This window comes from Chelonia mydas, chromosome 24, assembly GCF_015237465.2.
Source record: "Chelonia mydas isolate rCheMyd1 chromosome 24, rCheMyd1.pri.v2, whole genome shotgun sequence".
Taxonomy (NCBI): domain Eukaryota; kingdom Metazoa; phylum Chordata; order Testudines; family Cheloniidae; genus Chelonia; species Chelonia mydas.
In genome coordinates, this window is record NC_051264.2 from 9,281,511 (window position 1) to 9,403,406 (window position 121,896).

At 57.2% G+C, this 121,896-nt stretch overlaps 1 protein-coding gene across 2 annotated transcripts; it reads left to right on the plus strand.

Annotated features, from left to right (window-relative positions):
• The first annotated feature begins 9,244 nt into the window (after positions 1-9,244).
• SEMA6C (semaphorin 6C) lies at positions 9,245-104,083 on the plus strand. 2 transcript variants are annotated; one of them, XM_037883259.2, is made up of 20 exons: positions 9,294-9,421; positions 39,873-39,953; positions 67,629-67,831; positions 68,314-68,428; positions 69,850-69,907; positions 70,338-70,394; positions 71,258-71,359; positions 72,091-72,181; positions 72,844-72,966; positions 73,530-73,618; positions 75,501-75,718; positions 76,744-76,875; positions 77,378-77,533; positions 78,598-78,771; positions 79,246-79,383; positions 83,014-83,091; positions 87,084-87,139; positions 87,884-87,934; positions 91,906-92,055; positions 101,929-104,083. In XM_037883259.2, the coding sequence occupies exons 3-20, from the start codon at positions 67,714-67,716 to the stop codon at positions 103,116-103,118; spliced, it is 3,096 nt and encodes a 1,031-aa protein (XP_037739187.1). In that variant the 5' UTR covers positions 9,294-9,421; positions 39,873-39,953; positions 67,629-67,713; the 3' UTR covers positions 103,119-104,083. The 2 variants fall into 2 exon arrangements, with proteins under 2 accessions (XP_037739188.1, XP_037739187.1); XM_037883260.2 differs by lacking the exon at positions 91,906-92,055 and having other exon boundaries at positions 9,245-9,421; positions 101,929-104,074.
• The last annotated feature ends 17,813 nt before the right edge of the window (positions 104,084-121,896 follow it).

A 121,896-nucleotide genomic window follows, 5' to 3' on the forward strand; every position in this document is an offset into this window, starting at 1 on the left:
AGCAATCTGCTAGCCGCAGCCTGGCAGAACGGGGTGGGATGGCTCAGAATCCCTAAGGAAATGAGGCCGGATTGCTCACTCGGGCTGCTGGCTAAGCCGGCTTGCTGTTCTATTCGGTGCAGGTTTTTATACCGTGGTATCTGAGCATTAAGCCCCAACACTGTGCCTCCATCATGCATCACTTGTTGTCTCATTCTCTGCTGCAGAAGGGGTGAGCGGCTGGGGGTTGACAAATACTCCTCACATTGTAAACGCTGCACTGTCTCGTTGGCCCGCATTTATACAGGGTCTGGAACAATGGTCCATGACTGAAGCTCCTAGGCACTACTGTAATACACCTAATAAATAATGTACAGCGCCTGACACAATGGGGGCCAGGTGTGCAGCCGGAGCGCCCAGATGCTACCGTAATACACCTAATAACTAATATACAGCGCCTGGCAGAATGGGCTCTGGTCCATGACTGAAGTCTGAGGCACTGCCATAATACACCTCCTAACTAATGTACAGCGCCTGGCACAATGGGCTCTGGTCCATGACTGAAGGTCTGAGGCACTGCCGTAATACACCTCCTAACTAATGTACAGTGCCTGGCACAATGGGCTCTGGTCCATGACTGAAGGTCTGAGGCACTGCCGTAATACACCTCCTAACTTATGTACAGCGCCTGGCACAATGGAGTCCAGCTCTGTGACTGTGGCTTCTAGGTGCCACCACAATACAAATAATAATCAAAGGCAGACTGGCTCATTTCACAGCTCTGGTTAGTCCGCCAGCCACGCCCCATGGAGATGCTCCCGATTTTTCCCAGGGTGACAGAGGAATCGGGTCTGGTCTGGAGACAACTCTTCATCCAGGATGGAAGCCCCAGCGCCCTACGCAGCAGACAGGGCTAGACCCTCTGCACGTGCGGGGTTTTTAAACTAATTTATTTGTGGGGACAAAGTGTCCACCGATGGGGCCTGTGATTGGTCACCTGAGTCATGTGGTTTTGTTTCTGCTCCCTCATTGGGTGACTGAGGATGTTTTTTTAATTAAGACTTCCTAGCTCGGTTCTTATATGGCCCCCCCATCACCGTTGTATCTGGGCGGCCCCTCCCGCACGGGGATCAAAGCATGCGCTGGGCAAACTATCCTCTCAGTGCTCCCTGGGAGGGTCATTTTACATCCCTTTTACAGTGGGGGAAACTGAGGCACAGACCTTTCGCTTTGCCACAGCCCTGAGCTTTGCACAGCTGTTTGCACCCATGGAACGTGTTGCCCTTCTGATTGGCAGCATTTCACCCCCACTGCGCAATAGGGAACCCAAGCAAGATGCAAGCAAAAGGGAACGAGGCCTGAGATTCAGTGAATGGAGCCCAGAGACGTGAGCATTAGATTTCCAAAGGATCTCAGGGTCAGACGTTCAAGGCTTAACAGCCCCTAGTGGGGCCAGATTTTCCATAGTGCCCAGCAGCTACCATAGGGACAGCTGTGATGTGAAGAACCCAATCCCAGACATCCTGCGTTCCTCTGAACAGCGGGTCATTTACAGAGATGCCTATGTAATTGGATGTTTTGCTAAAAGGTCTGCTCCAGGAACTACTTGGGTGCAGTTCTCTGTTATCCAGGAGGACGGACGAGTTAATCTGTAGAACTCCTTGCCAGGGGATGTTTTGAAAGTCGAGACTATATCAGGGTTCAAGAAAGAACAAGATAAATTCATAGGGGATAGGTTAGCCAGGATTTTCAGGGATGGTGTCCCTAGCCTCTGTTTGCCAGAAGCTGGGAATGGATCACTTGGTTATTACCTGTTCTGTTCATTCCCTCTGGGGCACCTGGCATTGGCCACTGTCGGGAGACAGGATACTGGGTTAGATGGACTTTGGTCTGTCCCTATATGGCCATTCTTATGTTCTTATGATCACAGCAGTCCCTTCTGGCATTCAAATCTATGACCCTATGAATACAGCAGCTGAGCTCTGCAGAAAGTCTGACCCTAAATAACTTGCCCGGTGTCAGGCTGGGAATCTGTAGCTTTGTTGTCTCCTTCTGCTCCCTTGTCTATCTGTTTGCAGTGTTGCTGTAGCCAGGTTGGTCCCAGGGTCTGAGAGAGACAAGGTTGGGTAGGTGACAGCTTTTATTGGACCAACTTCTGTTGGTGAGAGAGAAAAGCTTTCAGGCTCTACAGACTCTTCTTCAGGGTTGGGAGAGGTACTCGGCGCGTCGGAGCTAAGTACAAGGTGGAACAGAGTGTTAAGCGTAAGCAGTTAACACATGTTGCAAGAGACCCATCAAGGGGCCGTGTGCAATTGACATCTCTGCCATCGCAGGCCAAAGGAGGGTCATAGATTCATAGATATCAAGGTCAGAAGGGACCACCATGATCATCTAGTCTGACCTCCTGCACAACGCAGGCCACAGAATCTCACCCGCCCACTCCTGCGAAAAACCTCTCACCGGTGTCTGAGCTCAAAACTGAAGTCCTCAAATCATGGTTCGGGTCAGTGGGTTACAGATTGTTGGACTGAGATGTGACTCTGCCCAGGCCAGGATTTTTTAGTGGCCAGCGCCGTTGTGAGTTTAATCTCCGAGGCTCGCCTGGTGTCTCTTGTCTTAGCCTTTGGAAGCTCTTTGAGGCAGGGGCTGTGTTTGGTCTGTGCTGGCACAGTGCCCAGCCCAATGGGGGCCCAGGACCGGGTTGTAGCAGGAACTGGGCCCAGCTGTTCTGAGTCACCGTCCAGCATCAAGACCCTCCCTCCTTTCCCCAGCGGGCCCATCCAGCTCCTCTACGGGGGCACGGGGCCAAGGAAAACCAAGGCTGAAGGGCAGGGGAAGCTGCCCGGTAGGGAGATCTCAGCATTGCCAGCCGAGGGGCGGCTGTGGCAGCCCCCCGTCACTCCAGATGTCATCCCACATTGCAGCGGAGGGAAGTACCAGTTGTTCAAAGAGACCTTCCCGAGCTCTTATTCCTATGTTGACCCCAAGATCGGAGGTGGGACCTTGTCTTCCCAGAGCTCCCCATCCACATGTCCTCAAGGGGGCTGGAGAATTTTTTTGCAGAGGGTGGGAGGAGGGGAGAAGATCAAGGAAATCAACACCCATGGAGTAGTCCCCAAAGCCCAGCTCGGCGCCCACCCCCCCATCCCATCCCGCTTTGAGCTCATTAGTTCCAGCTGGCGCTTCCATTAGCACTGCTGGTAATTAGCGTGCCAGGGAAATCATGTGTGGCAGGCGCTGGATCCCACCGGGACCCCCACATCCTAATCAACACAAAGTTTTTCTGAGTCAATAAATAAATAAGGCAGGCGCATTATGATGCAGGCAGGCCCGGGGGGGGGAGTCTGAGCTGCTGGAGAGGGGGGGCGTGGTGGGGAATCAGGCAGTGGGAGCATGGTGGGGAGTTGAGGGGTCTGAGTGGCTGGGGGTCATGATGGGGAGTTGGGGGGTCTGAGCAGCTGGGGGTGATGGTGGGGAATTGGGGGGATCTGAGTGGCTGGGTGGTCATGATAGGGAGTTGGGAGGTCTGAGCGGCTGGAAGAGGAGCATGGTAGGGAGTTGGGGGTGGGGTCTGAGCAGCTGTGGGGAGGAGTGTCAGGCCTATCCAGTCCCTTTGCCCTGTTATGTGAGCTCTTGACCCTCTCCCACCAGCCCCCCAGGCAGGGCAGGGTCACATACCTCCCTCCCCCCGGCCTGTTCCAGATCCCAGAGGGGGTTGCTCAGTCCTGGGCTCTGGGGTTCCTCCCCTTGCCCCAGGCAGGACGTGGGGCCCCAAGCGGTGGGGGTCAGAAGGAGATGGATCCCTTCTGCCAGCTGCAATCCAGGTGAGCTGCCCTCAGAGATGGGGTCTTCAGAGATCATGGGGGCTTCCCACACCCCAACTCCAGTGATCTTCCCCATCTCTGTGGGCCTGGAACGTGGCTGACTGGGATTCATCTCTTTCTGATGGGCCCATCATCATAGTGTCTGGTCATTACATGAGCATGGGCCTGGTGCTTCCCCATGGCAGGGATTGAGAAGCTACTAGCTGGGAAAGATTCACCAGAAAGACTTTGGGGGCAGGATCTAGTGGTTAGAGCAGAGGGGCTGGGAGTCAGGATGCCTGGGTTCAATCCCAAGCTCTGGTAGGGAGTGGGGTGTAGTGACTGGGGGGTGGAGCGGTGGGGTCAGGACTCCTCCTGGGTTCTATCCTCAGCTATGCAAGTGGAGTGTGATTTAGCTGTTATAGGAGGGGACAGAGAGCCAGGACTCCTGGCTCTGGGTAGGCAGTGCAGCCTAGTAATTAGAGAGGGTGGTGGGATTGGGAGCCAGGACTCCTGGGTTCTATCCGCAGCTCTGGGCAGGCAGTGTGGTCTAGCTGTCAGAGCAAGGAGCAGGAAGCCCAGACGCTTGGGTTCTATGGCCATGTCCGGCCGGCCCTGACTCACTGGGCAAACCTCTCCCCTTCTCCAGGCTTCGGCTCCCCTTTGGTAAAAGGAGCTTGGTAAAAGGAGTGTTTGGTAAAACACTGACCTCCTGGGGCTGGCGGAGCGCCACCGATCGGCATGTGTAAGCCCGCAGGCCGAGCGTTATGTTACCCGGTCCAGTGCCACCAGCTGCTGCAGCTACTTCTGATCTCACCCCCGCCAGCAGGGAGCGCCCCTGGGCAGGGGAGGGAGAAGACGGGGGTGTCTCAGATCCTGGAGCAGAGGCAACAGGGGGGTGAGGGAAGGGGGTGAGAGGGTCGCCACCTCTGCAGCAGCCCTGTTCTCGAATCACCGCTTTGCCGAGCTAACGAGCAAAAGCTAATTGCTGGAATTAGAGGAGCCCTTTGCCTGGGAGGTTGCAGGGAACAGCAGCTTCATTTAGGAGGCCTTTCTGTCCTTTAACAGATGAGCCTGGGGGTGCTCATTTGCATCTCACTACCCAGAATGCCATGCTCTTCCTGCAGGCTCCTCCTGGTGCAGGGCTGCTCTGGAGAAGGGTGGCCTTGTGGTGGGAACCAAGTTATTGAGCAACCAGCTACAGCTCCTTTCAGTCAGGGATCTCAAAGCACAGTGAGCACTGATTTACAGTGCTTGGCTGTGTGGTTGGTGTCTTACTGAGGCCACTTAATGGGTGGGGAAACTGAGGCACGGGAGGAGCGTGTTTTGCCCAAGGTGCCACTGTAAATTAGAGGCCAGGCTGGGGATGGAACCCAGGAGTCCTGACTCCCAATCCCAGTGGCTCTAACTCTGTCTCTCCCTCCAGAGCTGGAGGATACAATCCAGGCATCCTGACTGCAGTCTACCCATTCCTATGTCCAAAAGCAGTCTCTAATTGCTATGGCCTCCGTTTTGGGGCACCCAACTGGGGACTCCCAAGGGCCTGCAGCGCTCAGTGGGATGCTTGAGGCCATATTCTCACGGGCACTCAGCATCGGATGTGCCCCTGTTAGGAGCCCTGGGCCCGAGTCCCTGCAGCTCCCACTGACTTTGCTTGGAAGTGGGGTAACCCAGCATCCCCGCTCCCTGACGCCGGCCACTCGTGCCAGCGAGGCCTGGTTAGTATTTCGATCAATAAAACTTGTTTTATTTCTTCCAAACCAAAATTGTTGGGTGTAAATCATCAGGCTGCGGCTATGGGTTAGTAGGTGGGCTTCCCAGGGTTTAGCTCCCAGCTTGGTGCCCTTTCTCTGCTCTCCTGGACAGAAAGACACAAATAATTATGATGTGGGGGGCACAGAACCCCTGGCACCAGGGTGGGGGGAAGAGAATGGGAGATGCTGGTATGGGGGAGTACAGAGAACCTGCTGTAGAGGGTGGCACACACAGGAGATGGAGAGATGCAGGGGGCCCCCTGTGAATGCAGTGAGCTCAGCCAACAGATGCTATAAAGCATGTAAACCCCCAGTGATATTAATATCACCTCTCAATCCGCAGATCTCACAGCACTTTACAAAGCAGGGTGGTTTTCAGCCACTGTATAGATGGGGAAACTGAGGCACAGAACAGGGAAGCGACTTGCCCAAGGCCACCCAGCGGCAGACCCGAGACTAGCACCCAGGTCTCCTGATTCCCAGTCCAGTGCACTATCCACTAACGGCCCAAATTTGAGTGTAAATCATTAGGGGCCTGATTCAAAGCCCACCACAGCCAATGGGATAGACTGGCCTGGACTTTAGTAGGGTTTGGATCAGACCCTAGAGCTAGAAAACAAAACAGACTGAAACAGAAAGTGAACAGAGAACGGGTGCTGGCCGAGGGGAGTGCAAAAAGTGAACCCCCAAGCGGGAAGTAAATCGGCCAGTTCAGAGTCTGTCTGAACAACCCCAGAGTGATCGGTTATAGGAAATGTGGGATAGACTATTTTTATCTTGGCACTTTTCTCCCTCTTACATTATTAGTATTCTTAGGTTTGTTACAGTAGGGCCATACTGTCTCGGGTGCTGCACAGACACAGAATAATCGAGATCAGGGCCCCACTGTGTCAGGTGCTGCATGGACACAGAACAACTAAGATCAGGGCCAATTGTGTCAGGTGCTGCACGGACACAGAATAGCTGAGATCAGGGCCCCACCGTGTCAGGTGCTGCACGGACACCGAACAACCAAGATCAGGGCCCATTGTGTCGGGTGCTGCACAGACACAGAATAGCCGAGATCAGGGCCCATTGTGTCGGGTGCTGCACAGGTTCAGATCTATCTATCCTTGCAGATGAGTACGCACACATGGCAGCAGCAGGCCTTTAAAGTCGCAGCGACAACCACACAATCATAAAAAATGGCTGATCTTTTTAAAACTTTCTTCTCATTTCAAAACCCCAGCATCTTAGGCTGCTGTGTTGCTAATTACACCGGCACTTTCTACCCAGGCAAACGGAGCAATAAAAACACGCAACTATAAACACACACACACACACAATCCAAATGTATTCATCATCTTCGTGCTTTCTGATTTTAAGAGAGATCAGGAAAACGGTGGCATGGTTTAAGATCTTCTGAATGAAAATAGTTTCTTCCTAGATTTATTTATTGGCAGGGGCATGCACAGGAATTTAAATTTGATTGCTTTTAGAGGGGTATGTTCTGTGCCCTGCCGCAGCCCCAGGGGCTGGAGGAGCTCGCTCTCGCCACCATGGCCCCAGGGCTGGAGGAATTCTGGGCCCCCGCTGGTTCTTGGGGGGGCCCAGGCCCCTGCTTGGCCCCCCCCCTTTGTGCAGGCCCCTGTTTATTGGAGGCAGGAGCTTCACGTATTTTTATTTATTCAATTCCTCCCCCCACCCGCCCCCGTTACTGATGCTACACTTTAAAAAAAAAAAAGATAGAGAGAGAAATAATTGGCTAATTAGCACCCAAATGCTTCTTGGAGTGACAGATGTTTTACTTAGCACAAGATTTGTTGTGTGTTTATTCCCCGCACCCTCAAGTGCACCATTTGTGGCCTCCCGTCGTGTGGCACTAAACCGGGACTCCTCTGTGCACCAGGAAGAGCTGTGCTAGAAGAACACGTTCTAGCCATGCATTTCCTTGCTACCTGGGCAGGTGTCTCTCTGCAGAAGAGCTTGGGCAGCGCCAACATCTTGCCAAGCCAGCCCAGGCCAGCTTTGCAGTCTTGTCCTTTTAAAGCAGCGTGGGGGAGGGCGAGGGGGGGGGCTGGGTTTCCACACACTCTCTGCTGCTTGCCCATTTCTCTGCGGAGATAATGAGTCCTCCCATAAGTTGCTTTCTGGCTGGCACAGCCTCAAGTCTAACTTGGGGTAGAAAGTGTGGGTGTGGGTGTTTGCACACGCATCAGGGGGAGAGAGAGAGTGTGTGTCTTCACTACAACCATGTTTACACTAGGAAGCAGGTGTGGTTTTAACGTGTTAGCTGGTGTGTATTAACTAACACATGTTAGCAAACATGAATTCACTAATGTGGCAGCTGATCTGTGTTCATTAGCATGTGTTAGCTGGCATGTATTATCTAACACACATTACCTGGCATGTATTAACTAGCATGTTAGCTGGCATGTATTAACATTATCTGACAGGCATTAACTAACGTTAACTGGCGTGTATTAATTAACACATTAGCGGACGTATATTAACATGCGATCTGACATGCATGAACTAACATGTGTTAGCTGGAATGTATTAACTAACACGTTAGCTGGCACGTATTAATTAACACACGGTAGCTGGCACGTATTAATTAACACACGGTAGCTGGGATGTATTAGCTAACACATGTCAGCTGGCATGTATTTACTAACATGTGTTAGCCGGTCTGTATTAACTCACATGTTAGCTGACATATATTAGCCAACGCATGTTACAATCCTAACCCCACTGAAGTCAATGGCAAACCTCACCTGTACTCATTGGAGCCAGGATTTTAGCCCTAGGGCAGAGAAGACAAGCTGGAGCTTTAACAAGTTAGCTGGTCGTGCTACACCGTAGGCTCCCCTCTAGGGCTGGCTCCAAGTGGCTTAAGACATGTTAAAATACACACTGCCCTGTCTACACTCGGGTTTTAACATGGGTCCAAACACCCCGTTTCCTAGTGAAGACAAGGCCCTGGGATAAATGCTTTTCAAAACCTGGGTCAATAGCCTAGGGTACCCGGGGAGAGTGCATTTCACACATGTTTGTGGACTGGCATTGACCCCGACGCAGCTGGGCCATCGCTGAGCGGCTCCAGGAGTCCCAGCCACTCCCCGGGGGCTCAGCACTGCTGGGGGACAACCCCGCAGAGAAGGGCTGGCGGGAACGGGGCAATCTTGCCTGCAAAACCGACGGAAAGGGGGTTTCGCTTCCCTCGAGCCCTCGGCCTGGATGGGCAGCTCGACGGCTCCGACGCCCCGTCGGAGGGGAAACGTCCCCCTTTCTCTCGCACTGGGGACAAGAGGAAATTCCGAAACGGCGGAATATTGCCGGGGAGCAGAAACGTGGCTCTTCTGCCCATTTTCCCTGGGCGAGGGAGAACTTTTCACAGGGCTGCACCGAAGGCCAACACCTCCTGGCCCCCTTTCCATCCTCCCTGGCCCGTCTTTCCTCTCCTCCCTTCTCCTCCGGTCTTTTCCTCCCCCTCCTCTGATCCCTTCTCCTCCCTTTCCTCCCCCCTCCCTCGGGGCCATGGGCACCACCCTGGGGACGGGCCTACAGCCCGGGCTCGCTCCCCCTGGCTTCCCCCTTCCCTCTCCCCGCCGGCTGCCGGGGAGCGGCGCGGGCGGCTGCCAAGGCCGGGAGCAGGGGGAGGACTCTGGGCTGGGCCGAGGGAGGGGAGCGGCAGGGGCTGCGCGGAGATTGGCGCCGGCTGCCGGGGGAGGGCCGGCTGGGCGTTGAGCGGCGAGCCCGTGGCAGGCAGGGCTTTGTTATCCCCCGCCTCGGCCGTCGGGGCGCAGGGCCGGATTATAACTCGGCTGCGGGGCGCCAGCTCCCCGCACGCCAGGGGATCGGGCCCCGGACGGGGCGGCCTCAGCCGGGGCTGCAGGGATCGAGGTAAGAGCGGCGGCGGGGGGCTGCTTCCCTGCCAGGATCGGGAGTCGGGGGCTGGGGTCGTGCAAGGAGCCAGCCCCGGCTGCCTGTGCCCGGGGCTGAGCGGAGCCTGCCCGGGGCGGGGGGGTGTCCGGAGTTAGCGATTTGACTTGCTCCGTGGCGTGAAACTTCTCCCAAAGGCGGGGGGGGGGGCGGCGATCGGAGCCGGGGGGGTTCAGCCTGGATGTGTGTTTGTGTGTCTCTGTTCTGCAAATGGGGGGAGGCAACCCACCTGGGCGGGGAGGTGCGCGCTTTGACACTGCAAACGGAAGCCCCTGTTTGTCTTGGGGGTGGGGGGCAGCAATGGGGGGGGGGGAGGACACGGGAGGGGGGAGTTATTGCATGGGGGAGGGGGGGTTGCTTGGCAAGCGACTCGCATCCTGCGTCCAAGAAGTCTTGTTTGGAAACCAGTGGGTTGCAGCCAAGGCTCACACAGCTGGGAGGCTGTCTCTGAGCCCAGCTCTTGGGGGGGCGGGAGGGGGGGAGATTGAGCTGGTGCTGGCCTGGAAATCTGCCCCCTGCTGGAGGTGTCGAGCTGGCTTCTCACCTGCTCCTAGAGCGGGGGTGCCGGGGGGGGGGTGCCGGAGCGCTGGCTGGGTCGGCAGGGTGCACCCCTCTTTCCCCCCAGGATGCCGGCGACGCCGGGCGTGCGGGTCCGTGATCCCGGGGGTCCCACGGGAGTTGGCGAGCCCACCGGCCGGGCAAAGGGGACCCGGCACTTTGCATCACCAAGGACTAACGCCAGCGCTAGGGGGGCTGTTGTAGGAGACGGTGCGTTTATAGGGGACAGACTCCCGCCCCCCAACAAGCTGTCAGGGGTACCCCGCTTCGCCCAGGGCTGCCCCCCCCCTCACAAATACAGACAACCCTGGTGAATTGTGGTGACGGCAGGTTTCCCCGGCACCAGGAGCGGCGGCGAGCCGCGTGTGCAGAAGCCCGGCTCGCAGGCAGGGAGGCTGGCTGGAAAGTTTGCAGTTTATTCATTATTTTTATCCCCCGGGTGTTGCCGTTCAGCACGGTAGCGTGGGGGGCGAAAAGAGCCCCGGGGGCCGCCGATATGGGGCGGAGGGGTGAGGGGAATTCAATCCCCCTCCTGTTTTGCAAGCGCAAGTTTATTTTAATCCGCTGCCCTGGCTCGGACCCCTGCCCGTTTGGGCAGCTAGCGGGGCTCGGCGTGCTCTGCGAGCCAGGCTGCTGCAGTGGCCAGAGCCATCTGAGTGTCCGTGTCCCCCCCCCAAACCGGGGATCTGGCACCCCGGGGATTGCGGGGTGGCTGCTGCTGGAAGGGGCGGGGGGCTCAGTGAAAGCCATTCGGGGTCTGATGGCTGCTTTGGAAACCTTGGAAGGCGAAATTCCTTTAATGCCCTGTTCTCATTGGTCTCAATCGGGGAGGGGAATGGGGGGGGGGAGATGGTATTTTGGGGGATCCTGAAATCAAAGGTGGAACTGACTCTTTCCCTCCCCCTAAATGCCAGGATCATGGATTTGCTCCCAGATTGCAACCCTATGGCACAATAAAACTCCTCTCTCCGCAGGCTCAGATTTAATTTCAGATCCTCTGAATGGTGCATGTGGAAATCCGTCCTGGAAAAACAAAAACAGTCTCTTCTGGTTTTTTTAACCCTTTCCGACCGCTCCTTCCCCTCCCGCCCGCCGCCACACTAGTGTTGGCAGCTGGGCGACGGGGAGGACGACGCCTGTGACATTGCCTGTGAGGCCTGGAAAGGAGTCAACTCTTTGCACGAAGGGCCCTGCGTGTTGTGTCAGAGGCGAGGGCTGGAACAGATCCTCGCTCGTTTCCTTAATAACTTGGTGGCGGCAGGTTGCAGTGTCGGATTCGGAAGCTGTTCTCCGCCGATAATGCCGTGCCTGGCACGCCGAGGGGGGTGGCACTGGCACGAGGGAGCGAGATTTCTTGGGACTGTGTTTGTACAGCGCCGTGCGCGTCCAGCCTCGGTTATTCCTGTTTAAGAGGAATGGGCTCTAATGCGAGAAGGAAAGCGGAAGCTCCCATCCTGGGGCTGCTTCCGATGGGGCGGTCAGACTGAATCAGGCTCCTTGAGCTCCTGAGCCCCGGGTGTCACACTCTCTTCTCCAGTCCCTCATGCTAGGCCCCAGGTTTGGCCCGTGAGATGTAAATAAAAGCATCGTGTAGGTTTCACTGTGATGCACGAGGCTGTAATTGTGGTTATTTGCTATCTGGATTATGGTAGCGTGTGAGAGCCTGCAGGCATGGACCAGGACTCTGCTGTGCCAGGCGCTGTACATTTTTATTGCTATTAGGTGGATTATGGTATCATTTAGGAGCCCCAGATAGGGACCGGATCCCCATTGTCCCAGAGACTGTACAGACATTTGCTCGGCAACTGGAAAGGTGTGAAAAAAGTTCACACAGTCCGAGTTCTATGGTTTTTAGAGCCACCAATTAGCAGCTCCTCAAGCATTTCAGTCTTCCAATCAGGGAGGAGCAGCGACACCAGGTGATTCAGAGGTGCCAAACTGCACACCTCAGATGGCAGAAGGGAACCATCTGAAGGGAAGGCTGGCGTCCAAAACCAATTTGTCCAAAGTGATTTGCTGACGAAGAGCAACCCGGGACAGTTCGTGAGCTCAGAGAGGGCAGAAATTCATGGCTAGAGCTCTGCGGGGGTGGGCATTCCCTTTCACGAAGGCGTGAGATGCTGAAAGGGGTTTTTTGTTCCAAATCTTCCGATGGAATATAGTGGGTAGGATGCTAGTCTGGGACTCAGGATGCCTGGGTTTTAAGCCTGGCTTTACCACTAGCCTGCTGGATGATTTTAGATCAGTTGTGTCCCATTTCTGTGCCTCAGTTTCTCCTCCTGCTCTTTATCTCTTCAGACTGTGAGCTCTTTGGGGGCAGGGACTGTCTCTGCCCCTATGTCTGTGCAGCACCGGGCACAATGGGGCCCTACTTTCAGTTTGGGCGTCTAAGCACTGCTCTCTTACATGTAATAGCCCATATTATTCCTAATGGGAAGTTAGAGTGACTCTGAGGTGTTTTGCACCATGTCAGTAGGAAGCAGGTTATGCTGTGACTGCAAATCATATTACATGGATCCCAAATCCTATTAGCCTGTGGAGGTATGAAATGTATTCTAGGAGACACCAGAGAGAGCAGCATTATGTCTTGTTATGAACTGGTGGAGAGCCTGCCCTCTGCTGGATAGAATGGGAATGCCTTTACTGCGTGTCATTGGCCCTGTACTGCTCACGGTACAGCTGCTATGGAGCATCAGTGGGAGCTTAGCTTGAGTGTCAGGACCCTCTAGATCTTGATCTGTTGGGAGCCCAAGGAACGACTAAGGGGGTGAGGTGTGGGGAGGGGGAAGTCACTCCCTTCTGTGGCGAAGCTCTGAGGCTGCAGTAACTTTGTGGAGTTACCGCTGGTGGTGGGGCATAAGGGGCTGGGAAATCATGGCGCCCTGGGTGCGTGCGTGTATGTATGTGTGATCCCTCCCCATCCAGGTGGGCAAGAGTGGGGCGGAGATCTGCTTCCTATGCCCCACACATTCCACCCCCTACCCTGCCCCCTGCTCGGACGCAGACGGATCCCAGCACAGACCTGCCGTGGGTCTGCGCATCCCTGGCCAGGGTGACGCCTAATTCCTGCTGTAGCATAGGCACCATGCTGCCCCCCTGCCCTCTGTTGCTGAAGGGCTGGGAGGTGCAGCGTGGGCTGGCGCGGCGTTGGAAGGATGAGGGCCGGCTGAGTCCTAGGGACGCAGCCCCGGATTCTGGCTCTTGCATTGTGGCTCTCTGCAGGGATCTCTCTCTCACACTGGAAATTCAGGACGCGGAGCCGCTCCCGCCCCTCCCCCAACCTCTCTTTAGTTATGATTAACAATAAAAGATGGGAAGAGGCTCTGGAGGAGCAGGTGAGGGGCTGGGGGTGCCCTTCCAGCCCTGATCGGAGCCAGCCAGTGTATGGGGGGCGGGGATTCTCCCCACTCCGGCCCTCTAAGATCACAGCTCCTGGTGTATTGAGGCCAGGGGTGGGGAGCCGGAAATATCCCCTCCCTGCCCCCTGAGCCCGTCAGGGATTACAACCGGATGTGGGGATTGGCTGAGAGACCCCCTGAGACTCACTCTGTCTTGCCAGCCCCGTCTTCCTGTTAGGGGGGCTGTTCAATCTCTTGATTGGCAATTAGAGCTGTGGAAATCAGCTGTTATTAGACTAGAACAAGCTGGTTTAACAGCCCTGCCCCCCCCCATCTCTGAAGCTGGGGTGACTGCCGGTTTGGCAGCCCTGGAGACTCCCACTCCACCAATCAGGGACAGCCCAGGAAGCATCTCTCTCCCACTCTCTTTGCCCTGCCCTGAAGGCACCAACTCTCTAGAGGGGAGTCAGGCTTGGGATCGTGACCCATTCTGCCCTGGGCCTTTCACCAAGGAGACCAGTGAATGCCAAGCAGGGTGGCGTCAGTTGCCATCCGCCTGGCCACGCGGCTCATTGGGCCTGGGACTGAGACCCAGCAAACTTGTTTCAGGCAGAGGGGTGCAGCCCTCTCTTGGAGGCTGAGGGACGCTGCATCTCCCACGCTCAGGCCAGCCAGTTCTCCCTGGCCCCTGGGGCAGAATCTCTCTGCTGCGTTTGGGGCCTGCACCCTGGCAGGGTGGGGTGACACAGCCATGTGTGGATGGACATGCCTGGCAACGACTGATTTCCCCAGCGCTCTGGTCCCGTGATTGCCTCTTCGCCAGGATCAGAAACAGCAGCACAGGCCCTGGGGCCATCTCCTTAGCCTGCGTCCCAGAGCCCTTTGTACAGCCGAACGCTCCCTGGCTTAGTGTATAGGAGCCTTTGACATAAGCTCTGAGCCCTTCCTGCTCCAGGGAAGGGAATTCAGTTCTCCTGTGCAAATCCCCTGCCTCCACCCCTTTGTGGTTTCCATTAGAGACAGCATTTTTCTTCACTTCCTGTCCCAAATGGGCAGGCGAGGAACCATTGGGACAGATCTGGGGGAGGAAAGGGGGATGTGATGCAGTGCAGCAGCTGAGGCACCGGACTCCTGGGTTCTGTTCCTGGTCTTGACCAGCCTAGTGACCCCGGGGAAGTCATTCCCCATGCCTCAGTTTCCCCACCTGTGAAAGGAACATAATGATACTTACCTGCCCATGTAAAGCATTTAGAGATGGCTGGAAGGATGAAAAATGTCCCCCCTGAGAGCTGTTAGCACTGTGGGTGTTTTAAGGGTTAAGCAGTGGTGGTGCTCCACCCCAGAAGTGGCTGCACATCAGTGAGAGAGGAACTGACTCCTGGACTGTGAGCAGTTTTATGAAACACTGCTCATTGTACAGGTAGGGCCGTATGCTGCCCTGTCATTGTAGGGCCCCCGTGAGGCTGGGGCTGCGTGTGCTGGTTTGTTTTTGTCGGGTGTGCTTGTTTTTGGGTGCGCCACAAGGGGCCTTTCCCTGGGGACAGGCTATCCCATGGCTGCAGGGTTTCTTGCAGCTGTTGCAGATCCACCTGGCCCAGTATAGCCAGTGACCAGAATCAGCTGCAGGGTTTCTTGCTTTGACGCAGCTGATTGTGGTCACTGGCTATACTGGGCTATACTAAATGTGATCCCACCTGGTAATTCTCTGTGTATGCTGGTTTGTAATGATCGGGTTGCTCCTGGGCCATCGGGCCATGCATGCTGGTTTGTTATTGTAGGGTCTCTTATGAGCACCGATTACCAGCATGCTAACAAAACAGCGAGGCGTGCTGGGACGCCACAAACCCAGGTCCTCGCTCTCCTGCGGAGGTCGGGGTGTCTGTCTCTCCCCCTCCCGCCGGCCCCGAGATAACTGCAGCTCCTAGCCCAAGGAGACACAGGAGAGATCGACCCACTGTCCTCCCACATTCACCAGGTGACAGAGCTTTGGTCAATAACCGGGCTTGGCCTTTCCTCCCCCAGGGCGTCCATTGTGAGATCAAATCCCATGCCCCGCTTGGAGCTCAAGGATGGAAAGAGCCAAGCAGAGATTTCCATTCACAAGAGACGCCCTCTCTTGTTCCTCTGGAAAAGTATGGGTTGGTTCCTCCGCTTGGGGCCCTGGCACAAGATCCATCATCTATTTTTATTTCTAATATATATATAATATATTTCCTTTGGCTGTTAATTATAGCCTGCGTGCCTCAGGCTGGAAACAGAGCACCCTGACATGATTCCTCCTCTCTGTCTTTTGTTTACGTGCTGGTTTGTTATTGTAGGGTCGCAGGTGACTGCTGGGCCGCATGCATGAGAATTTTAGCATGGAGTGGCGCTGGTAACGCTGGACTCTCTGTGTTGGTTTGATTCTGTGGGGTCGCCGGTGACTGCTTTGCTGTACACACCAGTTTTATAACTATTATTTATTCTTATTTATTAGATGTATTATGGTAGCATCTAGGAGCCCCAGTCAGGGACCAGGACCCTATTGTGCTAGGTGCTGTACATTTGTATTGAAATTAGGTGTATTATGGTAGCTCCCAGGCACCCCAGGCTGGGACCAGGACCACTGGACACTCTCCTTTTTATTGCTATTAGATGTATTATGATAATGTCTAGGAGCTCCTGTCCTGGACCAGTATCCCAGTGTGCTAGGCGCTGTACGTTATTTATATGGAGTATTACAGTAGCTCATAGGAGCCCCAGTCCTGGACCAGAACCTTGTGGCGCGAGGTGCTGTACACACACAGAACAAAGAGATAGTCCTTGCTCCAAAGAGCCTCCAGTTGAGATCCGCACTGAGCGGCTGGAGCTCTCTATAACAGTTGTTGGGTGACTCCGAAGCGCCGGGCTGCGCCTCCTTCTTTATTGTTGCAGGGTCTCTCTAGCGCTCTGCAGCACCCGCTGGCTTTATTATTGTAGGGCCTCTTGCAAATGCTGGCTGGGGCAAACAAGAGTTATCGTTTGACCCTGAGGCGCTGGTTTGTTAGTGCAGGGGGGCTGGGGAATGCTGGCCCGCATGCACTGTGTCTTGTCCTGCAGCCAGTTGTTCGTTATTGTAGGGTCTTCGGTGCGCTCGGGGCAAATCCGGTCACTGGGAGGTTTGCCTGAAGAACGCCCTTGGCGTTTGGCTCTGTTTTCGCATCTCCAGCCCTGTGATGAGCGCTGGGGCAGCTGCTCTTTGCCACTACGTCCCTGAGCTGTGGGGCAGAGAAACGCAGGGCCCCTATGAATGCAGGGGGAAATGGAGCAACATTTGGGCTATGTGGCTCTGGTGCCTCGCACCGTGTGCAGTCACTGGCTCTACCGCAACATTACTGCCAAGCACTGCACATGCCGCCTTGACAGGGTAGGGTACTCGCGTGGGCCTGGGGCTGTGGTGCCAGTTTGTTATTGTAGGGTCTCTCGTGGGCCGTGGGGCTATGACGCTGGTTTGTTATGGTAGGGTTGCTCGTAAGCTCTGGGGCTATGATGCCAGTTTGTTATTGTAGGGTCTCTCGTGGGCCGTGGGGCTGAGAGTGCTGCTTTGTCGTGGTAGGGTCGCTACCCACCGCACACTTGCTTTGCAGCAGTGTCAGGGGCTGCACGTCGTGCAGGGGGCAGCATGGCCCAGCCCCACTGAGCTATTGCCCTGCTGCACTCAGGCACCACCTGCAGGCTGGGATGTTATGACCAGCATGATCCTGGCTTGCAAAAAATAAAGGACCAGAATTGTCTTGGCATGTTTAAGCTTTTAAATGAACAAAAGTTGCCTCTGATGAGCCCCTACCCTGCTCTCCGTTGCTTGCCAAGTCGCTGCTTTGCTCCGTTTCTGGTATTTACAAGCCTTTAAAACCAACCCCAAATTAAAATAAGTGAATTGATTATTTCCCCCAGCCCTGATTACCGGCTGCAGCGGCTGGAATCGCTCCTACTTCGGCTTTCACAAACAGCATATAAATAAAGATCTCTAGTCCGGCTTCGTAGGTTACAATTATGCTCCCCCTTCCAGCCTTATCAGGGTGACCTTTCAGGGAGATGGCAGAGTGCTAGATGCAATACAAATGTGCTCTCGGGCAGCGGCCTCTGCAGACGGGTAGGGGGCAACTTCACCCCATTGATTTCCCCCTCCCCCCTGCCCCCTGGGGTTTGCACTGGGAGTGAATACAAATATTTCGCATTGTAATGGGGCTGGTTAATCCTAGTGCACGGTTATAAGTTAGGAATGGAACAGAGGAGCAGCCAGGGTGGTGGGGGGAAGGGGCAGTGCGTGTGCAGAGGCAGGGATCTAGGGGAGCGGCCCAGGACCCCTCTGCAACCCCCCACGGGCAGCAAAAGATAGGAGTGACTTGGGGTGCGGGGCCTGCTCTCCTGCCATAGGGGCACCCTGCAGCCCCATGCACTCTGCTCCCCCACAACCAGAGGGGCAGTGCAGGGGGAAGCCCTGGCACCGCCCGCTGGCAGTCTGCACTCCCTGCTCTGGGGTGGGCGTGGAGATGAATGGGGGTGCTTGGCTTTCCAGGATCCAGCCCCGAGCTGCGGGAAATGTAAATAAGCAAATGTGCATCTAAATATTTGTCCTTGGTGAGCAGCTTGGGTGTGATGTGGGGGCCAGGATTCTACTGGGTGGGGACTGAGAACCCATTCCCTGCCCCCATGGCAGGGTTGCTTTGCTATTTGACAGGAAACACCCCTGCTTTACCCTTTCCCCACCCAAACCTTCTCCTGAGATCAGTGGGAGATGGGCCATCAGGACTCCTTTTGTTTCCAGCTCCGGGAGGGGCGTGGGGTCTAAGGCTTAGAGCTGGTGGGGAGGGGATCAAGACTCCTGGACCCTGTTGCTATGTTTGGAAAGAGTTGTGGTCCAGTGGCGAGAGAAGGGGACCATAACAAATGTGCGACCCTACAATAACAAACTGGCATGGACACACCCTCAAATAACAAGGATTTGCTGCATTTACAATAACAACCTGGCACCGGCTTCGCTTCTGTAACCAGCTTGCATGGGCATAACCCTGCAAATAGCAGACTGGCACGTATGTAGCCCTACCATCACAACTGGTGTGTGTGTGACCCTACAATAACAAACCTCTCTGTGCACAATGGGGGACGTGTGTGACCCTATAATAACAACCTGTTGTGTGCACAGTCCTCCAAAACAGGTATGTATGTATGCAACCCTCCAATAACAAACCACTGTGTGTGCACAACCGACCATAACCATGGCAGACATGCGTGACCCTACAATAACAAATCCCTGTGTGCACAATCCTACAATAACAGCAGGATGAGTGCGCAACCCTACAATAACAAACTGCTGCATGTACACAACTCTACCATAACAAGGGGTGTGTGTGCTTGTGTGCGATTGTACAGTAACAAATCACTGTGCACAACCCTACCATAACAGCCGGGTATGTGTGCAACCCTCCAATAACAAACTGCTGTGTGCACACAACCCTACCACAACAATGGGGTACATATGCAAGCCTACCGTGTGTGTGACGGAAATAACAGCTTTCAGTTCCCAGCTTCCCCATGCAAAGCCGGGGATGGGGGCGGGGAATGAATGATTGTAACACTCCGATCACGCTAGGGACGGGATGTTTGTGTTAAGAGTCATGGGAAGAGCTGGGCCGACTGCAGGAGAAGGGGGAAATCTTTCCCAATCTCACGCTTTCCCAGCCCCTGCCGTGTCCCCTCCCCCCCTGGGAAATGGCCGGCAGAACTTGCTGCCGGGGGTGGCTTTCGCTGGTGGGAACTGAGCCACTGTGGGAGCGTCTGGGCTGCGTCCGCAATCCAGTGTGGCGAGAGGGCGCCTGGCTTCAGAAACCAGGGCCAGAGGGAGCAATGCTGCTTCACACCAGCCAGGGATCCGGCCCCTTTGCAGGCCTGCGTCTCGTGGAATCGTTTTTGCCCGTGCAAAATGCTGCCCAAGTAGAAGAGATGTGGATCACACACACGAGGAGGTGCGGGGTGGGGATCATCCTTGAGATGCTGGGGGCACCGGCAGAGATCAGGCCCTGAAGCTCCAGGGGGACTGGACACGGGGGCAATCAGATCCTGCGGCATGCTGCAGGATCAGGGCCTTGATGTTGAAACATTCCCGATTAGTATTAAGCCCTTAAAGATAAAGGCGCAATAAAACCCCACACGGAGGTCAGCTTGGAGCCTCTGGGTGGGTTACAGAAGATGTATTTAGTGGAGGAGGCCGGGCCGACACTTTAAATGAGAAAACCAATCATTGTTCCAAAGAAGAATGAGGTGGTCAGCAAACAGGCCGGGCAGTTACCGCTTCCACAATACTGCCACTGTGTTTGCATCCCGCTCACACTAACAATTATTCTCACACCCACCGAGGAGATAGTGTGTCTCGGTCCGCTGACAACAGAGTGAAGGACACCTGGTAACCTCCTTGGCGTGTTAATTGGAGCGTGCCTCTATTTTAACAAAACTACTCCTGTGATAAGCCATCATCCCACTAATGAACATCAAACTGCCCCACACCCTAGTCCCCTTTCCGCCACCTCCTGCTTGGGGCTTTACAGGACACGTTATTTGAAATAGCATCTGCACCCATTGTGGGCAGCGCTGTGGTAGCTGTGCAGGGCCCAGGATATCAGAGAGACGCGGTGGGGGAGGGCATATATTTTATTGGACCAGCTTCTGTTGGTGAGAGAGACCAGCTCTCGAGCTTCCCCAGAGCTCTTCTTCAGGGCTGGGAAACGTCCTGAGGGTCACAGCTAAATACAAGGTGGGGCAGATTGTGTTTCAAGGGGCCGTTCGAGGTAAAGTGGCCCCTTAACACCCCTGAAGTCCTAGGGGGGAGGAAAGCAGCTGGGTGGGGTTGTCAGTGGGTCACAGACGGGGCAACAGACGCTCCCTAAAAGTGTGTGAGGGGGGCACTGATGCCCAAACTGTGGCCCCGTTCCATGGTGCGATCTGGTGCAGGGTCCTTGTCTGGTGAAGGTGGTTTTGCGTGTGTTAAGGTGTGTATCCCAGACTTTCTCCTTGGAGCATATTCTGTGGTACCTGAGGGCCTGGCTGTAGGTAACAGATTTCTTGGTGTGTTTGGGGTGATTACTGGATCTATGAAGGTAGGTGTGGCTCGCGGTGGTGTGCCGTGCGGGGGCGGGGCTGTTGGGGTAGAGGCGGAGCCTGGGGTGGGGCCTGGGGAAGGGGTGGAGCAGGGGCGAGGCCTTGGGGGAAGAGGTGGGCAGGGCTGGGGTCTCGGAGGCCCAGTTACCAGCCATTAGAAAGGTGGTCAGCCTATCCATTACGGAAGCTGATTGCGATGTCCAGGAAGTGGATGCTGGTGTGGGAGTGTTCCTGAGAAAGTTTAATGGACGGGTGGGGGTTGTTGAAGTTGTGGGATGTATCATGGAAAATATCATCCATGTGTCTCAGGTGTATCATTGGTTTCATGGTACATTTGTCCAGAAATATGTGTTCGCTACTTACGCTAAACCATCTGTTCCGCCTTATATTTCGCTGGGACTCTCTGAGTACGTTTCCAGCCCCGGAGAAGAGCCTGTGTAGCTTGAAAGCTTGTCTCTCTCACCAACAGAAATTGGTCCAGGAAAAGATATTCCCTCCCCCAGCTCGTCCATCTGCACCAGTCTCCTTCCCATACTATCACTATAGATAGCGGTTTAATAAAACATTCACAGTTCTTAAAAACACTCGTTAAAAGCCCTGCAGAGACCAGTTATAATCAAAACAGAGCCTCAGCTTACCCTCGGGTCTTGTCCTTGTCTCCAGCTCATTTTTAACTTTCTCACACTACCGACCTCAATTTCCCACACTGCTCGAGTTGGGCTAATTTCTACTTAACCTAGGCTACACCCGAGGCACCTGGGGAGTTTGGGTGCCTGCTGCGGGTTCCGGAGCAGTTGGGGTGATCGAACCCAAGGGCACTAATTTGGATTGCAGTTGCCAGGTGTTTTCTTACAGTCAGACACTCCGGTCGTTGTCCCCGGTCCAGCCCCGGTCAGGGCTGCGGTGGTTCGCTGTGGGCCCTGTCTCTGTGGCTTTGGCTACACAGCAGTGAAAAGCCCGCGGCAGCAGGTCTCCGAGCCTGGGTCGATTGACTCAGGCTCGTGGGGCTGACGGTAGCAGAGGAGACGTCTGAGCCTAGGTTCCAAGACCCCGCAAAGTGGGAGGGTCTCATAACCCTGAGACGGGCACTGTGGGTCTGTAATTGCAGTGTAGACGTATCCAGTGTGATCAGATCCCTGTTGCCGGGGCTGGCCCTGCTGTGAAAGCCACGCTGTTGGCGTTGGTGGCCCTTTGGGCTGTGTGTGGGGGCAGAGTGAGCGGGCCAGGCTGACGACAGGCACGGTGGAGTCGCACCAGTGTGGCCTTGAGCACTGCATCTTGTCATGCGGGTATCAGCTGGGCTTTGCTTATCTGGCACCTTGCGAAACAGCCACGGCGGGCAGGGTTGGCTGCTTTTACAGAGGGGAAAGAACTTGTTCCCAGTCACACAGGAAATCATAGAGACGAGAACCCAGGAGTCCTGATGGACAGGTTCATCTGCTTTAAGCACTAGACCCCACTCTCCTCCCGGAGCTGGGAATAGAACCCAGGAGGCTTGACTCCCAGTTTCCCTTGCCCTAACCACTAGACCCCACTCCTCTACCAGAGCCGGGGGTAGAACCCAGGAGTCCTGACTCCCAGTTTCCCTTGCTCTAACCACTAGACCCCACTCCTCTACCAGAGCCGGGGGTAGAACCCAGGAGTCCTGACTCCAAGCCCCCTTGCTCTAACCACTAGACCCCACTCCTTTCCCAGAGCTGGGGGTAGAACCCAGAAGTCTGCAACACTACAGAGGACAAGGGGTGGTGAGAGGGCAATTGTAACAAACCTGGAACTTGCTTTTGCCTAGGGCTGGGGCACAGGGACGGGTGGATCGAGGAGCTGGATGGGGGAGGAGGGAAAGCCCCCCCCCATCCTGCATGGAGGAGACTCAGCCATGTGGGCGAGGTCTGATCAGAGCCCCCACCCTTCCCTAACCCTGCAGCCCTGAGGCTCCAGCCTCCCTGCTGAGCCTGGCTTGTCCCCAGAGATGATGGCCCTGCTGCTCTGCTCTGCTGGTGTTTCAGGCCTGCTTTGCAGTGGGGTGTGCCCGGGGGTGGGGGGCGTGAGGGAATCGGGCTCTGTCTGTGGCTGATGGGGGATAGCAGGGAGGGGTGTCTCAGCCATGGTGGGGATGGTGCCCTGACACGCTCCTCTGCTTCGAGGCCCTGGGCCTGCACGGTCACTGTCACTTGCTGCTTTGGGCTAGTGCCCAGACAAAGGGCTTGTGGACAGATCCTGGGCCCGTTCCGGCTTCTGCTGCTGACTCTAATTGTGACCTTGGAGGAATCGCTCAATCTCTCCAGGCCCCACCTGTGGGACAAGGGCACTTCCTGTGTCTGTAGACACCGGGAGCTCTTCAGGGCGGTGACTGGCTCTCGCTCTCTCCAGGCAGCAACCGGCAAGACAGGGCCCTGATCTCGGTTACTGTGTGTCTGGGCAGCACCCGGCACAACGGGGCCCTGATCTCGGTTACTCTGTGTCCGGGCAGCACTCGGCATGGGGGGGCCCTGATCTCGGTTACTCTGTGTCCGGGCAGCGCTCGGCACAACAGGGCCCTGATCTCTGTTACTATGTGTCCGTGCAGCCCCCGGCATGGTGGGGCCCTGATCTCGGTTACTCTGTCTGGGCAGCGCTTGGCACAACGGGGCCCTGCTCTCGGTTACTGTGTGTCCGGGCAGCACCCGGCATGGGGGGGCCCTGATCTCGGTTACTCTGTGTCCGGGCAGCACTTGGCACAACGGGGCCCTGATCTCGGTTACTGTGTGTCCATGCAGTACCCGGCATGGGGGGGCCCTGATCTCGGTTACTCTGTGTTTGTGCAGCTCCTGGCATGACAGAGCCCCGATCTTGGTCACTCTGTGTCCATGCAGCACCCGGCATGGGGGGGGCCCTGATCTCGGTTACTCTGTGTCTGGGCAGTGCCCCCACGATGGGGCCCTGATCTCGGTTACTCTGTGTCCGGGCAGCACCTGGCACCATGGGGCCCTGATCTCGGTCACTCTTTGTCTGGGCAGCCCCTGGCACCAGGGTGCCCTGATCTCGGTTACTCTGTGTCTGGGCAGCCCCTGGCATGACAGAGCCCCGATCTTGGTCACTCTGTGTCCATGCAGCACCCGGCATGGGGGGGCCCTGATCTCGGTCACTCTGTGTCTGGGCAGCACCTGGCACCACGGGGCCCTGATCTCGGTTACTGTGTGTTCGTGTAGCGCCCGGCATGACGGCCCCTGATCTCAGCTACAGCCTCTAATACTGATAAGAATGCTAACGTTGGTTGTTGCACCCCATTTCTACCTGGGAGAGATGGGGAGTGCTGTGGGGGGGATTCAGAGCGATTGATTTGTGCCCCCTCCTTTGTAGGCAGTCGGCCGACGGCCTGGAGAGACCAGTGCTTTGGCACCGGGAGCAGCCCGGCCCGAGCCCATTGTTTATGGCCGTGGTGTCCTTAGGTTTGGCTCTGTCTCCTGCCAGCAATTACCTCATGCTAACCGCTCACTTTAATTAGAGCAGGGGGGCAGCTGCCAGGAGCCCCCCGTGCCTTCAATCCAGCAACTGTGCGAACAGAAGAGCTGCCTGAAATCGCCTCCCCTCCACGCCAGCCTCCCTGGGGGCTGGGCAGGGGCAGTGGAGTGTGGGGAGGGGCATTTGCCCTTGTAACAAACCACAGGATCCAAGCAGGTAGCAGCCAGCTTACAAGAGTTGCAGAGCGCCAGGCTGGAGCTGTGGGGGAGTCAGGGGTCTGCTATTCGCCCCCGGGCAGGCAGGCAGGCAGGCAGACCGTCCCCCGCCCTGTCCACCCCTCTGCTCCTCTCCCTGGGGTGAAGGGTTCTGATGCAATGGGTCGGAGCTGCCGATCTTGGAGCCACGGCATTGCTCGAATCAGGATGTCTCACAGTGTTATTTGCTTCCTGCTATTGTCACAGACACTCTCAGGTCCCTCCCTTCCCTCATCAGAGCCGGGCCAGAGGCTGAGAAGGGGAGCCGATGGTACCTGGCATCCGCTGGGATGATTTAGAGCCAGGCCTGGCAGAGCAATCAGACGCTGCCATGCTGCAGCCCGGAGCAGGGGCCTGAGCTGACTCCTTCATGCTGCATCGATGCCCCCCCGCCCCCCCCAGAAACTGGGCTGAAATCCCAGAAATTCATCCCACTTGCTGAGCATGACAGGGTTCCAGGTGCGAAGGGCGAATTTGCTAGCCTGATCCAGCCTTTGTCTTCCTGTGTGCCCTAAAAGGTTGTGCAGCGTTGCAGGGTGGTTGCTAAACCACTGAAGCGCTCCACCCCAGAAGTGGCTGCATTTCAGTCCCAGGCAAGCAATCCCTCTGCACGCTTACCAGGTAGCTCTTAATGTGCTGCTGTGCCCCACCCCAGCGATGGCAACCTGTCAGCGCTGGATGAGCAATCCCATTGCAGCATTGCTGTTAACCAGCTGCTGTGCTGCACCCCAGAGGGGGCTGCGCTTCTGTGGCAGGGGAGGTGATCCTCATAAGTTAGCATTCTGGGCTCCGTCAGGATATAATCTGCTCACCACTTGGCCGCTAGAATTGCCTTCTCGGATACTGTGTCAATCTGTCTAGAGCCTGAGCATCACCGCTGCTGCCTGGTGGCTGGAATCAGAACTGCTCAACTGTGTGTCATAAGCCCTGGACGGCTAACAGCCTGTGGGGGATTCTCCTCTAGCTCAGGTGACAGGAGGAGCTGAAATCTGACCCCATGGGCCGGATAGTGGTGAAGCCCTGGGTTTGTTCCAGCAGCTGCTCCCCCTGCCCCATCCGTTCTGCTGCAACCTTCCCTTGCTCCACCTGGCATGGTTTAATGCCCTTGGGGAAGACTTTCAAGGGGGGAGAAGACCCCCCCCCCGTTAAACCAGACTGTGCTGGAATACAGCGCCTATTGCTCCAAGGGCACTTCCTGGCCGGCTCTTAGGCTAGGTCTGGAGGCTCAGGCACAGAGATGGCTGCATGGCTGCGCGTGGGGGGTGATTACGGCTGGCGTAGCCACACCACTAACTAGGGCCATGAAAGAGTGACTCTGTATGAGAGTGCCAGGCCACGTACCCGCCTCCTCCTCCTGGCCCATTTCACACAAGCCTGCTCCTGCTCCCAGTGAGGTCAGTAGCCAAACTGCCCCAGGCAGCTGCCTGTGTCCATCCATAGAGTGTGCGAGCACCTCACTGCATGTCCTGGCTCACAGCCTCCCCCCTCCACCTGGTTCTAATCACCACCCCACTCTCCTCCCAGGGATAGAACCCAGGAGTCCTGACTCCCAGCCACGCCCTGCCCTGCTCAAACCACTGCACCCCACTCCCTTCCCAGCACTGGGCAATAGAACCCAGGAGTCCTGACTCCCAGCCACGCCCCTCCGCTCTAACCACTGCACCCCACTCCCTTCCCAGTACTGAGAAATAGAACCCAGGAGTCCTGACTCCCAGCCATGCCCCCCAGCTCTAACCACTGCACCCCACTCCCTTCCCAGTACTGAGAAATAGAACCCAGGAGTCCTGACTCCCAGCCACGCCCCTCCGCTCTAACCACTGCACCCCACTCCCTTCCCAGGACTGGGCAATAGAACCCAGGAGTCCTGACTCCCAGCCACGCCCCCCCCCAGCTCTAACCACTGCACCCCACTCCCTTCCCAGTACTGGGCAATAGAACCCAGGAGTCCTGACTCCCAGCCACGCCTCCCCGGCTGTAACCACTGCACCCTACTCCCTCCCCAGTACTGGGAAATAGAACCCAGGAGTCCTGACTCCCAGCCACGCCCCCCCCCCCAGCTCTAACCACTGGACCCCACTCCTTTCCCAGCACTGAGAAATAGAACCCAGGAGTCCTGACTCCCAGCCATGCCCCCCCGGCTCTAATCACTGCACCCCACTCCTTTCCCAGCGGTGGGCAATAGAACCCAGGAGTCCTGACTCCCAGCTCTCTGCCCTAGCCACTAGACCTCGCTCGTTGCCAGAGCTGGGAAACAGAATCCCGCAGCCCCAACTCCCAGCCCTGAACTCTGCCCGCTGCTCCGGCCTGCCTTCCCCCAGCTGAACCTGCTCCGATTTCCCCCTCCCCGGGGGACTGCATTAGGAACATCCTAGCAGCTGCCCCAGCTCACCTTTCTAACAAGCGGAGGGAGCAGGGGAGCCGCCCCTGGGGTGAGGCCGGCCCCCGCAGCTCAGTTCATTTGAGAGCCAGGGCTGTTCAGTGGGGTTTGATTTCCCTCCCGGGATGGCGCGCGCAGGGCTGGGTTTCCGGGGGGGGGGCGGGGGGTGGCTGGCACTGCAACGGAACCACAGGTGTGCCGCATTTAATCATTAAGATGTTCGATGAAATCTATCGCCTGCCAAACGCAATCGAGGGAGGCAGCAGAATGCAAACCGCCCCTTGCGCGTCCCCAGGGGGGCGCTGGGCACCGCTCCCGTTAACCCTTTCCAGGGAAGTTAGAGAGCGGGCCCTCCTGGCACGGATCCACAGGGCTGGCCCGTGCTCTGGCCTGTAACCAGTCCCTTGCGAGGGACCCCTTTAGCAGGCTGGGACCCCAGGGCCCTCAGTTCCACGGGGGCAGGCCCGGGGCTTGCAAGATGCTGAGACTGGCCCATCGGGCACCAGCGAGCCGGGTCTCTCTCCAGGGCTCCCTGCAGTGAATCCAGCCCAGCCAGACTCCGGCGGGGCGCAGTGCTCTCAGTGGGTACCTGCAGCCACAGCCGGCAGCCTTCTCCCAGGATGGTTTGTTTGTCGCCCGGCTGCAGCATCTGAAAGTCCTGAGGCCAGCAAAGAGAGACAAAGGTGGAGCCATGGGCCATGCTGGCTAAGCCAATGCGATCAGCCCGCCACGCTGTCACACGGACTCCATTTAACTTCGCCACCTCGGCTCAGCTTCCCCAAGGAAAATCGCCTTCCTCTGGGCTGCTGTTTGCTTGTGGGCAAGTTCTGGGCATTGTCCCTCTTCGGATTCCCTCTTGGCCCCTTTGGTCTGCCCCTGACAGAGAGGCTATTCCCCCCATGCCCCGTCTCCAGCTCTGCTGCAAGAGCACTGTTAACCCCTTTGCGCCCGCTGAGTAGCAATGCAAAATGTGGGGGAAACTGAGGCGCACAGGGGCTTCGGAGCAATACTATGGAAAATTCCCATTTCGCCCTGATAACCCATGAGACACGCGTGCGTCCGCGGGGCCAAATTGGCGAGGCTCCCCCTAAAATAGCACTGTTGCGTAGACAAGGCCTTTGGCATCATCCCCAGCTGGTGATAATATTAGGTGTATTAAGGTAGTGCCGAGATGACCCAGCTGAGATCGGGGCCCCATTATGCAGGGCGCTGCACAGACACAGAGTGGGACACGGTCCCTGACCCCAAGGGTGTAGGCCTAGATGCCTATGGGAGTCAGGTACCTGAATACCTTTGAGGATCTGGGCCTCACAGGCTAAATAGACAAGGAGTGGGCAGGGAAACTGAGGCACGGAGCAAGAAAGGGCTTACTCAAGGTCAGTAGGAATAGAGCCCAGGTATGCTGTCTCCCAAGCCACTAGGTAACGCTGCTGCCTTGGCCTGCAAGGATTTTATTTCCCTGGGGCGGTTTAACCCTTGAAAGCCTGTGGTAGTTAGCAGTGAGGAATCCCCCTTGCCACCCGGCCCATGGAGGAGCAGCCACGTCCCAGGTGCTAGCGGAATTGCAGGCGATGGGGTTAAATTGCCGAAGTCGGAGTGACTCAGAGCCCCAATCAAATCAAATTACCACCCAGCAACCCATTAATCTCCCTCACCCGTGGTTCATCTGCATTGGCTGCCGTGCCCAGAGGCAACAAATTAGACGCTATTTATCAGTAAGCGGGCGAACGGATTAATCAATATGGCATTTACGGTCCCGCTGGCTGCAGGAGGAAGAACCCAAGTGGTAACGAAATTGATCCAAGTTCCCTTCTGCGGCGCGGCGGTGACCCGTTCGGGTTCAGCCGATGGCAGCTCTCCCACGGGATGGGCGCCCAGCGGCTGGGTGGTGCCAATGGAGTCTGGCACCGGGATCTGCAGGAAGGGGGGCATTGGAGGAGGTGGTTGTTCTAACGCCCCAGTGTGGCACTTGGGGGCGCTGCTGCTGCCTGGTGGCTGAGCCCTGAATAGCAATGCTGGATGAGTCACCAGCTAAGGCACTGGGCATTAGGGCACCTGGGTTCTAGGCCTGGCTCTGGCAGATCTTCTGCCTCAGTTTCCCCTCCCATCCTTAGTCCATTTCGTCTGTCTAGATTGTTGGCAGGGGTGTCCCTCACTGTGCGTCTGGGCAGTGCCCGGTGCAACGAGGTCCTGATCTCAGGACCATAAGACCAAGGACTGAAGAGTCCATGAGGACAACCCTCCCCTGCTGGCAGCCACATGGGGTAATTCTAGCTAACTAGCTTCCTCTTAGGGTGTTATCCTGCTGCCCACCACTGAGGTTTCTGGGCACCTTCCACATAAAATCAGGAGCAATAGCAAAGCCCCAAATGGACTTGATGGAGTCTCTGGCTCTTCTCCCTTTCTGGGCCCAGAACTCTGCTTAGGGTAGGTTTTGTGGGGGGTGGGAAGGGATTGGTAGGGTTGGGAGTAAAAGGAGCGTTTGTCCTGTGGCAGAAAGGCTCCCTGGCAGAGGAAGGTGGTGCGACACCTCCTAAAGCTGGTCAGACTCTGGATCCGCCTGGTCTCCTCAGGGAGTTCGATCTAGATCTGGGGGAGCTGTGTCCCCAGCTCTCCCGCGCCCCAGCCTGCCTTGTCCCGGCTCCGCTCAGATGTCGTGGGCGTGTGTCGATGGATATTCACTCCCTGAAATTGCTGAGCCATTTGTTGCTGGGAGAATTAGGAGCAGGGCCTCAAACGGGTGGGGGATGCTGAGTGGGGCTGGTGCAGGGACTGGCGCATGGTGGCCTGAGCCACGCAGGGGGTGGGCAGCCGTGTGCCGTACCAGGCTGTCCATCGTCTCCACTGTCAGGGAGTTAGGGGGACCCAGCCTGGAGGTGACAGAGGCCCAGGGCTGAGAGGAAGGGTGAGCTGGAGGCGAAAGGAATAGTTGCGGGATGGGGGCATGTTACCCAGGGTTTTTAGAACCCACAGCAGGGAAACTTCACTGTTTCACTCAGGCAGCGTCAGGAAATCAGGAAATCAATCAGTGGGAACACAGCAATTCCATCTGATAAAAGATTAATGCGAGTAACCGTGCGCTATCTAAAATGCAGTATATTAGATTTAAGCACACACAGGCAGAAGCAACAGGTTTAGGACACTCCAGATATTTACCTTAATTCTGAAACAATATTGGGAAATTAACAGCGGGTTCGCAGTGGCCAGTTGCTCACCCACTGGGGAAAAACCGGTGTTATGAAAAAACATTCCTCAAAATGGCTTCAGAGGACGGCTTTGAAGTCCACTATATTAGCTAGTTTTTTATAACTCGCTTTTGTAAAAGACACAGGTTACAATCACCCCTACAAAATTATTACATTTTAAAATTTATAATAAATGTTTCATATTGAAGGCACCCAGACGTAAGGATTTTTATTTACTTAATTTATTTTTACTTTTATTTGTTCACTTGTTTTCCCCCTTTTTCCATTCTAATTAGCAGAAACTGCCAGCTCGTTTTGACCTTGCCTCTAAAAGCCTGCTTTCCAATTAACCCTCTACTGTGTGGTGTTTTATTTGATTAATTTGTGATGGCTGAATGCACATAATTTGGTTGCAATTAGCTTGATTACAATCTGGGGTACACACACCCCTTAAATCTGGGGTAACAGGGAGCACCCGCTGTTAGGATCCAGACTGGTCTTGCCCTGGAAAGCGTCAGAAAACTTCAATCTTCAGCCCCTGCCCTTCCCCGAAAACGGTGTTAAATTCACCCCCAAATATGAGAATGATTGGGTGTGGGGGGAGTGTTAGTCCTGACTCCAAATCCCCTGCTCAAATCATTACACCCCACTCCCTTCCCAGAGCTGGGAAATAGAACCCAGGAGTCCTAACTCCCAGCCCCTGGCTCTAACCACCAGACCCCACTCCCCTCCTTGAGCTAGATATGAAATTCAGGCATCCTGACTGCTAGCCCTGTGCTGTGCCCACTGACCTATCCTGTCTCCCGCGGCTCTGCCCGCTTCGATTGCCCTCTCCCCTGCTAAACTCCCAGGCTTCAGCCAGAATTTTCACAAGAGCATTGCATGTTGGATGCACATTGCTCTCCATACGTGCTCGTGCACACACACACATGCATGCACAAATGCATATGCGCACATCCACACACGTGTGTGAATGCACACGCACATTTCTGCATGCCCCTTCTGAAGATCTGGCTCCTGTTGGGGGCTCTGCACACTTGGCCTCCAGACCCCGAGCCCTCATGGGAGTCAGGCCCATTTCTGTCCCCCGCTAGTTACAGCCGAGAGGAGGTTGGAAAGCTCGGGCTCGCCTATGGCTTCTGCTCTTTGTCTGCACCTCTCTGGGCTGGGGCGGGCAAGGAGCCAGCGTGGTCGGCTCTGCTTTTGGCTGGAGCCAGCCTGGGGCCGCCCAGAGCTGGTCACTGCCCCTCGGGTGGGGGAGGGGAGGGGAAGGGGAATGCTTGAATTCCCCAAAAAGGAGAGGGAAAGCAGCTGGTCAGTTTCAAGAGGCGCTCAGGAAGGATCAGGGCTCCAGTCAGTTAGGCCTAGGGGTGGGGACTGCCCCAGGGACACCCCCCTGCGAACCCCCACAGCGGAGTGCATCCTCCAGCCTGGGAAACCCCCCGCTGTCATCGCACAGCTCAGCCCCACGGAGCATGGCCCAGATCCCCAGCAGGTGTAAATGGGCATCACTCCCTTGGAGTCAATGGGCCAGATCCCCCACGGGGTAAATGCGCGTCACTCCATTGGAGTCAATGGGGTCAGAACCCCCGCGGTTTAAATCAGTGAAGTCAATGGAGCTGCGCTAGCTTGCGTCAGCTAACGATCTGGCTCTGTGCCGTGCCCATTAAATCAAACCTGCATGTGCTTAAAGCACCTGGGTGTGTCTCTGAGCTCAGGGCCCAGTGCCCCGGCAGGTCCCATCTCAGTTGGGACTTCTAGGCATTAGTGGAATACAAATAACGAATGCAGGGGGGCCGATGCACCGTGGCCCGGCCGCCGGGCAGTTGCCTGCAGCAGTGCAAAGTGGAGGGGTGTGGGTGGGAGGGGGGACTCTCTTTGCCCTGATGCAAACGACTGGCTGACCACAGGGCGACAGGCATTGGACCCGCTGAGCCTAGTTCAGGGGAAGGATTCGGGGTGGGAGGGAAGCTGCATGAGCATGCAGGTATCCATGCACGTCATAGCTTGTGCATAGAGATCGGTGCTCTGTGTGTGTGTGTGTGTGTGAGGGTGTGCACCACGGTAATCAGTGCAGCTGAGCACCTCTGGACTGGCTTTGACGAGCGTCGTGCCGGTGAGGTCTGGGCCACGGTGCCGGCTGCAATCCGGTGTCGTTCCCGTGCCCGAGGCGAGCCATAACTTACCCCGTTGTTGACTCTCCCCACACCAACGGTAGTTAGCTGTGATACATTGTGGGCTCTTTAATAATTAAGAAGAAAGTTGGCAGCCCTTAAAATGGCTCCTCGCCTGCGCTGGGATTCACACTGGGGCTGTTACTTCGCCTCCTTAGAAGACGTGACTTCATTCTCTTCAGCGATGGCTTCCAAGTGCCACCTGCCACCCACGCCGTCATGTGCACACAGACACAAACATAGAGACCTGCGTGCAAAACTCCTGCGCGCACAAACGTGCACACACATATATATACATGCCCACGTGCATGCATCCACACGCACATTCTTGTACATACCTGCACACATGTGCAGGCATCCATATACACGCTCGTGCACATGCACGCACCCGAGCACACGCATGTGCATGCACACCGATGTACGTGCACAGCCATACATATGCGCATGCGTACACATGTGCAAACACACCTCCACACGCACATGTGGACACATATATGTACATGTGCATACGTCCACATGCAGACTCATGCACACACATGCACACTTGCAAGCATCCACATGCAGACTCATGCACACACATGCAAGCATCTGCATGTACACTCTTGGACATGCACACACGTGCAGGCGTCCATATGCATGTTCATGCAGACACATGCACCTGAGCGCACGCATGTGCATGCACACAGATGCACATGCACAGCCATCCCTGTGCACATGCCTACACACGTGCAAACATACCTGCACACACAAATAAGCACACGTATGTGCGTGCACACACAAGCCCTCCTCTCCTGTGGAGCAACCCCTCCTTCTTCCACCACATTGTGCAAAGCCGAGCCGGCTTCCTCCTCTGTAGTGGTGGCCTTGCCAGCCTTGAGCTGTGTGAATCCTGCGTCGGTGTCAGCCGTTCACAGCGGCTAAAGGCAGCTGCAGTTTGATGCAGAATGGGCATTGGCCATGGCAGCCTGGTGTTTTGTCAGGGGCAGGTGCCACAACGGAAATGGGGCTGCCAGCCAGCCAGCTCTGCCCTTGTTAACCTTTGAGGCCGGCCGTCATTGGGCAGCATGGACTAGTGATTAAAGCACTGGGCTGAGAGTCAGGACTCCTGGGGTCAATTCCCTGCCACGTGTCCTGAAGCACATTACGTTGCCCCACCATGCCTCAGTTTCCCCACCCGTAACATGGGTCTGACAGTGACCACTTCACAATAAGCCATTGTTTGTAAAGCAACTTGAAGGGTCTCTCATGGATGCTAGGCTGGGCATACTGTGGTTTGTGGTTTGTTATTGTAGGGTCTCTCATGGATGCTATTGTAGGGTCCTTCACAGACACTGACTTGTTATTGTAGGGTCTCCTAATGATGCAGCCCGATGCACTCCCCTCCCCCATCCCACTCACACCACTCCCTGCCCTGACCCTTGGCATTAATAGTGATTTATTGTCTTGAATTTAATTATTTACGTTTCAAATAATAAAGGTGCCTTTAGGAGTCCTGACCTCATTAATGGTCCAGTCGATACAATTGCATGGATGCTTAACGCCCCGCCTCCTCCGGGCTGCTCCGGGCACTAGGCACGCTGACCGCCCAGTTGGGGTGAGGGCGGGCAGGGGTCTGAGCTGGGGGGCACTCACCAGTAGGAGAAGACAGGAGTGGGTCTGACCTGGGGGGGCACACGCCTGGGGATGGCACGGTATAGCAGCTCCGTAGTTCTCCTTTAACTAAAATCTGTGATGTGCCCGGAACTTATTGCCTTCGAACCCAGGAGTCCTGACTCCCCTGGCCGCGAGACCATGCTCCTTTGAGGAACCCAGGAGTCCTGACTCTCCAGCTCCTCCCTGCTGTAACCACTAGAGCCCTTTCCCCTCCCAGAGCTGGGATCACAGCCCAGGACTCCAGGCTCCCACCCCGCACCCTGCTTTAATCACTAGGCCCCGCTCCGTTCCTAGAGCTGGGAAGAGAACCCAGGTGCCCTGGCTCAGCAATGCTCAAAGGCAGGAGCACGTCCTACTGAAACCCCCCTCCCCCACAGAGCTCTGCACCCCCTGCTGGGGCACTGCACTGGCTCAGAGAAGAGCGCCCCCTGCTGGGGCAGCAGCTGCGCTATTCCCCACCTGTCCCCAGTACCACACAAGGGCATTGGCTCAGCACTGCCTCCTGTTGGGTCTCCCCCGCCAGGCTGCACTCGTATCGATGCCCCCCACCCGGTGCTGGGAAACACCAGGCTCCAAAGAGTTCACCGGGCCAGGTCTCCTCTCAGCAGCAGCCTGTTGGCTTTGGCTGGGGAGCCAGACCAGGACAAGGGCTGCTGTGGTTTCCTCTTGTCACACCACAGGAATCAACCACTGGGTATTTGACAGGAGTCAGGACTCCTGGTTCCCAGCCCCTCCACTGAGACCAGTGGACCCCACTCCCCTCCCAGAGCTCGGAACAGAACCCAGGAGTCCTGGCTCCCAGCCCCCCACTTTAACCACTAGACCCCACTCCCCTCCCAGAGCTTCATTCCCAGCATTGGGCTGGATGTCAGGACTACTGGGTTCTATTTCTGGCTCTGCTCTGCCCTGTTGTGTGACTGTGGTCACTGTGGGAGGCAGGATAAAGGGGTGGATGGACCCTGGTCTGATTCAGTCTGGAAGTTCCTGTATTTCCTTCCATTAAAACACATAGAGAGTGAGCCCCTAAGAACACCCCACTCATTGCACTGATGGCTGCTGGCTCAGTTGTCAATGAGAACAAGTAGCCTGGTATCATGGGGGGGCCCTGCTCTCAGTTGTGCCAGGCACTGAACACACCCCACGGGCTCTCAGTCAGGGTCCGTGCAGCGCCCGGCACCACGGCGCCCTGATCTCGGTCGGGGTCCGTGCAGCGCCCGGCACAACGGGGCCCTGCTCTCGGTCGGGGTCCGTGCAGCGCCCGGCACCACGGGGCCCTGCTCTCGGTCGGGGTCCGTGCAGCGCCCGGCACCACGGGGCCCTGCTCTCGGTCGGGGTCCGTGCAGCGCCCGGCACCACGGGGCGTGATCTCGGTCGGGGTCCGTGCAGCGCCCGGCACCACGGGGCCTGATCTCGGTCGGGGTCCGTGCAGCGCCCGGCACCACGGGGCCTGATCTCGGTCGGGGTCCGTGCAGCGCCCGGCACCACGGGGCCCTGCTCTCGGTCGGGGTCCGTGCAGCGCCCGGCACCACGGGGCCCTGCTCTCGGTCGGGGTCCGTGCAGCGCCCGGCACCACGGGGCGTGCTCTCGGTCGGGGTCCGTGCAGCGCCCGGCACCACGGGGCCTGATCTCGGTCGGGGTCCGTGCAGCGCCCGGCACCACGGGGCCCTGCTCTCGGTCGGGGTCCGTGCAGCGCCCGGCACCACGGGGCCCTGCTCTCGGGCGGGGTCCGTGCAGCGCCCGGCACCACGGGGCCCTGCTCTCGGTCGGGGTCCGTGCAGCGCCCGGCACCACGGGGCCCTGCTCTCGGTCGGGGTCCGTGCAGCGCCCGGCACCACGGGGCCTGATCTCGGTCGGGGTCCGTGCAGCGCCCGGCACCACGGGGCCCTGCTCTCTGTCGGGGTCCGTGCAGCGCCCGGCACCACGGGGCCCTGCTCTCTGTCGGGGTCCGTGCAGCGCCCGGCACCATGGGGCCCTGCTCTCGGTCGGGGTCCGTGCAGCGCCCGGCACAACGGGGCCCTGCTCTGGCCCGGGGTCCGAGCAGCTCCTGGCACAACGGGGCCCTGCTCTCGGTCGGGGTCCGTGCAGCGCCTGGCACAACGGGGCCCTGCTCTGGCCCGGGGTCTGTGCAGCGCCTGGCACAATGGGGGCCCTGCTCTTGGCAGCATGACCATAATACACATATCAACAGCCAGTGCCCTGGATCTCACTGCAGGGGCTGCTCCGCAGGCTGGATGGAGATCGGCCCCACGCTCCCTGGCCTTGGGCTGGCCAGCACCCAGGGACTTCCAAGGGGCTGGTCTTGGCGCTCGCACATGGTGTCACGCTCCACACAGCAAACTCTATGGGGGGCAATTACCTTCTGCCGAGAACCGTCCGGGAGATCAGCCAAGGGAGCTGGAAAGAACATGAAGGGGGAGGCAGCTTAGCTGGGTCGCTGAGCCCTGGACATCCTTCGCTCCCCCAGGCAGCTTAAACTCTTGACGCTTCTGTGCAGAACGTAGATCATGAGCGAGGCACCAGTTTCTCCAGCGAGGGCATGTTTCCTGGAAAGCCCCTGCGTGATTCTGCCCCGTGGTTCCAAGCTAAAGCCCGTACGGGCCCCGAGCTCGGGCTCTCTCTGTTTCCCCACCGTGCTCTGCACCTCTGGAGTCCCCCGTCCCCTCGCCACGTTTCACTGCAGTGCCGTCCCATTGCACCGTCTGACTGTTGTTTGGGTTGCTGTGGTAGCACCAGCCGAGATCAGGGCCCCCTTGTGCTGGGGGCTGCACAGATGCAGGGTGAGAGACAGTCCTGGCCCCAGAGAGCTCACAGCATGAGCAGAGCAGACAAAGGGTGGGGGGCAGGTCTCCAAGCTCTTTGGGCAGGGATTCTCCCTTAGTTCAGATCAGCTCAGTGTCCAGCATAACGGGGCCCTGCTCTCAGTCGGTGTCTGTGCAGCGCCCGGCACAACGGCGCCCTGCTCTCGCCCAGGGTCTGTGCAGCGCCTGACACAACAGGGCCCTGCTCTCAGCTGGGGTCTATCCAGCGCCCAGGACAACGGGGCCCTGCTCTCAGTCGGTGTCTGTGCAGCGCCTGGCATAACAGGGCCCTGGTCTCGCCCGGGGTCTGTGCAGCACCTGGCACAATGGGGCCGTGGATCCTCTTGCAGCGGCCGCTTCCCCAGGAGCTGGCAGGGCCCCGCGTGGGCAGCGGGCAATCTGCCCTCAGTTCCCTGCTCTGCACAGAGACCGGCTCCCTCCTCAGGATTTCCCACACGTGTTAGCAATCAAGGCCGATCAGACCTTTCTGAGGGAGCTGGAGTGGAAAGCGCAACAATTACACCCCTGTTATACCCCCCCCCCGCTCTTTCTCTTAGGGACCCCCCCCATGCATTTCATTTCCTCTCCACTGAGCCCAATTAAAACGCCACGTTTCCATCACGGATCCGATCTGCTTTCGTTTCCCTCCGACGCAGCCCAGCGAGCCTGGCAATCTTGGGTTTGCAGTGGGCGGGGAGGGGGGTGAGAATATCCCTGGTCCCCGGGGGCAGGCGCGGCGGCCGCACAGCTGGACTCAGATGTCAGAGCGACGGAGAGAGGGAAATTGACTGGGAAAGAGGCTGTGGTCGCAAAGCTTCAATTGTACCTCCTCCGTGTCTGGAGAACTTCATTAGTCCCGCAGGGAGCAGCTGAGCGCCTCGTGAGTACCCCCCCCGGCCCCATGCTCCCCGGGCACTGCCCAAGAGCCAGCCCTTTGGTACAGGCTGGGACCAATGGGATCTGGCAGGGCTGGGATAGCATGGGGGGCGGGGGGTTGTGGGTTGGGACAGAGGGGCACTGACAGTTTGATCGGGGCCCCGAGACTGGAACTGCGGCATGTGCCCTAGGGTAAGAGCAAAGCGTGGCAGCAGGGCTGCCCAGGGGAAGCTTGCATTGCCCCTGCCTGCCTCACGGCTGGCACTACCCCCCCTGGCTGGTGCTGCCCGCGGGCACATGGGCCACATGCCCTCGGCTGCTGAGCCAGCATGCTCCCTGACCTGCTTGGAAGCTGTTCCTAACCTCCCTAAAGCGGGAGTAATCCAGATCCAGCTGTTGGCGTTTAACCAGGAAGCCTTGGCGCATCTGCCTCGGGCACCGCAGCCCGCGGGAAGACTTCGTGGAGTTTCTCTGTGCCATGCAAATGAAGCAGGACGGGTCCTGTGACACCCGGGCAGCCTTCAATCAGGGAAACAAAAGGCCTCTCTGACTCTGCACTGAATCTCCCCATTCATCCCGAAATTGCCTCTTGCATGGGACGCTGTCCCACGCGGGGTCGGCTGATCCCTGGCTCAGATAACGCGCCTCCTTAGGGGTCGCATGGCCAGGGGCTCGGACTCACCCTGCTGCTCAAGGCCTCTCTGAAGGCGGCCTGGTAACACCCTGTGGCCTCGGTCTGAGCAGCCAGGCAGGGAGGGAGCAGCTGGGGCAGGTGTGGGTAGATCAGGTTTTGGGTCACATGCTTGCCTTCCTAGAAGGCTGGAGTAGCACGATGCGGCCCACGGGGAGCCCCGGATCGAATCTCGGTGGGGGAAGCAGCTCGTGGCTCCGCATCCGACTCACGACGCTGGTCGTTGGGGCTCCCCTTCCTGGGGGCGCGGGTGGGCAGCAGCTGAGAATTCAGTGGCACCTGGAGGCAGGGAGGGTCCCTGTGTGTGCCTGTCACCGTCCACCCTGCCTGCCTGCCTGTCTGTCCCTCCGTCCGTCCCTCCGCTGTTCTTTTCCCAGGCAGAGCAATTTGGGGAAGCCCCCTTTCCATGCTAGGATGCTGGCTCTGCCACTTGACCCTGACTGCGAAGACCAAGCGGCTTGTGTTGCTGGGCTGGCATCGTTGGGCACCTGCCTCCCCCGTCCTGCTGGCCCTGGCACCTCGGGGGTTTGGTTACACAGTCAGGGCTGGACACCCTCCTCTGCTCCCCGAGCCGGTTTCCAGCCCTCTCTCACCCGTTCTTCTCAACCCCATAACCCTTTCACTGCCGGTCTCCTCTGCACCCTCCCCACCCAGCCCTGCCATTAGCTCTCCATCCATTCGGGGTAGGCGGGGGCGTGATGGGGCAGTCTGCGCCCCCCCTCCCCCAGCTCCTTGTCAGCGCCCGCAGCGCCCACCTGGGGAAGCCCCGCTGGCTGTCGCCACCTGCTGGAGGGAGAGCATGTGGCTGGGTCTGACGGGGGGATATGTATAACCTTGCTCAGCGGCACATCTGCAGCCGGATTGCAGGGCTCGCAGCACAAGGGTCTGGTTCCTGCCCCCCAACCCTCCGCCGAGGCCAGCTATCTGGAGACCCCCCTGCCCCGCCCTGCCCTGCCCGCCATAGGGATCTATATCCATTGATGCAGGGCTCTCTAACAGGGCTATTTCTGTCACGCTGCTGACTTTGCTTCCTTCGGAGTCGCCGTCCGGCTAAAAATAACTCCCCCCCGCCCCGCCCTGCCCCCCCGGGAGCGTCTGGTGGGAGCTCCGTCCTGGGGCCGTGTCCCCACTGAGACTAGGGTCACATGCTGGGGGGGCGGGGGGTGTGCGCCGGGGGACAGTGCTGAGAGTGCCTGGCTCAGAGGTACAAGCCGGCACGAGGTGAAAGGGTGGCAGATGAGGGTGGGTGTGCCCAGCCTGTGGGGCAGGGAGGGGGCGGCTCCCAGGGGTGCCTGTGAATTATGTGAACCTGAGCGCAGCCCCTGTGCATGCCCCTGGCCACACCCAATCCTGTGCTGTGACCCATCAGCCCATGCCCAGTTCCCAGGTTTAGCTCTGGGGCTTCGGGGGAGCTGGGAGTTCCCCTCTGGATCAGGCTGTCCCCTGACTGCAGACGCGGGGGTGGCTAACCTCTACTTTGCTTCCTCTGTCTGTGTATTTGGGGGTTGCGTGTGCACATGCGTGTGCATGCCTGGGGCACACGTGTCAGCCACAAGCTCCCAGCCTCGCCCTCTCTGATCAGTGGCACCTGATCCAGGGGGACCCGTGCCCAGTGGGCATCTCGCCCAGTGCCAAAGAAGAGTAGCACTGCCCTGTGATGCCCAGATGCTGTCGGGCAGACACTGCCCCCCCCTCACTTGGCCAAGCCAGGCCTGTCTCTCTCTTGCTAGAATTCTTCGGTTCGTTAGTGGTTAATTACCTTGGGGACCAATGGGCTACTTGGGCCGTGGAGCAGACGGCAGGGCTGGGGCACTGTGCCCCTGGCAGTGCCACGATCCTGGTTCAGTGCCATCCCCATACAGCTGACTGAACACAGGTCCTCGATACCCCCCCTGTGCTGCCTGTCTGACCGTGTATCTCACCTCCCTCCCCTTTGAATTGTGTCTCCCCCCAGCCTTGCCGGACCCCCAGAGTCGCCCAAGTGCCTGGCCAGCCCCGGCCGTGCACAGCTGCCCCACGGACCCTGGAAGCTAAGGTAAGGCCGCGGCCGGCAGTAGGGTGTGTGGGGGGGGGGGGGGGCATTCTCGCCTTGTGCTCTGCAATGCCTCCTCCTGACCAGCAGGGGGTCTCTTTCCCCCCCACAATATTCAGGCTGCAAAGGGGCGGGGGCTGGCGCTCTCTGTGGTGTCCCAGGAGTGCTCTAGGCATGTATATAGGTCAAGAATTAGGAGATAAGGGGCCAGCTGCAGGCACCTGCCGAGTATGGAGCCCAGCTCCTTGCAGGATCTGTGCACCTCGGAGGATTGTGTGTTTGGTGCCAATGGCTTCCTCTGGCAGCTCTCCTCAGGGGCGGGGCGGGGGTATTTCCATTGCAGTTTGATGCCCCTCCTGGCATGGGGTCTTGGACCCAGCGAGCCAGGATCTTGGGATGATGCAGAGCACGGGGCAGGGTTGGTGGTTCAAGGCCGAAGCAGAGGGGATGTGGCAGTTCCGAGTTATTCACGGGGTGCAGAGCTGTGATCTTGGGGTCCCAGTTCAGATTGTCGCAGTCTTGGAGTTTGGGCGCGGGAGGCTTGGATGCAGGGCTTCTGGGGCAGCTGGGGAGTTTGGTTTTGCCCCCATGGCCTCTGGCCAACTCCATGCTTCTGGGTCCCTCAGCCCCAATCTCTCCCACCGATTGCCTGGGCCGAGCCCCTCCTTATCCCATCATGGTGATGCGGTGGGAGCCCTCTCCCTCGCCTGGGTAACATGGCCTGTCACTTGCACACATCCCTGCCTTGGCCAGGGATGGGGTAAGACTGGGGCCTCGGTTAGGCCCAGGGAAGAGCTGGAGTCCAGAAGTCGCTGTTCCCTACTTTCTGAGGAAGGAGTGATTGGCTGGAGACTGGGGCTTTCACCCTGTGTTTTCTGCCCTGCCCTGAGTCAGCCATGGGGTAGCACCGCACTGGCATGGAGTAGTAACTCACAGGCAGAGTAAGGTAGCTCCCATGGACTTGAAGGCTGGAGACACCCAGCCCTCCCCTGCCCCGCGCCCTTCTGCAGCAGCCAGCCGGGAAAGTCACCCTTCCCCATGCAGCCTTCGCGCAGCATCCCGTGAGAGCGGCTCTGGGAGCTGGAAATAGCATGGCACCTTCCCCCGGCTCCTAACTGCCCAGAACAAACCAGCTGGCTGATCCGTGCGATCCAACAGACCCTCTGGGTGGTGCTGTCGATCCACAGGGCGCTGGCTGCTGACAGTAAGCTAGGGGGAGAGGTAGATATACTGGAGGGTAGGGATAGGGTCTAGAGTGACCTAGACAAATTGGAGGATTGGGCCAAAAGAAATCTGATGAGGTTCAACAAGGACAAGTGCAGAGTCCTGCACTTAGGATGGAAGAATCCCAGGCACTGTTACAGGCTGGGGACCGACTGGCTAAGCGGCAGTTCTGCAGAAAAGGACCTGGGGGTTACAGTGGACGAGAAGCTGGATATGAGTCAGCAGTGGGCCCTTGTTGCCAAGAAGGCCAACGGCATATTGGGCTGCATTAGTAGGAGCATTGCCAGCAGATCGAGGGAAGTGATTATTCCCCTCTATTCAGCACTGGTGAGGCCACATCTGGAGTACTGCGTCCAGATTTGGGCCCCCCACTACAGAAAGGATGTGGACAAATTGGAGAGAGTCCAGCGGAGGGCAACGAAAATGAACAGGGGGCTGGGGCACATGACTTACGAGGAGAGGCTGAGGGATCTGGGCTTGTTTAGTCTGCAGAAGAGAAGAATGAGGGGGGATTTGATAGCAGCCTTCAACTACCTGAAGGGGGGTTCCAAAGAGGATGGAGCTCGGCTGTTCTCAGTGGTGGCAGATGACAGAACAAGGGGCAATGGTCTGAAGTTACAGTGGGGGAGGTCTAGGTTGGATATTAGGAAAAACTATTTCACGAGGAGGCTGGTGAAGCACTGGAATGGGTTCCCTAGGGAGGTGGTGGAATCTCCATCCTTAGAGGTTTTTAAGGCCCAGTTTGACAAAGCCCTGGCTGGGATGATTTAGTTGGGGATTGGTCCTGCTTTGAGCAGGGGCTTGGACTAGATGACCTCCTGAGGTCTCTTCCAACCCTAATATTCTATGATTCTGTGATTCTATGACTGGCAAACACCACGCTGCACTGAAGGTCTGAGATCTCAAAGCACTTTACAAAGTTATCGTTGTCCCCATTTTACAGGTGGGTAAACTGAGGCACAGAGACGCTCAGGCCACTAATTTCGAACGTGGCCACTGCTTTGGGTACTGGATGTGAGGCAGCCAGGTTCTGGTATGAACAGAGTTCACCTGCCACTCCGATTCGGGCACCTAAAGAAGGGCCGGATTGTCAATGGCTCCGAACACCCCACAGATCCCTGGTGTGCTGGGATACTCAGACCCCACATCCGGAGTCCTGTGGGCAATCCTGCCCCTAAAACCTCTTAACACAGGCAACCAAGATTAGAGGCCACTTTGGAAAATGTTGGCCTCATTGACTTGTTGATGGCCAAGCTATAAATGAGTGTCAGAGGTGGGATCCGAACTGGAGTTAGTCTAGAAATTTTTTATGAAAATTTTTTTGCTGAAAAATGCCAATTTGTCAGAACTGAAATAGTTTGTGGGGAGAGAGTCAGATGTGGCAAATTTCCCAGCTAGAAATTTTTTTTGGAAAAAAAAATGAAATAAAGGCTAGAAACTGTGGAAATGGGACATTCTGATCTGTTCAAAAGGAAGAGTTTCATATTTTGTTTTGTTGTTCGAAACACCCTTTTGTTGCCACTTGTCCCGTAATGTAGGCGTTTAAAAAACCGGTTCCACGGAAAGGAAACGTCAAACGCCAAAGAAAATGGTTCAGAATGATGAAAACAAAAGGTTTCGATTGCCCCAGACTGAAAAAAATTGGTTCATGGACACTTTTGAGATGTCAGAGTAGCAGCCCAGTTCATCTGTGTGTGCGGTGACACCCATTGTTTTACGTTCTCTGTGTATATAAATCTCCCCACTGTGTTTTCCACTGAATGCATCCGATGAAGTGAGCTGTAGCCCACGAAAGCTTGTGCTCAACTAAATGTGTTAGTCTCTAAGGTGCCACGAGTCCTCCTGTTCTTTTGCGATTGGGATTTTTCATCTCAATTTGGGATGGAAAAAAAATCATGCAAGTCCTTGTGGGATGGGAAAACAGATCCCCCCCACCCAGCAGCAGGGTCTTTTCCAGTCTGACACGGGATCATTCCTTTTGTTTCCTTTCAAGGGGGGAGAGATATTTCAGTGGTTTGAGCGTTGGCCTGCTAAACCCAGGGTTGTGAGTTCAATCCTTGAGGGGGCCATTTGGGATCTGGGGCAAAAACTGGGGATTGGTCCTGCTTTGAGCAGGGGTTTGGACTAGATGATCTCCTGAGGTCTCTTCCAACCCTGATATTCTGTGATTCTATGATCCTTTCTGGGGGAGGCTGAAATCAACAACCTTCCACCCAGTCTCTTACCCACTGATCTGTTCCCGCACATCAGGCAGCTTCTTCAGGGGAACATCCCTTCGCTACTCCCCCGTCTGCTGTGGCCTTGGAAGCCGCCGGATGGCAACCTGTCTATCGCTGTACTTATGCCGCCAAGGCCGGTGTGCGGGGGCAGGGACTCCGCAGCCGGAACGCGGCATCGCCAGTAGACACAGCACAGAGATGCCCTTAGGAAACGGGCATCAGCTTTTTAAACAAGTCAGATTGGTTGTTTCCACCCGCCCCTTTCCCTAGAAGAAATGAAAGTGATCCCCCCCCCCCCCCACCCGTCCCTGGCTCCGTCGATGGCAACGGGTTTGGGGCTCGTAACCATAACCCGTTCCAGTTTCCAGAATAAAAGTTACAGGAACAGAAATGGGGCCGCTCGTGCTCAGTGCAGACTGGCCCAGGGTGGTGCCCAGCATGGACTGGTCCAGGTCTGGCCCAGGGGAAGGGATGCCCAGTGTGGACGGGGGGTGCTGAGTGCGGACTGGCCCAAGGCATGCGGGTGTATGCCAGGCGTGGAGTGACTGGCCCCAGGTGCTGTTGGCACCAGCTTGCTGTGGGGGTGCAGTGATTCGCACTAGCAGAGTGCGAGCTGTCTAGCACACAGCTGGGCCAGGGGTGCACGCTCCTGTCTGTGTTAATATTGGCACTGTGATAGAACAACGAGGTCCTGACCTCTGGGATCTCTTAGGTTCTCACTGTCCCGCGGTGTCCCGGCTCAACACCGCCTGCAGGCTTTCGAAATGCCCCTCCACTTCCCAGGAGCTGCGGCTGGAGACAGGGGCCCAGATCCTCTGCTGATGCAAACCCGCTCCATTAAACCCCTTTGCACCTGCTGCGGATCTGGGTCCAGGGTCACTTTTGTCACCTCCTGTCCTCATGGCAGCGGGAGGGGGACACGTCCCCGCCGCGCTCCTGGCAGCAGTGCCCAGGGCTTTGACGCTTGCCAAAGATGTGGTGTGTGTGTCAATCAAGAGCAATTACAGCCCTGCCCGGATTGAAACTAACGAGTCCCTCCTGACTCCCCTTCCCGGTCCCCCCGTTCGGTGTCCCCCCCCGCAGCCAGCTCCCTGCTGCTCACAAATGGATCCAAAAGCAGAGTCACTTCTCCCCCTGCATAAATTACTCCCAATCGGTTTCTGTCAGGTTCATATTCTTATTCATAAAGGCGACGGGGACTGAATTATTTATATTTTAATTTCCGATGCAGCCAGCCGAGAGCCCGGGGGAAGGATGGAGGGGTGCACAGGGCGGACGAGTCTGGGGAGCGGTCCAGGATCTCACCTGCTCAGCGGTGTGTACCATAGCCCCTGCACTGCCAGCAGTTGGCAGGGATTCTCCTTTAGCAGTGGGGAGGGCTTGTGGTTTGGGAGACAAGGAGGGGCGAGGGGCAGGCTAAGTAGGGGGATGGGGAAGCTGAAATCACATAGTGGGGGCTGCCGCGCCTGGTCAGCTCATCGCTTCGTCGCACCTCGGTGTCCTGCCTCCTCCTCCCCAACAGGGACTGGTGCAGAACAGCCCCCCTCCCCTGGAGTGGCTCCCTGTCTCCCTCCAGTGGCTGGTCCATGTGTAGCAGTTTGGCAGCGGGTTCCTTAGCCCCACAGCCAGCGGGTCTGAGATCCAGAGACTGTGGGTTCAATCCCAGGCAGCAAAGCAGGCGAGGGGGAGGCAGCCAAGTCAGGCCATGGGGAAGCTGTAGGTTGCAGGGGCTCACGGGGCTCCTGAGGGGGCACAGTGCACCAGGCTGCTGGGCTCTCCTAAAAGCTGCAACTGGATCCAGCTGTTCCCCCCTCCCCGCCCCCGAACCCAGGGCCCTGTTGCACTGGGCACTGCACAGCTACAGAATGAGAGACAGTCCCTCCCCTGAAGAGCTCACAGGCTGAACAGACCAGACAGACAGTGGGTGGGAAGGGAAACTGAGGCACAGCGTGGCGGAGTGACTTGCCCACAGTCACTGATTCAGAGGAAATCCCCTCCTGACCCTGTTCAGTTGGTGGTGGGCTCAGGCCCTAAAGCTGAAGGGTCCCTAGTCCTTTCTAAACCCCTTCTTCTCTCTAATGCAACAGTGGCTGGTTCCATTAGCTGTGGACCCTGTTCAGCCCTTGGCCTCAAGGACATCATGGGGCAGAGAGTTCCACAAGTCACTCATTAGAAAACATTTCCTTTCCTCATGCTGCGCATTAGTTGCCTTTTAACTTCATTTGTCCCTCTCCCCTACTGCGAAGGGAAAGGGTGAATCCAGCCCCAGTGCAGGAAGAGGGGGCAGTTTTAAGCCAAGCCCCTCCCCAGGATCTCAGTATTAATGCGTGGGGGAGGATGCATTTGACTCATAGGGTGCAGGGCTGAGTGCGGGCTGGGGGGCGGGGGTCAGGACTCCTGGGTTCCATTCCCACCTCATGTGAAATAGGGGTTGGAAGCAGAAGTAAAGCTGAGAGAAGGAGTCTCTATTGCGTTGTACGGACCTGGTTATTAGATGCCAAGGCCCAGCTCTTGCCTCGACCCAGCGTCGCTGGCCTGGAGGAAGCGGAAGAGCCAGCTGGAGCGCGGGCTAAAATTAGCCACCGCTCCGAGACAGCCGAATATAATGTGGGACTGATGAGACGTCATACATTAAATTTACATTTTGAATGGCCCAAGGTAAGAATTATATTGGCATGTGGGGGCCTGGGTTTTAATTGGCGTAATATTTCATTTAATTACATTGTCTATTTCAGACACCCGGCGTCTTCAATAGTAATAACGTTTCTCAATAGAGCGCCATTAAATGTGTGCCATTAACTCAGCATTAGCTCCTTTAACTGCTTGGTGCCTGCTTGGTGAGTGGGGCATATTGGTCAGGGCATTGCAGCTGCCTGCAGTGGGTGGGAGCTAGATCCCACTTTCTGCGACATAGTGGATGGAGCACTGGGTTGGGAGCCAGGATGGCTGGGTTTGATTCCTTGCTCTGCTACTGGCCTGCTGGGCGAATGTGGGCAAGTCACTTCATTCCTCTGTGCCTCAGTTTCCCCTCCTGTCTTTTGTCTGTCTGGTGTGTTGTGACGGAGCCCTTCAAGGCTGGGGGTGTCTCTCACTAGGGGTGTGTGCAGCGCCTGACGCAACAGGGCCCTAATCTTGGGCTGGTGCTGCTGAGATATGAATAATAAAGGAAAGGGACATTGGAATGGGTAGAACTTGGAGCAGAGAAAGATCTCAGAGGGAGTGTGGTTTAGTGGTTAGATCAGGCAATGAACTAGGACTCCTGGGTTCTGCCCCCAGCTTTGGGAGGCAAGTGTGGGCTAGTGCTTAGATCTGGGAGCAAGGACTCCTGGGTTCTATTTGCAGCTCAGTCACTGACTTGCTGTGTGATCCTTAAGCCAAGTCTCTGCCCTCTTGTGACTCAGTTTCCCCCTCTGTGATACAGGGTTATTTATACCTGACTCCATATTGGATTTAGACCTGACCCCTGGGTGTTTTTTAAGCATCTTGAGGTCCAGGGAGGGGCTGCTGAGAGCTTCATGGTGACTGAAGGATAGAATTAGAGGTCAAAAGCCCCAACCCCCAGCTAGAGCTGAAGGAGAATCCCCGTTAGCAGTGACGGGAATCTGACACACAGGCGAGCAGTTCTGTTTCCATCCAGCAGAGGGAGATGGTGTGCCCATTGCATCTCCTCCACCTCTCTCTGGCCCTGGGGTCCGAGCAGATTTTGTTTCTTAGCGCTGCAGCCCAGAGCGTAGCTGAGACCAGCGGCCCTGGTTCTCCTGGCCCCTGGAGGGGGGCTGCAGTGGGGGTGTGTAGGGAGGGGGAACTCTCACTGCCTTTGCCAGCAGGAACATGCTTAATGGCAAGTGCTGTTTGTGAGAGGGGCTTTGGGGATAGCAGCCTCGCAGACATGAGGGGCACTGACCCCTCGCTCCCTGCGCTTGTCTCCAGCCTGCAACACTGAGCTGCCGAGCATCAGAGCCTTGAACTGTAAATAGGAACATTTAAAAGCTTTATTTCGTCTTTTCACACAGCGTTAAAATGAGATGGGAATAGAACCCAGGAGTCCTGGCTCCCAGCCTGTCCCCATTGCAGCCACTAGATGCCTCCCCCCCCCCAGAACTGGGGCTAGAACCCAGGAGCCCTGACTCCCAGCCCCACCCAGCAGTCTCCCCCCTCCCAGCCAGGGTAGAGGCTGCTGAGAAGCAGGTCTGCATTCTCGACCCTTTTCATGCCCTAGTGACGGGTGCCCATCAAATGCCCCTCCTCCACACCCCTCCCTTCACGCTGAGCCCCACCTGCACCAAGGCCGTGGCATCCCCTGCTCTCCCGGCACCTGGCACCGGCCCAAGGCTGCTTGGCGTGTCCCCGTGGACTGCTGGCAGCGTTAGGCAGCCCCGCCTTGCCCCTCTCCCCTGGCGCTGTGCCCCGCCCGGCTGGGTCGGCGTGAGGCCACGGTGCTGAACGGCGGCTCGTTCCTGGAAAAGCCCTAGGCACTGGGAAGTCGAGCGGCCTCTGGAGGGCTTGGCCGGGTCCCAGCTGCTGCGCAATAGCTGGGAAGGAGGCGGCGGGCAACGGGCTGGAGAGCGGGGAATGGGAGGGATCTGTGGGGTGGCCTGATGGGGGGAGGGTGGCACCCTGAGGCAGTTCCAAGTTGGCACAGAGACCCAGACCGGGTTCCCTAGTGCTCACCCCGCTGGGCTGAGACACCAGGGCTGGCAGCTGCGATCCCCTTGGGCACGGAAATCCTCCCACCGCGGGGGAGCCCTCTCCCTCCTTGGCCCAAAGGTAGAGTTCCCAGCCCCACCCCGTGCCCAGCCCAGAGTGCCCCGGGGGCCGTTCTAGCCACAGGCAAGCTAGGCAGCTGCCCGGGGCTGCGGATTTCTGGGCCGCTGCCTAGGGTGGCAGATTTAGCCCGGCCACCCAGCCGTCCTGAGTGGCGCGGTGACCTCGTGTGCCAGGTCACCAGGCCACTGGCTCAGAGCTGAAGGGGTGGCACACTGCAGCCTTGCCTTGAGCAGCCTCTCTGCAGGCTGGGCACATGCACCCCTCTGTGCCCACCTTGGAGGCATCAGTGCTGCCCGGCCCGGTGGGTGCATGATGCTCATCGCAATGCCCAGCGGCACACGGCAGGGGCGGGTGCCCACGGGGCCTGAGGGTTCTCTTCCGTCATCCGGAGAGAGCCTGGGGGTGGGGGAATCGCAGCACCGGGGACACAGCCCCATAGAGGGAATGGGGGAGGGGCTTGCAGGATGCTCCGACATGGGGCTCCCAAGCCAACCCCTTGGCCGAGACCAGCCTGCACCCACCGGCCTGCTGGGGGGAAGTGGAGGCCGGTCCCACCTTCACCCCATGCCGGGGAGGGCGGCTTGTGTCTTATACAATAGCGATGACGGAAGAATAAACCACAGCACAGCAGTGGTGGGTGGTGGGGGAGGTGCTTAGTCCCCTGGCCCAGGGCTCCCCCCGCTCCCCAATCCTGGCAGGGCAGTTTGAAAGGCTCCTTGGCCACATCTGGGAGCAGCCGATGAGGCCACAGGCTGCTGCGGTCTGCAAAACACAGGGTGATACGTGTCTTCCCAGCCCCAGCCTCTTGGGCCAGGGGGCTGCGTCCCGGCTCGTTCTTTTTGTCACTGAGGAGATGCTAAGGGCCGTGGGAACCAGGGATCAATGGGGCAGGGTTAGAGCCAGGGGGAGCTGCTGTGCTTGCCAGCTCCAGCCCAGACACAGGGGTCCCTGCTGGTTCATTGATGGGTCGTCCCGCCGATGCCCCTCCGTTGTGACCCTCAGGCAGGATTTAAACCCAGGTCTGCGGAGTGGAACGACCATTGCTTTAGCTCAAGCTACAGCTAAACCCCTGCTCTCCCCCACCTCTACCCTATAGGCTGCCCCACAGCCTCTACGCTAAGCCAGAGGTGGGATCTCCCCAGGTCTGGCATCTCCATAACCCGGCCCGGGCAGCCCGACTTCAGATCCTCTCAGCTCACCCCTCAGCTGACCCCTGGATGCTTTTTGATCATTTCCCCTCCCAGAGGCCTCGCTGGCCTAATGCTGTGATGTCTTGGAAGGCCAATCCGTAGAAAAGGCAATGCGGCCTACCGAGCAGGGTGCTAGGCAGGACACCTGGGTTCTTTTCCCGCCTCTGCCACTGACCAGCTCTGTGATCTTGAGCAAACCACTTTCCCTCTTGGTGCCTCCATTTCCCTTCCCGCCCTGAGGATCCTGCACTCTGTCTCTCACTATATGCTTGTCCAGCGCCTGGCGCCCTGGGGCCTGGATCGTCACAGATTCCAAGGCCAGAGGGGACCATTGTGATCATTTACTCTGATGTCTTGGATAGCTCGGGCCAGAGAGCTACCCCAAAGGAATTCCTAGCGCAGAGCTGTTAGAGAAACAGCCAGTCTTGGTCAGTGACGGCGAATCCACCACGACCCTTGGGAAATTGTTTTGATGGTTAATTACCCACCTGTTAAAAACGTGCACCTTATTTCCAGTCTGAATGTGTCTAGCTTCAGCTGCCAGCCATTGGATCGTGTCTGACCTTTCTCAGCTAGACTGAAGAGCTCGTTATTAAATATTTGTTCCCCATCTAGGTACTTATAGACTGTGATCAAGTCACCCCTCAGCGTTCTCTTTGTTAAGCTAAATAGAATCACCTCCTGGAGTCTGTCACTCTAAGGCAGGTTTTCTAACCTTTTAATCATCTTTGGGGGTCTTCTCTGACCCCTCTGCAATTTATCAACATCCTTGAACTGTGGGCACCAGAACTGGACCCAGGATCCCAGCAGCAGCCGCACCAGCGCCAGATACGGAGATCAAATAACCTCTCTGCTCCTACTCCCGATTCCCCCGTTTGTACATCCCAGGGTATTAGCCCATTTGGCCACAGCATCGCACTGGGAGCTCACGTTCAGCTGATTATCCACCGGGACCCCCCTTCCCTCACCCCCGATCTTGTTCAGAGTCCCTGCTTCCTAGGACAGAGTCCCCGTCCTGTAAGTACGGTTTGCGTTCTTTGTTCCTAGATGTATGCGTGTGCCCTCAGTTTAGCCAGCGGTCCAGATCACTCTGTATCAGTGACCCGCCCTCTTCATTATTCAAATTTTTGCATCATCTGCAAGCTTCATCAGTGAGGATTTTATGTTTTCTTCATTCATAAAAATGTTCAATAGGGTGAAGCCAAGAACCGATCCCTGCGGGACCCCACTAGAAACACACCCCCTCAATGGTTTGAATTACATCTGGAGACCTATCAGTTAGCCAGCTTTTAATCCATTTCATCTGTGCCATGTTAATTTGATATCTTTCCACTTTTTTAATCAAAATGCCGTGCAGTACCAGGTCAAACGCCATACAGAAGTTTGTCTATTACATCGACGCTATTACTTTTATCAATCAATCTTGTAATCGCATCAAAAAAAGATCATGTTAGACCAGATTCATTTTCCATAAACTCATGTTGATTGGCATTAATTATATTACCCTCCTTTAATTCTTTATTAATCGAGTGCCATGTCAGCCACTGCATTGTCTTGCAGGGGGCAGTGTCAGACCGACAGGCCTATAATTACCCGGTCATTCCATTTACCCTTTTTAAATATTGGCACATCAGCAGCTTTCTTCTAGTCTTCTGGAACTTCCCCAGTGTTCCAGGATGTATTGAAAAGCAATATTAATGGTCCAGCGAGCTCCTGAGCCAGATCTGTTAAAACTCTTGGATGCAAGTTATCCAGACCTGCCGATTTAAAAATGTCTAACTTTAGTAGCAGCTGTTTATCCTCCTGAGATACTAGTGGAAATAAAAGAGTCTTATCTTCTGTTTTTCTCCTAAATACAGAATAGAAATATTAATTGAACACTTCTGCCTTTTCTGGATTGTTCTTGATAATTCTACCATTTCCATCTACTGATGAACCAGTAGCATTGTTAAGATTCTTTTTTTCCCTATATACTCTAAAAAACTCGTTATGGTCCTTAACTCTGCTGGACATAGCAGTCTCCTTGTGTCCTTTGCTTCCCTTATCAATTTTCTACAGTTCCTAGCTTCTGATTTATTTTTGTTACTATCAACTTCCCCTCTTTTCCATTTTATATATATTATTTTTTTATTTTTATAGCTGTCTTCACTTCCCCGCTAAACCAGACTGTTGGCTTTTTTTTAACTAATACAGCCTTCTTCCTTGATTGTGAAATTGTGTTTTCTTGGGCATCCTCTAAACCGTTCTTAAACAATTCCCAATGATTGTTCACATTTTTCTGATTAAATTATTCCTCCCAGCTGATTTGGCTTATAATTGTTTTCAACTTTGTGAAACTGGCCCTTGTAAAGCACCAAGTATATCTTTGCTGGTCTGGACTTTATTCTGTGTGTACATTATAAATGTGATCAAGTCTTGATCACTTATACCTCAGTTACCATTAATTGTTAGTTCTGTGATCTGTCTCTCTTTATCTGTCAAGACAAGGTCTAATACAGAATTCCCCTGTGTTGGCTGCAACATGTTTAGAGTGAGGAAATTGCAATCTATAATATTTAGAAATTCCGAGGATGTTTCGCAGCTGGCAGGATGAGACCTCCAGTTTGTGTCACTCAAACTGAAATCTCCCATGATCATGCAGTTCTTGTTTTTGTTTTTTTGCTACACATTTTAGACAGCTGTGTAAGGAGCTGGTTGCCCTGCTGCCTAGTGTGATCAGGGGGCTTTCAGTTGCACTGTAAACCAAAGTAGGAAAGGGGTAGCCTTGTCGGCAGGACACTTAACGGGGACCCAGGAGACCCGCTTCTATTCCCACCTCCAAATACATATATATTTTTTTTAAATTGTGGTGTGCCTCAGTTTCCCCACCAGTTAAATGGGGACAAAGAGGACCTTAGCAGATGAATCCCAGAACTCTCCACTTGTTTATTGCTGTAGCGCTGGGGCTCAGCGCCCCACCCAGACATGCAGCCCATTTCTCTACCTGTGGCACACTGATTTCTCTACAAGTTCCCAGCCCAGGTGACGCATCTGCAGTTAGAGATGATATTTAAATTGCAGCAAAGCACCAATTTGAGGCTGACACAAATTACCACTGAACGGGCCTGCGGGAGCGGTTGTTACTGGCTGGATCCTCTTTGATGCAGAGCTTAATTGTCTGCCATTAAATTTGCATTAAACCACAAAATGTTGCTGAATGAGAGATGAGGGTATGTGCCGGGGGGAGGGCAATTCTCTGGCCTCTTTGCCCCACCCTGGAAGCATAAAAGGACCTTGGAGTGGGTGGAAACAGCCTCTTTGTGCACCAGCCCTGCTGCTAGCCACTGCTCCCAGCCCCTTCCCCCTACAGCATTGGGGGTGTGGTCAGAGCACACTGCGCTCTGGCTATTCTCTGCCCCCAAAGGGATCATGGGAAGTAGAGAGTAAGTTAGAGCCACCTCGGGACTGCTGTAACTTATACCTTGGCTGGGCTGCCTGGATACAGGTGTTCAAAGGGGGCTCAGAGCAGCTTGCCATCCCCATGTCCGTCCCTGTCCCACATGCAAGAATGGGACACCTCCTCCGAGAGTCAGGTCTGGAAACTGCAGTCCAGGCTCCCATCTCCCCTCTCGGGGATGATAAGGGAGCCATGGGGATTTGAGCACTGGAGAGGAGATGAATCTTCCCTCTGCAGAGCCATGCCCTTTGTCCCCCCCGTGTTCCCATGCTGTTGGATGGGAGAAGCTGCCTTGGGAGACTGGGGCAGCTTGAAGGTGGGAACAGGTCCCGAGGGTATCTTCATTATTGCAAGCACCATGCATGGTTGTTACCCCGTGGTCACAGACACCAGGGACCAGACCCACAGGTGGGGTAGCTGGCCGTTAGCCTTGTGCCTGCTAAGCGTCATTCTGCAGCTGCCCCTCCTGGGGACTGAGCTGTTGCAATGTGGGGAAAGGACCCGAGAGAGCGTGTTTGTGTCTCAACAGCCTTTGTTCGGTGGGAGAGGCGGGACAGAGAGAGGGAAGCAACTCGCCTAGGGCCACACTGGCAGAGTGAGGAAATAGGACCCAGGAGTCCTGGCTATCCCCCACCCCCGCCGCCTGACTCTAACCATTAGACCCCATTCCCCTCCCAGAGCTGGGAACAGAACCCAGGAATCCTGGCTCCCCCAACCTCCTTCCTCTAACCATTAGACCCCATTCCCCTCCCAGAGCTGGGAACAGAACCCACGAATCCTGGCTTCCCCGGGCCCCGCTCTAATCATTAGTCCCCAGTCCCCTGCCAGAGCCTGGGAATAGACCCCAGTCCCTATCCCATAACCTCTAGCGGCCCAAAGCCTGCTCTCCATGCTCACACAGTGAGTGCCAGGAGGGCTGTGCCGTGCCAGCGAGGGGCTGGGGGCAGCCGGGGGGCGGGGGGAGGAGGCTGAGCCCAGCTTTCCAGCCGCAGTGTAATTAACCGCGCTAATGACGCGTGTGGCAGCGACAGCAGCGCTGGGATCTTTCTTTAAAAATAATAGAGCGGAAAAAGAACTGATGGATTCAGAGAGAGAGAGAGGTGGGGGGAAGGGCGAGACCGGCCGTGGCGGGGTGGGCCCGGACTCCTGGGTTCTCTCCGCAGCTCTGACACGGTCACTGGCCTAGGGATCCCAGCCGCCGGTTGCTGGAAAGCAGCTACGTCCGGGCAGCGGCAACGAGCAATAACTGGAGCTGGAGTGAGGCCAGAGGTACTGATTCTTCAGCACCTGGAGGATTTCGACCCGTGGCCTCCTGTTTGGCCTCAGCGGGGCAGGGCAGCCAAGCCAGCCGCACGGTGGCACCCCCAACCCAACCTGTCTGCGCACCCTCCCTCCCTCCAGCTCTGATGCCTTCCCTGCCCCCCTGCCAGCTGCCTGGAGCCCCTCGCAGGACCACCTGGAAGGCAAGACTGCATCACAGGACGGCACCGGGCAGGCTGGCAGCTGTAGAGAGCTCAGGTTGGTGTGGGGGAGCAGGACCCACTCTGGGGGTGGGGGGGCACAGCCTCAGGGGCCTCATGCCAGCACCTGCACCCTCAGCGGATGGCAATGGAGCTTCGCCAGCTTACGCCAGCGGGGGCCGCAGCCCTGGCGGCGCCATCGGGCATGGGGAAACCTGTCCAACGGGTCCTTTTTATAAAGGGTTCAGAAATGATCGTCCTCAGAAAGTTTAACCGATCCCTATACAGCCGAGTGACCAATCGCTATAGGTCATGTCTAGCTGTCTACAACCCCGCAGTGCCTATAACACGCCTGTGACACACCCCGGCACGCCTGCGACATGCACACGCAGCCTCCGGCCCTCCCTCCTTCCCCGTTTAAGCAGAGGCCTGAATTCCAAGGCCAGAAGGGACCGTTGGCACCATCTCGTCTGACCACCAGGGTAACACAGGGCTTGGTCCGCCCTGCATGAATGTGGCCAAGCTCAGGTGGGCCCAATCCAACCCTCCCGCTGTGGAAAGGCTGGCCCGCCGGCGCCCCCCAGGGGGCAGGGAAGAGCTCAGACCTCAAGTGTGTGGTGGGATTGTTGCACCCCTGTGGCTCTTCCCATGCGCTGCCAGGATGCAAAGGCTGTGTAACCCCTGGGGGTGTGTGTGTGTGTTGCAGCTTCCCCCCTTTGTGCCTGGTCTGGCACAGCTGTGTCTCTTCTCGCCTCACCTCGGGAGCCTTCGCTCAAGCGTAGCGGCTTGTGCCTTTCGCTTCGGTGGTCGCTGGTTCAAATCCCCAGCACGTCGGCCGAGAGGGTGAATATCTCTGGTGCCACAGGGGTCGCGGATTGTGCCGGGAGACACTGCATAACGCTTCGGGGCTGTGCAAATATCCCTGATAACGGAGACCAGCATTATTGTCATTGCTGTATGGCGGGCTGCCCTTGGAGTTCACTCCCCAGGAAGGGTTGCTCCAGGCCCGTCTCTCTAACCTGGCCCTGGGGGTTTGCTGTTTTCCGGCTCGGGCTGGGTGATCTGTGCTGGGAGATGGGATGATGCTCATCTGGCTGGGCTGGGGTATATTGCGATATAGGCCCGGCTGGTGAAAAGACCCGATCGCGTGACGAGAATGGGTGCTAAACTACTGCCCGGTGGTGGGATTTGGTCAGGCAGCTCTTAGGAACCGTATGTGGGTCCTTTGAATGCCCTGGCTCTGCCCCAGCGGGTTGCCCTGTGATGCAGGGAGAGGAGCTCACACTCCGTGGCCCATCCTTGGCCTCTCTGCGGCGCCTGCCCACCGGGGGGCACAGTCAGAGCTGGGTTGTCACTGGTACTGCAGGGCCTTGTCATTGGTACTGCAGTAGCATCTTTGGGGGGTGGGGGGGGGACGCATTTTGCCCGGAGCTGTACAAACACAGGGGCTGCCCTCACCCTCGCTTGCAGTCAAAATAGACACAGGCCAGGAGAGGAAACTGAGGCACCGAGCGGGGGAGTGAGTGGCCCAAGATTGCAGGGCTGTGTCTGGAACTCACAGCTCCCACAGCCTAACCTAGTGCCCCACCCACCAATACACACAGCCACCTTGATTCCTCTGCCAAGGGTGGGCCTCCATGGAAGAGGATGCCTGTGTCCCATCTAATCTGGAACTGGTACAGAGAAGGGCTACTAGGATGATCCGAGGAATGGAAAACTTGTCTTATGAAAGGAGACTCAGGGAGACTCAGGGAGCTTGGCTTGTTTAGCCTAACTAAAAGAAGGTTGAGGGGAGGTATGATTGCTCTCTATAAATATATCAGAGGGATAAATACCAGAGAGGGAGAGGAATTATTTAAACTCAGTACCAATGTGGACACAAGAACAAATGGATATAAACTGGCCACTAGGAAATTTAGATTAGAAATTAGACGAAGGTTTCTAACCATCAGAGGAGTGAAGTTTTGGAATAGCCTTCCGAGGGAAGTAGTGGGGGCAAAAGATCTATCTGGCTTTAAGATTAAACTCGATAAGTTTATGGAGGAGATGGTATGATGGGATAACATGGCTTTGGTAATTAAATATTCATGGTAAATAGGCCCAATGGCCTGTGATGGGTTTTAGATGGGGTAAGATCCAAGTTACCCGGGAAAGAATTTTCTGTAGTATCTGGCTGATGAATCTTGCCCATATGCTCAGGGTTTAGCTGATCGCCATATTTGGGGTCGGGAAGGAATTTTCCTCCAGGGCAGATTGGAAGGCCCTGGAGGTTTTTCGCCTTCCTCTGTAGCATGGGGCACGGGTCACTTGCTGGAGGATTCTCTGCTCCTTGAGGTCTTTAAACTACAATTTGAGGACTTCAATAGCACAGATATAGGTGTGAGGTTTTTTTGTGGGAGTGGTGGGTGAAATTCTGTGGCCTGCGTTGTGCAGGAGGTCAGACTAGATGATCATAATGGTCCCTTCTGACCTAAATATCTATGAATCTATGAATCATTTCCATGGAAGGCAATGACCCACCCAGAGGTAAAGTTTGCCTGCTACTGGGTTATTATTAATGTCTATTAGATGTATTACGGTAGCACTAAGAAGCCCCAGTCATGGATCAGACCCCATGGTGCTAGGCGCGGTACATTACCTATTAGGTGTATTACAGCAGCGCCTAGGCGCCCCAGTCATGGCCCAGACCCTATGGTGCTAGGTGCTGTACAAATCCAGAACAAACAGACAGTCCCTGCCCCAAAGAGCTCACAGTCTAAGACAAGAGACAGCAGATGCAGACAGACAGAGGAGCCCAAGGATCCAGTGGGCAATCTCCAGCCCTAGCCTTGGAGGTGAAAGGCCCCATGAGCTGGCCCCATGCACCGGAGCCACCCTGTCCCCCTCCGCCGCTGTCTGGCAGCCCTCCCATTTATCACAGCAGCTCGCTGGCGCCTGCGCCAGGCTCGTTCCTGGCCTATCTATAGTGCCACCCAGGCAGGTGTCTTTCTCCCAGACAGATGGCGTGACGGCGCTGCCGTTTCGACAGTTTCTCAGCCTATCGGCGGGTCGTCCTTCGCATTTGTGCTTTTCCCCGCCCTTCCCTTCCCTTCGGCTGGGCTTTAAAATTGTGACACGTTTTTATGGCACAACGGGAGGGAAAAAAACCCAACACCTCCCCCGCCCTGCAGAGCTAGACTGAAATCGGTCCACGCTCCTCCCTGGGCACCATGGGGAAGAGCCAAAGCAGAGAGGCCTTTGCTTAGGAGAGAAAAACTGTCTCCGGTTCTGACTCGTGGGGGCAGGTTACCCTACCTCCTGGAGGGCTTTTTATGCCAGCCTTTTCCATCTGATGCCAGCCACTGGCAGATGCAGGCTCCCGGCTAGATTAAGCCCCTGAGCCAGCCTGGTAAATTGCTACGAAAGGTTCCAGTTTAACAACTCTGTTCATCCACGGGGGAGCTTGTTTATGACGGGAGCACCTGGTTTCCAACCGAGAACAGGGCCTCCTTGTGCCAGGCGCTGTACGGACAAGACAGCCCCTGCCCTAGACGAAATAGACAAGACAGCCACGGGCGAGGGGGGCGGGGAAGGGGTAGAACATGCATGCGGAGCGAGCGGGCAGATGCCATGGTAACGCCAGGGATCTTTGGGTTCAGTCTTGTTATTTAAATCCCTTTGGTGGGGGAGAGGTTTGGCTGGATGGGCAGGGAGGGACTGGGAAGAGGAGGGGGGGCTGGAGGCCGGGAGGAGGGGCAGCAGCAGAAGGGGAAGATTCTGCACTCGCCACCCCACGCCAGGGCCTCTCGTCTTGGACACGTCGACCTGCGGGCTGACCAGACCGTTCGGCTGCCGTGGACCATGTAGTCCATGGCCCCTCGACTGACTCAGCCAGTCAGGGGCTGGTAGAGTGATGAATCCCCTGGGAGCATTTGTGGCCCAAGGTCCCCGCTCCCCCAACTCATTTCACCCACTGGCGAGTTACAGGGACCAGAGACGGCGGAGCCTGATGGACCCTCTAGGGGCCGGGGCTGCTCCCGTGAAATGCAATAAGGGCAATGCAATGGGACGTTGGCCACGGATCAGGCCCACTAGGGTAAGGATCTGGCCCAGAATTGTTATGTCTGTCTATCCAGCGCTTTGTGCTGCCCAGTGTTGTACACCCCCCAAGCAATGGGGCTCCCCTCAGCAGCAGGCCTGTCCAGTGTGCTCTAAACTCAGAGGCATTTGGGGGGCTGGTTCCTCCCCCATTACTCAGCTTCTGGAATGGGGGTTAATGTTACACTGGGGATGACTGGCACAGAACTCTCCAAGGGAGCTGGTAGGACTGGCATGAGTCCAACACCCTTAGGCTGCCCAGGAGGCTGTAGCGCAGAGGACTGGGGGCCAGGACTCCTGGGTTCTATTCCCTGCTCTGGGAGGGGAGTGAGGTGTAGTGGGTTAGGGCTAGGAGGGGACAGGGAGCCAGGAGTCCTGGGTTCTATTCCCTGCTCTGGGAGGGGAGTGAGGTGTAGTGGGTTAGGGCTAGGAGGGGACAGGGGGCCAGGACTCCTGGGTTCTATTCCCTGCTCTGGGAGGGGAGTGAGGTGTAGTGGGTTAGAGGTACAATGGGATTGGGAGCCAGAACTCCTGGCTGTGGGATCTAGTGGGTTTGAGTAGGCAGGCCTGACCAGCAGGACTCCTGGGTTCTAATCCTAGATCTGGAAAGGCGTGTGGCCTAGTAGGTAGAGCAGGAGGGACCATGAGTCAGGACTGCTAGTCTCTTCACACCTGTGAGAGGGGAGCGGAATCTAGTGGTCAGAGTAGGGTATACTGGGAGCCAGGACTCCTGGCTTCTATTCCCAGCCATAGGAGGCAGTGTGATCTAGCAGTTAGCACAGGGGCTGGTGGCTCAAGACACCCAGCGCTGCTGCTTCCTTGCCGCGTGGGTCTGGGTAAGTCACTTCCCATCTCTCAGCCTCATTTATCTCCATCTGTCAAGTGCGACAAATGATCCTCGCCCACCTTTGCAATCCCCCGGCGTGTATCGCTCTGCAGCCCACGGCCTGGGCCAGCCGCAGCCGGGAGAGCTGAGTGCTGGCTACTCTCTGCCCTGGGGTAAAAAGAACCCTTCTCTCCACATGACTCACTGTCTATTTTTAAATGGTGTTGAAAACATAAAAGGGCCCCTTCCCCATCAGTCTAATTATAAATCAGCTGGAACGTCAAGTTTATCAAAGGAGACAAAGGAGAGCTCGGAGCGTGCCCTGCTGGGATTCTGGGAATGGTGCCGATCGAGGCACGGAGTTTGTGGAAGAAATTAATTTTCGGTCTATATTAGAAATGCGGCTTTGCGGTCTGTTTCTCGCCGCGAAATTCCCAGCTTTTCATATATCGTGCTGGCTTCACGGCACCTGGTTTGGAGCCTCCCATCAGTATCGGCTCCTCATTGGAATGGGATCCAGGGAAGGGATCTGGCCAGCTCTGCAGAAACAGATCTCACTGCCCGTCATGCTGGCCCAATATTGTCTCCTGGTTTCCTTGTGCTCCCCCGGCTGTCTCCAGCTGCTGTCTCTTGTCTTATCTTAAGGCTATGGCGACACTGCAATCGTGGGGTGTGATTGCATCATGTGTAGACGTACCCCCGCTAGATTTCCTGGGGCTTGCTCAGGTGCTGGAGCAGAGAAGCCCTGGCAGCAGCTGCGCAAGTCCCCCCACCCGCTAGGTAATTACTTGGGCAGCTAGCCCACGCTGAAATCCATCCTGCCACAGCTTCGCTAGAGTAAAGCTAGCTTGGGGGTGTCCATACAAGCTGCAGTTACACCCGAGGCATCCCAGGCCTCAGCTCCTGTTTGTAAAATGAGGATAAAGTTCCTGCCTTTCCCGTCCCTTGATGTGTTTGGGCTGGGAGCCCTCTGGAGCAGGGATGCTCCCTGCTCTGTCTGTGCAACGCCTGGCACATTGGGGCTCGGATCTCAGCTAGGGGCATTCCGCGCTACTGTCATGCTTCTTGTAAAAGCAATCAGACCGGATCCAGGGAGAGCTCTGTGCATTCTGACACCCTTTAACAGCTCCCTCTTTTCCACAGATCTCAAAGCACTTTACAAAGGAGGTCAGTACGATTATCCACATTTCACAGATGGGGAAACTGAGGCACCGGGTGCCCAAGGTCACCCCGCAGGCTAGTGGCAGAGGTGGGTCTAGAACTCAGGTCTCCTGAGTCCCAGGGTAGCAATCCACCCACTAGGCATCATTGCTCAAGGTTAACAGTAAAGCCGTCCTAACTGTACCAAGCTTCTGGAGGATGTTAACCTAGGCGCTCGGCTGTCTCCAGGCAGTGACATACGGCTAAGCTGGCAAGCCATGTCAATGGAGTGATTTGACTCGCCCCTCATTCAGTGCTGTCTGGAGGTTCATAACCAGCATTCTCTGGTGTCCTGGCTGCTGACAGGCAGTGAGCTTGGCGGAGGGGGAGGGGGGGCAAATTCTCATCTCAGTCACTCACGAGTGAAGCATATGATCAACCCCGGCGCCGTGTGTATTTTCATTGTAACTCAATCACCAGGAACAAGCGCTGGGAGACAAGAAAAGCAAAATGCAGTGAGCCTCCCGCAGGACCCTGCTGAGACTTCCTGGAAAACGCCAATAAACGGCCGATTCCCAGCCGGACCTGAGGTTTGCTGCAGCCATCTCCCCCTATTACCAGGGAGCAGTTTAGATGCAAACAGAGAAACCGTGCGGCTCAAGGGCTTGCCCAGCTGCTGCTGCTTATTCCTGGCTCTGAGACGGCAGCTGCTCCATTTCATTGGATGCAGGGCAATTAACAAGGTTCTGGAGAAATGGCAGCTGGTGGTTTAAGGGTGACTTAAACCAGGATTTCCTGGCTTTTACAATGGCTTAGTTACCTTACGGTAGCAACTGAGGTAGGGGTAGGGACCCCATTATGCCGGGCACTTGACAGATGTGAAGCGAGAGACAATCCCTGCCCCAAAGCCCTCCTGAGCTAAATAGAAAGATGCAGGGGAGGGGAAACTGAGGCACGGAGAGAGGAAGGGTTCTCCAGCCCAAAGTTATCCAGCAGGTGACTGAGCTGGGATGAGAACCCAGGTCCCCTGCGACCACCGGGAGCCTGGGGCCTCTTGTTGGCTGTGGGGGGTGATAAGTGTGATTGAGCAACCGGACCTGGGCGTGAATGGAGTTTTTTGATGTGGCCTTGGTGTTTCCCCTGTTGGCAAAGGGCTCCTGGCTGCACTTCATGCCCCAGTGCGTCAGTTCAGCTTTCTTCATGCTCACGAGTCCAAGCCAACAGACTGTACCGCCCTCCGCTCCTGAGTCCCGGTCCCCCCGCCCCACTTTGGGGGACCGTGCGTCGGATCCATTGAGTGAACGGCAAGGAGTAGCGGGACATGGCTGAGAACAGCGCCCGACATTGGGGGGCGTCTTCAGGGGGCCAGGTTCTTCCCCCACCAGCCCCTCCCGGCTATTGCCCAAGAAAGCGACCTGCAGAGCCGCCTGGCAGCCTGTCTTTGTTCTAACCTGGTGCCTCATCACAATCAAATTACAGCTCCCAGCTAATCAGTCCCAACTTCCAATTAGCAGGTGATTGGGATGGCGCAGCTCGTCATAATTAGCAGTGCAGCAGGGAGCTCGGGCTGACGGGAGGGGATGGGGTGCTGGGACTAGCAAACCTGCTGGCGAGCTCAAATCATTCCCCTCTTCCCAGCCCCTGCTCTCCCTCCACGCACACCCCACCCCAGCTCCCTATCTGAGCAAGAATTAGGTTGCTGTGAAGACACAGGGACCAGATCCTGCTGCCTGCAGGTTCTCCAGGAAAACCCATCGGTAGAGAAGCATGTAGGATAATAGGTGGATGGAGAGAGGTGCACGTATGGCACTGGATGGATGGATGGATGGATGGATAGGTAGACAGAGAAGCAGGTATCCTGAGAGGTAGGTTAGATGAGTGCATACGGGAATGGAGGGAGGGGTACGTGTCGTGATGAATTGGTACATGTGACACTGGACGGACAGCGATGAAGGGAATGGAGCGGTATGTACAGAACAGGATGGATGGAGGGAAGGAGGGCATGTGTGTGCGGCACAGGACTGAAGGGAGAAGGTGAAGGCTGTGAGTCACAATAGGTGTATATATATAGGGTATTATGCCATTGGACAGATGGATGGAAGAATGGATGGAGGGGTGTGTAGGTGATGGAGGGGATGGATGGTTACATGGAGGGATGTGTAGGGGATGGAGAGATGGACGGATACATGGAGGGGTGTGTAGGGGATGGAGAGATGGATGGACATGGAGGGGTGTGTAGGGGATGGAGAGATGGATGGATACATGGAGGGGTGTGTAGGGGATGGAGAGATGGATGGATACATGGACGGGCACATAGGGGATGAAGGAATGGATACATGGAGGGGAGTGTAGCTGATGGAGGGGATAGGTACATGGATGGGTGCGTAGGTGATGGATGGATGGATACATGGCAGGGGCGAGTAGGTGATGGGAATGACAGCTGTTGTCTGCACTCCCACAGATGTTGCCTGCATCCAGGAGGTGCACAGCAACAGGAGGGTGGGGGGCTGACCCTAGACCAAACCCCGGGCACCCAGGTGTGGTGGGTGCTGTGCTGCTCAGCTGCTAGTGGGCTCTGTGTGGGGGCAGATTCGCAGGGCAGGGGCAGTCTGGGGCCCGTGCCCAGGGGCGCACTGGGATTCACAGCAAGAGGGAGGCCAGGGTTGGAGCCCAGGTGCTCCTCTCCAGGATCCAGGCGGGTGAGTGGCTCCAGCCCTTCCCACTCAGCGGGTGCTGCTGTCGGACTGCAGAGCCCACAGCCCGGGTGGCCCATCAGCATGGCCAGCATCGCGCCAGGACTGATCAGCCAGGGCCTGGCGTCTAGACTGCAGGCGCCATCCCAGCCTGGCCGCCCTAGCAGCCACTGAGGGCACAGGGGCTGGAGCACCAGGACCCGGAGCTGGAGCTCGCACATGGCTATGGGGCTGTGTCCTTGAAATGGTGTTCCATTCGTCCCTGGCCCCCACAGCTAGACCGCCCCCATGCATTGCCCCCGCAGCTGCACACACACACACCATGCATTGTCCCTGGCTGACTACACACACACACACTGCCTCATCCTTTCTGGATATATATACACACACACATACACGCATCACCCCGTCCCAGGTAATCCCCTCCATGCATTGTCCCTGCCCAGCTACTCACACACACCCCACGCCATGCATCCTGCTGCCTGGATATACACACACACACACACACACTCCTATTCCTACGTTCACTGACACACACCCACGCACACTCTTGTTCTCACACACACTCTCATTCCCAGTCATTTCCATACTCACACCCCTCCCGGCTGAGCTCTCCCCCCTCAGCTCCGCTCCCTCTTTCTCTCCCTCTCCGTCCCTGGCATGCTCTGTCTCTCCCCCCCTCTCCTCCTCTCTCTCAAGCTCAGCCCAGCCTCCCTCCATCTCTCTGTCCTTAGTGCCTTATTTTCTCCTCTTTTCTCTCCTTCCTCCCCCATGGCGAACCCCTGCTGCACCAAGCCGGGATCCCAGCCCCACTGCCCCCCAGGTGACACTCCCTAAAGCTCTGGCATAATCACGGCTAATCACGGCTCACAACTCCGGCCTGACCGCGCCAGGTTATTTATAAAGCCTGGCACTTGGCTCCCGGCTGGAAAACTTCCCTGGAATGGGTCCCCCCCAGCTCACCCCACAGGCCTCACTGTAACTGTCGTTTTCTGCCGTCGTGTTGGGCATTAATTGGGCTTTGGCGCTCCCGGGGCAGGTCTCCAACTCCTCCCATGGCCCAAAGGGAAAAGGGTGCAGCGCCGAGATAGCAGGTGGCATGGAGCAGTGGTTAGGGCAGGTGACTGGCAGTCAGGACTCCTGGGTTCCTATGGCCAGCTCTAGGAAGGGAGTGGTTTCTCGTGGTTTGAGCAGGGAGAGGGGACTGGGTGTCAGGACTCCTGGGTTCTATTTTCGATGCTGGGAAGGAGCTCAGGGCGGGTAGTAGGGTCTAGTGGTCAGAGCGGGGGAGGGGGAGCTGGAAACACTCGTCCGGAAAAGAATTTGTTTTCATGTTTTTCCTTTTAAAACAAGTCTGTCTGTCCATCCATCTGGGGCTCTGCTCCAAACTGCTGCTGAGCTGGGCTTTGCAATAGCATCCCCATGTCTCCCTGCCCCCCAGTTGGCTAGTCTCTACCCCCCCTTGCCTGTGGTCTGGGAAGCCCTCCGGGGGATGAGCCGACATCCTGCCTGCATGGGAACTGCCTCCTCCCTCCCGGAGGGTGGGGAATTGTCTCGGGTTCACCCCGGTGACTTTCCGGGGACGCCAAGCTCTGTCCTGGAATAACCGGAGAGATTTCCTGAGGCTCCCGCAGGACCCAACCCACGTCAGCCCCCGTCAGCACCGGGCTGAGCTGACGCCAACACCTGCCTCTGCTCCGGGGCACTGGCTGCCCGCGGCACCCGGGGGGGGCCCTGTGGGCAGGGCCTGCTAATTAGCAGCCCAGAGGATGGCTCTCCTGGGGTGTGTAGCTGGGGAGAGTCTCCACCACACCTCTCACACACACCCCTTGTACACACACCCCCTTAACACCCTCATGCTCCTCACACACACAGTCCTTGTACACCCCCCCCACAGGCCGTACACCCCCCTTATATACTCCCACACTGCCTCTCACACACAGCCCTTATACACCTTCACATTCCCTCACACACAGCCGTTGTACAGCCCCCCCCACACGCAGTCCTTGTACACCCCTCCACAGAGCCTATACACCCCCTTTATACACCCCCTCTCACACACAGCCCTTATACACCTTCACATGCATTCTCACACACAGTCCAGGTATACCCTCACACCCCTCACACGCCCCCTTGTACACACACCCCTTTTACACCCCACATCCCGCACAAACACACACACAGCCCATACACCCCCTTATGTACTCCCACACCCCCTCACACACACAGCCCTTATACACCCTCACATCCCCTCTCACACACAGTCCTTGTACACCCCCGTACCCCTCACACACACCGCCCATCTATGCCCCCTCACACACACACCCTCACACACACAGCCCTTATACACCCTCATAGACACCCACACCTCCCACACACACAGGCCATACATCCCCTCACACACACAGTCTGAACACACACCCCTTATACACCTCCCCTTATATACCCTCACACACAGCCCTTATACACTCCCACATCCCCTCTCACACACAGCCCTTGTACACCTTCACATCCCCTCATACACAGCCCTTTACACTCCCACACCCCCTCACACACACCGCCTGTACAACTCCCTTTACACAGCCCCACACTCCCTCACACACACACACCATTATAGACCCCTCACTCACAGCCTGTACACACACACTTCTACATAGACTCACACACCCCCCTTACACACCTTCCCACAGGTCTACACACACAATCTTTACACACATATAAACCCTTACACACATATAAACATAGACACACACATGCACACACTTTATACACCTCATACACACCGTTATACACCCCCCTTACACACCTCCCACACCTGCTCACACACAGGCATGCACACACACAGGTATACACAACCATTACACACACACACACACACAGGAGTCTACATAGCACACACCCCTTACACATGCACTCACACACACAGGTATACACTCACACACACATGCGCCTTCCACGCGGCCCAGTATCAGTGGGGCTGGAACAGGTTTTCCAGTGGGGCTGCTGTATCTGGGCTGTTGTTAATACTTCCTGCCGCAGCACCCTAGCATTCGTCCTGCAGGGGGTTAGCCGTGATCCAAAGGAAAGGGGATCGGGGAAGAGGTGTGGGTCACCTGGCATGGGGGGAAGGAGGAGAATGGGGTTACTTCCCTCCCTCCCTCCCCCGCCCCGCGCTCTCCCCCCTCTGATCTCTCCCTTCCTCCCCTCACAACCCAGATCTTAGGCTGCAGCTCCCACTGTAACTCGACCCCCTGCGCCAGCTGCTAGTCCCTAATGCTTGCCAGCCCCATGTGTGAGCCAGGCCGGATCAGGGTCTGGTACCCGCTTTATAACCTGGCCTGGGGAGAGCTCCAGCCCGCAGGACAAAGTGGGGGTTGGGGGTGGGGGGGAGTGTCCATGCCCCTGCCTGTCCCCGCTGGGGCTGACCCTGCGCTCCCAGAGCACCCGCGTCGACGGGGTATTCTGGGTGCACCCTGGGCAGGGCTTTCTGTGCTCCTGCCTGGAACAGGCCTGAGTTTTCAGCAGTCCTCAGCATCCCCAAGTCCCAGGTGGCTGCTTGTAGGGCCCCTTGGCATTGGGCGTGGTGTCTAGTGGTTAGAGCGGGGGTGTGGGTGGGCTGGGAAAGCCAGGGCAAAATGAAGAGGCCTTAAAGCAGAGGTAAATTAAGCTGATGCTCCCTTTATGGACCCTTTATGCTGCCAGAGGGGCATGAAGGAGTCTTAATGTAAATAAGAATCAGGCTACAAGGTCTGGGAGTCAGGACTCCTGGGTTCTCTCTCCAGCTCTGGGAGGGGAGTGTTATCCAATGGTTAGAGGAAGAATGTAGGAGTCAGGGCTTCTGGGCTCTAGGGAAGGGGAGTGTGATCTAGTGGTTATGGGTTCTTTCCCAATATTTGCAGCTGACCAGCTGTATGGCCTGGAGTAGTCACACACCCGCCTCCCACCTGCCTCAGTTTCCCCATATGTATAACAAGGAGGTGATGCCTTCGCAGGGATGCTGCGGGCCTTAGTGAGTCAATGCTGGCAAATCGCCTGTGTCTGCCTTTCCCTCCGATTGACCTTTTGGCTCTGCTGTTACCAATAGACCCTTACATGAATTTTTTGTTGTGGGGGGGCGGAGGTTGTGGGTGCGGATTGACCACCTTGCTTTGGCCTTACGGCTTTTCTGGAGCCTGCCCAGCCTGGCTCACGGCACCCGTGTGCTTCCCATTCCCTCCCCCCTGTGCCCGGTTGGACCGACCCAGTGCCAGCTGTCCTGCACCCCAGGCATAGGGAGCGGATGGTCCTCTCTGTCTGCACAGCACCCTCCTTTCAGAGCCCTCTCCCTGGAGGGATTAACCCCCGTCGTTCCTGTGCCATGCCCCACTAGGCATCAACCAGCAGCAACCTCAGGGGGGCGCTAGCTTAAGTTGAGGGGGTGCCTGGAAGGCAGGGCTGGAGCGCGTCGGCAGGGAGGCAGAGCGTGCCGGAAGCTCACCCGGCACAGCCCCTTTGTCCACCCCGCCCTGGCTCTGGGGTGGAGCGAGGGCTTGTGAGGTACGGTGGGGGCGCGCCTCCGTCTTCTGGAGAGGAAGAGGAGCTGAATGGAGCCAGCACCGTGGGCTCCGAGGCGGATGTGACAGTGACAGCCCCCCCCGTCTCCGCAGGGCCTGCCGATGGGCGAGCGAGCAATGGTCCAGTCCTAAGGCCCAGCCGGTTCCGCTCTGCTCTCCGGCTGGGAAGGCCACGAGGATGCCCCCCTCCTGCCCTGCTGCGGCCGCTCTGCTCCTCCTGCTGGGCCGATGCCTGCTGCCGTCTGCGCTCTCCTTCCCCAAGGACCTCGCTCCCCTCAGCACCGTGGGCCTGCCGAGTAAGCCAGCCCGGTCGCTCCCTCCACGCTGCCCCCCGGAGCAGGGAACCCACGGCTGTCGAGCCACAGGCCTGGGCTGAGACCTGCCACGCTCGGGTCGCCCGAGGCAGCCGCCTGCAGGACAGGACACTGGGCGAGCCACGTAGTGGCCACAGCCTCTAGACCGCATGGCCTGTGGCTGGGACCCCGCCCCCCCCCGCACGCCAGAGGGAGAGCAAATGGCATGTTCCCTGCCTGGGCTGGGGTGTCCAGCTGGGGGTGTCTCCCCAAGTCTGGAATGAACCCCTGGGAACGGAACAGGGTCTATCAGTGGGGGGGGTGACGTATGAAGGGCACTATGGGGTTCCCCTCAGCCGCTGTCCCCACTCCAATTACTCCCCCCCCAGTGTTGGGATGTCACTGGTGGCCATCGTGCCGGGGCGGGGACCCTGTGCCAGGGGAGGTGGAAGTGTATAATGGCCGCCCTTGCTCTCTGCCACCAGCGACATCCCCCTACCCCTGCTTCCGAGGCCTCGCCGGCGACAATGACACTGCCCAGCTCGGCCTGGACTTCCAGAGGATGCTGCGGCTCAACCAGACGTTCCTCATTGCCGCGCGGTGAGTGAGAGAGAGAGAGAGCCCCCATGGGGCATCGCGCCGGCGCACCTCACATGCAGCGCGGGGCCCCTGCGCTCCTTGCCCAGCCGCCGGTGTGCACAGGCCCTCGCCCAGCCATGTGTGCACGCCCCTCGATCAGCCGTGTGCACGCCCCTCGATCAGTTCTGTGTACACGCCCCTCACCCAGCCATGTGTGCATGCCCCTCGATCAGTTCTGTGTACACGCCCCTCGATCAGTTCTGTGTACACGCCCCTCTATCAGCCGTGTGCACGCTCCTCGATCAGTTCTGTGTACACGCCCCTTGCCTAGCCATATGTGCATGCCCCTCCATCAGTTCTGTGTACACGCCCCTCACCCAGCCATGTGTGCATGCCCCTCGATCAGTTCTGTGTACACGCCCCTCTATCAGCCGTGTGCACGCCCCTCGATCAGTTCTGTGTACACGCCCCTCGATCAACTGTGTGCACACGCCCCTCGATCAGCCATGTGTGCACGCCCCTCAATCAGCCATGTGCACGCCCCTCGATCAGTTCTGTGTACACGCCCCTCGCCCAGCCATGTGTGCACGCCCCTCGATCAGTTCTGTGTATACGCCCCTCGATCAGCCATGTGCACGCCCCTCGATCAGCCGTGTATGCATGTCCCTCAATCAGCTGCGTGCCCACGCCCGTCGATCAGCCATGTGTGCACGCCCCTCGCCCAGTCATGTGTACATACACCCCTCGCCCATCTGTGTGTGCACACCCCTCGATCAGCTGTGTGTGCACGCCTCTAGCCCAGCCATGTGTACATACATCCCTCTCCTAGCTGTGCCCACACCCCGTCACCCAGCTATGCCCACACCCCGTCACCCAGCTATGTGTGCACGCCCCCTCGCCCAGCTGGAGTGAGCACACCCCATCCTACACCCTCACAACTACAGCACAAACCTCCCCGGCCCTCGCAGAACCACAGCGTGAGCACAGCCCTCCCACACGCCCCCAGCCACGGCACACGCCTCACGTGCCCCTTGCACAACCGCGTGTGCACACCCCGCCCCACACCCCCCAGCCACGGCACACACCTCACATGCCTCTCACACAGCCACGGTTGTGCACGCGCCCCTCGCCCAGCCACAGTGCGTGCATCCCCTCCTACGCACGCCCCCAGCCACAGCACACACCCCACCCAGCCCTCGCACAACCGCAGGGTGCCTGTGGCCTCACCCCCCCCCCCCAGCCACAGCGCACTCCTCTCCCATCCCACGCAGGGTCCCAGCACACAGCTTGCACTCCCCTCACACAACCAGAGCCCTCTCACACACCTTGCGCATGACACCGATGCGCAGACACCATCACAACCCCCCTCTGCCCCCAGCCGTGGTCCTTTTGCCTCCTCACGTGCTCGGGAGATAGTCACGTTCCCTGCTCTCTCTCCACAGGGACCACGTTTATGCCTTTGACCTCAGCCAGACCCCAGAGGAGTTCTATCCCGAGAGGGTAAGGAGGAAGGGGAGTCGCGGCCGTGGTACGAGGGTGGGTGGGAGGGACTGTTTGGCAATCTTCCCTCATGTCAGAATGGGATGCAGTGGTTAGAGCAGGGGGCTGGGAGCCAGGACTCCTGGGTTCTGTTGTCAGCTCTGCAGAGAGAGTGTTCTTCTGCGGTGAGAGCTGGGGGCTGGGAGCCAGGACTCCTGGGTTCTATTTCACTTCTGGGTCGAGGGGTTAGAACAGTGGCCTGGGCGTTCTTGGCCCACCCTGCTCAGAGTTAAAAGCTGCTGGCCAAGGCTGTGCACAGAGCAGCCTGTGACCTCAGCTGCCATCCTGCCCTGCCCTTCCTTAGCCAGAGCCTGCGTGGTGTCATGCTCCCCCCCAGAACACCTTTGTGCCCCTCCTAATCCCCTTCCTTTGCCCCCCACCCCTTCTCTAGCATCTCACCTGGAAGACCCAGGACATGAAGAACTGCGCCATGCGTGGGAAGCTGCGGGTAAGAAATGTGGCTCCGCCTCCAGATGTTCCTGTACAGATGTTCCCTCCTAGGCCACCCCAGGGAGAGGGGGGAGCTGGAGTCTGAAAATGCCTCTGTGCAAGTCCTGGAGCCTCTCTCTCGCCCATAAGAACGGCCATCCTGGGTCAGACCAAAGGTCCATCTAGCCCAGTATCCCGTCTTCCGGAGGTGGCCAGTGCCAGGTGCCCCAGAGGGAATGGACAGAGCAGGTGATCATCAAGTGATCCATCCCGTCGCCCATTCCCGATGGGTGTCTGAGCTCCTATAGCAGGGGGCAGCTCTGGGCACCTGGGAGATTCATCCCCCCCTTCCTGGGAGATGCGCTCTAAGGGCTCAGTCCAAAGCCCATGACATCTACAGCTTCAGGGGGGTTTGGTTCAGGGCCCCATCCCCCAGCTTTGTGCCATGCCCCGTGTGCCCCTCAGATGTTGCCCTCCACCCCAGGGGTGGCTGCATTCCAGTGGTGCTCTAGGCACAAACATCCAAAATGCTTTGAGATCCTCCAGGCTGGAAGGGGCTAGGGAAATGTGACATCTCCTTGTTCCCGTCTCTTTTCCTTCTCACTCATCACTTAACCCAGGTTCCGGTGCTGGGTGATGTACACACCTGCTCCACCCCAGGTGACTCACTCCCCATCCCCATCACAGCCAGCTGACCACGCCGCCTTCTTTACCCCTCCATGCCACCTGATCACACTTCCCCTATTCCAGGAAGCCCACAGCCACCCCATAGACCCCTCCTTCCCAGTGCTAGGCAAACCCATGCCTCCCCCCCCGATGCCAGGTGACCCCCACCCCTTCCCCAATCCCCTTTAATTTGGATCATGGCTACCTCCCCCGCAGGACGAATGCTATAACTACATCAAGGTGCTGGTGCCCAAGAATGATCAGACCCTCTTCGCCTGCGGGACGAATTCCTTCAATCCCATGTGTCGGACCTACAAGGTGAGGGCACCAGCCACCCATCCCCCGCACTGGTCTGTCTGCAGCATCACAGAGCCCCACGAGGACCAAGCTGAGCTCATGCAGGGGCTGAGGTGGTGGGGTTTGGGGGGTGGATGGACACGGGTTGCTGGCTGGATCCCTTTCTCACTTTGCACCCTGCACACGCTCAGGGCTGTTCCTGGTGGCCCACATGGCTGGACAAATCTTGTTAGGCGCCAATGAACTTCCAGCGACCGTGCTGCAGGGGCTGGCCCAGCTCAGCAGGCTCTTAGGTTCCATTCCAGGCTCAGGGCTCAAAGGCTGGGCCGGCAGGCGGCTGCTGGGTGACCCCCGGGTGAAATGAGTTTGCTAGGGCTCAGCCCAGGTGTCCAGGACTCAGAAACCACCCCCTTGTGGGCAGCCTCGGCAGAGAGGCCAAGGAGTGAGTGGGTCCCACAGACTGGAGTCTCCCCCAGGTCAGATATGAGCGCGCCTTGTCCGATTCTCTCAGAGTCAGAGTGGGGCAATGCATGCTGGGAGCAGGAGGCCCCATGGGCCGCGTCTCCCTATCAAATGTGATGGGTGGCCATCAGCTACATGGGCAGCACTCAGGCCACCCAGGACCTGTGAGGGTCAGGCCAGCCCAGCCCTCTCTTGACGGGGCCCCATGCATCGCTGTGGCGTGCTCTCCTGTGGGGCCCTGGGGTGGTATTTGCGTGGCTCATGAGTTCACCTTGGCCCTTGGTTCCCAGATCAGCAGCCTGGAGCAGGAAGGGGAGGAGCTGAACGGCCAGGCCCGCTGCCCCTTCGATGCCAAGCAGACCAACGTTGCCCTCTTTGCAGGTACGCTGCCACGCCCTCGGTGGGTGGTGGGACACAGACTGAGTGGTGCAGCCAGCCTCCGGATGCCGTGCTGGGATGGGGGGGTGACAATCAGGGTCCAGACACCCCATGGGGAGAACAGGGGGTCTGATCCCCACTGAATACGCAATTGCGCAGGCAGAGGGGTCGCCCTGTGCGGGGGAAAAGCCGCTTCTCCCTTTGTTTGGTCACAGACTTTAAAGCGTAATGTCAGTGAGCAGCGTAGTCCTGTAACGTGCACCCTCAGCTGAGTCAATTGCTTATTCTCTGGGGTTCGGACCCCTGTTCTCCCCCAGGGTGTCCAGACCTGGGGGTCGTTCTGGGGCTGCGGGGGGGGCACACAGTTCTGACCCACATGGGGGTTTGCATTCTGACACCCTGACGTCGGGGGGTGTGGGGTCTGTCTATCTATCCCCATACACCTATCTATCTATCTATCTATCTATCCCCATACACCCCCTATCTATCTATCTATCTACCCCGGTCAACCCCTCTATCTACCTATCTATCTCCATACACCCCATCTATCTATCCATCCATCCATCCCCACACATCTCCCTCTATTTATTTATCTATGTATCTAATCTTCCCTTTATTCTCCCTCCCTCCCTCTCCTCTCTCTTGTTCTTCCTCCCCTCTTCCAGACGGGAACCTGTACTCAGCCACCGTGGCAGACTTCCAGGCCAGTGACGCGGTGATTTACCGCAGCCTGGGCGAGAGGAGTCCCGTGCTCCGCACCATCAAGTACGACTCCAAGTGGCTGCGAGGTGAGGGGGCCGGAAGCCGTGGGGAAGCCCTGGATGGAGGCCGGAGAGCAGCAGGAATACATTGTATTTGGGAGCCTTGCCCCCCAGGCCAGAATTTGCTTGGAGCTGTCCCAGGGAAGCAAATGACTCATATCAAGGGAACTAGCAGGAACCTTAGCTCTAGCAGGGAGCATAGATTAGTGGTTAGAGCAGGGGGCTGGGCGCCAGGACTCCTGGGTTCTGTTCCCAGCTCTGGGAGGGGATTGGGGTCTAGTGGTTAGAAGAGCGGGCAGGCAGTCAGGACTGCTGGTTTCTCTCCCCAGTTCTGGGAGGGGAGTGGGGTCTAGTGGTTAGAGCAGGTGAGACTGGACTTCTGGATTCTATCCCTGGCTCTGCTACTATCTCCGGCAAGCCCCTTCCCCACCTTTTGCCTCAGTTTCCCCCGTGTGTAGTGGGGATAACATTAACCCAGCCCTCGGTGGGGCGGGGCTCTGAGGCTTCCTGAATTAATATTTGCAAAGTGCTTTGAGCTCCTTATGTGGCTCCTCCCGACTTCACCCCCCCGTCTCTGCCCCTCCCCCCAGAGCCCCACTTCCTCCACGCCCTGGAGTACGGGAACTACGTCTACTTCTTCTTCCGGGAGATCTCCATGGAATACACCACACTGGGCAGGGTGAGTGCTGAGCGGGGGCCGAGGGGACTCAGCGTAGCCAGGCCGCAAGGGGTGGGGTGCAACCGTGGTGGGTAGGGGTTGGCATGCTGATGGTCGGGGGCACCGTGCCCTCTTGGGCTGCCTCCTGGTGGCACCCACAGCCCAGTATGGCCATACCCCGGTCCCTGGATGTGGTAGCGCCCTGACGGCCAAAGGTGCCCATGCCCAGCACCTCCCAGCCTGGGCTTTGCAATGGGATCAAAAGGAGCTGGGCATCTAAATCCCATAGACAGAAAAGATGAGGGGATCCCTGAACCCTTTAAGCCACTTTCTAAATCCCTGCCCCGTGGCTCTCCATGGGGGGATGGGCAGGATTCCCCATTGCTCTCGATGGGGGATGGGAGGGATTTTTTATTGCTCTTGATGGGGGGATGGGAGGGATTCCCCGCTGCTCTCAATGAGGGGTTGGGAGGGATTCCCCATTGCTCTCCATGGGGGAATGGGAGGGATTCCCCATTGCTCTCCAAGGGGGAATGGGAGGGATTCCCCATTGCTCTCCATGGGGAATGGGAGGGATTCCCCATTGCTCTCCATGAGGAATGGGAGGGATTCCCCATTGCTCTCCATGGGGAATGGGAGGGATTCCCCATTGCTCTCCAAGGGGGAATGGGAGGGATTCCCCATTGCTCTCCATGGGGAATGGGAGGGATTCCCCATTGCTCTCCATGGGGGAATGGGAGGGATTCCCCATTGCTCTCCATGGGGAATGGGAGGGATTCCCCATTGCTCTCCATGGGGAATGGGAGGGATTCCCCATTGCTCTCCATGGGGGAATGGGAGGGATTCCCCATTGCTCTCCATGGGGGAATGGGAGGGATTCCCCATTGCTCTCCATGGGGGAATGGGAGGGATTCCCCATTGCTCTCCATGGGGGAATGGGAGGGATTCCCCATTGCTCTCCATGGGGAATGGGAGGGATTCCCCATTGCTCTCCATGGGGAATGGGAGGGATTCCCCATTGCTCTCCATGGGGAATGGGAGGGATTCCCCATTGCTCTCCAAGGGGGAATGGGAGGGATTCCCCATTGCTCTCCATGGGGAATGGGAGGGATTCCCCATTGCTCTCCATGGGGGAATGGGAGGGATTCCCCGTTGCTCTCCATGGGGGAATGGGAGGGATTCCCCGTTGCTCTCCATGGGGAATGGGAGGGATTCCCCGTTGCTCTCCATGGGGAATGGGAGGGATCCCCCGTTGCTCTCCATGGGGAATGGGAGGGATTCCCCGTTGCTCTCCATGGGGAATGGGAGGGATTCCCCGTTGCTCTCCAAGGGGAATGGGAGGGATTCCCCATTGCTCTCCAAGGGGGAATGGGAGGGATTCCCCATTGCTCTCCAAGGGGAATGGGAGGGATTCCCCATTGCTCTCCATGGGGAATGGGAGGGATTCCCCATTGCTCTCCAAGGGGAATGGGAGGGATTCCCCATTGCTCTCCATGGGGAATGGGAGGGATTCCCCATTGCTCTCCATGGGGAATGGGAGGGATCCCCCATTGCTCTCCATGGGGAATGGGAGGGATTCCCCATTGCTCTCCAAGGGGGCATTCTCAGTGGGAGCCGCTGGGTACTGAGCCGCTTTGAACAGTCCACCCCCTTAGGCTTGGAGCCCACTGTGTGCCCATCACTGCGGCCTCTGGCCAGGCCCTGCTTCAGTTGAGCCCCACAGCAGGAAGAGAACGCTCCCCCACCCCCCTTAATCCGAGGCAGCGTAAACACTCAGCCCAAAGGCGAAGACTGGCCCCGGCTGGGCCTGCCGCAGGGCACCTCAGCCTGGCTGGAGCTGGGTGTCAGTGCCCCCGGCAAGGCCAGCCGGCCCCTCCCCGTAACCAGTGCCCTGCCCCAGCAGGTGATCTTCTCGCGCGTGGGCCGGGTGTGTAAGAACGACATGGGGGGTTCGCCCCGCGTGCTGGAGAAGTACTGGACCTCCTTCCTCAAGGCCCGGCTCAACTGCTCCGTGCCCGGAGATGCCTTCTTCTACTTCGACGTGCTGCAGGCCATCACTGACGTCTTCCAGGTCAACGGGCGCCCCGCTGTCTTCGGGGTGTTCACCACCCAGTCCAACAGGTACCGCAGTCTCCCTCCAGCCCTGCCAGCTTGCTCGGAGGGGCGGGACCTCGTGGGCCCTCTTGCTAACGGCCCAGCAGCACCCAGGGTACCAGGCCCCGGAGCATGGCGCTGGGATGCCATATGCCTGCAAGGCATCGTGTGCCTTCAGGGTCCTCCTGGGGGTGCTGGGGCTGGGGGGGAGGAGTCTGAAGGTGTTGACAGGAGAGGATGAGTTGGGATCTACTCCCCAGTCTGGGGAGGAGGGAGCTGGCTCTACTGCTGGCTTCCCATGTGACCATGGATAAGTCACTTGATCGCACCGTGCCTCAGTTTCCTCTTCAGTACAATGGGGATAAAGAAATGTCTCTGCCTCCCCGGGGGGGTGGGAGGATCAATCCATTCCTGCCAGTGGTGGGCTCCGATATGGAGCAGAGGAGCCTGCTAGAACTGTGGGAGGGGGCCCGGATGTATAAATCCCCCTGCTGTGCCTCCCCCATCGCCCTGTCACTTCCTACCTGCAAAGCCCATTGGAATTCTTTATAAATGGCCCTGCGATAACAAGTGGTGTGCATAGCCCAGAGACCCTACAATAACAAACCAGTGTGCACAGCCCAGAGACCCTACAATAACAAACCAGTGTGCACAGCCCAGAGACCCTACAATAACAAACCATGTGCACAGCCCAGAGACCCTACAATAACAAACCAGTGTGCACAGCCCAGAGACCCTACAATAACAAACCAGTGTGCACAGCCCAGAGACCCTACAATAACAAACCAGTGTGCACAGCCCAGAGACCCTACAATAACAAACCAGTGTGCACAGCCCAGAGACCCTACAATAACAAACCAGTGTGCATAGCCCAGAGACCCTACAATAACAAACCAGTGTGCATAGCCCAGAGACCCTACAATAACAAACCAATGTGCACAGCCCAGAGACCCTACAATAATAGTCCGAGCTGGGCCCAGCAGCAGCTGAGTGGAGGTTGGAGCCACCAGCAGCCCCACTCAGGCCTCCCCTCATCTCTACCACCCCCACAGCATCACCGGCTCGGCCGTCTGTGCCTTCTACCTGGATGACATTGAGCGAGCGTTCACCGGGAAGTTCAAGGAGCAGAAGAACGTGGATTCCGCCTGGACCGCAGTGCCGGAGGAGAAGGTGCCTAAACCTAGGTAAACAGCCCCCTCGAAACGGAGCAGGACGTGTGTGGGCTGTTACTGGGCACAGCCCCTGGCCTGGCCTTCGAGGCAATGGGCCAGAAGCCAGGACTCCTGGGTTCTATTTCCAACACTGGGACTAGGGGCTAGAACAGTGGCCTGGGCATCAGAGCAGAGGGTTGGGAACCAGGACTCCTGGGTTCTTCTCCCGGCTCTTGGAGGGGAGTATGGTCTAGTAGTTGGAGCATGGGCAGGAGCCTCTTCGGAGGGGGAGGGCGGGAAGTGGGGTCTAGGGGGTTCTACCCTGGCACCTTAATTATGTAGAGATGGACACATGGTTTGGTTAACACCACATCGGCTCCCTTGGGGGCTCCCCAGTCCAACCCTGTGGATGGGACTGGGAGCTGGGCATGTGGAGCAGCTGCAGGATGGGGGGGCACTGCCCCCTACCCACAGCCAGCTGAGGTGCTACCCCTGGGCCGCCCACGCCTGCAGCTGGATCTCTCTGTCCCTACAGGCCAGGCAGCTGCGCCAGCGTTGGCCAAGCGGCCGGCTACAGAACCTCCAACGAGTTCCCCGACGAGACGCTGGCCTTCATCAAGTCCTACCCGCTGCTGGACGAGGCCGTGCCCTCCGCCACGGGAAGGCCCTGGTTCACCAAGACCACCAGCAGGTACCACGTGGGCGCTGGGGCCGGAGGGGCAGCCGAGGAAGGGCCGATGCTTCCTGGGCAGCCAGTAGGTGGGGGACCATCAAGCCCAGCCAGGTCCCACCTAACCCATTGCCCAGGGCTGGGTTCTCCTGTGCCGGCTTCACTCCCTTCTACCCCATCAAGATCGTCCTCTGCCCTCCAAGGCATTGTCTCATCCTATGGCGAAAGGACCGCGGGGAGGGGGCTCCCAGCCCTTCCCCCGGGAGCTGATGGCATCCAGACGTTTTCCCTTCTAAATTGTCCTCTGGCTCCGTTTCAGCTAGGGTGACCAGACAGCAAATGTGAAAAACCGGGACAGGGGGTGGGGGGTAATAGGAGCCTATATAAGGAAAAGACCCCAAAATCGGGACTGTCCCCATAAAATTGGGACATCTGGTCACCCGAGTTTCAGCCCATCCGCCCCAGTCCCTGCTGGCTCACCCTAAATAGCCCCGTGCAGCCTGATCCTCCTGCCTACCAGCAGTCAGTGAAGGGGAAGTGCACCAGGCTCTGTGTGGGATTGAGGGGCAGCCATCAGTGGCAGAGGCAACCGACCCCGGTCTCTTGCGGCTGGGATCCTTTGGGGCCAGTAAACTATTACCAGCAAATGGTCATTGGCCAGTGATCAGTGAGAATAAACCACCTGGGCCCTGGCAACAGACCGGCCTCTGCACGTGTACCGATGTGTGCAGATGTGTACGTCTTTGCACTGGTGGGTTCACGTGTGTGCACAACGGTGTGCGTGCGTGCATGCACTTGTGTGTGCGTTTGCATGTGTGTGCGCCACGCCCAGATAGGGTTCTGTGCGTGCCCATCGTGCAGGTGCATTTGCAGGTGTGATCACGTGTGCACAGGTATGTGCATGTGTCTGTATGTTTCTCCCCTGGGCAGTCGTGCTTGTGCGGGGACGTGCGCTGAAGTGCACACATGTGGCCATGTGGGTGCACACGCAAGTTCATGTGTCTGTGTGTCCAATGGCTTCCAAGTCCCCTGGGCTGCCACACCAGGCTCGTGCCCTGAGCTGGCTCCCTGCCACCCCCCCACAGGTACAAGCTGACCCAGCTGGCAGTCGACCCAGCCGCTGGCCCCCACAGGAACTACACGGTGCTGTTCCTCGGCTCGGAAGACGGGAAGGTGCTGAAGGTTCTTACGGGGACTAAGGAGAACTCCAGCGTGGAGACCCTGCTCCTGGAGGAGATCAGCGTCTACAGCCCGGCCCAGTGAGTGCAGCTGGGGCACCATGCGCTCGGCCTGGAACGAGAGATGGAGACCAAGCAAAGCACTCGCTAGAGAGAGTGGGACCTAGTGGTTAGAGCAGGACTCCTGGGTTCTAGTCTCAGTTTTGGGGACGCAGGGTCGAGTGGATTAGAGCAGGACTCCTGGGTTCTAGCCTCAGTTTTGGGGACACGGGGTCTAGTGGTTAGAGCGAGGGGGAGGGGGATCTCGGCTTCAGGGTTCTGTTCCTGGATGTGGCTGAGCGATTAGCAAAGGGACCTGCGAGTCTGGATTCCTGCGTTCTATTCCCCTGTGCCACTGACTAGCTGTTTAGCCTGGGAGTCTTGCCATGCCTCAGTTTCCCCACCTGTCAAACAGGGAGAGCAATTCTGCTGTACCTGTGCTCTCGTGGAAGGAGGGGCTCGGGGCGTGGGGGCGCGGGCTCGGCTTTGACCCTGGCTCCCTGTGCTTGGCCCCAGATGCAACGTGAAGAGGGAGGACAGGCGGATTGTGGGCCTGGAGCTGGACACGGCCCACCAGGCCCTGTACGTGGCCTTCTCCAGCTGCGTGCTGCGTGTGCCGCTCAGCCGCTGTGACGCCTATGGGAGCTGCCGGAAGTGAGTGGGGGATGGGCCGTGGGTTGGGCTGCTGCCCCCTGGCGTGGAGGGACCCTTCCCAGCAGGGTCCCGAAGGTCCGGCAGGGCCGGGGCTCCATTCACACAGTGCGCGTGCTGCGGGGGTGAGAGGGAAGGGAACTGTGTGTGTGATAGGTGGGAGTGTGTGTGTGTGTGCGTGCGCGTGCAGGGTGTACAGCATGTGTGTGTGTTTCAGGGAAGTGTGTATCTGAGTGTCAGGGAAGTGTGCACGTGTGTGGGGGGGTGTTGGGGGAAGTCTGCGTGTGTGTGTGTGGAGGGCATGGGGGGTGTACAGCATGTGTATGTGTGTTGGGGAAGTGTGTGTGTGTGTGTGTGTGTGTGTGAAGGGCATGGGGGTTGTACAGCATGTGTAGGTGTGTCGAGGGAAAGTGTGTGTGTAGGGTGTGTGTGTTGGGGAAGTGTGTGTGTGTGTGTCGAGGGCAGGGGGTGTACAGCATGTGTAGGTGTGTCGAGGGGGAGTGTGTGTGTGTGTGAGTAGGGTGTGTGTGTTAAGGAAGTGTGTGTGGAGGTAGGGTGGGGGGGTGTACAGCATGTGTGTGTGTCAACGGAGTGTGTGTGTGTAGGGTGGGGGGGTGTACAGCATGTGTATGTGTGTCATGGGGAAGTGTGTGTTTGTGTGTGCTTGTGTGTGTGTGTAGGGTGGGGGGGTGTACAGAATGTGTGTGTCTGTTGATGGGGAGTGTGTGTGTGTGTGTGAGTAGGGTGTGTTTGGACCGTAAGCAGCCATTGGCTCTCCCAGTGCCCCTGCCTGGCCCGTGTCCCAGCCCCGACAGGTGTGAATGCCCAACCCGAGCCAGTTCCAAGAAACCCAGAGCCCCTGCAATCTCTCTCTGACCTTTCCATGTCCGTTATCTGGCAATTAAAACCACCTATAAAAAGCCCCCAGCGAAGCCCTGAGCAACCCCCCTGCAAGTCATCAGGAGAAGGGATAACAGCACACGGAGCAGAACTGGGCTGGCATTAAAAGCATGGGGGCCTGTCTAGTGGTTGTGGAGGAGGAAGGGAGTCAGGACTCCTGGGTTCTATTCCCAGCTCTGGGAGGAGACTGGGGTCTAGTGGTTGGAGTGGAGGAGGGGGAAGGGAGCCAGGACTCCTGGGTTCTATTCCCAGCTCTGCCAGTGATTTGTGTGATCTCGAACAGGTCACTTCTGCTCTCTGAGCCCCATTTTCTACATGGCTGAAACTGGCCCTCTGGGGGGCTGCTCGGGGGCGGGGGGTGATGAGTTTGTGTCTCTGCAGCACGTGTTACCTGCTGCGTCATCTCTGCACGGGCTAGTCATTGCTGCTGGGCGCTCTAATCCTTAGCGCTTCTGAGCTGCCTCATCCCTGCAGCTCCCAGTACCGTTCGACTCATTGCACAGAGAGGAGTCAGGCAGACGGCGGGGCCGGGAGCAGAACCCAGGAGTTCCCTGCTGCCTCGCATTCGTAGTTCTCCCGCCCGGTGCAGCCTGCCCACCCAGCAGCACCCCTCACCCTCTGGGTGGGAGGAGCTAAAGGAGCACGCTGGACATCCTGACCCTGCTCTCATGCCCGCGTGTCCCGGGATCAATCCATCAGTGACACGGGCATCGAACCAGGTCTGATCTGACACCTAGGGACGGCCCCCCACTGACTTCACTGGCCTTGGATCGGGCCATAAGTGAAGGCAGAATCAGGCCCCAGAACGCACCACTGATCCATGTTGTCTGGTTTCCTGACAGTGTCCCATGCCAGTTGTTTTGGAGGCAGGTAAACCACCCCACCCCCCATATGAACATTAACTACCCCTGGGGCCAGGAGTGGGGGCTTACTTCCTGGCCCTCAGAGGATGATCTGATGATCTAGTGGTTGGCTAGCCCTGTCATAGACTCATAGAATATCAGGGTTGGAAGGGCCCTCAGGAGGTCATCTAGTCCAACCCCCTGCTCAGGGCAGGACCAATCCCCAGTTTTTGCCCCAGATCCCTAAATGGCCCCCTCAAGTATTGAACTCACAACCCTGGGTTGAGCAGGCCAATGCTCAAACCACTGAGCTATCCCTTGCCCCTGTCCAGGCTGCTACCATTCATATTACTTCAGCAGATGGCTGAAGAGATCTGGGAGCCATTAGTGACTATCTTTGAGAACTCAAGGAGGACGGGAGAGATCCCAGAGGGCTGGAAAAGGGCGAACATAGTAGCTAGCTGTGAAAAGGGGACTAAAGACAACCCGGGGAATTACAGACCAGTCAGCTTAACTGTGGGGTACCTGGAAAGATAATGGAGCAAATAATTAAGCAATCGAGTTGCAAACACCTAGAAGAAAATAAGATGATAAGTAACAGTCAACATGGATTTGTCAAGACAGACCATGTCAAATCAACCTAATATCCTTCACTGACAGGGTAACAAGCCTTGTGGATGGGGGGAAGCGGTAGATGCGGTGTAGCTCGACCTCAGTCAGGCTTTTTATACTGTCTCACGTGACAGTCTCGTAAATGAACCAGAGAAATATAGCTTAGCGATGACTCTACCATAAGGTGGGTGCACAACTGGCTGGAAAAGTGTACTCCGAAAGGAGTTATCAATGGGTCGCAGTCAAGCTGGAAGGACGTGTCGAGTGGGGTCCCGCCGGGATCTCTCCTTGGTCTGGTTCTAGTCAATATCCTCATAATATGTGTAGATGTGGATAACGGCTTAGAGAGTACACTTATGAAGTCTGTGGAGATGCCAAGCTGGGAGAGGTTGCAAGCGCTTTCGGGGACAGGATTAGAAATTCAAAATGATCTTGACAAACTGGAGAAATGGTTTGAATTAAATAGGATGAAATTCAATAAGGACAAATGCAAAGTACTCCACTTAGGAAGGAACAATCAGTTGCACACATACAAAATAGGAAATGACTGCCTAGGAAGGAGTACTGCGGAAAAGGATCTGGGGGTTATAACGGATCACAAACTAAATATGAGTCAACAGTGTAATACTGTGGCAAAAAAAGTGAACCTCCTTCTGGGCTGGATTAGCAGGAGTGTTGTAAGCAAGACGCGAGAAGTAATTCTTCTGCTCTACATGGCGCTGATAAGGTCTCACCTGGAGTATTGTGTCCAGTCCTGGGCGCCACGCTTCGGGAATGATGTGGACAAATTGAAGGAAGTCCAGAGGAGAGCGACAAAAACGATTAAAGGTCTAGAAAGCTTGACCTGCGAGGAAAGATTTAAAAAATTGGGTTTGTTTAGTCTGGAGAAGAGAAGACTGAGTGTGGGACATGATAACAGCCTTCAAGTCAGTAACAGGTTGTGGTAAAGAGGAGGGTGATAAATTATTCTCCTTAACCCCTGAGGATAGACAAGAAGCAATGGGCTTAAATTACAGCAAGGGAGATTTAGGTCAGACATTAGAAAAAACTTCCTAACCGTAAGGCTAGTTAAGCACTCAAACAAATTACCTAGGGAAGTTTGGGAATCTCGTTGTTGGAGGTTTTTAAGAGCAGGTTGAACAAACACCAGTCAGGGATGGTCTAGATAATATTTAGTCCTGCCTCGGTGCAGGGGATTGGATCAGGTGGCCTATCGAGGTTCTGTCCACCCCTGCATTTCTGTGATTCTGCGTCTGATCTGCTTCCCAATCCATCACAGGAGCTGCTTGGCCTCCCGCGATCCATATTGTGTCTGGCTCAGGCCAGGAGCGTGTGTGGCTTTTGGACAAGAAATCAGGTGAGTGGCTCTGGTTAGAGATTGGGAGGGGCAGGGGATTTCCCAGGGGTCTTCCCAGTCCCCGGTCAGTGTCTGCGCACAACACAAGGGACGGCTGTTGAAGCAAACCAGATGCAGGTTTCAAATGTGCCCTGACACAACTCAGCTGGGGGATGGAAGAATTTACTGTATGTCCCTGACTAGCTGCCCTGCCTTGGCCGACTCCATCAATCCCTGAGCCTGTTACACATTGCCCACCCGGCGTGCGCTCATTTGCACCAGTCAAATCAGGACGGTGGCCTTTCACCCCCACTTCAGGGCAGCAGGGAGTCCGGCTCAGATTCTCCTGTCCTCTCCCCACCCCTCTGCACCGGTCTCCTTCACACCGTGTCGCTCCTCTGCGTCTCTGGTGGGCGTGGTCGGCCTCTCTGTCACTGCCAACTCTCGGGCTCCGTTCGAGTCGCTCTTGCACTGTCTGAATCGGCTCCCATCCTGGAAACCCCCACGGAGCTCGGCAATAAGGAAAACTCTCCCCACGCTGAGTCCCGAGGGTGCCGTGAGGAAAGCCCCTTCCTTTTCCCTTCAGCGGGGGTGTAACACCCACACGCACACAGCTGTGGCGAGTGTGATCCAGTTGTCACAGCTGGTGCGCACCTGTTCCCTGATTGCACAGTCGTTTTCCCCAGCGCACAGTGGGTGTGACAGGCTGCCGGCGCCATCTGATAGCACCCTGCTCTGTGTACCCGCCTGTGCTATCCATGCCTGGCTATGGAGAGTCAGGCCCGAGGCCCCCTCGTTCCCCTGCCCATGTGCTGGCAAAGACGGTTAGCAGAGCTCCCCTTCCCCAGCCCCACCCTCCCTGGACTGCCCAGCAGCTGGGTCCCCTTGGGAAGCGTAATGCACACGGCGCTGGGCACCACCCGATGCCAAAGCTGCCTCGTTCCACCCCTCCGGGGGTAGGGGCTCCTTTCTCTGTGACCTGGTGCAGTTGCCAGGCTGACCATTAGAGGGAGACAGAGTCGCATGCGCTAAGCCGGCATACTGCAGGAGCAAGCTGAGTGCCGCTGTGCCACGGCAGAGCTGGCTCTGTGCCCATCCGGGAGCATTGTGTCCAGGCAGCGGGTCCTGCCCTGTGTCAGCCGCTCCCTTCAATTCCTGGTTCCCCCATCCCCCCTGGCTGGCCAGGACCCACTAGGCGTGTGCTCCAAAGCGCCCCCTGCTGGAGAAGACGCCTCTGCCAGGACCATGAGAAAACCACAGGGCACAAACCCTGTAATTAGCCTCATTAGGGCTGCAGCACAAATAAACCCCACCGCCGGCTCCTAGGGTGGGTGGAGCTTGGTGGCATTACAGCCCTGCCTCCCAGCTGCATCGAATTAGGATCTTGCGCTGGGGAGCAGCTGCCTGGGAAATAATGGGCTCTGGGTTTGGTTAGGCCTGGGAACACGCACGGAGAGGGAGACACAGCGGCACTAGCCAGAGGGCTCCCCGGCACGTTGCCTTCTGAAGCTGCAAAACAGGGCGCCTAGCAGGGGGACGCACAAAAGGCTCCATCCCTGAGACAGCTCGGGACAAACCCCGCTCCCCGGCTACACGGGCGGCTGGGCTCACCCGCAGAGCAGCCACCGCAGCTCCTGCGGCCCCCCGGACTCCTGGGTTCTCAGCCAGCCTTGGGAGTCCCGCCAGATCTGGGTGTCAGAAAGGAACCCATGAAACCCAGCCTGTGCAGGGCTGGGAGGAGAGGAGGAAGGTGGAGCTGGTTGGAAAATTTTTTATGAACTGAAATTTCACGGAAGCTGAAATGTTTTGAGACAGGCTGTGACGAACCAGGTTTTGGAGCGGAGGGGGGACGGGGGGAGTCGTGTTCTGTAGCCTGGGGGAAGAGCCAGATTCTGCTCCGGGTCAAAAAATTCAGCTTTGACCCAGGCAAAGCAGGGACTCCCCCGTCCCCAGCCATTGGCCTCACGTCCTTGGACATTTCAACTCCTCTCTTTTGCAAAAACGGTCGGAGAGGCTTGGCTTCCGTCCCAGGCAGGACAATACATTTCTGAGCCTCGAAAGGGGATTGTCTGGTCGGCTCTGGAAAGGGTCCGAGTGGTTTGGTAGTGGGGGAAAGACAGAAATCGAGGCTGCTGGTTTGTCAGTGCCTGCGATCATGCTGGTGTTAGATGGTTTACGGTGAAACACTTCAGTGTCAACACCGGGGGGGGGCGGGGGGGGCTCCCATCCCTGTCGTTAATCTACCTCCCTGAGAGACAGTAGCTACGTCGAAGGGAGAATTCTTCCATGGGTCTAGCAATGTCTGCACTGCTTTGGTCACACCCCTGAGTGGTCCCATAGCTGGGTCAACCTAGTGTAGACCAGGCCTCCGAGACTGCTCCTGCTCCCTCCTGCTCTCTTCTCTTCTCTGAGAGCACTATGTCACGAGTGCAACCAGAATTTTGCTAAGGACAGGACCCAAATTACCTGCCCAGCTGCCCTATCTTTGAGTGGCGCTGTGACTCTGTGTGCCAGGTAGCAATGCCATGCTTTTGGATCGGGTCCATCCGGCCTTCGGTCGTCTCGTCCGGGGCCACCTGGATCCCACCCCTCATTGTTCCCCTGTCTTACGTACACTCCCTCCCTCTTGGAGAGGGGTCAGAGAAGAGCGACAAGAATTATTAGATTGAGGATTGGAAAATCTTATAGTGAGAGCCTCAAGGAGCTCAATCTGTTTAGCTTAACAAAGAGAGCATTGAGGGGTGCTCCCAGTCTAGTGGTACCTAGAGGGGAACAGAAATTTGATGATAGAGGGCTCTTCCATCCAACACAATCCAACGGCTGGGAGTTCAAGCTAGAAACATGTGGACTGGGATTTTTAACCGCGAGGGTTATTAACCATCGGCCAGCTATTGGCCCAGCTAATGACCCAGCGGCGCGGGGAACTCTCCTTCGCTGGACATTTTCAGATCAAGACCGGCTGCTTTTCTAAAAGACCTGCTCGCATTCAACTCAGACCAGGAATTAATTCAGGGAAGTCCAATGGCTGGCGGTCAGCCAGGAGGTCAAACTAGATGATGTGGGTGGGGCCTCCTGAGCTGAACATCTCGTGTGGGTCACCCCCCATCTCACCTGTTCTGTAAGCCCCACAGCCTTCCCCTAAAGAGATAGGTCTGTGCAAGTGCCCCCATCTCACAGATGGGGAAACTGAGGCATGGAGAGCCTGGAATGAATGGAGAGAATCAAATGCAGGAGTCTTGATTCCAAGTTCCCCTTTTCTCTAGTGACTTGGCGCCACTCCCCTCCGCAAACCAGGAGCAGAACCCAGGTGTCCTGATGCCAAGTCCCCCCTGCTCTAACCACTAAACCACACTTCTACAGAGGCACTGTCTATTCCATACAGGGTGTTTTATGGGGTCCTCATGACCCCACTAGCCCATCGCAGCCACAGGCTGGATGTTGTTTGCCAAGTGGAAGCCTTAATGCCGGGGGGGAGAGTGTGGACCTGAGAGCAGCCCAGCTCTGCCATGCGGTGACCCTGCATCCAGAAGGGTTGGAGGCGGGGGTGATAGTGTGAATGAGAGCAGTGGGGAGGGGGGTCCTTTTATTGAGCCTCATTTGCCTCTGAGCCCAGGTTGTAGGGGGCAGGCTAGAAGAGGCCTCTCCTAACCGCCTCTCACCTGAATTCCAGATCTCCTGGGTTCTTCACTCTAGCTCCTTCCCTGCTTCCCACCTCTGCCCCCTCCTACCTTTGGCACGAGACTAAGACCCTAAACATCCATGCGGTGAATTGCATCCGACATCAACCCAACTAACCAGCCAAGGGAAGACATTACAACAAAGCCCTGCACGTCAGGCTCCTCCAAGCAGAGAGATGGCTGGGGCTTGGGTGGGTGGGGGAGCTGCTTCGGGGGAGGGGCTCCCTTGCCTCTAGCTTTATCTCTGTATGGTTTTTTGGAACCCCGATTAACGAGCGGAGGGTTTAATCGAGGCGACAGGCTCCTTCACCGCCGTCTCCCTTGGTTTCCTTCCAGGGCTGGATTCGAACAAGATGTTGAGAACGCGGCCAAGCAGCCGGGGAGCTGTCAAGGTAAGTGAGGCCAGGGGCGCACTCCCCCTCTCCTCCCCCTCCCCCCCCCCCCCCCGCAGTGGCAGCTGCAGGGGCAGGAAGCGCTGGGGGTCTCCGCGGAGGAGAAACAGGATGAGTCAGCATCCCGGGCTGCCCATAAAACAGCCCTGGCCAAGCAGAACAAAAGTGGCGAGATGCAAAATTTGGACCTGGATTCTAGGGGGGGAAATCCTCGTGCTTCCATTCTGGGGCAGTGGAGGGATCCGGGAGGCAGGGAAGGGGGTATGGGGCCTTTCGCTGCTAGGAGGCTCGCACCCAGCTGGGCCCTGGCCGGGGCACTGGCTGGCTCAGGGGAGCTAGGAATGGGCTATGGGGACTTGCCTTTCTAGGCCTGTCACCTCCCGGGCTCTGGTTCTGACCGGGTGGCTGTCCTAGCTGTTCTTGCTAAAAACCCCATGTAGTCTGTGACAACTGAACCCACAAGCACCCCAGTTTGCAAACCAAGCTCCAGGTCTCCCTGGCTGGGAGTGCTGGGACCCGCGGGGCTGCCCAGATCCTTAGCGGTGTCGCTCCAGTGGATGCTGCTCAGACGCAGGGAGTGGGTAGACCAGGTGCTGGATTAATCCCTGAACCCCCCGTCCCTTGCCCTGTAGTTTCCCACCCTGACATTCCCCCCAGCTCTGCTGCAGTCTCCCCACTCCTGCCCCCTCTCCCCGCTTTGTTCATTGTTGATATCTAGCTACCGCTCTCTTCTCCTTTCTGCAGACGCCGTGACCTCCATGGGGAATCACAACAGTGCCAGTGACTCATCATATGGTCAGTGACCCCGTCTCCCCCCTCTCACTTTCACCCTCCCTCCAACCCTGCTGACCCCAAATCCCTCACCCCCAACCTTCTGTGACATCTCCTCCCAAAGCTCTGGGAAGGGACGGGCCCTACATGGTTTACTACTCATCGCAGTTCTGCTCTCACCCCCCACCCTGGGGCCGGGGAGAGTTTGAGGGTGGGTTACAACACAGAGGGCTTGTCCCAGTTCCGCTGAGACCCCAACATCGGGACGTCCCATGAGCACGCCATGCTGGGACACCGTATAGAGACAGCCTGTGAGGACAGGACAGTGGGACAGCCCATGCAGACGCCATGTTGGGATGCCATATTGGGCTGCCCCATGAGGACTCTATATTGGGATGTCACGTTGGGGCATCTCATGGGGATAACCCTTGGCAACACCACGTTGGGGAACCTCAGGGGGATACCATGTTGGGAGGTTACATTGAGACACCTCATGGGGATGCCATGTTGGGTCACCTCATGGGGATGCCATGTTGGGACACCTCATGGGGAGGCCATGTTGGGACGTTACATTGAGACAGCTCATGGGGAGGCCATGTTGGGATGTTATATTGAGACACCTCATGGGGAGGCCATGTTGGGACGTTACATTGAGACAGCTCATGGGGATGCCATGTTGGGACACCTCATGGGGAGGCCATGTTGGGACACCATGTTGCGATGCCGCTTGGTGATGCCATGTTGGGTTACTCCATGAGGGTGCCATGTTGGGAATCCCCTGACCCCCCAGAGTATTAGCATTGTGCCACTGACCAGGACCCCCCTGTCTGCAGTACCACCATTGCTTCCTGTTGGGTAAGGGTAACACCCTCCACGAATCCCCCTCACCATCCTACAGGGGCAGCGACAAGCTCCCTCAGGGCCAGGCTCGGCGTCTCCTGCTCTGGGAGTCCGGGCCTGCTGAAGCCTGGTGTCCAAAGATGGCTCCCACCAGGCCCGACCACGTCCAGACAAAGAGCTCCCCAGCCAGTGAGGCTTGGCAAGTGGGCAGTTGGGGTGCCGGGGAGGTAAGCAGCCACTGCCCTGAGCGGAGCTCATGGAGAGAGGCCAGAGGGTGCCCACCATGGGTGCCGGGGGTTGCATCACTAGTCTGTCACCATCCACACCGACACGAACCGCGTCCCCTAACCACCATCGCTAACCCCGTCACCTCTCATCACCCCACCCGCCATCTCTGCTCGTCGTCACTCAGAACGTCCCGCATCCCCCTCCGCTGTGGCAGGGACGGAGCCGCTGATCCCCAGGGCTCCGGCGAGAGGTTGGGAACCCAACGGCTCGAGTCGGGCCCCGCCACGATGGCCCTCACCCCTAAGGTCGTGCTGTGAATCCAGCGGGCCAAATCCTGGTTCTGTGGGCAGCAGCAGAATTCCTCGCACGCCCCAGGCAGCCAGGACCCGACCTGTCTTCCCCCGGGGCCAGGTCTGGAGGAGAAAGCAGGGGCGGACAGCTGCGTGCGTAGTCACTGTTCGAAAGCAGCCAGGAAGGGGCACAAATAGGAGCTGGGTTTATTGAAGAGCGGGGTTAGATTGCAGCAGGCGATGCCCCCTGGCATGGGGTGGGGGCTGAATCTGTCCTGTGGAGCGTCACAAAGAGCCGTGGCAGGGGGCAGAGCGCGGGGCTGGTGTCTCTCTCTCATCTTCTCACCCCTCCGGACTGGGGCTGGGGACACAGGGCCAGCCATGCAGCACCGTAGCAAGTGAGGTGCTGGGCCCAGGCTCTGAGCGTGGTGCTCACGCTGGGTGCTGTGTACACGGAGCCGGGCACAGCATGGGCAGGTGCCATGCAAGCTCCTCCTGGGCAGTGCTGGGCTTTTCCCCACCCCACCCACACCTCTGCCGGTGCCCCTCAATCCCGACCCGCAGCCCCCTGCTATCCTGGCCCTGGGCTCCCCCCACAGCTCTGCCAGTGCCCCTCAATCCCAACCCGCAGCCCCCTGCTATCCCAGCCCTGGGCTCTCTCCACAGCTCTGCCGGTGCCCCTCAATCCCAACCCGCAGCCCCCTGCTATCCTGGCCCTGGGCTCCCCCACAGTTCTGCCAGTGCCCCTCAATCCCGACCCGCGGCCCCCTGCTATCCCAGCCCTGGGCTCCCCCCCCCCCCCCACAGCTCTGCCGATGCCCCTCAATCCCAACCCTCAGCCCCCTCCTATCCCAGCTGTGGGGTCTCCCCACTGCTCTGCCGGTGCCCCTCAATCCCGACCCGCAGCCCCCTGCTATCCCAGCCCTGGGCTCTCTCCACAGCTCTGCCGGTGCCCCTCAATCCCAACCCGCAGCCCCCTGCTATCCTGGCCCTGGGCTCCCCCACAGTTCTGCCAGTGCCCCTCAATCCCGACCCGCGGCCCCCTGCTATCCCAGCCCTGGGCTCCCCCCCCCCCCACAGCTCTGCCGATGCCCCTCAATCCCAACCCTCAGCCCCCTCCTATCCCAGCTGTGGGGTCTCCCCACTGCTCTGCCGGTGCCCCTCAATCCCGACCCGCAGCCCCCTGCTATCCCAGCCCTGGGCTCTCTCCACAGCTCTGCCGGTGCCCCTCAATCCCGACCCGCAGCCCCCTGCTATCCTGGCCCTGGGCTCCCCCCACAGCTCTGCCAGTGCCCCTCAATCCCGACCCGCGGCCCCCTGCTATCCCAGCCCTGGGCTCCCCCCCCCCACAGCTCTGCCGATGCCCCTCAATCCCAACCCTCAGCCCCCTCCTATCCCAGCTGTGGGGTCTCCCCACTGCTCTGCCGGTGCCCCTCAATCCCGACCCGCAGCCCCCTGCTATCTCAGCCCTGGGCTCCCCCCACAGCTCTGCTGGTGCCCCTCAATCCCAACCCTCAGCCCCCTGCTATCCCAGCCCTGGGCTCTCCCCGCAGCTCTGCCGGTGCCCCTCAATCCTGACCAGCAGCCCCCTGCTATCCCAGCCCTGGGCTCCCCCCGCCCACAGCTCTGCCGGTGCCCCTCAATCCTGACCAGCAGCCCCCTGCTATCCCAGCCCTGGGGTCTCCCCACTGCTCTGCCGGTGCCCCTCAATCCTGACCAGCAGCCCCCTGCTATCCCAGCCCTGGGCTCCCCCCACTGCTCTGCCGGTGCCCCTCAATCCCAACCCTCAGCCCCCTGCTATCCCAGCCCTGGGGTCTCCCCACTGCTCTGCCGGTGCCCCTCAATCCCGACCCTCAGCCCCCTGCTATCCCAGCCCTGGGGTCTCCCCACTGCTCTGCCGGTGCCCCTCAATCCCAACCCTCAGCCCACTGCTGTCCCAGCCCTGGGGTCTCCCCACAGCTCTGCCGGTGCCCCTCAATCCCAACCCTCAGCCCCCTGCTATCCCAGCCCTGGGGTCTCCCCACAGCTCTGCTGGTGCCCCTCAATCCCAACCCTCAGCCCCCTGCTGTCCCAGCCCTGGGGTCTCCCCACTGCTCTGCCGGTGCCCCTCAATCCCAACCCTCAGCCCCCTGCTATCCCAGCCCTGGGCTCTCCTGGGGCTGTATCACAGGCAGGGCTTCTGCACCTAGGCCCACCCTGCAGTGAGCAATGGGGCCAAGACTGAATGGAGCCCAGCGAGTGAGCTCCTCCTTCCTGCTCCCTCAAGGGGGGTCTCTCCAAGGCAGCGCCCGGGCAGGGGGGCAGGGTGTGGGGGAAGCTCTCCTTGCGTATGCTCTGTGCAGAGCCGGCGTTGGTCTGTAGGGCTCCTGATGCAGCCTCCAGTGGGATGGATCTGGGAGGGGGTATTTTACCATCCAGCAGGGGGTGCTGGCCTACCTGCTTTGCCGCGGGTCTCTGGCCCCTTGTGCCGGCGCTGGGAGTCGCTGGTGATAATGCAGTAGCTGGAGGGGGGTGATCCAGCCCTGCAGCAGGTTGGAGGGGGACCCCCTACCCGGATCCCGCAGGGGTGCGGGCTCATGCTGCCGTCACCAGCCTGCTGTGTCCCCCTGACGTTTTTCTTTGTCGCCGGCAACGCAGGGCAAGTCCGACCTGCTGGCTCCACCGCCAGTGCTGCGCCCTTCCCGGCGCCCACGGGCCGTACCCAGGCGGGCACGGCCCGAGACGCCCACCCCGCCCCTGGCGCCGGCGACCCGCGCTCCACCTTACGCGTGGCTGTAAACACTCAGGGTAAGAGGGGATGTGCCCGCATGGAGCTGCACGACGGGCTGTCACCGGCACCATTAACTCAAGCCCCGGCTGCGGTTCCCCGGAGCGAGGATTAACCCACGGGAGCATGGCACCTGTTTGCAAGCGGAGAATAACCAGCTCTCTCCCTTTCAGTGGCATTCGGTGGGGGGCGGGCAGAGGGGGCAGCTTCTCTCAGCACCTAACCCCTGGTGTGCAAGGAGAGGGGCAGGATCGGGAGGCGAGGGGGTGTGTGCGTATGAGAGCGGTGCGGGGCCAGACTCAGGGCCCGTCTAGCCCAGTGTCCCGTCACTGGATGCTGCAGGGGGGGCGGTGAACGCCACCGCAGGTGGGGGTGCTGCTGGACCGGGGCGGGGATTAGGTGACGCAGCAGGGTTTTCATCAGACACAGAAACTTTCTGCAAGTTCGCGCGGGACGTTCTCTGAGCCAGGCTGGGATTTCACGAGCTGGGGGAGAGAAATACAGAGAGAGAGAGAGAAGCCAATAGCCCAGTGCCCACCGTGGTCACCTGGCACGGGGAGACCTACGGTCAAGTCCCTGCTCTGAACCTCGGTCTCCCGCATCCCAGGTGACAGCCCCGATCACTGGGCTGCTGGCTGTTCTGGGGAGGAGCGGAGCCGCTCTCGCCGGCTGGGTTTTCGTGAAGAATGGCAAAAGGGCGCGGGGTTAGCCCCAGGCCATGCAGGGGTCGTTCTGAAATCCTGAACATTGTCAAGGGCCAGGAGAGAGAGTTCCCACCCGGCTGTAGTGCTCTGTGTGTGAGAAAGAGAGAGAGAGCTGTGTGCACAGGCTGCTGGGGGGGGGGGGGGGGGGGCGTGTGCACAGGCACCTGTGGGGGGGGCGTGTGCACAGGCTGCTGTGGGGAGGGCTGTGCACAGGCTGCTGTGGGGGCGTGTGTGCACAGGATGCTGTGGGGGGGGCGCGTGTGCACAGGGTGCTGTGAGGGGCGCGTGTGCACAGGGTGCTGTGGGGGGCGTGTGCACAGGGTACTGTGTGTGTGTGAGGCATGTGTACAGGGTGCTCTGTGTGTGTGTTTGTGTGAGGCGTGTGCACAGGGTGCTGTGGGGGGGCGTGCGCACAGGGTGCTGGGGGGGCGTGCGCACAGGGTGTTGGGGGGGGTGTGCACAGGGTACTGTAGGGGGGGCGAGCGCACAGGGTGCTGGGGGGGGTGTGCACAGGGTACTGTGGGGGGGGGGCGAGCGCACAGGGTGCTGTGTGGGGGGGTGTGCACAGGGTACTGTGGGGGGGGGCGTGCGCACAGGGTGCTGGGCGGGGCGTGCGCACAGGGTGCTGTGGGGGTGTGTGTGCACAGGGTACTGTGGGGGGGGGCGTGTGCACAGGGTGCTGTGGGTGGCAGTGCGCACAGGGTGCTGTGTGTGTGTGTGTCGGTGGGAGGTGTGCACATGTGTGGTGAGAGGTGCGTACGTGTGTGTGTCACGGAGCGGCTCATCCTTAGCTCGTCTCCCCTCGATTCCCCAGGCCACACGCAGCAGAGCCAGTGTCATGATGGGGAAACAGGCGCAAAGAGGGGCCGGGACTTGGCCAGGGCCCCAGAGGGAATCAGTAACAGAGCCAGTCCCACACCCTGTCCCCAGCACAAGTCAGGACTCCTGGGTGCTGTTCCAGGTGCTGGGTGGGAAGTGGTTAGAACAGGAGACGGCCCGGTGTCCATGCTGCAGTCGGTGGGACCTTTGGCCCCGCCACCCCAGTGTCCTGCCCTCTGCCATCAGAGCGACCGCTTGGCACTTGCTGCTGCTCTCTTAGTGCCAACAGGGAAGGAGCCATCAGGATTCAGGTCCTGGGGCTGGGAGTTGTGCTGCACAGACAGATCCGCAGCTGGTAAAGATTGGGGTGGCTCCTCTGAAGTCCAGTCCCTCACCCACCTCTAGGCATTGGGCTGCACCTCCCCCCACCAGAGCCTGGGAGAGAACCCAGGAGTCCTGACACCCGCTCTAACCACTAACCCAACGCAGGGACCCAAAGCAGAACCCAGGAGTCCTGAGTCTGCTCTAACCACTAACCCAACACAGGGACCCAGAGCAGAACCCAGGAGTCCTGAGTCTGCTCTAACCACTAACCCAACACAGGGACCCAGAGCAGAACCCAGGAGTCCTGCCGCTCTAACCACTAACCGAACACAGGGACCCAGAGCAGAACCCAGGAGTCCTGACACCCACTCTAACCACTAACCCAATGCAGGGACCCAGAGCAGAACCCAGGAGTCCTGAGTCTGCTCTAACCACTAACCCAACACAGGGACCCAGAGCAGAACCCAGGAGTCCTGACACCCACTCTAACCACTAACCCAATGCAGGGACCCAGAGCAGAACCCAGGCGTCCTGACCCGAAGGCGGGGGAGCTCTGATGCCTTCCCCCACCTGAGGCTTGTGGTACGACAGGCTCCAGGGCTCTCAGTCCATCCCTCCTGCCCCACGCAGAACTCGCCTGCCGAAGACAAGAAAATGAGTCCAACCCTTTGGAGAGGGGAGGCACAGATGCCCTTTGCCTGGGAGACAGCTGAAGGGCCAGAGCCGAAATGGCTTTTAAAAGCCAAGCCGATTGGGGCATTAGGACTAATGTCTGTTTAAAAAAAAACAGCCAGACACACGCCAAGCTATGAAAACAAAGCCAAGCAGCGAGAGACGTTGCTGCTCCTGGCAGGAGGGAAGGCAAGAAAATAGCCGTCAAATTGCAGCTAGTGCTCGGAAGAGGACTCTGGAGTGAGCGGAAATGGGTCGCAAAAAGCAGCCAGATTATCTTCTCCCCCCGCTGCAGATGAAAGGCTTGTCTGGCCGTATCCAGTCAGCACCGGCACCAGGATGGGCAGGGGGAAGGACCACAGATTGCTGGCAGCTCCGAGCCCTGGATAGAGCCACCGACCCAGCAGGGTACTGGAGGATCAGAGGGGATGATTTCAGGGGACCCTCCCCCACCTCCCAGAAAAAACGGCTCATCACACACGCCCCTTATATATACTGCCTGGAAAAATCAGTGGTGGGGCTGTGGTCTAATGGTTAGAGCACGGGACTGGGATGCAGGACTCCTGGGTTCAGTTGGCTCTGGGAGGGGAGTGTTCACGTGTGGTTAGAGCCGATAAAGGGCAGTCACGAGTCATGGTGTCTGTTCACAGGGAGGCAGTGGTCTCTAGTGGTTAGAGCAGAAGGAGCTGGGAGTTGGGACTCCTTGGTTCTAGTCTTGGTTCTGGGAGAGGAGTATGGTCTAGTGGTTAGAGCAGGGGACGGGGAGCCAGGACACCTGGATTCTCTTTCTGACTACTGCGAAGGGCTTGTCTGTATGGGAAAGTTATACCAATATAAGATAAGATGAGAATTTAAACCACTAGGGAGATACCAGGATAACCTCCCTGAGAAAGCTCTATTTCTTTTCGGCTTGGCATATATCACTTTGGACAGGGATTATGCTAAACCAAAAAAAAAAAAGCCCCTCATACTGGGATAAAACGTCCCCTCGTCAGTTATATATAGCTAGCATGGTTTGAATTCACACCTGGTCTACACATAAAATGCAGGTCGACATAGCTGCATCGCTCAGGGGTGTGAAGAATTCGCAGTCCTCCGCTCCGAGGCTGTGCCAGCCTAACCCCCGGCCTAGACGCGGCTAGGTCGGTGGACGGATGCGTCAGTCAGCTAGCTACCACCGCTCAGGGAAGTGGTGTTCCTACGGCAACGGGGAAGCCCCGTCTGCCACTGTAGGAAGCGTCCCCACTATGGTGCTACAGCGGCATCGCTGGGCCGTGCTAGCATCCGTCGTATGGACGAGTCCTGACACCGGGATAACGTTCCCATGTGAACAAGGCCTGACTCAGTGTGTGGCCCGGTCTCTGCCTCCCTCTGCACCTTCGCGTCCCCGGCCATCAAGGGTGGGAAATGGGACGCATCCATCCCGGGTGTAAGCCAGGGACCGAGCAGAGATCTGACTGTGACTCTGGACGCCTGTCCCTCGCAGGGTGCCCGTGAGGCTGAATTCATGTGAGCAGGGGCTGGCAGGGCCAGAGCAGCAGGGTGAGCAGTTCTGCGTGGGCACGGCGTCTGACCCCTGCTAAGTCAGCGGGGCGGGAGCCCTGAGGGGGGTGTCCCAGTGTATTGTCACTCACGTGACCTTCTAACCAGGAGTCAGTCGAGGACCAGCTGTTGTCACTGCTCCCAGAGCCAGGCGAAGAGAGCGGTTCCTGGTGGGCCTTCCCCAGCGCGGGGCCTGTCCCCAACTCAAGGGCCTTCTGCAGCAAAAGGAGGAGAGTGTTTGGTGCCATTCTAGGGAGACTGAGCAGAGGCCAGGGTTGTTAATAACCAAAATCTCTCAAAGCCTCTGAGAGTGACTTTACTGCTACAGTTCTTACTTCAGCCCCCTCTGACATGCAGCCACCTCTGGGGTGGAACACAGCCGCTGTTTATAAAGGACCCAGTCACTCACCACTAACATGCAGCCACCTCTGGGAGGGAACACAGCAGCTGTTTATAAAGGACCCAGTCACTCACCACTAACATGCAGCCACCTCTGGGGGGGAACACAGCAGCTGTTTAACAGCCCCGCAGACCAGGCTGGGACACAGAAGAGAACGTGCAGGGGTAGGGTAGACAGTAATTACGCAGGTTAGCGTTCAGGCTGGAGAGGGGGGTTAACCCCCTGACACTAGCTGAAAGTGCCTCAGGATCGTCACCAGCCACAAAGGGTTATGCCTCCCCTGAAATACTGCAGCTCCCTGGACACTGGGGTCAGCACCCCCCTGGTATCCACCAGGCTCTTTGCCGGGGGTGGGGGGGGAGGTCTCTCCTCCAAGCTCCAACCTCCCCAGCCCTGCGGAGCCAGGACCGCACCGCAAGGCAGCTCAATGCCAGCCCCTGCCCTCCAGATGAGCCAGCCACTTTCCATCAGCAACACTTCCGCCGCCTTGCTTCCATTGCCCAGGGTTACTCATTGCTCTGCCTTGAGCCGTAATGGATGAGGGAACGAGACGGGAGCCGAGCTCCCCCGTCACCCTTCTGCTAAACGCGGGTGCCCCAGAGCCCTTCGCCTGCCCCATGGAGTTTATCGGGAGGGGTGTCAAGGAAGGGGGAGCTTAGACATGAGCCTGATGCCCACACTGTAACATCCAGTCTGAGACGCCAGTTCCACCGGCTCGCTACGTTTCCCTGCCCAGCCACGCAGCCCCCGTGGCTTCCCCGGTTAGCTGTGCTGGGACAGGCTCCGCGGTGCAGATGGGCGGCACCAGCTCCCCTGCGTGCGAGCAAAGGGGCCTGCCCTGGGAAATAAATCAGAGCTGGAAATGGCAGGTTCCAGGGCAGACCAGGGTGCCCCATACTGCAGCCTCGGATAGCCAAAGGCGCCTAAGGCAACCACAGTATCACCCCCCCCCCTCATACCGCAGCCTCGGATAGCCAAGTGTGCCTAAGGCAACCACAGTATTCCTTCCCCCCCCCCCCCCCCCGATCTCTATACCTCTCCCTCAGGCTGGACATGTCATTGGGGTCAGATTCTCAGCTGGTGTGAATGGGCATTGCTCCATCGGAGTCAGTGGGCCAGATCCACAGCTTCTGTAGCACGGTTGGCTCCGATGGATCGACGCCCATTTACACCAGCTGAGGAACTGGCCCCTTGTGGCACAGGGAGACGAGCTCGGCCCCCTACAGCTCGGCGCTGGCAGGCTGGGGAGACGCTTGCCACACTCATAAAACATCTTTCGCACATAAATTGTGCTCTCCCCGCTGGGGGGCTGAAGTTCTGACCAGCCAAAGGAGGGGGTTCAGACCCCCAGGGAATTTGAAAGCACAGATTCCCTTGAACTTTGGCTGAGTAACAGATTGGTTCTGCACAGACGTGGATTTCCTGTGTCATTAGTCAAGCTCCCATTTTTAACAAAATCAAGAGGGTCCCTGTGTCCAGCAGTCCTGCCCCTTGCTCCCCACGACGAAATGCAGCGGATTAAAGGCATACGCTGTCTTCTCTTTAAAGGCCTTGCGTGGCCTGGCGTTTGTAAAGCGGGCGGCACGCGGACGGGAGGGAGGGAGGGCAGTGGAGGGGGGCTATCATAAGCTGGGAGCTGCAGCTGTGGTAAGAACACTTAGCGTGTGCCCCACAGGGACCCAGCTCAATTAACAACTGTGCCCCTTGTGTCTCCCCCTTTGAGCCCAGAGCAAACAATAAAGTACAATCCCCTAAAATGAAAGGCATTGGAGCTGCAGGGCTCCTAGGTACCAGTGGGTTAAAAGTCCGTGGCGAAGGGGCTGTGGGATGGATTGTGGACCGGTTCCAGCCTGTGATGTGGCGCTTTGGTGTTTTCCCAGCCAGGGAGCAAATTCCTGCTCGATGGAGCTAAAAAAAAAAAGAAATGAAGAAGAAAGGAAAAGAAACCCAGTTCTCTTCCAGCCTTCTCCCCTTCCCCCTCTTCAGGGATTTTTAAGATTTACGGCCTCAGCCCAGTGGAAAGGCTGATTTCAGCAGGGGCTGGGTTGGGGGTGTTAACTCCCAAAAGCTCGGGTGCAAAGGAGCTGTTTTGATAGCTTTGCTCTGGGGAGACGTTTGCCTTTGGAAGATGCTGGCCGGACCCAGTTCCGGTCCCCCTTCCCTCCCGGCTGCTTGGATAAAAGAACGACAGATGTCCAACTCTCCCGGCCCGAGTAGAAAGAAATGGCCCGTTTCCATGGATACTTTATTACCCCCCCTTTTTTTTTTAATGGAAAAAATCATTTTTTCCCTTGACTCAAAGCGTTTTGTACCTGGTCACAATAATCAGCCCCCTCCCGTCTCTTTCATTTCTCGCGCCATGTGTGAAAAATTCAAGGCATGAATGGGAAGACGGTGCCTTTCTTCCTGACTCCTGTGGTAACATAAAATGCTTCTAGTCTGGCCGAGCTGTGGGAGACCACGCACGACCACATGACTTAGCATCGCGATCCCCTGAACCCTGCCGGAGCTTGGGAGGCGGCGTCAGGACACCTGGGTTCTATTCCAGGCTTCGAGGAGTAGGGGCCTGGCAGTCGGGACCCTGGAGCTCTGTTCATGCCACTGAGAGGAAGTGTTTTTCTAGTTGTAAGAGCAAGGGAATAAAAGCCAGGACGCCTGGGTTCCTTGCCTGGCTTTGGGAGGGCAGAAGGCCTCGACGTTAGTGTGGGGGTCTGGAATCCAGGACTCCTGGGTTCCACTGGTGGCTCTGGAGGGTATGTGGTCTGGCAATTAGAGCCAGGGAGGGGAAGAGGATATTTTTAGGAGACAGAAACATGGATCATGGCTCTTTGTTCTCTTGGTCGACTGAACAGCTGTTGGGTGAGTGTGAGTACTTGGGGGAGGGCCCCCCGATCCTGTGTCATGCGCCAGCCCCTCCACATGGGCAACATCCCCCAGGACAGTCGTCGTTGCTGCATGGAACGCGTTACTTGCCGCTGTCACCCGCACACGCTTTCCTGCCACGGCCGGCTGACCAGCTCCCCCTGCAGCTCCAATTCCCCAGTGGCACAAATGCTTCTCGTTTAATTACTAACTGCACGGAGTGTGATTAGTCCCTCGGGGCTGGGGAGGGCTGGGCAGGGCGCGTGTGTCTGGGCAGCATGCTGCTCCCGTGCCGTCAGCCTGGCCTGCGCAGAGCCCTTGGTGTCTTGCGCCGTTTCAGGACAGACCTGTGCTCATCACGTGCTCTTTGGGATAACTGCAAAACAGCACAGCCCTGCCGCTGACCCCCATGGCCCCAGCTGGGTCCCCGGGCTCTATTCCCCTACTGCCTTCCCATGGGAATCTCCAGAGTGGCTCAGGACGGGGCTCTGTCTAGCCGCAGTCTCCTCTTGCCCAGTGGCTGGTACCAGCTGCATCAGAGGATCCTGCAGCGATGGGAGAACCTGCCCCCAGGGAATGCTCCCTCCTGACCCCACGAGTGGTGGCTGGATTATGCTCTCCAGCTTGAGCGTTTCTCCTGCCTTTGAGTCCTGAACCCTCCCTTCCCTACACCCATCTTCCCAGCAGGACCCACTTGGGTCTCTCCACAAGCTGCAGGGATGGGACGGGCCCCATGGCTGCTCCACCAGTCAAATCCCGCAGGACCCTCCCTGCTGCCCCACTCGCCTTCTCCCTTTGCTACCCGGCACCCCCAGAAAGAGCTAAACCAGCAAAGACCCACAGGGGCCATACAGCCAGCCTGGGGCTCAGGGCAGTTTACACAAAGCGGCCCAACCCAAAGGCCTCGGAAGCCAGTGGACAAATTATGGACAAACTATCCCCATACCCCCCTCTATCTATCTATCTATCTATCTATCTATCTATCTATCTATCTATCTATCTATCTACCTACCTACCTACCTACCCCATACACCCCCTTTAGCTAATCTCTTTTCTCTTATCTCCATCTCTTTCTTGGGGCCCAATGGTGACCCCTTCCTCAGTCCCCCTTGTTGGCCTGATAGCCAGAGGGAGCAGGGTGGGGGAGGGTCCTTTCCCTCTCTCTCCGTGTCCATGTTTCCTGCTCTCACTTTTCGCTAGTTTTCCATTCCTCTGTCTGGTCTTTGTCTCTCTCTCTCTCTCGCTTTCTCTGCTGCCAGCTTTCACAATTAGCCATCCGGCAGCCTGATTGCTTTCCCTGCCACTCTGTGCTTTAGGCCACTCATTGCTCTCCACAGCCGCCTGCCTCCTGGCTGTCTTGGGCTTGGCGGCTCCATTCCCTGTTTGGAGCACGCAGCTTTGAAATTAATCAGCTCCCTCCGTACGGTGCCATTAGAATAAATCCTCAGCGGCTTGCAAAGGGAAGGAAAAGAATAAAGGAGCAGAAACAGCTGCAGTGGCCCAGCTAACGGGGTGATTGAATTTCAAGGGATTTTCCCACAGGAAGCCGACACGTTGCCGTCCCTAACTGGAGCAACTGGGGAAACTGGTGAGGGCCCATCACCTCAGCCTCCACCAGAACCCACTCGGGTTCTTCAGGCCTCCCCCGGCTGCTGTTTTTCATCTTCTCTTGGCAGTATTTCTGCCCCCGCCAGAGGCAGGGACTGTCCTACATCCCCCATGTTCCCCCAAGATTTCCATCCATATTGTTTGTGAGCCCAAAGTTCAAAGCAACAACATCCAAGATGTGGAGCAACATCCAAAACTTGAGTCGAGTGCAAGGTTTTGGTGAAGCCAGGGGGAACTGGGTGACAGTATCTGGCCTGTGGCCATACGGGAGGCCCAGCTGCATGATTGAATGGTCCCTTCTGCTCTTAACCCCTCTGAATCTATGACCTTCAGATGCTCATCTGAACCCACCGCCTGAATCTCCTCTTCATTATATCACTGTGACTCTATTGACTTTAAAGAAGTTGCTCCCAAATGAGGCCTTCAGGTGGCCTTCTTGGCATGCCCATCACTAGAAATAATAACCCCCTCCCTCTCCCACCCCGGGCACTCTTGGAGTTTCGCACTGGCTCCGCACTGGCATAGCTTTCCATGCGGGACAGCAGCCACTGGGCCAGATTTCACCCCTGGGCAAAATCAAAGGAGTTAGTTCCCGCGGGAATCTTCCATGTTGCACCGTCATTGACTCCATGTTGGCCATCCGATTCCATTCCCTATCCCATGTCATTGCCCCTTTCTGCAGTCCCAGAGATTATTCAGCAGGAGCACAAATTTGGCGATTTCCTTGGCTTGTCCCTATTTCATTCTGAACAGAAAACAAAAGAGGAAAGGCGCTGTGAGCTAAAGTCTCCGTCCTCTCCAAAATGGGCCCCGACCTGGGAAGGGTATTTCACTCAGCTCCAGCCCACAAAAAGGACATTCCCTCCCCAGCCAATTCTTCTGAGACTCTTGAGGATGTTGATGGATCGATGGATTAACCTCCCATCTAACTCTCTCTTTGTGTGCGTGTGTTGTGTTTCTAGGCGTGCGGCAGGACTCCGAAGACAAAGACAGCTCCAAGAGCATCCATTTCACCTTCCTCATCGGCTGCGTCTTTGTGGCATTCGTCCTCGGGGCCTTCTTTTCCGGCTTGCTCGTCTCCTGCTACTGCAGCCACGTGTTGCAGAAGAGCAAGCACGTCAGCAAGGACCCCGAGAACACGATCCAGCGCCCCCTGTCCCTGCGGAGCTTGGCTAAGATGAACGGGCTGCTGGACAACCCGTCCAAGGATGGGCTGACGGAAGCCTCCTCTCCGAAACTGTACACCACGCTGCTGCCCAGCGAGAAGGAGCTGCACAACGGGACAGGCAAGGCCGGCGTGAAGGAGCACCCGGAGCTGTCTGGTTTGCCCACACCCGAGTCCACCCCGGAGCTGCCCATGAAGGCCATCAGGAACCAATGGGAGAAGAACCAGAACTGCAACAACGCCAAGGAGTCGCAGGGCAAGGGCCACCCGTTCCCCGGCCCCGTCTCCGGTGCCCAGGTCTTCCAGTTCCCTGGCGCCATGGTGCTGCCTAGCAACCTCCAGGGCTACGACCCGTCGCTGGCCGGCTACCCAGAGGAAAAGAAGATCCCCAACGCGGAGCGGGTGCTGGTGCGCCACTCCCAGTGCTACCTGCCCAAAGGGGTGGAGGTGACGACGTTGGAGGAGCTGCTGAAACACCTCCACGAGGCGAGCGGCTCCCCGAAGAAGCTGCTGAGCCATCAGCCGGCCATCAGCCCCCACGCGGCCATGTCCTTCGCCAACAGGGTGCAGCCCAAGATCCCGGACACCGAGAGCGCCCCCTATTACAGCTCCTCCACCCTCCCCAGGGACAGCTTGCCCCGGAGGCTGGACGTCCCCCCCGACGTCACGCCGCAGTCTTGCCTGGAGAAGCAGAGGCAGTCGCTGTGCTCGGCGCAGAAGCTGATGAACCTAGCGGTGGGCGGGGGGCTGATCTCCCGGCAGCCAAGCCTGAGCCAGGCAGTCCGGCAGCACCCGCCCCCCGCGCTCCTGACCCGCATGCACTCCACGGGCACCCAGGTGCCCCTCGAAGGGCCCGGCCTCTTCCAGAGCTCACTGCCCAGGCCCGGCGGCATCAAGAGATCGGCCTCCATGAAGCCCGACGTGCCCCCCAAGCTGCTCTTCATGCCCTCGTCCCCCATCAAGCCGGCCGCCCAGTTCAACTACTGACCCCGCCAGCATGAGCCGGGGGGCACTGCTTGCCGGCTCCCCCTGAGCCCCTGTCCGCTCCGGGGTGGGGGACGGGAGAACAATCAGCAGCGGCCGGGCAAATGGCCCCGCCTTCGGCCCCCTGGATTTGTAGTTTTGCCTCTAAAAGAGCATGTTTTTTTAACATGCATTCAGCACACGTCCCCTCCTAACGCCCGAGCAAAGGGGCTTCAAGACCATGGGGCGGGCGGAGAACACATCCCCCGGGCCCCCTGCCACCACATCCACCCCCCATGAAAAGCTGCCGGGGGGCGACGCTGTCAACCAGCTGCCTCCTCTCCCGCTCGGCCCGTTACGATTTGCGGGGAGGCAGGGCCGGTGGCGTCCCGAGAGACACGAGCGCCTCCTTGCCATCGCCTGCGGCTTGCCAGGGCCTGAGGGAACGGAAGCCAGGCCAGCCCGCCGCGCCCCAGCTCCGTGAAGCCCCCGGTAACCTGCCGCTCGCTGGTTTTATTTATTAGATGAAACTCATTTAAATGCCCAGGTCCCGTTGTAGCATCAGCCCGTGCTGGAGCCAGTGGTTTGACACCCGGCGGCGTTAACGTCGCAGCGAGGCCGACTGCGTCCCATCACTGCGGCCGGGCAGATTTCAGAGCCCTCAGCCCGTCGTGGGGCAAAAATCAATTTTGGGGGGGAGCTTAGAGAGCTCCCAACCCGGACAGCGACTTGACAGGGTTGCAGGGGGCTGGGAAGCCTCAGCCAGATGGCCCTACGAGCCTTGTGGAATATATATATAAACACTGTACATAGCTATAAATATATATATCTATCTTTCAAGGTAACTTCACATAAGAGAAGTCAAATTTATCCTACCGTGTAGGAGAGCGAACTGTGCACAAGCCAATGGTGCTGCAGCCATGTACGTGCGGTGTCGGGACAGACACAGCCCGCGCTGATGCCTGAATTATAGCATCTCGTCATGCCCCACGTCTTGGGTGGTTTTTTGGGTGCGGGTGGACAGGGTCAGTTACCCTCCAGTGTGCTTTGTACCAGAGCGTCCAAAACAGGAGTTGGCCCCGCCAGAGAGCGCCAGGGTTCAGGCTGGCATCTGACCCGCCGGATAAGTGCAGGGGGGATGTGTGGTGGGGAGTCTCAATGGGGGTCTGGGTCTGATCCATCTCATTCGCCCCACGGGGGTCCGGGTCTGGTCCATCTCACTCCACCCACAGGGTTCCAGGTCTGATCCATTTCACTCCCGCCCCCATTGGGGTCCAGGTCTGATCCATCTCACTCCCCCCACGAGGGTCTGGGTCTGATCCATCTCACTCCCCCACACTGGGGTCCGGGTCTGATCCATCTCACTCCCCCCATGGGGGTCCGGGTCCAATCCATCTCACTCCCCCCACTGGGGTATGGGTCTGATCCATCTCACTCCCCCCACTGGGATATGGGTCTGATTCATCTCACTCCCTTCTCCCCCCCCTGCACCGGGGTACAGGTCTGATCCATCTCACTCCCCCCACTGGGGTACGGGTCTGATCCATCTCACACACACACACACACCCTGCGATATGGGCTGATCTATCTGACCCCCCGCTGCACAGGGATGCGGCTCTGGTCCAAAGCCCAGGTCAATGAGAGGCTTCCCATCACCTCCAGCCTGCTTTGGATCCAGCCCCAAAAGCTAGAATTTCAGATGTGTCAGCACCCAGCCACCCGCACTGAGAACAATGGAGTATCACACACACACACTACTATTGAGAACAATGGCTTATCCTTCCCCCCTGCCTGTAGAGAACAACGGCTAACTCGGCATAGAAAACAATGGCGAATCCTCCCCACGCCCGCACCGAGAACAATGGGAGCGGAGCACTCTTGGAAATCTGGCCCTGCACAAGGTACTGGGCTGGCAAGAACCAGGCCATGGGAGTACTCGGCTTGGCCCAGCTTCAATCATGGGTAGGAACTGAAACCTGAACCGTGGGCGCGCTCCGATTTTGGCTGAAGTCAGTTGGGAGCAGGGTTAATTTACACAGAAATGAACCCCCCTCTTCCCAGAATCAGAGTGAAACCAGTTTGACCGGCCCGGTGCAGGCTCCTGGTGTTTAGCCCGCTCTTCAGGCCCAGGGGAGCGCCACTGAATTCGAGAGCGTTAGCCGGCGCGAATGAGTCTCAGCCCAGTGGAGTCACGGCAGATTCACGCTGAGCGCAGAAGCCAGCCAGGGATTTTAAAGCAGAGCGCGTGGGGGCGGAGGGGGAACCTTGCCGGTGAGTGACTCCCAGTGGGCCGTGCTGGGATCCTCAGCAGAGCTGGATGTGAAGCAAAGGCCATGTCTTCCGGACAGGGCGCCCGATGCCAACCCAGTGCACCGCTGGAGTGTAAAGAGAACTGAACCTGCAGGAGACCTAAAGGGTCTGTCCCTGTTAAGGGAATGTGGGGCAATCCCGTCTACACCATGACTAAGTCAGGGGAACCAGGTACAAAGGCAGACAGGAGCTCATCTGGTCCCTCTACCTGGGCTAAATGCTTAGCCTGCCTGCGTTAGGGGACCCGGTAAGACCCAGTCTCACTACAGTTTTGTGCTACATAACTCATTGCAGGGTGATGCGCCATTGGTTTTTAATGGCCAGGTGCCTGCAAAGAATGGGGCAGGGATTGCCAAGGGGTATGTTGAGGGGAAAGCCCCTGTTTCCTGGGAAGGCTGCTGCTTATATTCCCTTGGCATTCCTTCCCAGCATGCACTGCTGCTGAGTCTACAACGCCCACCAGTCCTCCTGGACTACAAGTCCCAGGATGCTTTGCCAGGCCCCTGTACCGGCTCACCCCTCAGGGCTAGTCTCTGCGTTGGTCAGCTGGTCAGTACAGGGCCCATCGACCTCACCTGCAGGGCATGCAGTGGCGGCCAGATGAGAAAGAAATTACAAGCGCACCTGCCTTGGCCTCTGGTGGGGCCGGGCCGCCAAGCTAGAGGGTCGATTGGCCTGCTCCGATGCGGCAGTTCAGCAGCTCTGAGTGCGTGTGTCATGCCCCGTGTCACGTGCCGCGGTGCGATCCAGCCCAGCGCGAGGACGTGTGCAACCCTCGGTGCCTTAGACGCTCTGCTGCCCCGGCTCACAGCCCGGAGTCCAGCCGCCAGTGCCCCTGTGCCGCCCTGGGTCAGCCCTCTGGCCAGCCTGCCTGCAACGTGGCCGCCCCACCCTGGTTTCCACCAGCCTGGGTTATGAATGCACCATGACCCTAGGGTTGCCAGGCGTCCGGTTTCCGACCGCAACGCCCGGTCGAAAAGGGAGCCTGGCGGCTCCGGTTGGCACTGACAACTGGGCCGTTAAAAGTCTGGTCGGCGGTGCAGCGGGGGTCCGGGGCTAAGGCAGGCTCCCTACCTGCCCTGGCTCCTTGCAGCTCCTGGAAGTGGCCGCCAGGTCCCACAGGGAGGCTCCACACCTGCCACGGCCCCGATTGCTGGCTCTGCAGCTCCCATTGGCTGGGAACCGTGACCAACAGGAGCTGCGGGGGCGGTGACTATGGGCGCGAGGGCAGCGAGTGGCGCCTCCCTGGCTGCCCCTGCACCTAGGAGCCGCAGGGACCTAGCAGCCATTTTCTGGGAGCCACAGTAAGCACCGCCAGGACCCCACGGTCCCTCCCACACCCCCACACCCTGCCCCAGCCTGGAGTCCTCTCCTGCACCCAAACTCCCTCCTGGAGCCTGTACCCTGTACCCTCTGCCCCGGCCCTGAGCCCCTCCTGCACCCCAAGCCCCTCATCCCTGGCCTCACCCCAGAGCCTGCACCCCCAGCCAGAGCCCTCACCCCCCCCAGTACCCCAATTCCCTACCCCAGCCCAGTGAAAGTGAGTGAGGGTGGGGGAGGGTGAGCGACGGAGGGAGGGGGGATGGAGCGAGTGGGGGCAGGGCCTGTCAGAAGTGGCTGGGCCTTGGGGAAGGGGTGGGGCAGGGATGTTCGGTTTTGTGCGATTAGAAAGCTGGCAACCCTAGGTGACCCCAAAACACCGCCCCCCCGCCCCCGCCACTGTCTGCCCCGAAGCGCCCAGCCCTCTCCTGGAGCACGCTGAGCATTAAAGTCCGTGTGCCTCCTTTATAAAGATAAAAGCAGAGCTTACTCCTGGCCCTGGAGGTAACGAGCCCGTCAACGCAAACACAGCACTGGCAGGGGTCGGATTAAATTTACAACACATTTCGTGCCAAAAGCTGGAGGTTTGAAGTGAGCTCCAGTCCAAGGGATAAAGATAAACCAGTGACAAGCAAATAAAAGTGATGAAGTGGCTGAGACGTCATAAGCTACAGCCTTGGGTCAAGGCGGATTTCCAGCCTAATCCTTTTCCTCCCAGCCATGGCCGACCTCTCCGTCAGGCCCGTGCACAGAAGTGGAAGGGGCTGGTTTCTCTTGTCTTCCTAGGTGAACCATCTTTGCCTAAGCAGGTTTCTCACCTCTAGTCAGTGCCCGGGGACTTCAACCCCCCTTTGCTTGAAGGATCCATCTGTCTGGGCTTGCAAGAGCTCTGGCCCCTTGCGTCTGTCCAGATGCCCGGATGGCTTCATATATCGTCCTAAACTCACGGTTTTGTCCCCAGATCCCCTGCTGTTCTCCCCTGCCTGGGGACTTCCCGCCTCCTGCCAATTCGTATATAAATGGGTTTGCATTGGGGTTGGCCTCACTTTTGTTAATTTCATTGGAGACAGGTAGCAGCTGCCTTCCCTCCTGTCTGGGAGAAATCCTTTGGGTCCAGACCTTACAGTGTAACACCAGTGAGGAGCCATAATTCCTCCCCTAGTGTTAACACAGACATGTTACAATATTCATCACCATTAGCGCTCATAAGAGAGCTGACTAGCTACTGCAATCAGTTCATTGACCTGCATGTCATTTGCAATTCTGCCTCCCTGTCTTTATCATCCAGTTAACCACTGCCGTGCGTTCTCAGATGAAGTCCCTTCTCTCCTCCTGGGCAGGGAAGATTTCATGCTCTCCAACCCCGCTGGTGGTGGGTGCATCGTTACCTCCTCTCCTCGTTAGCTTGATGGCTTTGTTTATCTTTTGTACCCGTGCCCCATCCTTGTGTCAGCCTGAGCACCAGGCTGCTCAGCCAAGCAAATCCACAGTCCTTTGTCGAGGACAAACCTGTTCTTTGCCTTGACCAGGGCTCGGGCGTCTGGTTTTAAACACGTTCCAATGACATCACAGGGAGAGAATTTTATCTAACGCGGTCACAGGGATTTTTACAATGACAGCATGGACCGGTGTGTTAGCGGTTTTCACATGATAGCTCACAAGGCAGATTTGGTACAAATAGCCTCGCAGCAGCGTGTACGGGGCCGTCCTCAGGATTTCTGGGGCCCTACGCAGCATCATTAAACTGGTGCCCCTACACCAGCGCAACTGGTGCATTCGGCTCTGGGAATACTGGTGCCCCTGTGCCGGTGCATTCGGCTCTGGGAATACGGCCCCTGCCTTCTGCCTAGTAAGGAGACTGCCGCGTGCGCTGGATGTGCGAGAGCTGACCCGCTCTTAGCTGCTGTCCTGGTCGTAGGCGCGGACGCCGTGGGTGGGTGCTCCAGGGCTGGAGCACCCACAGGGAAAATTTAGTGGGTGCGGAGCACCTACCGGCACCAAGCTCCCCCCGTTTGCCTCTTCCCCAGGTGCCTCTCGCGCATCGGCGGCCCCACCCTTACCAACTCCTCCCCCTCCCTCCCAGCACTTCCGGGGCGCAGCAAACAGCTGATTCGTGGTGTTTGAGCTCCGGGAAGGAGGGGAGGAGCAGGGTCGGGGTGCACTCAGGAGAGGAGGCAGGGAAGAGGCGGGGTGGGGGTGGAGCAGGGGCAGGAAGAGTTGGGGCGGGAGCTTGGGGGAAGAGATGGAGTGGGGCCAGGGCCTGGAGCAGAGCAGGGGGGTTGAGCACCCCCCGGCAAGAAGTCGGAACCTATGGTCTCTGTGGTGCCCCAAATTTTCGGTTGCCCTGTGCAGCCACGTATACTGCATATGCCTAAGAATGGCCCTGAGCGCATAGGGTGTGAAGACGGGTGCCTAGGGTAATACCCCATCATCCCCCCCATTCTAATCAGCTTCTGTCTGAGCCATACACACACACACCCTCAAGCAATGTATTTGGGGTACAGGCACCTCCAGATCTGCCAAGTCAGCCAGTAGGGAGTGGGCTGCACGTGACCATAGGCACTCTGTGCCTCAGTTTCCCGCTCTGAAGAGTGGGGACCGTGGTAGCTCAAGCCCCACAGAGCAGAGCTCTGTGAGTGCTGCTCAGTGTGACCCCAGCCTGCCTTAGCGATGGGTTTTGCCCAGGATGGGGTATGGGAAGGAAAAGAGCGGTGATCACACCTTCCCAGCCCAAGATCTGGCTGGGATCCTTTTGTCACCCTGTTTTCTGAAACTCCTTTCCCCAGCGGTGGGTTCTGGGTGATTTGCCGGTCCCATTATGAGCTCCTGTAGGGCACTTAGCCCAAGGAGGCTGGCACTCCGGAGATCTTACCTGAAATTCCTTCCAAGAGCAGAGAGGTTTTTTAAAAATAAGCATGTGTGTGTGAGCGAGACACGGCGTATCTGATTGGCTGGCCTTGGCTCTACAAATTAGCCGAAAATTACTGAGCCCGAGCGGGAGCGATTTGTCCGAGCAGCGAATTAGACACTGCAGCGGCAGCCAGCCGGACGTACCGAGCCGCATTTGCCCCAGCGATTTAATGTCCCAGCAGGCTGGGGATGGTTTCCATAGAGAAGGCCCAATGGAGCCAACACAGTCCCATACACCCACACGGCGTGCCCCTCTGTAGCCATGCCCACGGGCTATGGCCCCACCGGTCCAGGGGGGCGCAGTGCAGCAGCAGGTTTCAGAGATAACAAATGGGGCGGTTCTCACCTCTCGGAGCTGTCGGCTCAGGCTGGCTGCAGACTCAGGCAGGCGTCGGTTATACTCCGGGCATATTTTCTTGGCATCCCCGAGGGCTGGAAACCTATTTAAAAAACCCAAGAACGTTGCGATTCTGCTCTCATCACGGCAGTCCAGGTGCGGACGCTCTGGGCCTCAACCCAGCTCCGGCTGGCTCCCAGATCAGTGGGACCAGGTTCACAAGCTGGCGCTGCGGAGGCCTGAGTGCTACCCTGCACCCCAGCCCCATCTGGGCCTCGTTACACATAGGTCCCTTCTCTTTACTCTTTGTGTTAAAGCAGAGGCTACAGGCCCCAGCTGAGATCATGGCATCGGCATGCCAGGCACATGGGGAGAGGCCGGCCCTGTCCAGACAACCTCAACACAACTGACTTCGGCAGAGCCACCGCGGCAATTAACCCCGGCTGAGGAGCTGTCCCAGGGTCTCTCCGTGCCCCAGGGCAGCCTCCTTCCAGGGCCTGATCCTGTGATGGCCGCAGTCATCCAACAGCAGCTGTGCACCGGGGAGGACACAGGAGCAGGGCCCCTCTGGCTTTCCAGTCTGGCCAGCGTTATCCTGGGAGATCCCTTCTGCAGCCAGCGCTGACAGGCCTGGTCCAGCCCCTGCTCTGCTGCGGAGCCGGCAGCTAATCCCAGCCCTGTGCTGTGGAGCGAGAAAACCATTCCAGCTCCTCGCAGTCTTTAATGGATTCAGCCTCCCAGCCCCCAGCCCCACCCCCGAGGCAGAGCTATTGTCCCCAGGGGACAGGTGGGGACACTAAGGCACAGAGAGGCTAAGGCTACGTCCGCACTGGGCACTGGTCTCACTCAGGTCTGAGTCCTGGCCCCGCTGCTCAGTCTGACCGTTGTCAGCATGCACCCAGGTCCCAGGATCCTGCTGGAAGCAGGTCAGAGCCCCAGTCCTGCTGTGACTCAGGTCCGAGCCCTGTCATTTTGCAGTGCGGACGCAGAAGGGCTGCGTAGTGCAGGTGTGGACACATTAGATCAGGCTGGGAGACCCTAGCGCTCAGCCAGGGTCTGACAGACCTGGAGCCACAGGAAAGTGTAGACAGACCCGCAGCAACATGCCCAGGTCACGCAGGGGGCCCACAGCTGAGCAGTGAATTGCACCCGGGTCTCCCAGGGCTCGTGCCCCGCTCACGGGCCATCCCGCCGCTCCATGTGGCACAGTCCATGCCCACCGGCAGGAATCGACGGCAAACAAACCGTCAGCTGAGCGACGATGGCGTGGAGGGCAGCTGGTCCTGCTGCAGGGTGACCTCGCTGGAGGCAGAGCAGCAGGGCAGGGGTGCATGCTGCTTTGGGAAGGGGAGGAGCCGCCCGCCCTGCTCTGACAGTCGCAGGAGGGCTGGTGGGGGAGGGCAGACCCATTGCTGAACTCGGCTGTGCCTGAACATAATGCAGTCAGACCACACCCCCTCCGCCCCCCCCAGACACCAGGCCATGCAGCAGCTGCCTGCAGCCCTCCCTCACCCAGAGTCTGGGACGTCAGCTCAGGGAACATTGCCCCAGGTCTGCAAACAGGCAGTGCGGTATAATGGATAGTGCCCTGGCCTGGCACTAAGGTATCTATTCCTAGCCCTGCTGGTGAGCTTGGGCAAGTCTCTGTGCCTCAGTTTCCCTTCCCAGCCTTGTCTACTTAGACTGTGAGCTCATAAGGGCAGTGACTGTCTCTCATGCTGCGTCTGTGCAATGGGTCCCTGATCTCAGCTGGGACCACTAGATGCTATGTTAATATGAACATAAATACCAGACATGTGGCTAAGCACTTGGGCTTCCCAAGCCACCACCTGGAAAGGCAGCTAGCTCTACTTATGGGAAGCACATAAATAACCTGCGGAACCCACTGTTACATGATAAACCAAGAACTGAGCAAGATTTAAAAAGAAAGGAGTGAGAGGCAGGTCCAAAGAAACAGTGATGACGCTGGCTCGGCTGAGACACATAGTCATGAGCTAGGGAATTTGCAGCTGCCCTGAACAGGCTGTGTCTATTATACACACTACAGACACAAAGTGGCTTCTGTGCAGCTCAAGTTCCAACACTGTCTCCTTTGTTTACCAGGGCTCACACCCTCTACAGCAGACAGAGTCCTCTAGTGGCTGAATAATGCATTACATGCAAACCTCTCGTCATCCATCCTCAAGGTTCAGGGCATAAACTGATCCCCAGCAGGAGGTCAGGAAGAAATGTTCCTAACCTGTTTTCTTCTCCCCACTGGGTGTGGAGCACATCTGATCAGTCCAGTCTGCTCTGGGAAATAGTTTCATGGATTTTAAGGCCAGGAATCTGACTCCCTCCATAATACAGGCCACCCATACAAAGCTGGGAGTGGGAAGTCTCCCTGTTTTTGGAAAGGGGAAACTGAGGCACAACATGGGTAAATGATTCACCTGACAAGTCAGAGCCAGGAATAGAACCCAGGGGTCCTGCTTCCAGTCTCCTGCTCTGATCTGCAGGCCCCCACCCCTCCCATGGCCTCAGACAGGTGGGCGTAACAGTAGCAGTGCCTGACCCAGTGCCAATAGAACTGCACATCCCCACGTGGTCAAAGGTGAGGGGTGACTCATCTTCCTCAATACACAATTACACACACAATCCACACACCCCGACACACAGTCACAACTGATATACAATCATGGACACGCACACACAATCCACACACCCCGACACACAGTCACAACTGATATACAATCACGGACACACACACACAATCCACACACCCCGACACACAGTCACAACTGATATACAATCACAGACACACACACACAATCCACACACCCCAACCCATAGTCACAACTGATATACAATCACAGACACACAGACACACACAAAATCCACTCACCCCGCCACACAATCACAACGGATACACAATCACACACCTCCCAAAACATCATCACTCTCACCCACAGTCACGCCCCCAAAACACACATTCAGACACTTAATCGCACCCCAATCCCACCTCCTCGTAGTCACACCTCCCAACACAAAGGCGCACACCTTGCCCACAAAAGCAGCCTCTCCGTGCAAACACCCACAGAGAACTGGGGGAAACAACTGATCGTGCAGGTGGAACCGACTAGACAAACGCACAAGGGTCCCACGTTGCAAGGAAGTGAAACACTTTTCTCCGCTGATCATCCAGGCTTTTTCCTGCGTGCCTCATATTTCGAGGGAGCACCCAGAGCCCCTCACTGACATCGCCCCCTTGTGCTGCCCCAAAGAATCGACAGCCCGGGGAGCAGAGGGTGAAACACGGCTGCAAGTTGTATTTTCCTTTCCAGCCCCCCACGCAGCTCCCCCCTCCCCCTGCTCCAATCTGCTTTGGGTTGTTTTCCTAGCAGCTCCGCTAACAAGTGCTATTTATAAAGTCCCCCCCCCCCCGCTTCCCACCATGCCCGAACGCTCTTAGATTTTAAATGGCTTCGTTTAAAATAATAAGAGGAATGTATATACACAGCAGTGCGACTCGCTGGCTAGTGGCCAGGCGACGACAATCGAAAGCAGGTGTCCCTCGCTGGACGGATTGCAGCCAAATAAGGCCAGGAACTGAGCGAGCCTCGCCAATTTCCCCTCTCCTTTCCTGTGGCCAGGGCCAGAGCAGAGGGCTAGATCCTCAGCTGGTGGAAATCAATGCAGCCCCGCTGAGGAGCCCTGCTGATTTACACCAGCTGAGATCTGGCCCGAAACCTCTTGCGCGTGTTTGCGCTGGTTGTTCTTTAGCTGTCCAGGCTAATGGGGCTCGTCTGCCCTTCGAGGGCAAAACGGACAGCTATACCACGCAGGGTGGGTTGTTATTGTAGGGTTGCGCCTCAGCACGGGGGCTGAGCCTGTCTGTTTTCGTAGGCTCCTCCGTCGGTGCGAGGGCTGTGCACGCTGGCTTGTTATCGTCAGACTGCTCGCGAGTGCTGGGGCCACGAACGCCGGTTTATTTTCATAGGGCTGTGCAGCAGCGATGGGGCTGGTTTGTTACTCTAGGGTCAGTCGGCGCAGGGGCCGTGCATGCTGGTTTGTTATTGTAGGGTCATCCGTGTTGCAGGGGCTCGTTATGGGAGGATGCGCTCTAGGGCCAGCAGGGGTATTTTTGCTGTTCCCTTGCTGGAGTCCTGTTTCAAAGGAGAGCGGTGGCTCGCCATGCGTCACCTTCGCCTCTTACAGCGTGGCTGATTAATATTCTGCGGCGGGAGGCCCAGCTGTCACAGCTGAGGACTGCAAGTGGAACGAGTGGGCTCCGGAGGATTGGCCTGGGAGCGTCCCGAGTTCATAAATAATCCGGGACTCACTGCTCCTTCTTAAATATTTGAAGCAGAGTTTTTCCAAAGGCAGTTTAAGTGCTCCTTGCATAATTCTGTATTTAATGGCACTTCAGATAAACTAAACGGATTCAAATCCTGGTGTGGGATTCAGAGGGACTGGCAAAGGAACACCCTCAAACCAAGAAACCACCCCATCAACGTAGCTAGGCCTAGGTAAATGCTGGTTTGTTACTGTAGGGTCTCCTGCTCAGTCTGGCTTTATTGTAGGGTAAAAATTGTCCCAATGTGCCCAAGCCCCGTTTTCAAAAATAACTAAGGTCAAGATACTCCAAGGTGTGTAGTTTCCCTATTCCCACTGATTTCGCTGGGTGTTAAGCTCCTAAATATACAGGAGTTAGACACCTAAATACCTTGGAGGAACTTGGCCTTAGTACTTTTGAAAGTGGGACTTAGGCACTTTGGCAAATGTGACCCAGTCTGGTGACTAGGCCACTGGACTGGGAGTCAGGACACCTGGGTTCTGAGCTACAGTTTCCCACTAGGTCTGCCCCACACAACTGTCCATTTTCATTCAAATTTTCAATTTGCCGAGAAGGGCAAATTCAACCGAACAGCATCGTGCTGAATCCACATTGCCAGCCCCAGCATGGTTTCGTCTGCCGTTCATTTGGCTCTTTGGCCGTGGCAAACCATTGGTTTAACCATTGCACTTGCGGGAGTTTTAGATTCTTTTCATCCACCTTTTCCAGTGGAAGAGCAGGGAAGTTAGAATCGGGACAGGAAACAATTTTTTACACTTTTTTTGAACTGAAAAAAGTGAGAAGAAGAAGATGCCAAGGCCGGAAGGGACCACTGTGCTCATCTCGTCTGACCTCCTACGTAACCCAAGCCAGAGACCTGCCCCCAAATAATTCTAGAGTGTAAAACGGCCACTGGGAGCTACTTTCTCTCCTTTTCATAACTTCTCCCAACCATTCTGCAGTGGCAATAATAGACAAGGGCGTATAAACCCCAAACCCGCAAACCAAAATGGAAGTGGACGTTTTTGATTTCCCAAAATAAAACATTTTAAAGCCAAAACAAAACCAAAAATTTTTCCCTTCCTAGCGGACTGCCATTGTGAAATGTTCCTTTTCCCGATGTCCCACGATAAACTGGGGTTTTCCAGTGGGAAAATCTTGCTGGGGGATTTTTTCCAGTGTCCCAGCTGGCTCTGACACTGGCCTGCGGGGTGACCATGGGCACTTACCCGCTCTGTGCCTCAGTTTCCCCTGCCACCTTTTATTTACACTGTGAGGCCCAGATCCTCAAAGATATTTTGGCACCTAACTCCCATGAACCCTTGAGGCTCTGGGCCTAAGCGCTTTGTCTGTCACTCTGTGTCTGGGCAGAGCCCTACACGGTGGAAGTCTGAGCTCAGTTAGCGTTACCATAATACACCTAATTGTTCTCTCCGGAGGGCTGGTGACACACATTTCCTTTGTATTTTTAAGAATGGACAGCAGTGAAATACTTGTCTGGAGAAACCGCAAGTGTTTCCTAGGGCCTGGGGATCCCAGGGAATGAGGTGTGGAGCTTTCTGCCACTGGTTTTCCAATCCGGTTTGGATTTGATTCAAAGTCATCAGACCCAAGTCTCTGCTGCAGGGCCCAATTTCCCTGCGCCCTGCCCCTTGTGCACTCATTTACACCAGAGCCCAGTGGGTGGGAAAGCCACCCGAGCCAGTGGCTGGCTGCCTATGCTGCACTGCACAGGGCAGGGGAGAACCAGGCCCTTCACGAGCCTGCTGCTGACATGAGTTTGCAGGGTCTCAGCCCAGTTCCTCGTGCACATAGGCCAATGGCACACAGCCGTCACTCCAGCTGGCTCCCTCATGGACAGCCCCAGCAGAGAGGCCAAGGATCCAATGGGACGCAGAGGCTGGCTGCCCTCAGGCCTTGCTAAGGGGGTCCAGCAGGGCAGGGGGTGGGGCAGACACTTCCTGGGGCTAAGCAGAGGCATCCAGCCGGCAGAGCCCTCTCTGGAGATGCAGCTGCAGGGAAATTCGACCCGGCCAAATTAACTCCCTGGCCTGGATGGGGAGTCGTTGAGTCCCCATTGTGCAACCTCCCCTCCCCAGCATCCTGTGACACCCCTTGCCCTGTCACCACCTGCCTGCAGGAAGCTCTGCTGTGAATGCAGCTATTGCGGCCCATTCATCGCCCAGCAGGGGAAGGAACTGCTCCAAACAATGCATCCACACGGGGAACAATGCCTGGGCCCCGGGCACTGGGCAGCCAGGCTAGGAGCCATTGTATGAGCTGATCTGAGAGAAACAGGGGAGCTGGGGGAGCCCAGTACAGCCCTGCTGGGCTCCCCATGAGCCTGTGCCCAGCTACACAGGTCTGCAGCTCTCCTGGGCCCCATGCACTGAATGCACCCGAGGGCTCGCTCAGCCATGCGTTGGGGTGGAGACCAGCCTGTTGTTGTGTGTGGGTGGGTGGGTTTGTCTGTGTGTCGCTGTGGGTGTCCGTTGGGTGGGCATTGGGAGCAGAGGGGTTTGTGTGTGCGGAGCTGGGTGTTTTGTGGCTCTGAAAGGAAGGGGATGTGGATGCGGAAGTGTCAGGGGTGGGAAGGGTGTGAGCGTGTGTGGAGCCGGGATGGACAGGTGCGTGGTGTTGGGTGTGGATCTACGGGGAGCGCTGTCGGGCCTGGTGCCCCAGGACTTTGCACTTCTAGGGCAGAACCTGACAGCTGTTTGATAGCTGCCCCAGCGTTACCAGGGAGTGGCAAATACTGTGCCCAGGGGACTGTGTCATGCAGAGGAATAGGGTATATAGACGCCTATTACCCCCCATCACCTGTCCCGATTTTTCACACTTGCTATCTGGTCACCCTAGCTGTAGGCAGCATAATCCTCCTTGTCCCTACCCCTTACCTGGTGCTGCACCACCACAGAGTTCAAAGTGCTTGGCCACGGAGCTGGGGATCCTCATACAAATGGGCAAACTGAGGTACAGAGCGGGGCCGTGACCTGCCCAAGGTCACCCTGCGATGCACTCGATATGATTTTATAAAGGTATGCTGATGAGTGAATATAATGTCACTAAAATATGCTTCATGCAAAAGGTCTCTTGTAAAGTATCATTACAAAGCTTATAATCCACTGAGTGTGGTCATCCTATTTGTATAAATGTATCACTCTTGTATCTGAAACTACAAATATGAAATATAACTCTGAGGGCCTATTGTAGTTATGCAAAGGGTGGGCCGTTAACGGTGGCTTGGAATCTAGGTGGCTCCCATCAGCCAGGACAATTGACTGTGGATGGCTCTGGTTGCAGGCAGGCCTTCCTGTGAGTCAGTTGGGAGGAATGAAGGCTTGGGGTCTCACAGGACATGTGATCATGTCACCTGGTACCGGAATCCATCTTTAACCTGGTGCTTTTCCACTGAGAAGGAGGGGTGGGAACCCAGAGGGACAAAGGATTCCCGCCTTATGCAAAAGATATATAAGCGGGTGGAACAGAACAAGGGGGGTAGCCATCATGAGAAATCCCCAAGCTACCACCTGAGCTGGAACAAGGGCTGTACCGGGGAAAGGATTGTGCGCAGACTAGAAAGGCATCCAGTCTGTGAAAGAAACTTATTGAAACATCTCTAAGGGTGAGATTTTTATCTGTATTCAGTTTTATTACTGTATTAGGTTTAGAGTTGCGTGTTTTATTTTATTTTGTTTGGTAATTTACTTTGTTCTGTCCGTTACTACTTGGAACCACTTAAATCCTACTTTCTGTATTTAATAAAATCACTTTTTACTTAATAATTAATCCAGAGTATGTATTAATACTTGAGGGGGGGCAAACAGCTGAGCATATCTCTCTATCAGTGTTATAGAGGGCGAACAATTTATGAGTTTACCCTGTATAAGCTTTATACAGGGTAAAACAGATTTATTTAGGGTTTGGACTCCATTGGGAGCTGGGCATCTGAGTGTTAAAGACAGGCAAACTTCTGTAAGCTGCTTCCAGTTAAGCCCACAGCTGTTAGGGGATGTAGTTCGGACCTGGGTCTGGGTTTGCAGCAGGCTAGCGGGTCTGGCTCAAAAAAGGCAGGGAGCTGAAGTCCTAAGCTGACAGGGCAGGAAAGCAGGGGAAGAAGTAGTCTTGGCACATCAGGGGGCAGCTCTCAGCGGGTTTCTGTGATCCAACCCGTCACACACCCAACAGGCCAGAGCCAGGAATTAGAGCCCAGCCCCCCACAGGTCCTAGGGCCCTATTGCCTAGACCAGGGGTCGGCAACCTTTCAGAAGTGGTGTGCCGAGTCTTATAGATATTATTAGATATTTAGGTCAGAAGGGACCATTATGATCATCTAGTCTGACCTCCTGCACAACGCATGCCACAGAATTTCACCCACCACTCCTGCGAAAGACTTCTCACCTATGTCTGAGCTATTGGAGTCCTCAAATCGTGGTTTAAAGACTTCAAGGAGCAGAGAATCCTCCAGCAAGTGACCCGTGCCCCATGCTACAGAGAAAGGCGAAAAACCTCCAGGGCCTCTTCCAATCTGCCCTGGAGGAAAATTCCTTCCCGACCCCAAATATGGCCATCAGCTAAACCCTGAGCATATGGGCAAGATTCACCAGCTAGATACTACAGAAAATTCTTTCCTGGGTAACTCAGATCCCACCCCATCTAATATCCCATCACAGGCCATTGGGCCTATTTACCATGAATATTTAATTACCAAAACCATGTTATCCCATCATACCATCTCCTCCATAAACTTATCGAGTTTAATCTTAAAGCCAGATAGATCTTTTGCCCCCACTGCTTCCCTTGGAAGGCTATTCCAAAACCTCACTCCTCTGATGGTTAGAAACCTTCGTCTAATTTCAAGTCTAAACTTCCTGGTGGCCAGTTTATATCCATTTGTTCTTGTGTCCACATTGGTACTGAGCTTAAATAATTCCTCTCCCTCGCCAGTATTTATCCCTCTGATATATTTATAGAGAGCAATCATATCTCCCCTCAACCTTCTTTTAGTTAGGCTAAACCAGCCAAGCTCCTTGAGTCTCATAAGACAAGTTTTCCATTCCTCAGATCATCCGAGTAGCCCTTCTCTGTACCTGTTGTTATTTACTTTAATTTAAGGTTTCGTGTGCCAGTGATACATTTCAAAAAAAGAAAAGGAGTACTTGTGGCACCTTAGCGACTAACAAATGTATTTGAGCATAACAAGAAAGCTCATGCTCAAATAAACTTGTTAGTCTCTAAGGTGCCACGAGTCCTCCTTTTCTTTTTGCGAATACAGACTAACACGGCTGCTACTCTGACACCTAATACATTTCAATGTTTTTAGAAGGTCTCTTTCTATAAATCTATAATATATCACTAAGCTATTGTTGTATGTAAAGTAAATAAGGTTTTTAAAATGTTTAAGAAGCTTCATTTAAAATTAAATTAAAAGGCAGATCTTATCAGTTTGGTGTGATCCTTGCCCTTGTTTTCCTTGCTGAGTTTTCCAATGTCTGGCATGTATTTGGATACTTTAAGCTGCACACAGGGCTTCTGAAAAAAGAAAAGGAGGACTAGTGGCACCTTAGAGACTAACCAATTTATCTGAGCATAAGCTTTCGTGAGCTACAGCTCACTTCATTGGATGCTTCTGAGTGATCAGTTGTTAACCGGCTCCGAGAGGGACAGAGGACAGATTCAATGTGTGAAAATACCTGTTCACACAGGTATGTGGATCCAAATGCTGAAAGCATTGCAAACGCAATTTTCTCCAAACAGTTACATTTCACTGGCAGGGACGTCCAGCAGGTCAGAATAGAGGCCCCAGGATCTCCCTCGGTAGCTTCAAGTGCACTCCGCAGATCTCCAAACTTGGATGCCCACAATTCTGAGCTTTTTAACTGAGTGAGCTGCATTTCGAAATCTCCAACACCCATCCACTGAAATACAGACAAATCCAAGTCGCTTTCGTTGAACTTTTCAGGTTTAATTAGAAAAGAAAGCATTGGGCCAAACTGCTGGAAATCTTGAAAGCTCTCGGAGAATTCTGATTCCAGTTCTTGCATGTACATTCCAATCTCAGCGTCAAACGCAGTGCGCTGTTCCACGTGGCGTGATAGTGAGGTAAGCAGCAAATCAGGACTTAAAAATATCCCAGTACAGTGGCGCCGGAACAATTTTTAAGATGGGGGTGCTGAGCTGCTCCCCCTCCTGTCCCTGTCTGCCCCCCTCACTGTCCCAGGCTGGGGCCAGTGGGCCACAGCTGGGGGCGGCAGCAGAGCCCCCTGGGCCGGTGGCCGGGACCCCAGGTCGGCAGCAGAGCCCCCCAGACCAGTGGCCAGGACCCGGGCAGTGTGAGTGCCACTGGAAATAAGCTAGCATGCCACCTTTGGCCCGCGGGCCATAGGTTGCCTACCCCTGGGCTAGACCACACCATTAACTGTGTCTTGTCTGGCGCCTTCCTAATATAATGATGACGTAGGGAACTAACGCCACAGTGTGTAGGGGGAATGGGGACTAGCCCGGGTTTCAACCTGGCCTGGGTTCTGGGAACTTTTATTTGTCCCGCTCCTAGAACGAATCCCCCTTGTATTTTGTAAATGATTTTGGGCCAAACCTTTGTGTCTTGCTAGCACACCCTGGAGGTGAATCCTGTGTATTACATGCTCCAATTGGCTCCACGCCAGCCCCTAGCCACATCACACGATGGCTCGCGTCCTGGCCGACGTGGCTTCCCCGGCGGCCTCGTGCCGGGCTGTGCTGGGAGACAGGCCGCTGGAGGCTGACTCGCCTGATCTGGCAGCCGGAGCTTAGCTCGGGCAGCCGGTGCTTCTCCGTCACCCCGCGCCCTGCACAACCCCCAAACGAAGACTGGGCCCGAGGCAGGAGTCTGCTCCCCGGATCCGCTGCTCCCTGCGGGGAGACCCAGCCACCCCTTCCGTGCCACATGCGCGAGACCCCGGCGTGTGTCGTGGGCAGGGCCTGGGGCACAATGGCAGATCCATACCTGTGCACAAATGCACACACCCACACGCACAAATATACACCTGCCCCCTCCCCCCACACACAAAACCCTTCGTGTCGCACACGTGTGCCTCACACGTCCCGGGGCACAGCCAGGCCGCTGCTCTGCATCGAGCAGGAGCAGCACCAGGTACTGGGGCTAAACCGGAGTCAGCCAGGAGCTTCTGAATGGGAGCCAGCCAGGGCCCTTGGAAGGAGTTTTGCCGTGAAAGGAGCAATGTCCTTGTTCCAACAGCCTCCCCTAGTGGCTAAAGCTGGCTTAGGACATGTTCGCCTGTCTAACTCGGTGGATTCATTGCACCGTAGCACCGATGGATGGATTTTTTCTGCGTGCGGAATATCCCTGGGGGGAATGGAGCAGTTTGCTCTGCAGTCACCACCCGCTGGTTTAGTTATTGATCTATCCATCGTGCACCGTGTTACTCTCTCTGCATCGACTGGGAATGTTTCTCTGCCCGTGTTTCCTGTCTGCTTTCTGTGTCGCCTCAGCCGTTCCGCCGCCAGCTGGGGCAGGTGGCTCGACTCTAGGAAGGAGGGCAGAGCTGGTGGCCTGTGGCTTGGGGGAATACCGGGAGAGGGAGGCACGTGTATGGGTGTGTGGGTGTGCG

Bases quoted from the DNA above. Each gene is read 5' to 3' on its own strand.
- SEMA6C (XM_037883259.2), top strand. From the start codon at position 67,714: ATGCCCCCCTCCTGCCCTGCTGCGGCCGCTCTGCTCCTCCTGCTGGGC. The intron at 79,384-83,013 runs GTGAGTGGGGGA...AATCCATCACAG, and splicing joins GCCTATGGGAGCTGCCGGAA to GAGCTGCTTGGCCTCCCGCG. The intron at 92,056-101,928 runs GTAAGAGGGGAT...TTGTGTTTCTAG, and splicing joins CGTGGCTGTAAACACTCAGG to GCGTGCGGCAGGACTCCGAA.